Source organism: Castor canadensis, chromosome 5 (assembly GCF_047511655.1).
Source record: "Castor canadensis chromosome 5, mCasCan1.hap1v2, whole genome shotgun sequence".
NCBI classification, from domain to species: Eukaryota; Metazoa; Chordata; class Mammalia; order Rodentia; family Castoridae; genus Castor; species Castor canadensis.
The window spans coordinates 170,889,228-170,997,383 of NC_133390.1; the positions used below are offsets into that span (position 1 = coordinate 170,889,228).

Here is a 108,156-nt window from a genome sequence, read left to right on the forward strand (position 1 = left end):
CCAGGGTGTGCTCAATTGAAAATTAAGCCACTGCGTCTGTCTAAGACTGCTGCCCTAACTCCTGCTCTGTGCTGGACAGAACATAAGCGCTGTCCCCCTCCTCAGAGAAGAAACAGGCACAAAGAGATTCCATTTGCCCAAAGCCACATAGAAAGTGAGAAGAAAAAACGAATAAATTTAAAAAATTAAAATAAGAAACAACACACACAAAAGCTCAAAAGAACACAAAGAATAACAAAAAAAAATTTTAAAGAAAGGAAAAGAAGGAGGAAGAGGTCATCATGTGCCTGAACACATCACTGACAAGTAGCTGTTTTTGTGATGCACTTTGAACAAATGACATGTACACATTTTGCCCATGCGCACAGATACACACGTGGGTACATGCGCTTGGAAACACAGACACTAACACTGCCAGAGGCCCAGCCTTCCCTTACACATATATGGCTGTCCAACTCAGGTTCTGTAGACACAAAGCAGTGATTGCATAGGCAGCCCCCCTTACAGACGAGACTGGATAGGCCCCTCAGCAAGTTCATTGTCAGGACTTGACCCTGAACCTACTCTCCAGGCCATCAGGCTCTCCCTGCCACCTGCTACAATTGGGCATTGGCTATCTGCTACTGGCTGTTTCCTGGGGAGTAGCAGCTAGCCCTGGGCTATGCAGGAGTCCCTATCCCCTGGCAACTCCAAACATACCCACTTGAGTAGCAGGAGGTGACTCTCTGGTCATTAGGGGACTCACTGTCCATGAAAAGCTCTATGAATCACCCTCCAAGGTTCCCAGGGAAAAGGACTTGCAGATTAGGGGCCCATCCCACAAAGAAATAAAACCTTGGCCCAAGGCCCAGACTTTCAGGGAAAGCAGCTGTCCTGCTGGGGGCAGGGTGGGGGTGGGGTCACCTTGAGCTAAGACTCTATACCAAACTGTTTTGTTATTCGTTCGTTCATTCATCAACTATTCATAGCTGTGACATTTACTCATTCGTTCAACAAATATTTATTGGAAGGTACAAGGTAACTTTCACTTTTGACTAAAGTCATCTCCCCTTGTGAGGTTTACTTTCCCTGATTAGGATTACCTGTGGTCAACCATGATTCAAAAATTCTAAATGGAAAATTCCAGAAAAAAGCGACATCTTGAGTTTTAAGTCGCAGTGGAGGCGGGAGGTAAATCACCCTTGTGTGCATCCTGTATCTGCCTGTTCATTACTTAGTGGCAGCAATAGTTTATAGTTTTAATCATTCCTTTTCTTTTTTCTTTCTTTTTTTTTTTTTTTTGGTGGACTGGGGTTTGAACTCAGGGCTTATACACTTTGAGCCATTCCACCAGCCCTATTTTCGTGAAGAGTTTTTTCAAGATAGGGTCTCGCAAATTATTTGCCCAGGCTGACTTCGAACTGTGATCCTCCTGATTCTGCCTCCTGAGTAGCTAGGAGGTGAGCCAGCGGTACCTGGCAGTCATTCACTGTTCTTATTAGTTATTATTAGTTGCTTGCAGTGTTTGTAAACTAAACTTCAGCATATATCTGCACGTATAGGAAAATATATGGCATATACTGAGTTTAATAACTTCTTGTTCAGGCTCCCGTAAGGGTTTTGGAACATGTCGCCACTAGACAGAGGGACCACTGTATACACTTGTGAATTATTGGCATTCATTCTTACAATAAATGTGTGCTGCTTTTGTTTACTTTTATAAACTCTGGTCTTAATTAAATCTACTTTTTAATCTATTTTGTTTTGATTTGTGTTTTTGTGCTGGGGATTGAACCCAGAGCTGTGGTATGCTGAGCGTGTGCTCTACAGCAGAGCTACCCCCCCATCCCTAATTAATTTTTTATACCGAGTGGTAAGTCCCTGCTCCTTGTGACCACCTCCAGGTGAAGTAATTTGCACCAGGATGCAGGTATCTTGCCAGGTATTTTTCCGTCCATTTCCAGAGGGACCCATAGAGAAGTTATGGAATTGGTTTTTGTGTGTTTGCATAGAGGTTATCATAGATTAATTTGTAATTTTAATAGGGAATTAGATTGATTGAGGTGCTCCTGTTGGTCAGGCTAGGGGCTAGAGATACAGCAGAACACTGTACAGCAGTAGGACTGCTTCCTGGGTGTATATCATCCAAACAAAGACGCCATTTATTGCCATGCAATGAAAAGGAAAGACAAGGGCCGCAGGGGAGCCTGGAAGGGGTGCCCACCCCAGTTTAGGGCGTGTGGAGCAGGGGCAGTAGGTTAGGAGTGATCAAAAACCAACCAAACTAGTGAATTGAACAGAAAAGGAGAGGGGAGTTTATTGCTTCATATCAGAAATAGAGAACTGCCTTCAGGCACAGCTGGATTAAGGACCTCAATTCACATCCAAAAAAATTCATCTCGCCCTCTCTTCTCTCTTGTTTTCTCCCTGTCTCTCCCTCCAACTTTCGGCTCCTGCCTTCTTTTCTTCTGGGTTTATTTCAACAGGGTTTCTCCCCATGTTGACAAAGATGGCCAGCAGCCACCTGGCAACCTCAATTGAAAGGTAGCTCTTCACACAAGGGAGAGGTGAGGATAGGTAAGACACCTAAAAAACTAGCTAGCATTTGTTGCCCTTAACGCAGAGAAACTAATGCAGATACTTTAAAGCAACTGAGGCCAATAGGAGAAGGGGACCAGGAACTAGAGAAAAGGTTAGATCAAAAAGAATTAACCTAGAAGGTAACACACATGCACAGGAAATCAATGTGAGTCAATGCCCTGTATAGCTATCCTTATCTCAACTAGCAAAAACCCTTGGTCCTTCCTATTATGGCTTATACTCTCTCTACAACAAAATTAGAGATAAGGGCAAAATAGTTTCTGCTGGGTATTGAGGGGGTGGGGGGGAGAGGGAGGGGGCAGAGTGGGTGGTAAGGGAGGGGGTGGGGGCAGGGGGCAGAAATGACCCAAGCCTTGTATGCACATATGAATAATAAAATAAAATAAAAAATAAACAAACAAAAAAAAAAAGAAAGTGCTTCACAGGGCACTGGTGGCTCACGCCTGTAATCCTAGTTACTCAGGAGACAGATCAGAAGGATCGAAGTTTGAGGCCGGCACAGGCAAATAGTTCTCGAGACCCTATCTTGAAAAACTCCTTCACCAAAAAGGGCTGGTGGAGTGGCTCAACGCATAGGCCCTGAGTTCAACTCCCAGTACCGCAAACAAAGTAGCTCCTCTTCCTCAGCAGCAAAAGTCCCAAGAACAAGACCCAAAGGTCCAGCTGCAGTCATGTACCATCCAGGAATCGCTCATCAGGCCAGGAAGCACACTGCCCTGATTGGCTAGGCTCCAACAGTCAGGGACCCAGGCCTGAACCCCAAGGGAGGTTGAGAGGCTGTTCTCCAGCCTCAATGCAGACATCGGAGGCGGTGACCTTTAAGTTGAAAACTCAAGGGTGAGCTTTACTGTCCAGAATGGTGGGGAGGAAGTGCCCAGAAAGGCTACACAAAGGTGTGGAGAGAGCTGGGGGCTTGGCTCAAGTGGTAGAGCCCCACCTAGCAGGCAGAAGGGCCTAGGTTCAAACCCCACTAATTGGAGAGAGAGAGAGAGAGCTTTGTTGCTTTGTTCTGGAAAGTGCAAGGGATTTGGACTGATGTTGTAGGAGGAGGAAGAGGAAGTGCTGAGATCAGAAAGGCAGACAGCATCCAGCTTCAGGGAGTTGTGACTTTAACCAGCTTCCTCCCTCCTCCCACTTCAACCCACCCACTCAAGGTACCGTGACAGTCACAAGGTCTTCACACTCTCCCACTTCAAGCTTGGCACTGTTTCTGTACCTCATCCAGTGCATCCTTCATTCACCAGCAACTCATGTCACCCACTGACCCATACCATGCTTCTGGAAGATCAGCCGATCCCATAGACTGGCCACAAATCCTCCAGGGCTTCACAGGGTGGAGGAGCTAACTTGAACACCAATCGAGCATCAGTAACGATGATCAGTGGACTGCCACAGGCAGCAGAAAATCATCTCAGAAACAAATCTTCACCCCTGGGGTTGAGACTTGTCTTGTGAAGGAAAAACTTTTGCTACCCCATTTCACAGATGAGAACTGAGGCAATCTCACACATGTGATCTATGTGTGCGTGTGTGTGTGTGATTGAACCAAGGACCTGATGCATGCTGGGCAAGTGCTCTTCCACTCAGCCACCCTTCCAGCCCCATAATCTCTTATTCCTTACAACGATGCATCCCCATGGAAGATACGGGAAACAAAGGGCTGGCAGAGTGGCTCAAGTGGTAGAACACGTATCTGGCAAACATGAGGCCCTGAGTTCAACTCCCACCCCAATACCTCTGGGAAACCAGAGGTAACTTGCCAAGACACAGCAAAAACAAGGGGTGCTCAGACACTACTGGTGGGAAGTAAAGTGGTACCGCCACTTTGGGAAATTGTTTAGCAGCCCCTCCAAAGGCTAAGCATTGGCGTTACCATGTGATCCAGCAACTCCACTGTGTATACCCAAGAATGGAAAACAAGCATCCTCCCAGAGTTCATAGCAGTATTATTGATTACAGCCAAAGTGGAAACAATCCAATGTCCCACAACTGATAAAGAAACAAAGAAAATGCGATCCATCCATACAGTGGAAACTTACTCAACAGGGAAAAATAAAAGGGATGAAGTACTGACCCACACCACAAGGGAGATTAACTTTGAAAACAATTGTGTTAAGAGAAAGAAAGCCGTAAAGGAGCATATATTATGCGATTCTGTTTATATGAAAGGTGCAGAATAGACTGTCCACAGAGACAGACAGAGAGTGGGTTAGTGATGCAGGGGGACGGGGGACGTTTGGACAGAAATGGAAGTGACTGCTAAGGGGCTCGGGATTTCTTTTGGGAATGATGGAAATGTTCTAAGACTGATTGTGGCTATGTTCCCACATCCCTGAATATGTGAAAATCCACTGAATTGTACACTTACTTTTTCCCTAAATGGAATCGCACACTTAAAATAGGTACATTACAGGGTGGGTGAATTATGCCTCAATAAATCTGTTACAGAAAAAAAGTAAAATAGCAATGGTGTAGGCTGGGATGATGACCTAAGCCCCACGTTTGAACATCTGTCTGCTCCTAGGATGTGCTCAACTAGCCTGTGACAAAAAAAAGTGAGGAGGAGAGAAAAATGTGTTCATTCATGTCGCTGAGACATGCAGGTGTATATCAGGCGTGGCTGGATCCAGGAGTTTAAGCAAAGTCAACAGGATCTGTCTTGAACCTAGGCCCTTGCGCCTGCTAGGTGGGGCTCTACCACTTGAGCCAAGCCCCCAACTCTCTCCACACCTTTGTGTAGCCTTTCTGGGCACTTCCTCCCCACCATTCTGGACAGTAAAGCTCACCCTTGAGTTTTCAACTTAAAGGTCACCGCCTCCGATGTCTGCATTGAGGCTGGAGAACAGCCTCTCAACCTCCCTTGGGGTTCAGGCCTGGGTCCCTGACTGTTGGAGCCTAGCCAATCAGGGCAGTGTGCTTCCTGGCCTGATGAGCGATTCCTGGATGGTACATGACTGCAGCTGAACCTTTGGGTCTTGTTCTTGGGACTTTTGCTGCTGAGGAAGAGGAGCTACTTTGTTTGCGGTACTGGGAGTTGAACTCAGGGCCTATGCGTTGAGCCACTCCACCAGCCCTTTTTGGTGAAGGAGTTTTTCAAGATAGGGTCTCGAGAACTATTTGCCTGTGCCGGCCTCAAACTTCAATCCTTCTGATCCCATCTCTCAGCTCAGATGTGCCCTAGCTGCCTTCCTTTTCAAGCAGGTGATGAGTTGACCATGGCAGCTCTAAGCTACTTCAGATCTTAGCGTCCCTGCCACCCTGGGGAGTATCTTTCTCCACGTGGATTTTTTTTTTTTTTTTTGGCAGTACTGGGGTTTTGTAAGAGAGTGAGTATTAAGCTAAACACTAGAGGTAAATGTGCTGTCACTATGTAACCACACAGGACTACTAGTTCTGCAACCGATGGCTGGATTTGCACGTGCAATAGGTGTATTAACTTGGCTGGATGCTAGTTTTGTATACGTTGGTATAACACCCACTGCACTGAGCAGCCTGGGGCTGCGGCTAACCGTGGGGGCTGACTTGACTGGCTGAGGGCTACAATGGCTAACGAAGCGTGTAAACTCCCTCCTCGTTCCTATTTGGACTCTGGTCTGCACAGATCAAAGGACCTACCTCTTGAAGCAGAGTGTTTGACTCACGTGTTGGAACTCAGACCCTCACTCTTACTACACAGGTACTCTACCATTTGAGCCACTCCACCAGGCCTTTTTTTTTTTTTTCCATTGAGTACTTTCGAAACAGAGTCTCACAAACTGTTTGCTGGGGAAGGATTTGAGACCTGATCCTCCTGATCTCTGTTTCCTGAGTAGCTAGGATTACAGGCGTGAGCCACCAGTGCCTGGCTTTTAACAAAAGTCTGGAGGAAGGTTCACAGGGCCTGGCTGCAGTCACAGGCCTGGGTGACACAACCTACCTGGAGCAAGCTAGTATTCAGCCCCACTCAAACTATATGTCTGTCGGGGCAGGTTGTTCCCCAGGGAAACGCGGGATTCTGGGCAGGCTGGAGCCGTAGATGTCCAGAGCATTTGATGCTGGGGACACTACTCGCCAGCCTGATTTCTGCTTCTTCCACATACCAGCCACGCGGCTGTGGGAAGGCATTTGACCTTTCTTGGCTGTGCCTTTATCTGTATCATGGAGATGCTGAGAGTACCTTTTTGTAGGGTTGGTCAAGGTTTACACAAAACGAATCAGAGAAGGCGTTAGAATGGTACCATACTGCAAAGCCAGGGTCAGCTACCCACACTACTTTTGGGACAACAAGGAAACAAGTAATCAAAATATTGATTGGTAGCCAAATAGGAACTTTGAAGGTGAATGTGAAAATGACTCAGGAGAGTGCCAGGTGTGGTGGTATACATCTGTAATCCCAGCACTTGGGAGTCTGACACAGGAGGCTCACAAGTTCCAGGCCAGCTTGCTTGGGGTAGATAACGGGACCCTGTCTCCAAAAAAAAGGGAAAAGGAGAAAGAAAAAAAGGTAAGAAGAGGGGCGGGGGGAGGTGGCCTAAGCAATGTATACACATGTGAGTAAATGTAAAAATGATAAAATAAAAAGTAAAAAAAAGGTAAGAAGGAAAAATCATAATGTCAAGGCACTGATACCTGGAGAGTCAGGACTTTTTCTTCAGAACTCTCTTTAGGCGATTTACCAGAAATGTTCACACAGAAATTGCCCCTCCTGTACCCTAGAACATGCTAGAACTCCCAACACTACCCGGCCCAGGAATCACCTTCAAGTTGCCTTTGGGTTCAGTAAAGATTCTTAGTAAATGGCTGTTGTTTGACTGACTTCAAGATAAGCCCCAGTTTGGCTTCACAGTGATAATCCACACCCACTAAACCAGAAGCCAGATGCTCACTGGCCGTTTTGTTCTGTTTTTTATGGAGAAGATCCTGCCTGGACTGTGTACTGAGGCATCTGAAATGAGGCTGGCCTCTAGATTCTGCCTGGGACAAGTCATTGCTTTCTCTGGGGCTCAGTTTCCTTCACCATGCGATGGGCAGACTGAGAGGAACAAATAAAGCTGGGCGCTGGTGGCTCACGCCTGTAATCCTAGCTACCCAGGAGACAGAGATCAGGAGGATCGTGGTTCAAAGCCAACCCAGGCAAATAGTTCATGAGACCCTATCTCAAAAAAACCTTCACAAAAAAGGGTTGGTGGAGTGGCTCAAGGTGTTAGGCCCTGAGTTCAAAACCCAGTACTGCAAAAAAAAAACAAAAACAAAAAACACAAAAGGATGAAAAATGACACTTCCTCATTCTTTGACCTACCTGTTTCTCTCCCTGGCACAACCATACGTTACGCACAGGTTTCAAAACCATTTCAAACTTGTAGGAATGTTGCAAGAAGGGTTGGCAGAGAGGTTTAAGTGGTGGAGTGCCTGCCTTAGCAAGCGTGAGGCCATGAGTTCAAACCCCAGTACTGAAAAAAAAAAAATGTTGCACAAAGCATTCCAAGAATTTCAGGCGGGGGTGTGGCTCAGCAGTAGAGTGTCTGTCTAGCAAGTATGAAGCCCTGAATTCAAGTCTCATAAACTAAACAAACATAATTCCAGAGCCACCTGTTTTTGGTATTTCATACATTTGTTTTTAATCCTTCCTTGCTTTAGTCATGTGACTCTATAATGAATAACATTTTAGTTTTTGGAACCATTTGAAATCTGTCACCTACACCATGCCTCACTCCACTTCCTCCTTAATTATTTCACCCGGTATTATGTAAGAACAGGGTATTATTCTCTGCAACCAGAGCCCTATTTCCAAATTTGGGACAGTTACTTCCACACAAGACAGTCACAGCTTGCATAAGGACAGAGATACAGTCCGAGAAAAGTGTCAGGAGGTGACTGTGTCATTTTGTGGCTAGAGAATCATATGGGGCTACGTTTTGAGGCTCGTATTATACTTGAATCTACCATCCACACTTAACTTTGTCAACTGTGGCTGTAAACCCCTTGACAGCATTGTCCCCACTCAGGACAGAAGCCAGCTCGCGGTCACATTTTGCGTTTTATTTTTATGTCTCTAATCTTGAATGATTGCTCAGCTTTTTATTTATTTCTTTATTTTTGACAGTCTTACTGTGTAGACCAGGCTGGCCTCAAATTCATGCATGATTCTCCTGCCTCAACCTCCTCAGTGCTGGAATTACAGGGGTGTGCCACCACACCTGGCTACTTTGTCTTTAACGCCATTGGTGTCTTTGAAGATGTTCATACAGAGCTCCTTTTTGGGGGTTGCTATAACAAATCAGCCCAAATTGTATTGGGCAGGGATTCAGAAAGGGCCTGGTGTGGGGGTGCTGGCCAGAGACCTTGAAGGTTGGGGCTGGAGTCATCGAAAGGCTCCTTGGCTCACATGTGTGGAAGTCTCGGCTGGCTGCTTTCTGGGGCTGAGCTGAGGTGTCAGTCAGTCCCCCATCGTGGCCTCCCCAAGTGATATTGCAAGCATCCAAGCTCGCTCAGTCAGAGGAGTGGGCTGCCAAGCAAGAGGGAGAGTGGAGACAGCCATGGTGCCCCCTGGTGACTTCCTGCTCCTGTTAGATCAGCACCCTGTGATGTGTGCCCAAGTTCAAGGGCAGGAATGTGACCCCAGTCCTGTCTCTGCCACATTGTAAAAAGAGCACTGGGAGGGCATGTATACGGTGGGCCATCTGCTCTGCTTGACTTAAGGGTCTGCATTCCTGGCCTAAACATGACTTCAGTGTTGCTGTGTCCTCAGGGTGCTACACTGCAGAAGCGACAGCTCCAGCTGCCCCTGCTGGTGGTGGTGCTGGTTTGATGAACTTGTGAAGGTGCGGTTCTCCCTGGAACTAACAAGCAGTGAGCCTGGAGGGTCTGAGGCCATTTAAGTGTTCAGTCCCTCATCAAATTTCCTCCCTAGATTTAGCATCCATTGGGATTTTTCCTGAAGCTATCTTACAACCTGGTAATGAGGTATTACATATATGTTTATGTGTGTGTGTGTGTGTGTGTATATATATATATTTTTTTTTTTTTTTTTTCTGGAAGTACTGGGGTTTGAACTCAGGGCCTCACACTTGCTGGGCAGGTGCTCTACCACTTTAGCCACTCCACCAGCCCTATTTTGTGTTTCAAGATAGGGTCTTAAAAACTATTTGTTCTGGCTGGCTTCAAAACAAGATTCTCCTGATCTCTGCTTCCTAAGTAGCTGGGATTACAGGTGTGAGTCACCAGCATCCAGCTATAAAATATTATATATTTTAATCTATAGAAATGTAAACATTTATGCAACCTGGACTCATTTGTTGGTATGTTTTGTTTTCATATAAGAAGAGAGCAAGCGAGAGTATTTCACCTTGGCAGGACCTTTTTTTTTTTTTTTTACCCCAGAGCTGGGGATGGAACCCAGCACCTTGGTCGTGCTCAGTGAGCGCTCTGCCACCCAGGCACATGCTGGTCCTGCTACCATCTTTTTTTCAAGAGTAGCTGTTGTTTGTGTGGTGATGGGTCCCTGTTATTTTCATGTCAGCTACTCTTTTTCAGTCCTTAGAGTATTCAAAGGGCCTACTCCTTCATATTCTTCAAGTCTTTGCTTAAACATCACTTTCTCAGGGACATTTTACCCAAACACTGTTAAAAATTACAACTCCTCTAAACATGTCTTGCACTCTGTATCCCTGTCTCTGCTTAAGTACTGGGACCATCTAACACACTTTCTTATTTCTTGTCTCTCTCCCTCCACGATTAAGTCAGCTCCAGAAGAGCCGGGAGCGTTTCCACCTCCCCAACAACTAGCACTATGCGTACGAGGTACTTGGTAAATTGCTACAGAGGCTGGGGTGCAGCTCAGAGGTAGAGCACTTGTCTGCTATGTTTGGAGCCCTGGGTTTGGTCCCCAGTACCATAAACAAACAAACAAATAAATACTTACCGCATACATAAAGGAAAGAATGAGTCAAGTGCCAGTGGCTCATGCCTGTAATCCTAGCTACTCAGGAGGCAGAGATCAGGAAGATTTCGGTTCGAAGCCAGCCTGCACAAATAATTCAAAAGACCCTATCTTGAAAAAAAAAAATCACAAAATAGGGCTGGTGGAGGGGCTCAAGGTGTAGACCCTGTGTTCAAACCACAGTACTGCAAAAAAAAAGAATGAATGAATTGAAGGCTGGAGGGGTAGCTCCAGAGGTAGAATGCTTGCCTAGCATGCACAAGGCACTAGATTCAAGCCCAAGCACCACAAAAAAAGAATGAATTGAAGCATCTTTGTACCAATCAGGAGCCCTGCCTACAGCCATGTGCAAATTAGATACCTAAAAAAGAGCTGCTTGAACTAGCGAGAAAAAGAACGAGTGGATGCAAGCAACTCATGCCTGTAATCCTACCTACTCAGGAGGCAAGAAATCAGGAGGATTGTGATTCGAAGTCAGCCCCAGAAAATAGTTCATGAGACCCTATCTTGAAAAAAAAAAAAAAAACACACAACACAAAATAGGGCTGGTGGAGTGGCTCAAGTGGCACAGCACCTACCTAGCAAGTGTGATGCCCTGAGTTCAAACTCCAGCACTGCCAGAAAGAAGAATGAGCAGCAGCAGCCCACTTGGGCTTTCGATCCAAGGTCGATCCAAGGTTACTGCTCAAGGTTGCTTGCTGCAGTTTCCCTGCCCAAACAAGTCTCTCCCACAGGCCCGAGGCAGATAACGGTGCAGTCAGACCGGGTCACAGGAACTGTGTGGCTACAGCGTGGGTGCAAGGGCAGCATTTGGAGGGAAAGATGGCTCCTGTACCTGCAGTGGAAACGGAAACTGTGGCAGCTGGGAAGGAGGAATGTCCCACCCACGCCCCTCAGCCCTCAGTCCAGGGGCTGACAGACCATAGATACTTTGGGGAGGAAACTTTTCTGTCGAAGTGTAATGTGCTTTCAGAAGCACACACACGAGTGACAGTTCCATGCTTTTTCACAAAGGCAGCCCACAAGGGTAACCAGCCTTCAGATTGAGAAACAGAAACCACCCCGAAAGCTTCCTTCTAGTACTCACCATCCCTGGGTTACCCCCTCTCCTAGTTCCAACCCCAACGGTCACTTTTGCTTGTCTTGGACTTTCTAAATGGAATCTACATTGCATGATTCTTCTGTGTTCAACTTCTTTGCTACAAACTTCATAAGTCCCCCCGTCTCTTCCTTCAGGAGGTCAAAGAGGAAAAGGAACCTAATCATATCTCACACTGTATGGCTGGTTTCAATGCTCCAGCCATTGCTTCCAGCCTCCACCACTCGATGGGCTACAACTGTTCCTGCTTCTGTTTCACAGATGAAGGGATTGAGGCGCAGAGAGGTTCCTGCCCAGCCAGCGGAAGAGCTGTGTTTGAACGCAGGTCTGGCTGACCTCCCAGCTCACATTCTGATCCAAAATACTGGCCTTATCAATAAAATGACCATTGATCGGCCCCCTCTGGCTGGATGTCACTCCAGCATTATGTCCACTGTGTATTTACTTGTATTTTCCCAGCCTCTGCATGAGTAATCTACACTGTCCCTTACTCAACAAGTGATGAAAACAAGATTCAGAGAAGTTAAGTAAATCATCTAAGGTCACAGAGCCCAGGAAGGCACAAAATAGAGATTTAATCAATTCCAAAGGCCAGCACAGGATGGTATTAGCACCAAGAATTTATGTGCAGCTTTCCACAGAACCTACTGAGTTTTTCTTTTCTTTTTTCTTTCTTTCTTTATTTTTCGTAAGGCTAAGGTTTGAACTCAGGGCCTCCACCTTGACTCACTTTTGTGAAGGGTTTTTTTCGAGATAGGGTCTCTTGAACTATTTGCCCAGACTGGCTTTGAACTGCAACCCTCCTGATCTCTGCCTCTTGAATAGCTTGGATTACAGGCATGAGCCACGGGCACCCGGCCCTACTGAGTTTTTCAAAGAAGAGACAACAGCAAGAGGAGTTACCTTCTGTAGAGTTTCTCTGAGTCAGATGTTTTGGAGAAAGAGTGTGTTCTTGTCTTTGCTCTGGTTTTTAGCGTGGCACATGGCTCCCGGGGCTCGTCTACGTATCCCAGCCTTCCTTGCAGCCAGGTGCTGCCATGTGACTGTATGGTCAACAGAAAGCTCTCCCTCCAAGCACGCTGTGGCCTGCTTCTCCGTCCTGACTGCAAAGGAATGAGACTGCTCTTCTGTTCGTGGCTCCCTTCCTGCCGGCTGGAATGGCAGACTTGCAGCAGGGAACCACATGGTCTTGCACCATGTGGACAAGGATGTTCCGCTAAGGAGGCGCAAGTGACAGGCACCCATGCTGTGAAGCCCTGGCATGCTGGCCCCAGAGTACTGACACACACAGAGGCAGGGGCGATTAAAAGAAAAAGTAAAAGTATTTCTCTTTTCACTGACTTGCACATTCTTCAAAGGTGTATGGTGAATTTTACTTTAATTAAAAAAAATCAGAATTAACCTCCTTGCTGAAAAAAGAAAACTCCCCTACTAAGCTATGGTTATTTAGGGTCTCTCTCTTTTGCATTCTTTTATCTTGGTGGTAATGGAGATTAAACTCAGGACCTACAGTTTGCTAGGCAGGTGTGCTACCACTTCAGCCACTCCCCCAGTTCTTTTTGCTTTAGTTTATTTTTCAAATAGAGTCTGGTGCTTTTGCCTGAGGTCAGCCTCAAACCAAGATCCTCCTACCTCGGCCTCCCAAGTAACTGGGATTACAGGCATGAGGCGCCATACCTGACTAGATTTTACTTTAATTATAGTTTAGATAAGTGTTCCCCAAAGGTCCATGTGTTAAAGGCTTGGTCGCTGGGGCGGCACCACTGAGAGGTGGTGGGACCTTGAGGAGGAACTAGTGGGAGGTGCTTAGGTTATTATATCACTGGACTCTGTGAGACTCCAGGGAAAAGGTCTACAAAAGGGAGGAGGCCTCTGCCTGGCCCTTAGGTACTGAGTTATGATGTTTTGCAAAAAAGAGAATTTTAGGACACACTGAGATAGACATCAAGAGAGTTTATAAGTAAAGCAAAGTGAAGGAACGAGAGAAAGGTAGTACGCAGCCCAGACATGCGCGGAGGCACATCTGATAACAAGTGCAAGAGTGCGCTAACATCAGGAGTATTTATGGTGGAAAAGCAGGTTGGTAGCTTGCCTCAAATTCACCTTAGGAAAAAGGTTACCCCTTTGTTCTGACATCTGGTATATTTTATCACTTCGTTGTTTTATCAGTTAGGCCAGAGGTTTTACAGTTGGTCTGCTCAGTGAATTTGAGTCACTGTGACAGAGATGTCTGAGCCTCTCTTTAAAATAAAAGATGGGTCCTTCCAGCTGCTTCTTTCAAGGCAGGGGTCCATTGTTAAGATAAGTACTTTACTTGGCAAGCACTTTTTGTGTCCAGAGGAGTCACTGTCCAAGCGTTTTCCCCAGGATAAGTGTTTTTCTTTAAGATACCCTTGCTCAGTTCCCAGAGCACGCTAATTATTTGGGAGAGTGGACAAGGTCAGAGGGAGAAAACTGTCCCCCCACCTTCCTTTTTTTCCATTGCTAACTACTGCAGCCTGTGAAATTTAAAGCAAAGAAAAGCAGTACCTGTGTGCTTCCAATCAAGCCACTCGTTAGTGTGATGCTTAAGTGTGATTCCTAGATGCTGTTTCCCAGGCCTCAGTTTCCCTGATCTACCCTGCCTAAACTGGGGGCACATCCTGGAGAGGGACTGTAGGACTCTCCCATGTTTGATTCCTGGTTCATAAGGTGAGAACTTCACTCTGCTGTGTGCAGAGCAAACCTACCAAGGCCAGAGCAATGGGTCTGCCCAATCTTGACTGCAACCTCCAAAGCCATGAGCCAAAATGAACCTCTTCTCTGTATAAATTCATTGCCTCAGGAATTACGTTACAGTGACAGAAATCTGACTAATCCTCACTTTATATTTCTCAGATCAGCCTCATGGACTATGGGGATCCCAATTTTTATGCTCTTCCATTACACAAGAGGCTGGAAAACAGGCCTGTTGGCCCTCAAGTTAAGAACGCTTTATACATTTTAAAAGGTTGGAGAAAGAAGAGGACAGGAGAAGAATATGCAACACAGACCATCTGTGGCCCACAGAGCATAAAACGCTGACCATTTGACCTTTTTTTTTAAGTTCACAGTTTCTCTACTTCAGAAACAGGAATTTAAAGATGTATGCAATAAAACCAGGAAGATACATGTGTGTTAGAGCCATGCAGAACTGGGAGAAGGTAGGATGAGGGGGCATGGAGGGGCGGTTGGCTGGACAGACCCCGCCCATCCTGAGATCCTGGGCTGCTGGAGAAAAGACCAGAAGCAGTGCTGCTCCTGACTGAGTGAATGGTCTTGGGCTGGTCCCTTCCCTGTCTTGGGTGCTGGTTTCTCACCTGCTCTTGGGGTTTGGTCTACATCTGTCCTCTTGTCTACTCAGCGTTTCCTCACACAGCACCTCCACTTCCCTGTGAGCCCCTTCTTACTCCCTGCCGGTGTAAGGCTGTTGGGCTAACTCCATCCTTGGCTCCAGACGGGCAAAGCGCCCCAAGCTGGCCAATCACACCCCTCATCCCTCTGCCCACAGGGATTGGTTCAGGGATGGGTGTGTGCCCCAAGTGGGCCCAGTGGTACCATAAGTCAGCCTTTGGGATTTTTGTTTTGTTTTGTTTGTGGGTCTGGGATTTCACACTTGCAAAGCGAGCATTTACTGGTTAAGCCTCAACTCCAGTTCATTTTGCTGTAGTTATTTTGGAGATGGGGTCTCGTGAAATGCCTAGACTGACCTTGATCTGCGATCCTCCCAATCTCAGCCTCTGCATTGCTTGGGCTAATATAGTTGTTACTGCATGCAGCCACTGTAATGATGGCGTTCGCCTCACAGCCTTGCATGGACAGGAAGTGAGAAGGGGCTCCTAAGGAAGTCGAGGTGCTGTTGTGAGGAGGTGGAGGAACTGATACAGAATTTTTTGCCCAGGCTGGCTTTGAACCACAATCCTCCTGATCGTAGCCTCCCAAGTAGCTAGGATTATAGACATGAGCCTCCAGTGCCCGGCTCATTTTGTTTTTGAGACAGGGTCTTACTGTGTAGCCCAGGCTGGATCCTCTTGATTCTGCTTCAGTCTCCCAAGTGCTGGGATTGCAGTCATGGGTCACCATACCCGGTTTAGCCTTGGTGTTTTTGCTGGAATTGTTGGGAAAACATTGTCTTCTTTCTGCGAAGCTAAGCCAGTGTGATGAGGGCCTAAAGCTCAAAAGTGGCCCCTATTGGGAGAGTGGGAGAAAGCCTGAGTCCTGAGAATTTAGGAGCCCCAGAATCTGGCTGCACCTGAAGCCAGACACATACCCCTCGCCACTCTACCCTCCACCAGCCGGTGCCATTCCTTTCCTGGCTTCAGTCAGGACAGTAGCTGTGCATGCCACTCATGGTGACAGACGCTTGACAGCTTCCAACTCCCAGCCCCTGTGCTCTCTACCCAAGGGCTTTGTCCCCATACACATTCAGCACATGCAGCAGGCTAGGCCAAGAATACTGGGGTCCCCTTGGGTCTCCCCTCCTCTGGAAGCAGCCCTTAGTCAGTGATCAACTGGAGGTGGTAGCTAAATACCCTACTCTCTTGCCCTTGAGGGGACAATTCCGAGGTGTGTTCTGCTCCCTGTCCCAGAGACCCAGGTAGGCAAAGCCTAGGAACCCAGAGTAACAGTCGCCCCAGTAGCTCCCCTCACTTGGCTCTTTTCCATGCCTCAGCTACACTTATTGGAACATCTATCTCCCAAATTAACGACCGCACCCAAATCTCTGTTCTGCAGAACTGGTCTAAACATATCTGGACGTCCACTCTGACATGCCCAGCTAAAACTGCTGTGGCTGAAGCACAGTTCAAGCCTTCTTTTAAAATATTTGCCCCAAGACTGGGCATAGTGGTACACACCTGTAATCTCAGCACTTGGGAGGCTGAGGCAAAAGGAACATGAGTTTGAGGCCAGCCTGGGCTACAAAGTGAGACTGTGTCTCAAAAGCAGTTATTTTTCCAACCTGCTTTTCAGCTAAAAAGCAGTGCAAGTGCTATGTAAGGTGTTTGTTGGTGTGCGCAGCAGAAAGGGAGGCCACAGGAAATCCCTGAGGCCTGCTGGCAGTGGGCCCACCCAGCAGCTTCCTCTGTCTCACATGCTGGATTCTTCCTAGCCTGTCCCTTTCCAGCCCACTCCTTGGGAAGCTCAGGTCAATTCCCCCATGGAGCAAGCCCGTGATAGCCCCAGGTCCATGCTCCAAAAATCTGTAAAGCCTCTGTTGGTCCTGTCCTGATAAGAACACTCCGTATCATCTTCCTGTCCCTGACCCTTGAAAGAACCCCAGCTACTCAGGCCTGTGACATAGACTCAGACTGGGACTAAGCTGTTCCTTCTTGAGGACAGACACAGTGGGAATGGAGAGGTTCCTAAAAGGCCACCATCCATCCATCCATCCATCCACCCACCCACCAATCCATCTACTCATCCACTCATCCATCCACCCATCCACATACCCATACATCCATACATCCATACATCCATACATCCATCCATTCATACTTCCATCTACCCATCTGTCCATCCACCCACCCACCAATACATCTGCTCATCCACTCATCCATCCACCCACCCACATATCCATCCATCCAAGCATCTATCCATCCAGCCAGCCAGCCATACTTCCATCTACCCACCAATCCGTCTACTCATCCACTCATCCATCCACCCACCCACCTATCTATCTATCTGTCCATACATCCATCCATTCATACTTCCATCTACCCATCCATCCATCCAAACACCGAGCTATCCATCCACCCATCCAGCCATCTACTCATCCACTCATCCATCCGTCCACTCATTCATTCACTCCTCCCCACACCAGCCAAGCCAGCAGCTCTCTAGCCCCAAACTCCTCTCCCTATGACCTGCCTCTGATCTCCCTCCCTTTTCTCCCCAACGCCCCTTGTTTTTTACAACCCTCCACCTTCCTCCTACCCCGTCAGCCAATCAGGTTCATTCCTACTTCAGGTTTGTGCACCTGCCATTCCTCTGCCTGGAGCATCTGTGTCATCCCTCAGGCCTCAGCTCAAAAGCCACCTCCTCTGAGACACTCCAGACCCCTCATTCAGAAGAACCAGAGGCAGGAAGAGCCCAAGTGTAAGCATCAAAAATTGTACAGCTGGAGTCTTGGCGAGATTTTGAGTTGTGTTATCTTGTGATGTGCTGGTATTTCCAATTTTTCTAAAATGATGAGTATTTCCTTTGTGACTTAAAAAAAACAAACAAACTCAATTTTAAGTTTAATTAAGAGCTGATCAGGGCCAGGCGATGGTGGCTCATGCCTGTAATCCTAGCTACTCAGGAGACAGAGATCAAGAGGATGGTAGTCTGAAGCCAGCCCTGGGCAAATAGTAAGTGAGACCATATCTTAAAAAGAACCCATCACAGAAAAGGGCTGGTGGAGAGGCTCAAGTGGTAGAGTACCTGCCTAGCAAGCTTGAGGCCCTGAGTTTAAAAAAAAGTCAATATGAAGGAGGCCAACTGAGTTGCTGGACTCCATCAGTTTTCCTGGGTTGGAATGAGAGGCCAGCACCTGGTAGCCATTGGGCTTCCTCAGTGCTCACCCACCTCATCCTGTCCAGTCCATCTGGTTCCAAATCAAGCCCAAGAGCAAAACCACAGACTTCAGATTGCTCTGCTGCAGCCTCCCCTCCCCCATGGATGTTTCTCATCTGCAAAATGGGGATAAAAAGACTGACTTCACAGGATTCATCGTCATGGTGCTTAAACAGTGAATAGCAGAAAGAAGCCTATTACTGTGTGGTGAAGCTGGAGCCAGACAAACCCGGGATCAAAGTCTGCCCACTGTGACCTCAGGCAACTCGTTTGATCTCTCTGAGCCTCAGTTCCCCATCTGTGAGAGGAGAATAACAAACATAGATACTGAGTCCACGAGATCAGATGACATGGCTCACTACCTAGATTAACTTATTTTCTCCCTAGTGCATTTTCACATCTATCAGGGCATCAGCTCTGTGAAGTACCAGGATGTTGCTGATTGTCCCTGCTGGGTCCCCACTGCCTTGAACAGACTGGGTTAGTATTCAGTACATGTTTGTTGAGTGAATATTATTCTGTACTCAATTGGTTTGTTTTAATTGAACAGTGTGAATACAGACTTCTTTCGAAGGTCACCGATGTGGATTTTCCCTGATTATTGCAGTGAATACATGGGAATGAACTGATTGAACAGGCCAACTTTGTTCTCCAAACCCCATTGGATGACTGTAGGTGAAATAAACGGTCAAACAACAAAACAGGAGATGGGTGAGTCAGGACCTCTCCCCACTCCCTAGCCCTCAAAACACAGAGAAAGGCAGGGAGGAAGGGCCCACCCAGCCTTTAACAGGTTTGAGTTTCACAGGGAGAGGACTTGAGCAAACAAGGATGACTTCATGTCCAAGCAAGAGTCACCCAGGCAAAACCAATCCTCAAACACAGAGATTCACTGACTTGTTTACTGGGATTGTTTATTCAGCCTGACCCCTAAATGCAGTTAATTTTTCCCTGATTATGAAAGTTTGATTGACTCATTATTATAAAAATATTTTCAGCCAGATGCCAGTGGCTCACGCCTGTAATCCTAGCTACTCAGGAGGCAGAGATCGGGAGGATCATGGTTCCAAGCCAGCCTGGGCAAATTGTTTAAGAGACTCTGTCTCAAAAAAACATCCAACTCATAAAAGTGGCTCAAGCAGTAGAGCGCCTGCCTAGTAGCATGAGGCCCTATATATATATATATATATATATATACATATACACAGTGCAAAAGAGTGAAAAACACAAGTTTAGAGCATTTAGTAAATGATCTCAGATTTCTTCAATGTACATATAAACTCTTAAGTGAATAGGGACTAGGTGCCTTTTTTTTTTTTTTTTTTTGGTAGGACTGAGGTTTGAACTAAGGGTTTTATGCTTGCAAAGCAGTTCTGTCACTGAGCCACACCTCCAGTCTATTTTGCTCAGTTATTTTGGAGATGGATCTTGTGAACTATTTGCCCAGCCTGGCCTCAAACCAAGATCCTCCTGATCTCAGTCTCCCAAGTAGCTAGGATTACATCCATGAGCCACTGGTGCCCACGTGAATATATGCTTTTTATTAAAAAGTAATACCTAAGATTTACTGAGTACTTACAGTGTGTACAGCTGCTCTGTGTTCTAATCCACTTTATAGTCACAATAGTCCTGTGTGAGGAGCACCTATTATTAGCCCATATCTAAAATGGGAACACTGAGGCTGGCTGCCGGCGGCTCCACCTGTCATCCCAGCTACTCTGGAGGCAGAGTTCAGGAAGATCGTGGTTCCAAGCCAGACCAGGCAAGTAGTTCACGAGCGAGCCCTATCTCAAAAAAAAAACCATCACTAAAAATGGCTGGTGTCGGCCTTGAGTTCAAATCCCAGTACCATACACACAAAATATATATATATAATGTAACTAAAATATCATAAAATTATAAAATATAATAAATATAATAAAACTATTAAAAACTTGTACTGGTAAAAAAAGAAAGAAAGAAAACAAGCAGAGAGGTCTTCGTGCACGCTAGGTAAATGCTCTACTACTGAGCTACACCACAGCCTGAACAGATTTTTTTTTTTTTGCAGTATGGGATTTGAACTCAGGGCCTACACCTTGAGCCACTCCACCAGCCCTTTTTTGTGATGGTTTTTCTGAAATTGGGTCTTGCGAACTATTTCCTCCAGGGCTGGCCTCAAATCTCAATCCTCTTGATCTCTGCCTTCTGAGTACCTAGGATTACAGGCGTGAGCCACCGGCACCCAGCTGAACAGATTTTTCTTGTTGGGGTGATGGGAATGTTTGGGAATCAGATTGTGGTGATGGTCACACACATAATAAATGTACTAAAAGCCACTTTAAAATGGTGAGACTTAAGGCTGACAGAGTGACTCAAGTGATAGAATGTCTGCCTAACAAGCTAAAGACCCTGAGTTCAAACCACAGTACCACCAAAACAAACAAAAAATGGTGAGGCTTATGTTATATGAATGTTTCAGCAATAATTCTGTTGTAAAAAGAACAAAACAAGGTAGTTTCACGTGGTGCCAGGCACCATGAGCACAAGAAAGTAAACTGTAGGAGGAGACAGTACCCTGGTTGGGGAAGGTGGAGTGAATACCTTCAGAGCAGGTCTCTCTGAAGAGGAGAGGAGTAAGGATGACGCTGGATGATTGATCCGGAGTCACGTCCTGACAAGGTTGATGATTGAAGATGCTGGACCACAAGTGAAGAGTAAAGTAAGTGCATCGTTTATTGGACAGACAGCAAAGCTCCCACATGGACAGGAGGGGCTTTGGAAAGCTAAAGTCATAGAATAGCTGAAGTCTAGGAATGATATATGGTGCTACCTGGCTTAGGCCCAATTGTCCTACCTTGAAACTACATTTGTGATTGGGCGATGCCAAGTTAGCTTGAAGTCTATCCATCCCTATCCTTATAGAACTGAGCATTGCAAGAAGGTCTGGTCAGCTCGTCCTGGCCTTGGGGTCCCTACCCATGCTGTGCAGCTGCATCCTGCTCCTTTGGTAAGGAGCTTGTCATTTCTCTGAGAACCCTGTTGTTTCCCACGCCCTTTTACATGTCTGCTTCTCAAATGCCTCTCTCATCCAAAATGGAGTCACCTCTGTGATTGCTCATCTTACAAGGAGACCTGGATTAGGACTAAGAGAAGTGAATAGAGAAGATGACAAAGGAACAGGAAGTGCAAAAGTCCTGAGGTAGGGACAAGATCTCATGTTCAAGGAGAAATGAGTAGAGCTTGAGCCCAGTGAGTTGGTGAGCAGGGAAGGCATATAGGGGATGTCAGAGACCCCTAAAGGAGCAGGAAGTAAACCAAACAGGGCCTAGCTGACCACTAAGCAGTGTTTGGGGTTTATTTATGTAAAATAGGGAGCCATAGAATGCCTTATAGCAGGAGTAACACCATCTGACATGACTCAAGAAGTCTGCTGGACTGCCAGGTAACACACTAGGAAGCAGACAGAAAAGGGCACAGGAGATGGAACTCAAAGTCCTTCGACACTGTTGTGCCTGGCAGCACTCAGGAACCACCAGTCACCTTCAGTAAACAAGGAGGGTGCCAGCTGTCATGTTTAGTTAAACTCGGTGGCATGGCTGTGGGCATTTTGATATTTCTGTCCTGACACTGTCACCTCCCTGCTCTGAGTCACCAGGCCCTGTGCATTCTTCCGCCTCCTCCCCAGGATCACTCTGAGTCCTGACATTGCCACACCCTAAGACCAGGTGACAGAAGGAAACCCTGCCTTCCAGGCCGCCCTGGTTAAACTTTTTTTCCTTTCTCCCTCTTTTTTTTTTTTTTCCACCATATTCCTTCTTATATGTATCAAAACTCATACTGCAGGATGAGTTCTGGGTTCCAAAAGAGGATTGATTGTTTGCATCTGTCTTCCTCTCTCCCTCTTAAAAATATAAAATGATTAAAAATACAAATAAGCGAAAGGAAGAAAAAGACACATCATCCACTGTTCAGAGACACCCAGTGTCACAGCATTTTAATGTATGTTTACAGTTTTAAATGCTACCCCCATACTTGTCTTTTTTTTTTTTTGGTGGTGGTGGTATTGAGGTTTGAACTCAGGGTCGCAAGCTTGCTCTACCATTTGAGCCACTCTGTCAGCCCCCAGTTATAGGTTTTATTTGTATTAAAGTCATACACACACATCACTTGAAGACAAAGTTTCTAAAGACAAAAAGAAAAAAAAAATCCAAAGGAGTAATCCGTACTTCATTCCCTCCTCCAATTGTTCACTCCCTAAAACAACCATTTTGAGCTGATTTTGGGGGTATTTAACTTCTTGTCTTGAAGAAAGGGTACTTCTAGGGTTGTTTCTTCCCTCCCCTTCCCTCCCCTAGCGGTGCCGGATGGAGTCTTCCAGAACAGCCCACTACCACTGAGCTGCACACCCTCGAGCTGCTTCTCAGTTGTTCACTTTTTGTGAAAATCCACTTTGCTGCCTGGGTCCTGAGGACTGTGCTGGCTGCCCCTGCCCACCTGTGTTCCAGCATGTACACATCTCCCTTCCCTCTCTCGACACAACCAACTGAGAATTCTGGGGAGACCAATATTTACTGTTCACTAATATTGTGACTGGACAAATGCTATTCACAGCTGAGCTCCATGGTAAAGGATGGTGGCCTTTGCTTTTCTGCAGCTTTTCATTTGTCCTTAGTTAATATTTGTCTGGTTCCTCTCCACCCCACCCTGCTTAATTTTCTCAGAACTTGTTATCAGTTCAACCAGACTCTGCCAGTGGTCCAAAAGCCACTAGCCACTTCCAATGCATCCAAAATTCTCATCGTGTTCTGGAAGAAATTTGCCTGGAGTCTTCAGATCAGACGTGCTCATGTCCAGATGGATCGCCCAAATGGGGCATGATGCCATCTTGGGACCTCCCTCTACCTCCATGGCGGGAGTTGGGGGGGATCCATTTTCTTCCCAGCTATGTTGAGTTGTCAGTTCCTGGGTCATGTATCTTATTCTTTTTGGCTTGGCCCTGTCCTTGTGGTATAGCTCAGCCTCTGGCTGAAAAAAAAAAAGTGTGTGTGTGGGAAGAGGGGGTTAGAAACCTCCACATCCATACTGGGGTTTGAACTCAGGGCCTACTCCTTGAGCCACTCCACCAGCCCTTTCTGTGTTGGGTATGTTTGAGATAGAGTCTCATGAGCTATTTGCCCAGGCTGGCTTTGAAGCACAATTGTCCTGATCTCTGCCTCCTGAGTTGCTAGGATTACAGGCGTGCACCACAGGCACCCATGGAAAGTCTTTATTCTAGTTGTTTCCTTGCCAATGGCTCCGCTGCATATGGAATCCTAGGCTGGAAGTCATTTTCCTTTGGTATTTTGAAGGCACCACCCCATCACCTTCTTGCTTCCAAGTCTGACTGGAAGTCCAAGGTTATTCCGGTGCTTTCAGTGGAACCTATTTTCTCCCTCGTGCCTGTAATTTAAACGGTTTTTAGTCACAGCATTTGACGTTTCACTCTGATGTTCCTGGGCAGGATGTGAAAGTCTGCTTGTCACGTAGACTTCTGGTCAGTTTCCTTATTTTACCTCCTTCTCTCCGCGGTGCCCTTGCATTTGAATTTGGCTTTCAGAAGTACCTCGTGCACGAAATCCTGAGCCTTTTGGAATTTCGGGAGTCAATGATGTCCAGCTTGCCTTTCCCCACTGCTGGGTAGATATTTGATATGCCCAGTTCTGCTGAGTGGTTGACCTAGTCACCTGCCTCCTTTCTGTTCTCCAAAATGTTCAAGTTGTCTCCCCTCCTTGGGGGAGGAGACAGTCCTTGGGGCTTGTGCCTCTAAGAAAAAAATCCCTGTACCATCAGGCTGGTGCTGTTCAGGGCCACAGCAAAAGTAAAAGCACCTGCTACCTTCCTTTCCCCAGAGTCTCCCTGGCTGGCAATCTCCTGCATCTGCTGAAATCCCACGCCTTCCTCAGAAGCCTGACTCACGCTCCATTCCCACGTCATGGGGCCACATGGCAAAAAGCCCAGGGGATATTTATTAACGTGACTGTCCCAGAGGTGCTCCCAAGCAGGAATGCCCTTAAAACTTCTCCAGGGTGTGTCCCAGGCTGCATTGCCTCAATGCGGTAGTGGAGAGTCAAGGGAGCAAGAGAAAAAGTCAGTGGAGGTGACATGTACGAAGCTGGGAGCTCTGGGTAGGAGCTCAGACAGGAGCAGGACTGACTCCCCGTGAAAGGTGAAGGGCGAGGGAGTGAAGTTATTGATCCTCCTGCTCCCGGGTCCAGCTGGCTTGGGCTGTGCCCAGAGGAAGCCCTGTGTAGTCCATTTTTCCTGTTAGAACAGTGCCTGAGGCTGGTTGTTCATAAAGAGAGGAAGTTAACTTCTCACAATTCTGGAGGTGGGAAGTCCAACACTGAGGAGACTGCCCCTGGCAAGGGCCTTTGTGCCATGTCAGCTCATGGTGGAAGGGCAAAGAGTGAGCCAGAAAGAGGCAGAAGGGGACCAAATTCATCTCTGTTCAAGGAACCCACTCTGGCAATAAGGCAATAACAAAGCCACTGCTCAGTAATGTCCTTAGTTCTTTAAAGGTCCCACATCTTAATACTGTTGCAGTAAAGGAGACACACATTGAACCTATAGCAACAGGGCTGTGGGTGTGGCTCAGTGGTAGAGAGCTTGCTAGCATGTGGAAGGTCCTGGGTTTGAGTTCTGGCACAGCAAAGAAACAAAACAAAATTTATATCAATCCTTAGGTAGCATGACAGGTGCTTGCAGAAGGACCCAACAAGAGGCTATGAGGCGGCAGCAACAGAGGGTAGGGACGTGTGGAGGGGCAGGTAGAAATTCAGACTCCCAGGCCTACACATGAGCTGAGGTAAACCTGTGGAGGACTGGAATGTGCTTTTTTTTTTCCCCACAAACTCCCAGATGTCTCTGTTACACTGGCCAAACATGCTAAGGCCCTGGGTTCATCCCAGTACTGCACAAAGAAGGAAAAAAGTCAACTCTCCCCAAAGTCTATGTCAATATGAAATAACACTAAATAATGTAAGTGAATGAAGGGAAGTCCAAAATGCGCTTTGAAAGCAGTTCGGGGCTGGGTGAGATATTACACACCTGTAATCCCAGCTACTCAGGAGCCAGGAGGATTGCCTTCCAAGTCTGGTCCTGGAAAAAATTCAGGAGACTCTATCAGAAAAAAAACTAAAGCAATTTTTGCTGGGAGGCAAGGCTCAAGTAGTAGAGTGCCTGCCTAGCAAGTGTGAGGCCTCTGAGTTCAAACTCCAGTACCGCCAAAGAAGCTTACATGTGACAGAGCAAGAGGTGTGAAAGGTTGCAGAGGAATTAGGGTTACCAATCTGTTCACCTTGGGATGGGGAAGTTGTTCTGATGGTCTGGGAGTCCAGTGCTCCCACAGAGTTGATCTCTGGGACAGAAGATGACAGGAGAGATGAGAAGGAAGCAAAGGGTGGAGTGACACCATCACTGTCATCAAAGAGACACAGTGGGCAGCAAGCTATGGAACCCAGGCAGCCTCCAGAAGCTGGGACAGGAGGAAGATGGATGTCCCCACGTCCTCCAGCAGCCATGGAGCCTGCTGACACCTGGATTTTAGCTCCCTGATGCTTAGAATCAACAAAACTGAGATAATTGACATGTATTGTTTTAAGCCAATTCCTATTAATATATATCCCCTTACTGGTCCCGCTTCTCTGACTGAACCCTGACTGCTATATGTGGTAGCCACTTTGAGTCCCTGTTTTATTTTTAAATTTTTTTTTTGTTCAAACCTCAGGGCCTCACTCTTGCTAGGTGGATGCTGGGAATCAAACCCAGGGCTTTTCGCCTACTCGGCAAGTGCTCTACCACTGAGCTACACCCTAGTACAGCTTCAGCATTTTCTAAATTCTGAGAAGGGTCATAAGCAAGGCATCACATTTCCACATCTATGAAATTAGCTGAGAAGAGTGTTTACCTCATGGGTTATTATCTGGATTAAATGAATGCGCGTGACGGTGTACTTGGAATGATGCCTGGCTCAGATTAAGTGTTCGAGAACCGTTAGAAGAGAAGAAAGTGAAAGAGGAGCAGAAGACAAAGATCCTTGCTTTCAGGAAGCCCGGATCCTAGGGACTCCTCAGGAAGGAAGAAGGAAGGAAAAGAGGGAGAGGGAAAGAAGAAGGAAAATATCCGATGATGCAAAGTGACTCAGAGACACTGGCATTTGTGCCAGGCGTGGTGGTGCACACCCATAATCCCAGCACTCAGGAAGCGGAAGCAGACAGATTGTAAATTTGAGGTCAGCCTGTGTTACATAGCCAGACCCTGTCTCAAAAAAAAAAAAAAAGTCTGCCACCAATTTCCTATGGCCCACCAGCTACAAATGGTTTTACATTTTTAAATGGTTGAAAAAATCCAAAGAATATTACTTCATGACATGTGAAATAATATAGCATTCAAACTTTCAATATCTATAAAGTTTTATTGGAACGCAGTCACACCTATATTTATCTATATATCTATATATATCCCCATGGCTGTTTTCACATCTTGGAATTGTGTTGATCTCATATGTGTCATATGGATGGGAAAGCCCAAAGCATTTACTGTTAGCTCTTCAGAGGAAAAGTCTTGCTGAACTACCCTGCTTCAGTCTGAACCTCAGGGAGCGCCCCTGGGGGCAGTGACATTTACACTGACATTACAGGAAGCTAGATGAGGAGGAGGAGGAGACTGGATCCCAGTGGGCAGAGCAGCCCAGGCAGAGAGGACAAAGGCAGGAGTTTTTCTCTTAATTCCCTAACAGCCTTCTGAAGAGGGGTGCTGTCAAAACATGCCGTGTGGTCCTGGGGCTCTGAGGGCAGCAGTGGCCTCCCAGGCTTGGAAGTGGGGCTGCCTGGCACCTGGCTTGCTACGCCCTGTGCAACAGATCGCCCAGGTGATCTCTCAGCCTGGCACGGCACAGGTGTCCAGGAACTGTGAGTCGAATGTCTTTATTTGACTTCCTGGGGCAATGACCGGAATTTTTGATTCATTCCCAGGCCTAGGTAAGAAAGGCCTGGCAGCTTCCAGAAGCCTAAGAGCAGGTACTCTGCAGCCCAGAAGAGGCCAAGGTCAGGAGCCCCATGACCCTCACAGAAACTGGCCTGTCCCTGATTGCAGGCTGTGGAAGGGCAAAGAGGGCAGCCCTCTGTGAATTCCAGCCTGGTAGGTTTTAGGGGGCAGGGCTAGAAAAAGAGTGATCGCCTCAAGCCCTCAGTTAACAGTGCGGCCAGAGAAAGCTCAACTCTCCACCCTTCCAGCCCAGTTTGTTTCCCACTAAGCACTACGCCAAAGGATGGAAGTGGATCGTCAGCCTCATTTTAGAGCCAGAAGGCAATACTGAGTAATGGGGCTACTGGCTAAAAGCAGACTCTGTGCCTGAAACCCAGCCTCAACATCTGTTAGCTGTGTGATTTCGAGCAAATGGCTTGACTTCTCTGTGCCCCAGTTTGTGGATAATGATAATATCTGCTTCGAAGATATGTAAAGAATTAAGGAAGCAAAGGCCCCAAACCACACCTGCAGGAAGGGCTCAACAAACACTGGCAGATCCTAATCACTTTCTCTGTTAGGTTTTGTCATTGTTGCTCTTTTGTTTTGAGATGGTCTCCTATGTAGCACAGGCTGGCCTTGAACTGGAGATCCTCCTGCTTCAGCCTCCCAAGTGCTGGGATTTACAGGTGTGCACCACCATACCCAGCCCTATCAGTTTTGTTTTGTTTTTCCCCACATAAGCCCAGATCATTAAACAATTGAAACTCCAACAAAGCCTTCTCCAACAGTGAGAAAAACAGTACTCAAAGCTGATTCTGCCAGCAGAGTTGGAGCCTGAAGTTGGTGGGGAGGGTACATCATGGAGGAGGGTCAGGGTTGGCCCATCACCCTGGAGCTGCCTGATGCTGGTGTGCTGCTGTCAGGTGGAAGAACAGCTCTCTGTTAATTCTGACAACAGTCCTAATGTTGACAGCACTGGTTCAGAAGTCTGTGTTCAGAAGACTTCCAAATTCTTGTCCTGAGGGAAGAATCCAAGACAGGACACGTGGGTGTAAGTGGAGTTTATTAAAAGTTAGGGACGGGAAATACAAAGGGAAGCACAGTGAGACCCAGGTGGAAGCCAGAAGAGAGCGTGTTTCTGCTTTTCAGGTGCTTTTAAAACCTAAGTTAACCTATGGGAAGGGGAGAGCAAGGAGATTCCCAGCCATGGGCGGTTCCTAAGCCAAAGCAAAATGTAATGTTTTTCTGAGTCCCTAATTTAGCCTCCCCCACTAAGAGGCCTCAGAAGGTAGAGCATGCAGGGCTTCAGCCAGCTGGAGCTCTTTGAGATCCAGCTTCTCAGCCTCCATTCTTGACTCCTCTTTCTTGTCTGCCACAGTCCATCAACAAACCCTCTCTCCAATCTGCACCTGCATCCAGTCTGCCATCAGCTTTCACCTAGATTGTTGCAAAGGCCTCCTGGGTGGTCTGGGGACTTCCATCCTGGTTCTCCACCCCTAGCCAACTCTCCAGGAGCAGCTAAGGCCGTGTCGTGGCTCTATTCACAGGGAGAAGGCCACAGAGGCGGTTAGCCAAATCCAAAGGCCTTGCAGTAGGGCACTGGCCCTGCTGATGGGGCTCCACTTTCCCCTGCAGCCTCATCTTCCTCTCTCCTATAGCCCCAACCCCTCAAGGCACTGCTAAACACACAGTAGGCCTCTCTTTGAGACTTTTTCGAGGGCTGAGTGCAGCTCAGTGGTAGATCACTTGCCTACCCCATGTGAGGCCCTGAGTTCCACCCCCAGCATTGCAAAATAAAATTAAAATGAGGGATTATGGCTGTTGTTAGGAAAAAAAAAGCACAGATGCCACTCACAAAGGAAGCTCAGGAGAAGAACTCACATCCAAGAGCAGAGTTTAATGGCGCAGGGAAAGAGAGAGAGTTCGGGCCAGCCATGGCCTTTTATAGAAGAGAGAGGGTAAGAGGTTGACACATGCGCAGGGGTCCCTGATGGGGGTGGAGCTTGGGTGGAGCTTGTCTGGGAGCTGGGGAAATTTTGCTAAAGGGCAGGGCTGTTTATTGGGAATGGCTCCATTTTCCAAGAGGGGGACCTGAGGATAAACTGGCCTCTGATTTATAAAATGGCGGTGTTATTGTTCTATCATTCTCCCATTTTTTCTTCAATAATGATATGGGTAGGGGCTGAGGACCGGGAATTGGGGCAAAGCATTGGTCTCTTTATCTGCTTCCTGATGGCAGGGGGCATTGCATGTCCTCAAGTGGGGTCCTCAGAGACTAGTGTCTTGATATGGGCCATTGTGGAGGTCCTCTTTGTGGTCCTGGAGTGGTTGGTATCCTTGGAGAAGGAGCTGACTATATCTTTGGTTAGTGGCAGCAGATAAATGATCTAGTAAGAAGTTTTGTAGGGTCCTTATGATGCAGGGGAGGAAGCCTATGAGGATGAAGATAAGGATAAGAGGTGTAAGGAGCGGTAACAGCCAAGAGAGAAGGGGAGATTGGGTCCAGTTTAGGACGGAAGAGGATTTTGATCTTCGAAGTTGGAGTTCTTCGCTTAGGCGGGATAGGATGTTAATATTTTGTTCTACTAATCCTGATTCATCAATGTAGTAACAACATTCCTCCCGGAGGAAAAATCAGGTGTCTCCCTTTTCAGGGTTAAGAGATCTAGGGCCCTGCGGTTTTGTAAGGTGATCTGAGCCAATGAGGTAAGTTGTCGCTGAAGAGAGGCTAGAGAGACTGAGGTAGATTTGAGAGTGAACTGTAAGTGATTCTCAAAGTCACTGGCTGAGAGGAGGCTGTGGCCCAGAGCTCCTACTTGTAGCCCCAATGCAGCAATAGAGGAGGCCAGGCTAATCCCGACCATGACAGGCAAGAAGGCAGCCCTTCTTGGTCGTGGTGAAAGGAGCCAGGCAAGCTCAGCCTCTCTGTAAAGGGTGAGCTGAAGGACAATTACCACCAGAAGGCAGGGACCCAGGGTGGTGATATTCACACAGGCGTATAAAGTACCATTGCACTAGAAGGACAGTCCAGAGGGAGGGAAAATCTGTGATGTCACAGAGATATTAGAGTGGCAGAGGCCATGTAGTCCCGCCTTGAGGGTGGAATGTTGAGTGAAGTAACAAGTACAAAAGGGAAGTGGGTGTTGGTCTGGCTCAGGTTCCCAGAGAGGTATAGAGGGCAGTGGGGAGTAGTGTGTTGGGGTATCTGGTATAGAGGTGAGAGTAGGTTTGGAGAGGTTGACGGGGACTGCTGCTAGTAGGGAGCGTTGGAGGGAGGCACACAGAAAGCAGTGGGTAACATTCATAGGGCTGGTGGAGTTAAGAACCTGTATGGAGGCTTGTATGATTTGGATCCAGGATGAGAGGGTAGTGGTTGTGGAGCCTTCTGGAAGTTGATTTTGGAGGGTCTTCTCAGCCTCTAAGATGTTTGAAGAAATTTGTACTTGTGAGTGAGGGGCCATGACTAACTCCCTAGATATCCAGATATGTCCAACGGGAGACTTACTGTACACATGGTGGTAGGCTGTTCCCTTTACCGCTGTAACCCATCTCGAGTCCCAAGGGTCGCTTATTTTGATATAGAACTTGTTGTCTTGGACATGAAATGTGCCCCTGCCACTGTGGGCTAAATGAATGTGGCAAGACCAATAGGGACACCCACCATAGAAGGGGTCACCATTTTTACAGTAGTCTCTACTTTGGTCATATTGAAAGCAGACAAAGGGGTTGTAAGTGGGGAATATAGACTGCAGGTCAACAGAAAAAGTGATTGTAGAGGAACATCCCCGTATAGGGCAATCAGTGGTTCCTGCAGCGTGAGAGACTGAGGCCTGGTTGTGTGTGTAGGTTTCTTGGACCTTGAATCTCCAGAGATATAACGGAGATGGGGAACTGACCAGAAGGATAGTAAAGATCCAGGTCATAAGAATCAGGAGAGTATAGGGAATAAGGTGCATAGGGCAAGGTACCTGAGGCAGAGAGCTGTACGATGGGGCCATCTCAACTCAGGGAGAGAAGTTGTCCACAGGCCAACACTCAGGAGAATGGGGATGAGGACAAGAATTACCACAGAAAAGGATGGAGTGAAAGCATAGGTGGAGTGGTTTACAGTAAGGCAAAGAGTATGTTGGAAAATGAGTAGATTTCTTCAGGAGTAAAGTCTGAGAGAGTTCCCTGGAGATGAAGATCAGATATCCAACCTAAAAAGCAAGGGTAAAAGAGGTATGAGAAAGAGGGAGGCTGATCATGTTGGGAGGTGGGAAGTCTAAAACTTCAGAGTAGAGTGTGTATATGAAAGAGTAAAAGTGTGGGCAGGCACTGACAGGAAAGAATGGGAGGGGGGAAGTATAAAGAGTGAGTAGGCGAGATGCCAGGTCCCTAGCCATAGGGCTCCTGCCTATGCCCTGGGAGTTTCCGTCTTCTGGGATCTTGGGGAGGCAGGAGATCTTTATTTTTCTTGGTCCTGTAAGAAGAGATTGGTAGGTCTTTTGTGGGGCTGCCAGTTTTAGATTTTGAACATGCACCCAGGAGGGAAATCCTGCTAGCTTAGCAGCCGTGGGTGTGGTGAGGACAACCTTAAATGGGCCTCTCCACTTTCCTGCAGGTGACCAGGTGTGGTTGTACTTTTCAGGTAAACCAGATCTCCCATTTGGAGGATGGGAGTTATTTTGGTGGTGTCAGAGGCTGTGGCAACTGATCATGGGCACGAGACCAAAGGAGAGAGCGAAGAAAAGTGAGGAGAAGATTGAGGAGAGTGGGGGAAATGTTAGGGAGTTGTGGCTGAACCATGATAAGAAGGAGTGGAGCTCAAAGGGGCTGAGCATGAGCGGTCTTTTGGGAGGGCCCAGAGGCGGAGGACTAGGGGTAGGAGCTTTGTCCAGTCTAGGTGGAGATCGAGGGAGTTTGGTGAAAGTATTTTTTAGTGTGCGATTGGCACGCTCAACTTTACCTGAAGATTGGGGGTGATAGGGATTGTGACATCTCCAATGAATATTTAAGGCTTGTGCCAATTTTTGGGAAATAGAGGAAACAAACTCAGGCCCATTGTCTGACTGGATGGAGGCTGGGAGACCAAACCGTGGGATGATGTCTGTGACCAAAATCGTTGTTACTGTGGGAGGCCTTTGTATCGGTTGTAGGGAAGGCCTCCACCCATCCCGTGAAGGTGTCTACCAATACCAGGAGGTACTTAATCCTCTTTACTGAAGGCATATGTGTGAAGTCCATCTGCCAGTCCATGGCAGGTGACATCCCCTGGCTTGGTGGGTAGGAAAGGGAGGGGGTCTGATATTGGAGCTGGGGTTTGTGCGCTCCTGGCAAATTGAGCAGGATTGGGTAATCTGTTTAAGGTATTGTATGTCTCCTGGAGATAGGGAAAGGGATTGGCAGAGAAAGGTGTAAAGAACATGAAGGTTAGGATGAAAAAGCGTATGTAAACAGGACAGAAGAGTTTTAACTTCAGAAGGGGGGAGGGAGAGCTTAATGGGAGGGAGGAAGTTGGGGTGAGGGGGTACATGGTCAATTGGGGTGCAGTTTGGAGGGCTGCTCGCTTGGCCTCTGTATTAGCTCAGTTGTTTCCTCTGGTAATTATGGAGGAGTCAGTCTGGTGGGCTTTGCAATGAGTAATGCCCACCCGGGAAGGGAGGCGTGAAGCCTCTGGGACCTGGGCTATTAAGGCAGCATTGATAGTTCCTCTTGTAGTTAGGAATCCCCTTTCCTTTCAGATTGCAGAGTGCGACAATAAAGTGTGAAACGCATATTTAGAGTCAGTGTAAATGTTGACAGTTTTGTCTTTTGCCAGGGTTAGAGCTCTGCCAGCACAGTCAATTCTGCCCTTTGGGAAGTAGTACCCAAAGGGAGAGGGCATGCCTCAATGATGGCGGAATCAGACACGATGGCGTATCCAGACATTCGCTGTCCATTGTGAACGAAGGAGCTGCCATCAATGAACCAAGTGTAGTCAGCCTGAGAAAGGGTGCCCTCCTGAATGTGGTCTGGGCAGGGGAGGAGCTTTTCAAGGATCTCGGGGCAGGAGTGAACTAGGGATGTTGAAGAGAGAGGAAGAAGAGTCCTCATTTAACCCCAGCCGGGTTAAATGGGGGACACGAGACGAAAGTTAGAGTGGGATCCTTGACCAAGGCCACCTGGAGGGATAGGATACGGGAGGGGGGCATAGAGTAAAGTCCCTTATATGTGAGGTGTTCTGAGAGGCTATGGGGAGAGTGAACAGTAAGAGGGGACCTAAAGGTAAGCTTTTTGCTTTCCTGGATCAAGAAAGAGGCGGCTGCCAGGGCCCTAAGGCATGGGGCCCATCCCCTGGTTGCGGGGTCTAACTGTCTGGAGAGGAATGCTACTGGAGCGAAGGAGGGCCCTATGTTGTGTCCCAGAACTCCTAGGGCAAACCCTTGCCTCTCAGAAACGTAAAGGAAAAAGGGACAAGTGAGGTCCAGCAGGCAAAGTGCCGGGGCTTGAGGGCTTGTAAGAGGGTTTTAACATGACCTGACACAGGCTGAGAGGGGTCCAGGGGTTCTTGGATGGGACCCCTGGATGCCTCATATAGAGGCTTGGCCATTAGACTGAAGTTGGGCACCCAGGCCCTGAGATAACCAGCCAGGCCAAGGAAGGAGAGAATTTCAGCCTTGGTGGTGGGGGTAGGGAGAGAGGCTAACAAGGCCTTATGATCTAGGATGATGGCCTTATGAGTAGGGGAGATAGATAGGCCCAGGTAAGTCACCTGGGTGAGAGACAGTTGAGCCTGATTAGGGGACACCCGGTATCCCTTTTTTCCTAGAAAATTAAGCAGGAGGGCAGTGTGTTGTTGGCTATCCTCGAGAGAGGGGCTGCAGAGCAGGAGGTCATCTACATGGTGGAGGAGTTTACTCGGGGAGAGATGGAGGGTAAGGAGGTCCCTACCCAGAGCTTGGCCAAAAAGGTGGGGACTGTCCCAGAACCCCTGAGGCAGAACAGTCCAGGTCAATTGTTGGGAAGTATGAGAATCTGGATCAGTCCAGGTGAAGGTAAAGAGGTCTTGGGACCGTGGGTGGACAGGGATAGTGAAGAAAGCGTCTTTTAGGTCCAGGACTGTGAAATGGGTGGTGGTACCAGGGATGAGAGACAGGAGAGCGTAGGGGTTGCGTACCACCGGGTGTATAGAAGTCACTGCCACATTGATTAAGCAGAGGTCCTATACCAGCCGGTAAGACCCATTGGGCTTCTTAACAGGTAGAATAGGAGTGTCATAGGGGGCATGGGTTGGGTGAAGCAGGCCCTTTAGAGAGAAGCTCTGAGATGATAGGCTTTAATCCTTGTAAGTAGATTAGAGAAATGTGATATTGAGGCTGGTTTGGGAAAACAGAGGGGTCCTTGAGAGTAATAACAACTGGCTCATGATGTGTGGTGACTGCAGGGTTCTGGAGGTCCCACACAACGGGGTTCACCAGTGTAACCAGTAAGGGCAAGGGGTCAGGAGGGGCTTGTGGAAGCAGGGAACCCATAATGGCAAGGAGGGGCCGTGAGGATGGAGACAAGGGGCTAGTGGGTTGCGCTTAAGAGGGGGTGGGTGTAAGGTAGAGTGGCCTGGAATTTTGACAAAATGTCCCTTCCCAAGAGTGGGGCAGGGCAATTAGGGAGGACTAGGAAGGAGTGAGTAAAAAGTGTATCTCCCAGTATGCAGGTTAAAGGAAAGGTCATTAAGGGCTGGGTAGGAGTTCCCTCCACCCTGACTATGAAGGTCAAAGAAGGCTTGGTAGGTTCCCAGAACCCTGGCAAGGCAGAAAAAGTGGCACGGGTGTCTATGAGGAGAGAGATAGGCCTACCATCAATGATGGCCATTACCCTGGGCTCCCGTGAAGTTATGGTCATCGGGCCTGGGAGTCCTGGGCTCCATCAGTCATCAACCACAGTCGCCAGTCCTAAAAGATCAGTTAGGGAGGAGGGATGGTCGGGGGGGCTAAGACCCTCTGCCTTGAGTGGTGGAGGGGCAGTCCATCACCCAGTGGCCCTCCTGTTTACATTTATGACATGGCCCCAGTGGGCAGCGTGGTTCAGGACATTCACCGGCCCATTGTCCCTCAAGGCCACACAGAAAACATGGGCTGGGATGTGTTCGGGATTTTTCCTGGCCTCAGGAATTAGAGGTTGGAGGCCTTTGTCAGAGGGCTTGTGCCAACATCTGGAATTTAGCCTTATCTCTCCTCTCCTCATCAGCTCTTTGCTGTTCTTCTTGGTAATTATAGACTTTGAAGGCCACGTTTAAAATTTCAGCCTGTGGAGCCTGAGGGCCATTTTCCAGCCTTTTAAGTTTTCTTCTTATATCTGGGGCTGACTGGGAGATAAAGTGGGTCATAAGAATAATTGTCCCATCCTTAGTTTCAGGGTCAACTTTTGTATGGCATCGTAGCACCTCTGTGAGCCGGGACAAGAAACTAGCTGGATTTTCCTCTTTTTCTTGTTGAATTTCTCTGAGTTTATCAAAATTAACAATCTTTTGGGCCATCTTTTTTAATCCTGCCACTAAACAGGTAACCATCTGATCCCTAAGCATTCTACCGCTGGTTTGGTAATCCCAATTAGGCTCAGCAGTAGGGACCACTGTAGCCCCTACAGGATGGGTGGGGGTGGTTCAATGGACCTCATCTGCATGTGCCCCAGCCGCGTCCCAGACCCTGTGTCTCTCTTCTGGACGGAGGGTGGAGGAAAGAATGAGATAGATGTCACGCCAAGTAAGGTCACAGGATTGAGCCAAGTATTAGAACTCCTTAACATAAGAATCAGGGTTAGTGGTGAAAGAGCCAAGGCACTTTTCTATCTGAGAGAGGTCAGCAAGGGAAAAGGGGACATGGACCCTCACAATGCCTTCCACTCTGGCCACTTCCCAGAGAGGGTAGATGGAAACCAGTTGACTGGGGGGGGGTCCGTGAGAGCGAGTGTGTGGGGGGCTCATGGGATCCTGTGGTTCTGGGTGGGTGGAAGGAGGGGCAGAAGGAGGGGCAGGGGCTGATGGCTGAACAATGGAAGCCCGTCTCCGATAAGGTGGAGGCTCGTTAGCAGGGTCAAAAGAAGGGAAAGCTTCAGAGTCAGGAGGGGGTTCAAAAAAGGATTTGGCTGGTTTTGAAACTGGTTTAGAGGCTACTAGGACCTGTGCATGGGAACAGGAGGTACAGAGGAAGGGTTTGGTATAGAGATAAGAAAAGGATTGGATGTAGCAAAGTTCCTTCCATTTACCAGTACACTCACAGAAATTGTATAAATCTCTTAAAATATTGGGATCAAAAGTGCCATTAAGTGGCCATTTGGAGGCATTGTCCAATGGATATTGGGGCCAGGCCTAATTACAGAGAAGAATGAGCTTTCATGGCTTAAGATCAGGTGTTAGGTGGAGGGGCCCAAGATTGACCAGAAGACATCCCAATGGAGAGTCTGAAGGAGTTTTGGAAGGTCCAACTCCCATGGCAAGGCCTGACCTGAGGAGAGATATGGCAGGCATTCCTGAAATATCAGGTCCTCAGGAGAGAGAGAGAGAGAGAGAGAGAGAGAGAGAGATTGAGAGAGAGAGAGAGAGATGTCAAGCACCCAGAGGGACCATCTTCACCATGGGGGGCCCACAGTCTCTAGTGGGGAACCCAGTTCCCAGGGACAAGAGAGAGCGAGCTGAGAACTAGCACTAGGGTTTTGAGGGAATGAGAGAGAGAGAGCACAGCTCTGCATGTGGGGAGGACTCACTGAAGGAGAGAGGACCTTGAGGGAAGATTGGCCAGTGACAGATGGCAGTTGGAGGCGCGCTGGAGCTGAGGAACTTCCCTGTGAGCTAGTGAGAGAGTGGCGCTTTTTAGGATCAGAGGTCCCAGTAAAGCAGCTCAGATGCTGGAGGAAGGGAATGGGAATTGAGAGAGAGAGAGGGATGGGGTGGGGGAGGCTGGGAGAGCAAGGTCAGTGCTGGGAGCACAACCCAATCCAAGTCATGGCACCAAATGTTAGGAAAAACAAGCACCTACACCGCTCACAAAGGAAGCTCACCAGAAGGACTCACGTCCAACAGCAGGGTTTAATGGCACAGGAAAAGGGAGAGTTCGGGCCAGGCATGGCCTTTTATAGACAAGGGAGGGTAAGAGGTTGGCATATGTGCAGGGGTCCCTGATTTTGGGGTGGGGGAATGTTGTTAAAGGGCAGGGCTGTTTATTGGGAATGGCTCCATTTTCCAAGAGGGGGACCTGAGGATATACTGACTGCTGATTTATAAAATGGCGGCATTATTGTTCTATCAGCTGTAGCTCCTAATGGACTAGGATTACTAGCACTTGACTATTTAGCTTGAGGCCCTGGGTTCAGTCCCCAGTACGTCTCTAATAATTGAGAAAAGAATTCTTAAAAGCCTGGTGTGGTGGTGAATGCCTGAAGCTGAGCAGGAGGGAGAATCACTTAGGCCAGCCTGTGTAATACAGCAAGGCCCCACCTCAGGAAAAAAAAAAAAAGGCTGAAAATATGGTTCAATCAGCAGAGTGCTTGCCCAGCAAGCATAAGACCCTGGGTTCAAATGCAAGTACTGCCAAAAATAATTAATTTGTTGAATGAACAAATGAATTAATGAGTAATGATTCATTCCTTGAGCCTCACTATCTTTTATCTTTTTTGTTTTTTTGAGACAGTATGGCTATGTAGTCTAGGCTGACCTTGAACTCTCAATCTTCCTGTCCTAGATTACAGATGAGCACCATCAATGGGAACTAATAAATGCTTGAAGACGGGAAGCTAAAGCATCCCACAAAGTCCACCTGGTTACTCCTCTCAACAGCTAGGGAAACTGCTGCTAAGATTGGGAACGGCCCCACGGCTAGCGTCCCTCCGCACAGCCCTGCTAGAATTTCTGCTGGGCCCTTTTCTCTTAAATTCTTAATGGCAAGAATTACAGGGCACTAGGCGGAGGGTGCTTGCCCTCAGGGTGAGTCACAGTGACCTCTCAGGAGTTTTCCCCAAATCATCCCCGCCTAGTGACGGGAAAAAGCCTGAACCTCTAGGGGCCGCAGTGTCACGGGGCCGCAGCCCTGCAAGCGCCCTGAAAGTCCGGGGCGGAAGCGGGAGCGGAGTCCTCCCACACGTCTCCTCCAGCCCTCGGGCCACCGAGACGACGGGGCAGAGGGTCTCCTTGAGCCGCCGAGGCCCCGCCCCCTCCTGCGCCTCCAGCGGAAGCCGGAAGCAACAGTGGGCCCTGCTAGCCCCGCGGCTGCGAACTCGGTGGTCTTGGAGGCTCCGCTGGATGGGGGAGAAGATGGCGGAAGAGGAGTGAGTGGGCTTTTCCCGGGCGGCGGAGGCGGCAGGGCGGGGCCCGGCGGGTGACAGCGAGCTTGTGGCCCCGCCAGGCGGAGCTCCTTGTGCACGTTGTCAGGACTGACCTTGCCGGCCCCTGCGAGGAGGGCAGGATGGGTGGGGGGCAGGGCTGAGCAGCCTCTCCGAGACGTCAGACCTCCGGCTGGGGACCGGCTGCCCTGCGCAGGCCGCAGGAGCGGTATTGCACAAGCCGTGACCCACGGTTCACCGGCCCGGTTTCGGATCGCCCCGCCTCCTCCAGGAAGCCTGCCGTTCCTATCCCCCGTCCCACTCGCGCTTCTCTGTAACCTCCGGTTTTCGTGTGTCGCCTTCACTACGTTCCATTCATTCATCACTAGGGGCTGTCAGCTCAGGTGCAGGCCCGAGGCACATGTAGTAAGGGGGCGGCCCGGAGCTGCCCTCGGGGAGCCTGCAGTCCAGTGGAAAAAGAAAGCCACGCAAGTAGACAAGGTTTCCTTCAGACCCTGCTAAGCCTGCGGGTCAGGGCTGGGGAAGGTACTCAGGAAGAAGTGACATTTGAACTGACACTTGGATGAATAGACGGGGTGACATCAAATTCAAAAGCCGATTCAAGAAAAGTTTAGCGCTTTGGAGTGACAGAAAGACAGACAGGTGGTTGGACCACAGAGAGCACCCTGTCCCTGGTGGGGTGGGGAGGGGGCTGTGTCCTCTGCGTCTTCCTGAGCAGAAAACCAGTTAGTCCATCTCCATACTTGCAGGGCTCATCTGTGGCACATTACGGATGCCATGTGTGTGTACTGAGTTTGTGAAGAGTAACAGTGAGCTCCTCACTTGGTGACTTCTTAGGTGTATTTGGCCAAGTGGATGAATGCCTGGTCATTGCTCACCTTATGCGATAAGGGCATCTGCTGTGTCCCAGGCACCGTGCTAGGCCTCCAGCACGGAGCAGAAGAGCTGATGAGTAGCCCAGTGATGCAAGTTAGGGTTTGAAGCTTGGGTCTGCCATTGACAAACTGAGATGTTGGTCACATTATGGAACCTGGAGAGGTGGTGTGTTCCCTACTTCCTGGAATGAAGCCAGCTCAATAAGTACGAAGTATTTAATCACAGTTACAATGTTGTTACATCAATATTGCACTAGTTCATAATCCCAACAGGATGTGAGAAGAAAGTGTAGGTGCACAAGCTGTAGGGTTGGATGAATTGGGATGGGGTGGGAGAGTGTTACAGATATCCTGAGCCTTTGAAAGCTGAGGATTCTGCAAATTATCATAGGGCATTCTGACTAGATTGGGCAAATTCAGGTGGCAGAAATAATCCCAGGAAAAGAAGGATGTGACAAGACTCCAGCTGGCCCCCATCAGGTGTCAAAGGGCAGGCAGCATCTCCTTTCTACACTAGCCCTGCCTCTTCCCTTATTTTTGTCCTCTAGGTAACTATATTCAAAAGCACCTGAGGCCACTGTCCCTGTGCTATGCAGACTGGGGTCTCATCTCTTTGAGGCCTGCCCACTTTTGCCATGTTCTCTTTCTGGTTTAAGGTGTGTGTTGATACTTCAGGGCCCCGTTTCCTGGATCTAATTCTTCTTCTGATGTTGTTCAACAGGTTCTCCAATGCCACTCATGAGGGTTTCAATGTCACCCTCCACACGACCCTGGGTGTCACAACGAAACTGGTGCTGCCCACCCCTGCCAAGCCCATCCTTCCCGTGCAGACCGGGGAGCAGGCACAGCAGGAGGAGCAGTCAAGTGGCATGACCATTTTCTTCAGCCTCCTCGTCCTAGGTGAATGTGGGCTGGGGCTGGGAGTGTCTCTACTTAGGCTTGTCCCACTGTTTACGTGGCCAACTCTTCCTTCCATGGGGTTTTCATTTCAGGCACAGAGGGCAAAGCCTCGGTTCGTAACTTCAGCACAGGGTCCTCCCTTGCCTTTATGAAACTGAAGATTCTAACAGTTCCAAGGTCCCTTACTGCAACACCTTAGCCTTTGCAAGCAAAGTTACAGACCTTTTGCCCTGGAAAGCTCTTGAACATCTAATTTAGTGGATTTTAAATTCTTTTCCTAGGAATGTCTAGGTGTGGGTGTAAGGGTGTGTGAGTGTGTGTGTAGGTGTACGTACGTATGTGGTGGATGTGTGTTTAGGTGTATGTAAGAGTGTGGATGTGTGTGGGTGTACATAGATGGTGTGCAGGTATTTGTAGAGATGCATATAGGTGTGTATAGGTAGGTAGGCATGTATAGGGGTGTGTGTGTGGGGGTAGGTAGATGTGGGTATAGATATTTGAGGGTGTACATAGGTCTGTGTAGAGATGTGTGTATGTAAGTAGGCAGGTGTATATAGGTGTACATAGGTGTATGGGTAAGTAGGTGTATGTGGAGATAGGTGTGTAGGTAGGTCTGCGTATGTAGAGGTAGTTGTGTGTGGAGGTGTACATAAGTGTATGGGGAAGTAGGTAGGTATATAGGCGTATTTGTGTGAGGTGTGTGTGGGGTGGCAGTGACAGGAGATATGGGAGGTCTATGTGGAGGTGTGTGTGTGGAGGTGTGTGTGTGTGGAGGTGTGTGTGTGTGTGGAGGTGTGTGTGTGTGTGGAGGTGTGTGTGTGTGGAGGTGTGTGTGTGAAGGGAGGTGTGTGTGTGGAGGTGTGTGTGTGTGTGGAGGTGTGTGTGTGTGTGGAGGTGTGTGTGTGTGGAGATGTGTGTGTGTGTGGAGGTGTGTGTGTGGAGGTGTGTGTGTGGAGGTGTGTGTGTGTGGAGGTGTGTGTGTGTGTGGAGGTGTGTGTGTGTGTGTGGAGGTGTGTGTGTGTGTGTGGAGGTGTGTGTGTGTGTGGAGGTGTGTGTGTGTGGAGGTGTGTGTGTGTGGAGGTGTGTGTGTGTGTGGAGGTGTGTGTGTGTGTGGAGGTGTGTGTGTGTGGAGGTGTGTGTGTGTGTGGAGGTGTGTGTGTGTGTGGAGGTGTGTGTGTGTGTGGAGGTGTGTGTGTGTGTGTGTGGAGGTGTGTGTGTGTGGAGGTGTGTGTGTGTGTGGAGGTGTGTGTGTGTGTGGACGTGTGTGTGTGTGGAGGTGTGTGTGTGTGTGGAGGTGTGTGTGTGTGTGTGGAGGTGTGTGAGTGTGTGTGTGGAGGTGTGTGTGTGTGTGTGGAGGTGTGTGTGTGTGTGGAGGTGTGTGTGTGTGTGTGGAGGTGTGTGTGTGTGTGGAGGTGTGTGTGTGTGTGGAGGTGTGTGTGTGTGTGTGGAGGTGTGTGTGGGGGGTGGCAGTGGCAGTGACAGGAGGTAGGGTAGGTGTCTACCTCCTGACCTGAGCTTCAATCAGAGCAACATTTTGTTCATTATATTTATTAGGCTTCCATGTAAATATTTCATTTAGTTAAAGGGCGTTTTCTGCTGAATGAAGGATCAGACCGTTGTCCCAGTGTGCCACTGGTCTCTGTCATTCCCATTAACCCTGTCCCTCTGGCACCTGTGCTCTTGTTTTCTTGTGCAGTATTTTTGTTTGAGTGGATTCATTCTCAAACCTGAAGTCTCATTTTGTTCACCCTCCTCCTCTAGTGAGTGAGGAAATTTAGGCCTGGTGAGGTCAAGCTCATGACCCCCCTGGTGGATGGGAGACTAGAGGCTGTTCCCAGGTCACCAGACATTAGGAGGTTAAGATAAGGGACAAAAAAATTGAATGCCTCCATGAGACAGCAGACAATAAACAGCTGTTTGGGACATTAAGAATCCAGTTTTTTTAGCAAGGAAGAAAGGTCTTAGAGCTCAACCCATGTCCAGATGCTTGTTCCAAAGTGAGGTTGCTGCATCCTATTCACTGCTTTCCTTGATGATGCCAAAGTAAACTTTCAAATTAGACTATCTCTTTTGGGGGAATAAAAGGTAGAACTGGATTTTGAATATTTCTATACTGTCTGTCACAACTGGTTTTTGAGAAAAAGTATAACTTCTTTCACATTTGTATTCAGACTGTGGTAAATAGTCAAAGAATTTTAACAATGTTTGAATTTTATTTGAAATCTTTGTCTCGTATTTATTTATTTATTTAGGATTTTTGAGGCAGGGTCTTCCCTAGGCTGTCCTCAAACTCACAACCCTCTTACCTTAGACCTTGGAGTGCTGGGATTATAGGCATGCCTGGCCTGAGTTTTTAAAACTTTTAAGCTAAATACTGAGAAAGGGCACACATCAGAAATGTTCCCTGTCCTGTGTAGATTTAATACAGCCCGGTCATTTTTTCCCTGTACATGAAGTTGAGTTCTGTTTCTAGTGGATTACCTCAGCAATTCAGGCCTTTTTGTTTTGTAGACTACAAAGAGGAAAGCAGTTCTTTCCTTGATTAAGCAATCTCCAGTACCCAGAGTCTTCCTGCAGGGCTGAAGACATTGTTATTAGTTCATTACATTAGAGAATACATTGTTATTAGCTCATTAAATTAGATAATATAAAAGGCAGGCCTGAAAACACTTTTGTAGTCCTTGTTTCTAAGGTTCTGAAAAACATAAACTAGGCGTTCGGAGTAACTTTCAGGGTGTGGTGTGCATTTAAGATAAACTTGTGCTGCAGACCACGAAACAGGCCTCAGTAATGGAAGTCTGCCCAGGGTTGGTTAGTATAAAGTTTTGTTTCTCCGATAGTCTCCTCTTCAGACAGCATGAAGGTAGACTCTAGATTCGCCCTGATGTTGGACGGATTGGGTTTACCTCATGTATCCATTGGCCTGTGCACTTATGTGTACGAGTGAAGTGGAATGTTGATTTTTTTTTTTTTCAGCAGCACTGAGGTTTGAACTCAGGGCCTCATGATTGCTAGGCAGGTGCTCTATCTCTTGAGCCACTCTGCCAGCCTTTTTTTGTGTTAATAGGGTTTTGAGCAAACTATTTGCCCATGCTGGCTTCAAACCTTGACCCTCCTGATCTCAGCTTCCCAAGTAGCTAGAATTACAGGTGTGAGCCACTGGCATCCAGCTGATGCTTTTCTTTTTTTTTTAAATATGGACTGCATCACAAATTTACATGGCATCCTTGCTCAGGGGCCATGCTTATCTTATCTGTATCGTTTCAGTTTTAGTATATGTGCTGCCCAAGTGGGCCCTGATGCTACCTTTTTAAGTAATTTCAAAGGCATTTTTCTCTCTGATTTTGTATATTATGATCATTTGTTTCTGATTAGATGTCCAAACAGTATAAATCTTATATATAAAAAAATACTGTTGAAAGGTAACTTTGTAACTCTTAAATACTGCACGTGGACTGCAGTTAATTGAAAGAAATTAGTCCAGCGTTTATGTTAGACCTCAGGAACTCCTGACCTGGGCTTGTCATCTTCGTTTGCAATTTCAGTAAATGTCCCGTAAGGATGTTATGGTAGTATAGTTTGTCCCCTTGGCTAAGGTTACTTTAGACTTTTAGACGCTTCAAATCAGTGGGCTTGGATTTAACCCTTGCTGATCTTTGACTCCACAAGAAGCAACATTGAGTCATGTTACTGCCTTAGAGTTAACAATTAACATCACCTGGCACACACGTTTTATGAGCCATTAAACTTAATGGACTTATTAAAGTTGGCACGTCTGTGTTTTAATATATTTACCATAATTATCATTTCCAGCATGAAGAATGCTGTATACACCCTCCCTACCACACAGAGGGTTTTAGCTCTTACTCTCTTCCCCCCCAAGAGTACTTGAAAACATGCACTTGTGTGTTTCTGTACATATGTACATTCATAAGCACATAAGTGCCATTACATACCTGGCTTGCAGGGTTGTATATCTGTATATCTTGCTTTTGCATCTCACAGAATGTCTTGGTGATTCTTTGTTTTTTTAGACAGTGTCTCTCTATATATATCCCAAGCTGGCCTCAAACTTGCAGTTCTCCTGCCTTGACCTCTCAAGTGCTGTACCCCCACTCCTAGCTCTACCTCATATTTTTTATTGTAGTAAAACAAAGGTAAAACTTCCTTTTGGTTAGGAAAACGCCACTTGCAAAAGAAAGCTCACGAGAGACTGTCATGTCCAGCAGGCAAAGTTTAATGACAGGCTGCCCGTGAGAATGGCACAGCACCGGACGCAGAGGGGGTGTTGTTTTCATGGCTGCCTTAGGTAAGAGAACGAGGAAGTGGTCACTGTGAAATTATTTTATTTTTTTGCAGTATTGGGGGTTTGAGCTTAGGCCTATACCTTGAGCCACTCCAGGAGCTCTTTTTGGTTATGGGTTTTTTTCGAGATAGGGTCTCGAGAACTGTTTTCCCTGGGCTGGCTTCAAAGTGTGATCTTCCTGATCTCTGCCTCCTGAGTAGCTAGGATTACAGGCGTGAGCCACAAGCACCTGGCTAAAACTTACATTTAAATAATTTTAAAGAATACAATCCAGTGGTGTTAACTGTATTCACAGTGTGGTGTGTGTACCATCACCACTGTCTATTTCCAGAACATTTCCATCACCCCCTCCCTCTAGCAACCACAGTTCTGCTTTCTGTCTCTAGGAATTTGCCTGTGCAGAATATTTCCTATAAATAAAATCATACAGTGTGGCTTTTGTACTTGCTTATTCACTTCGTGTAACGTCTTCAAGGTCCATGCATGTGGTAGCTTGTGTTAGAATTCATCTTATGACCAAGTTCTAGTCCACTGTGTGCATGCCTGCATATGGTCCTTCCTGCATCAGTTGATGGACACTGGCTGTTTCCACCTCTTGGCTGTTGTGACATGCTGCTGTGAAAGTTGGTGTGCAGGTTTTGGTGTAGAAGTGAACTTTGATTTCTCTTGGATATATATTGACCTGGGATTGGATTGTCAGAGGAATGGTTGCTCTGTTTAAGTCTCTCAGGAACTGCCCAACTGGTTTCCACAGAACCTGCACTGTTTTACAAGGGTTTCTATTGTTGCTGTTTTTAATTACAGCCATCCTAGTGAGTGTGAAGTCGCACCTCATTGTGCTCTTGATTTGCACTTCCCTGTCACTACTGATGTTGAGTGGTTTCATGGGTTTATTAGCCATTGTGTTTCTCTTCTGGAGAAATGTCTGTCAGGCCCTTTGCCCGCTTTTAAATTGTGTTGTCTCTTTGTCAGTGAACTGTAAGACTTTATGTATTTAGGTTCTAGACCCTGTCAGACAGGATTCACAAATACTCTCCCCCTTTCTGCAGACTGTGCTTTGGACCTTCCTCTGTTTAGTGGCTGAGAGTCTTTACCAGCATTGATGAGAGCATTGATTTAGTGGCTGAGAGTCTTTACCAGCATTGTCCCTACTGATGGACAGCTTTCCTTTTGCTCTTATACTTGTAAATAGTTGCTTATGTCTGATAATAATTTTTCAAATAAATTTTTTACAATCTAGCTTGATGCAAAGAGCAGAAACGAATTCAGTTTTCTGTCTGCTTATTTGCTCCTCAGGTGTGACTTTTTTTTTTCTTTTTATTTAATTTTTCTAGGCAGTGGGCTCATTAGCCATCCTGTGTATTGGGACTTTTTTCATGGTCTTAGTATTTAATGTAGGATTTTCTAACTGGGTTAAATATTTATATTAAAAGAACATCACAGATTGATAGTTTAAAGCACAGAATGAAAAGAGGACAAGATTTCTTTATTTACAACTGTTCCTTTCTCTGGCCACCTGGTGCTTTTTGGTGGGATTGAAGAGAGAATTTGTGGGGCTCTGAGGGTGGCTGGTTGACAGCTATGCACATTGTTTAAATATTCCCTTAAAAATGAAATTATTTTTAGTACCATTAAGACAATACTGTGCCTAATGAGATGTAATTGATGGCCAGTAGGTAGGTGCCCAATAAAAAGAGACATGCATATTAACATTAGGGCTGTGGGATTTCATTTGCAATTATTTATGTGGAAGTATTTTTTTTTCCCAGAATTACTTCTTTGTGCATCTTCTTTGATGATGGAATCCCTGGGTCCTGTGGGGACAATCAGGCATTATTCCCTTTTGAGGTCGAGGACTGCTGGCAGTAGCCCAAAGGGAGATGGTCCAGTGTACCATGTTTCAGATCACAGGGCTGGGGTCAGATTCAGTGCTCAGCGCTGACAGGTGGTGCAGCATTCTAAGCCTACCTGTTCCCACGTACAAGCAAAGGAGAGAATGGATCTGACAGCCAGTTGAGAGGGCACCAGGGGTGAAAGAAGACAGTGTTTGGGATATGTGCAGCATAGTGCTGGCTTCTGAGGGACTGTTGAAGCCAGCTGGGGGGAAGGAGTGTCACACCTTCAAATCTTTTTTGATTTTCTTGTCACCAAACCAAAGGATTTACTTTTTTCTGTTTGTAAAACACCCTTCCTTCTATGATAAAAGAGAGCTGTCACATGGTAACAAAACACTGTATGTCTGCATAATCTGTTGCAGTCTATTTGTGTAAAAGCGGTTTCGTTGACCTCTTCACTGCTTAGAGTTTTCCAGCTGATAAATGTTTCAAAAGAGTCAGATCATTTCTCATAATCAGCAAAGTTTGAGTATTAAATGTCCGTACAAGGTTTTACAGCTTTTACAGTGGTTAAAAAGTTAACCACTGAAAAACAAAGTAGTCCAGGCATACAAAGACCCAGAGAAAATGTGAGAAACGTGTTACGAAATAAGACAGTGCTGGGCACAGGTGGCTCACGCCTGTAATCCTAGCTACTCAGGAGGCAGAGATCAGGAGGGTCTGGGTTCAAAGCCAGCCTGGGCAAATAGTTCCACGAGACCCTAACTCAAAAAAAACCATCACAAAAAAGGGCTGGTGGAGTGGCTCAAGGAGTAGGCCCTGAGTTCAAGCTCCAGTACCACCAAAAAAAAAGAAAAGAAAAGAAAGACAGCTCTGGGTCATTGACAATTACCTGTTGTTCTGCTCCCTTCCTCCCAGATGACCACTGTCTTGAGCTTGGTTTTTATTATTCAAAACTGGGCTTTGTAAACAGAGTCTTGTGTTTTCCCACAGCCATCTGCATCATATTGGTGCATTTGCTGATCCGGTACAGACTGCACTTCTTGCCTGAGAGTGTTGCCGTTGTTTCTCTAGGTAAGTGCTGTTGGTGGTCCTACATTGACATGTCACAGTGCCCACCATCGCTGCCAGTGCCCCCTTGACACCTGAACTGCAGCACACCACGGGGCATGATTTCACCTCACAGAAGAGGACACTAGGGTGCAGAGAAAGGGGCTGACCTCCTAAAGGTCATGTGCAAGTTCATCTCTGAGGCCTTTGACTTCTCACCACCTTGGGGCACCTTGATCTCTGCTGCTGATATGTAACTCAACCAAGGCAAGTCATTGACTCTTAGCTTATAGAATCAAAAGGGAGTCTGACTTTACAGTTTAGTGGGGAGAAATGGCTCTCTTAGTGTCAGATCTAGATTCCTCAGAGAGCATTCCATTCTACCTCACTTATTTTCTCTTTCATTTCCTGTAAAGTTGTTAGATAATTAACTTCTAGCTACTTGGCATGGATCCAGGTAATAATAGGCATGAACACCTATGTGGGGTTGAAGTGGTCAGTGAAGGAAGAAGCAGGGACTTTTTTCTATTTTCTGATTTGGGTTTGGTTTTTTTTTCTTTTTTCAATAATATTATTATTTTTTTGGTGGTGCTGGAGTTTAAACTCAGGGCTTCATACTTGCTAGGCAGATGCTCAACCACTTGAGCTACTCTGTCAGCCCTGGTTTTGTTTTTTTGAGGCAGGGTCACACTACCTAGCCCATGCCGGCCTCAAACTCAAAATCCTCCTGCCTCAGCCTCCTGGGTGCTGGGATTACAGGTATGTGCCACTATACCATGCTGTAGAAGTCCAGTTATTTTGGTTTGGGTTTTGAGGGTTTTGTTTTGTTTTGTTTGTGATGCTGGGGATGGAACCTAGGCCCTTCCAAATGCTAGGCAAGTACTCTGTCACTGAGCTACATCCCCAGCCTGAAACAGGGACTTTAAGTGGTATTAAATTTTAGGCTAGGGCTCAACCTGAGATCCTTCCTGTAAGGAGACTTTTCTTCTCTGCTTGATAAACTGCTGCTCTTTCACTCAAATAAATAAATTAATTAAAATAAAATAAATTTAAGGCTAAAACATGGTAGGGATGTTTAAGGCACAGTAACCAGTTTTCCTAAGGTCACCCAGGGCTCTCGTGAGTTTATTATGTCATGGTTACTCTTACTAGTTTCCACTTGCCTGCTGGCACTTGGTTTTCCCTATCACCACTGGCGGTTTCTACGGTGATTTGCTCTGTCTTGTTGATCTTGTTTACTGGGTGATAATTCCTTCACAGCACAGCTGTGGTTTAGGTTAGTCTTGGGAGAGAATATTCAGACTGTTCATCGGCCTCTGCTTCCCTCTCACCACCTGCATTCCTGCTGTCCTGCTCCAGAGCCCCTATGTTTTCCCTGCTCCTCCCAGCACTGCTAAGTGCCAGGTTCGGGCCTGTGAGTGGTCATGCTCCCGTCTCTTTTAAGCCCAAAGCCTCCAGGCAACATATATTTTAGGGAACAGGCACTGCTGGCTATATTGATCTTAAGTACAGAGTTGGAAGCCAGTTTTCCTCAGGGTCCTTGTTCTCCATTTCTCGTATTCCTCATCCTCAGCTAACAAGACCCACTCCTGGGGCATTCGGTAAAGGCCTAAAAAACTACTTCATGGAATTTACAGTTTGTGGTCAGTTTCACAGTTTCTTAATTATAAAAATTACAGTTAGTGTTTTTTTAAGTGTGGTGCACATGGAAATTAAAAGGGTAATTCTTTTTTTTTTAATTTTTTATTTGTTTACATCACAGGCACATTGGGGAAAGAGGGAGAGTAACCATTTGAGCCCACCTTTGGGTCACTGACATGAGCTTTACATTTAAATAGAGGAAGAATTGTGGGTAGTCCTAGGCAAAGTGTGGTCTGGTTGATTATCTCAGTTCTGGTTCTGCAGGGATTCTGGAGGTGTTATTGCTCTCGTCACTTGAAAGGAATAACCTGATTCCCATGAGATGTTTTGTTCTGCTTCAGGTGCAGCCTCAACACTGTAGGTAACTGTCCTCATTTGGAGGGTGGTCTGTCCTCTAGGCTCTGCTGATTCATTCTTTGGGGGTAGTTTCAGTCCCTTGTCATAAAGGTGTTATTAATCAGTCTTGTCATTCTGGTATCTAGAGTGACTACAAGGGAGAGAGAAACTCAGAGCAAGAGACAGAGGCAAAATGGAGGCAAGGATGTCAGGTTTCTTTACCCTGCTTTTGGCTAACTTTCGTGCCCAAGAAGGGAGTCAGTGCCATTTAGAAAAAGCAGTTTCTAAGCACCCATTATATCAGTGCTGTTGTATGAGATAATAAACACCTATTGTTTAAGCCCTTTTAATATGTGTTCTTTTACTTATAGCTAAAAGCATCTTAATACAGAACCATACCATTCGAAGGAAAAAAACTCAATTTAAGTGCACTCTAATTGGTGGGGATGGGGCTGTACACATACTAGCTCAGGTAACCAAAAAACCACAGGTAATGCTGGCTTCTGACTGATCAGGGTCAAGGCTTTTGGAATCAGTTCTCCATTTCTCAACTCCATGTTGGGCTTCACTCTCTGGCAGGATCTATGGCTGGTGAGCAAGCTCTTATCTCAGCAGTCATGTGGTGAAGATGGCTGCCTCTTCTCTCTGGCACCAGAATTGGTAGGATGAACTCTAGGTCATCACTTCAGAATTGAGGATGGAGTAGAATGGCTGGGAGTTTGCCAAAGCTCCCCGTCCTCAACATGCATTTCTTCATTGATGTGGCAGATCGTGTGGCTGACATGGGATGGGAGGAAGTCTTGCCCTGGGCTGAGGGCATAGCACAATTGGCAGAGTACTTGCCTAGCACATGGAAGGCCCTGGTTTCAATCCCCAGAACTGTGAACGAACAAAAAAACCTCGCAATGATGCTGTACGTAGGAGGTGAGGGAGAAGTGTTGAAGTTAACAGTGGTAGATGACGCAGGAGTCTGGGCCACCTGTTCACACAGCCTATCTGTGCCTCTAGACCTACACAGGGCTTACCTCTATGCAACACTTAAGTTTTACAGTGGTTTGCTGCTGGACCCACCTGGCCTGAGAACTTGGCAGGTATGACCACTCAGCTTATGAAGAGCATTTCTAGCTGAGTGGTCATTTGATGTCCCCTTTCTTAGTGCTAGAAGCAGAGGTGCTATTTGTTGTCCTTTCCTTAGTGGGGATGTTATGACCTCCCCAGAGCCACTGTGGGGCTCTCTAGGGAAGGAGTGGCCATCATCACTGGTTTACCTGCTCCAGTTTCTCAGCATCCTTCTTTACGGACCTGGCTTTCCTTTTACTCTGTCTTCTGGGTCTAAGAACTGACTGAAGTTGGGAAATAAGGCAAGAGATTGCACTTTCCCCCTGGGATGACTGACCCAACTTTCTTAGCCTCCTTTCTTGATCCTTTGTGATGATAAGCATTGAGCAGGGGACTCCACCTGTTCCTGCAGGTCAAGCCTCACTGGGCGCCTTTCCTTTGCTGGCTAAGTGTTGGCATTTTGTCCTGTAGTTCACGAATTCCATCATCCCCCATTGCTGCAAGAGCACTTGCTGCTGTTAACCAGCCGCAGGCTGCTCAGTGATGCTGAGCTGACCCTTTGCCAGCTCCCTTGTGGTCTTGCCAGTCCCGTGGAATCAGTTCCTGCTCGCCTGCTTCTTCTCCATACTTTCTCATGCCTTCCTGGCAGAGATCTGTTTCATCTCAGAGGACTGCTGCTTTCTGAGCCTTGGGAGCCTTCTCAGCGCTGCATGCAAACCACCTTGCCACAGGGCCACAGAGCAATAGACTCTTACTATTACCCTGCTTTTATCTCTATCTATATCTATATAAATATAGATAAATATATTTTTTCCTTAGTACTGGGGCTTGCTAGGCAGGTACTGCTCTACCATTTGAAGCACTCTGCCAGCCCTGTTTTGTGTTGAGTGTTTTTGAGATAGGGTCTCAAGAACTATTTCCCTGGGGTGGCTGGCTTTGAACTGCAGTCCTCCTGATCTGTGCCTCCTGAGTAGCTAGGATTAGAAGTGTAAGCCACCAGCACCTGACATGATTCTATTTATTTTTAATCTCATTCTTTTGTAATTTTTGAATTTTTGTGTATATTTTAAAATAGGACAGAATTGAGCACAATGTTTCATGCCTATAGTCCCAGTAATGTAGCAAGACCCTATCTCAAAACAGAAACAAAAGCAAAAAATATAGTACAGTAGCATTTTCATAAAATTAATAAAAATTTGAAATGAGGGTGCACTATTCAGTTCTTTTTACTGATAGGAATATACACTAGGGATTATTTCCATCTGGTGGCCAATGGTGTGATAGAAATTAATTTTCCCTGGGGCTGGCAGAGTGGCTTAAATGGTACAGTGCCTGCCTAGCAAGCTTGAGGCCCAGAGTTCAAACTTCAGTACCAAGAAGGAAGGGAAGGAGGAAGGTAGGGAAGGAGGGAGGGAGAGAGAGAAATGAATTTTGATCATTTTAACCTACTTTGTATCTCAGTCTCAAGAAGCAAAGTGCACATTTGCTAACTTAATGCTGCACATAGTTTAGTCCTGGGACAAGTCCCTAATGGATTTCCAGGTGATAATGCTAACAGCACTGTGCCATATTTCACAAAGCTTTTTAGCACCTTACAGATGATAATGTGGCCATAGGCTTGAACAATAGAACAGTCACTGGTTTTCAGATGTAACTGCTTTGCATGTAGTTACGTGTATCTGTGCAGTGTCTGCATCTGCAAAGGGAGAGGAAAGGTAAGGTTTAGCAGAGCAGAAAAAATACCCACTTTAAAAATGAAACCAGTCACCACGGACAGAGGCCCATCTGACTGCAAGCACAAATCGCGACGCTGAGGTCCAGTGTCTTGCCCCTCACACAGGCAGAAATGTTAACAGATGATTGCCCGTGTGCAGCCTTGGCAAAACTGTGGAGGTGTGAAGGGGTGCGGCCACTTTGAGGTAACACTGAAGAGATAAAAATGGCCACCCTTACATTCCAGCCATTCATAGTCTCTGCAGGTGCCCTAGGGACACACTCTTAGATTGGGTGGCACGTGCAGACATCCCCATGAAGTAGGGCTCTTACAGCAGATGGTTGACTGTCGGTGGGGGGATGGTTCAAAAGACTGTGACTTGTTTAAAAACTGGAATATAATTCACAAATCATAAATGTCACCGTTTGAAAGTGTGCAGCTCAGTGACTTTTAGTTAATTCAGGGTTTTGTAGCTTGTCACCTCTAATTACAGTATATTTTCATCATCTGAAAAAGAAACCCTATCCCCATAGGATAGGGTTCCCACATCCCTGGGAACCACAGATCTGCTTTCTGTCCTATAAGGTTGCCTCTTCTGGATGTTTCAGATACATGGAATTAATTTGTGACTTTTTGCAGCATTTTTATTGAGATACATATAACACATGTACAGCGCAGTGGCTTTTAGTATATTCACAGTGGCACAACTGTCTTTGTAATTCATTTGAGAACGTTTTCATCACCTGAGCAGGAGCCCCCCCACTCCCATACTCTTTAGTGACCATCCCCAAACCTCTTCCCTAGACCTGGACAACCATTTCTGTCTTTCTAGATTTGCCTGTTCTGGAAATTTCATACAAATAGAATGGTTAAAAATGTAGTCATTTATTTCTGGCTTCTTTCACTTAGCATATTTCCAAGATGGGCCCATGTTCTGGCATCTGTCAAAACTTCATTTTCATTGCTGAATAATATGCCTTTGTATGGCTATACCACATTTGTTTATCCATTACTGAATAATCGAGATTTCCCCACCTTTTCCTGTTACGAACATTCGTGTGCAAATTTCTGTACGAACCGTTTTCAACTGTCTTGGGAAGAACTGCTGGGTCCTTTGGTAACTTTAACTTTTTTTTTTTTGGCAGTACTGGAATTTGAACTCAGGACTTCACACTTGCTAGGCAGGTGCTCCACCTTTGAGCCACTTTTTTTGTGTTGAATATTTTCAAGATAGGGTCTCTCGAACTGTTTGTTTGGGCTGGCTTCGAACCATGATCCTCCTGATCTCGGCCTCCCAAGTAGCTAGGATTACAGGTGGGAGCCACCTGTAAATTTTATTGGTCCTATATAAGGGTTGCAAGTCCTTGCCAACACTTGTTGTCTTCCTTTTTTTATTACTGTTATTCTAGCCATCCTAGTGGTAGGAAGTATACCTCATTGTGGTTTTGATATGTCCTTCTGTAATGATGTAGGATGCTGGGCATCTGCTCATGGTTTTTGGCCACTTGTGTGTCTTCTTTGGAGACATACCTATTCCACATCGTGTATTGATCTGGTCAAAGGATTTGGGGCAGCTTGTTATGTAACAATCTCTGACTCCATCTCTTAAGACATAACACTGAGCAAAATCCAAGTTGTAAAGTGATACCTTAGGTCATCATAAACTTCATAAACAGGTACCCTCGGGAGCACCATTCATGTGCAGGCACATATCAGGCCAGAACTGTATGGCTGTTTATAAAATTATAAGATGGAGAAGGATGGTACAGTATTTCCCAAACTTACCATGGTGGTTCATTACTGTCAGGGAGAACAGAGAGAACAAAGATGGGAGTGGGATGGGGTACGATCAAAGAGACTTTTTTCTTACTCACAACATTTTGCATAGTATTTGTAAGTTTTTGGCCAATAAAAAGTTTTAAAACTCCTTAAAGCCTTATACCTAGTTTAAAAAAAACGAGAAAACAGGAGGTATGGAGGCACCCGAACAGGAGCCGACTTGATATCAGCATCCCCACTGCCAGGCAGGTGAATGTACCACCGCTGGCCTTGAAAATACACTCATGTCCCCGTTACAGCCTGGCTGCATTTGTCTTGGTCCCTTTCTTTTTGTCAAAATAGTTTTATTGTTGTTTAATGTTTAAATAGTGTTGACTTATATAGTTAAAATTCCCCATTCATTTCAAACTACCCCCAACACACATATAGCAGTTGTGTGTCCTTTTCCTGATAATCTTCTGTGTTTTAGTATTATCTCCCCCACCCAGTAAGATGCACTTCTTGGGCCCCTGTTGGTGCCCAAGATGGCAGATGGCAGCCATCTGCAGCTTGCTTGGTGTCACCCCTCTCTCCAGAGGTTGTGATTTTGTGTGTCCTGCCTGCACGTGTTTACTTTATGCAAAGCTCTTTGGTTCTGATGAACCAGCAGATAAGAGAATCGTTTATCTAGCAAGTGGGCCTGTAGTCATAAATTGTGCCCGCCATGCTGCTTGGGGAATCCTTTTTGGTGGGTGCTTTAGGTGAGAAAGATGAGCCTGTCCACTTCATAGAAACATGCTGAACTCAGATGGTTTATTTTCTTCCAGGAACTTCACACAACTCTTACTTTGGGTTATTTTCAGCCTTTGGGTTTTATTTCTAACTGAATATTCAACTTAGAGCTGCCATCTGAATCCAAGAAAGTGATCTTAGATTTTGTTTTGTTTTTTTGAGACAGGGTTTCACTAAGTAGAGGCTGGCCTTGAACTTGTGATTTTCCAGCTTTAGCCTCCTGAGTGCTGGGATTACAGCTATATACCACCATGCCCAGCTTTTGGGTTCATTCTCCTTTTTAATGGTAGGAATAAACACAGAGCAAGCTTGGCTTATAAGCTTCGTCATTTCACTTTGAAAATGGGTGGACATAGAAAAAGAGGTGTCACATCGTCCATGCCCGGCTAAGTGGCCTTGTAAGGCTCCCCCTACCCCCACTCCCAGATTTCTGTAGACTTCATCATAGTGTTTGTCTGAGATGTAAGAAACTCATGTGAATCTTAACACTTCACACTAATTCCCATTGTGTTTTCAGACATAAAGTTTGCAAACTCCATGAAAACCACTTACAGATCAAATGAGTAATACTTAGTTTCTCTAGAATAATAATCCTGGGTCATTTTTGTCACAGCTTGAATTTATGTTAAGCTTTACGTTTTCTCTTCTAGGTATTCTCATGGGAGCAGTTATAAAAATAATAGAATTTAAAAAACTGGCAAATTGGAAGGTAGGTTTGCCCACCTGTTCATTTTGTAGCATCATCACAATTTTTGGTTGTCATTAATTTTCTTAGCATTAAGCATCCGCTGGCTTTATCATCTCTCGACTGTCAGTGAAGTGGTTTATATTGTCCCATTGGTCACACCCCTCCACCTCCTTGGTATTGGGGATTGAACTCAAGGCCTTGTGCTTGCTAGGCAGGCGTTCTACCACTAAAAGTCATTAAACATTCTGTAGATTCACGGTGAGACCTCTACTTTGAGTTTTTGGAAAAAGCATAAATCTTACACTGTTTCAAGTGGGGGGGACACTGGGATCATGTTACATTGTTTCTTCCATCTTTATAATCCTAGACTGTCCTGCTACTGAAGGAGACCAATTAGCATTGAACATTAAGCAGTGGTCAGTGCTCCAGTCCATCCTGACTGCAGAGGGCGACAGGCCACATCTGCCCAGCACTGTGGAACTCGCTCAGCTTTCTGTGCTTTAGCCCTGCTGGCATCTCGGCAACACTGGAGGTGAATTACCACCTCGTGTACAGATGAGGAAAGTGCACCCAGAGAGGCCAGGAACATCCAGTGTCAGAACTAGAGAGTGGCTGAGTTGGTCTTGCCTTCAGTCCCTCTGCCCCATACCACCACCCAGATTGTACCTACTGTCCACTTCCTGTGTTTACCTGGCGATTGTCAGGATGGGAGCATTATCTTGGGTACAAGGACAAATTTCAGCCTAAACTTGAACATCCATGTTGAGTAGAGAGAGATTAATGGGTATGTTACAAAGTTGATTTTGTGGAGGAAATTAGGTCAATTTTGAGGGAATTGTGTGGTTTCAGCTTACCACATTGGAGCCCTCCTACTGTAACACAGTGCCTAGGTGCTCATATTAACTTCCCTGAGAAACTGTTGACTATAAAATTTGCAAAATGAGCTTTATAGTCTATCCTGAAACACAATTTGAAACTTAAAATAATATTCAAGAAACAAATGACATTATCCAGGAAATATTTTATCTGTGACAAGCATTCTAAGTGTGTATTGAGGCCTGGTATTTATGGACCTCTCCTCATGGGAGAGGGACAGAGGGAAGGGGCGGGAGGAACACACTGTCTCTACCTGGTGCACCTTGGTTAAAGTGAGCCATGACAGGGTCCCTCCTAAGGCCAGGGCCACATGCTGGAAGCCCTCTACCTCTGGACTGATGTGCACACGTCACCCACTGACCCATTTTATTTAAGTTAAAATTAATTGACCAAAATTTGAATTGATATTTATTTATTGGCAGTACTAGGGTTTGAACTTAGGGATTCATGCTTGCTAGGCAGATGCTCTACCACTTGATTTTGCTTTTGGTTTTGTGGAACTGGAGTTTGAACTCAGAAGCTCTACCACTTGAGCCCCTCCACCACTCTCGAGCTGTTTGCTGGGCTGGCCTTGAATCCTAATCCTCCTGATCTCTGCCTCCTGAACAGCTAGGATTACAGGCGTGAGCCACCAGCTTGAATTGATTTTTAAAACAGTTAAATATTGTTAGTTTGATTTTTAAATATTATTAATTTATGTAAAATTCTGGAGATTTCACATAAAATGTGAATTTCTGCCTTCTCTAGAAAAGCAGAAAGTCTTAACACACAGCCAGCAGTCAGGTCAGCTGCCACAGTGACATCTCCTATGTGAAGTTGTGCAGTGCAGCCTTAGGAAACCTTTGTCTTTTCCACCTCTGCTCTAGATAGTAGCGTAGGGGGAGAGGAGGTTGCCTTTAGTTTTTGTTTTATATACTGCAGGATTAGTGAATTTATTTCCCAGGAGGTGTTACTATCCAACATAAAATGATAGTAATGCATTTGGCAGTGTAGACAGCTGAGCTGAGTTGGTGATGGATGGGATTAAATGCTGAAAGAGCCATCCTGGCAGCCAGCGGCTAACCTTAGACAAGGTGAGGTTCCTAGGGTGGATAGCTGGGCAGGTGTCTTGGAGGAGCGGGCACCTGTGGGAAGTCAGAGTGGGAAGTAGGACAGCAGTCGGGAAACCCCAGGCACACAGGGAGCCATGGAGCCTGGTCTTTTCTTCCGTGAAGTTCTGTTCCCAAACTGCCCTGCTGGGTCTGCCTTCTATCTACACTGTCATCAGCTCCCTATTTTTTTTTTTTTTTATGTACTGTGATGGAACCCAGGGTCCTGCGTATGCTAGGTAGGCTCTGTACACTGAGCTCCACCCCAGCCAATATTTTTCTTTATATCAATTTGCTTTCTCATGTGTTTATATGTTCAGAAGTTTTTAAAAATATCTAATAATAAAACATATATAACCAAATTTGTCATTGTGGCCCTTTTCCAGCATACCGTTCTGTGACATTAAATGTATTCAGTGTTATATACCCATCATTACTCTAGTTCCAGAACTTTTCATCATCACAAAAACTGTGTCCCTATTTAAACAGTTCTCTGCTCCCCTCCCCCCAGCCCAGGTAAATTAACTTCTACCTACTTTCTGTCTATGGTTCCCCGCATAAGTACGGTTGTGCCAGTTTGTCCTTCATTGTCTGGCTTATTAATTACCATAATGTTTTCCAGGTTCAGGTTCATTCATGTTGTAACACGTGTCAGAATTTCATTTTTTTGCAGTACTGAGGCTTGAACTCAGGGCCTATACCTTGAGCCTCTCCACTAGCCCTTTTGTTTTTTGATTGGGTTTCATTGTGACATTTCCATGTATATATGTGTTTGGTTGTTTAGCTGGTTTTGTTTGGTGCTGGAGATAAAACTCACCACCCTGAGCATGCTAAGCGTGTGTTCTACACTGAGCTACACCCCATGCTCCCAAATTGTTTTTATACATAAGTGTAATAAAAACAAAGCCTCTGGGATTCAGTTGCTGCCTGTGTCCAAAAGAGCACAGTACAGAGAGGGTCTGGCCATGACAGCTCTAGGCAAGGTGTCCTCCTTGGCTTAGTGGGACTGAAAAGGACAATACGGGGGCTGATCTCAATCTGCTTGGCAGTGGTGTTGGACACACCTAAAATCACCTGAGACACTGCCCAAAGGAGCTGGGACCTTTCTGAGACATCACTTCTCTGTAAGTGGCATATTTGCCACATGACAAACTTCCTGCCGCTCACTGGGTGGCTTAAATCCATGAAGATTTCTTCCCTCACAGTCTAGAGGCCAGAAGCTGAGAAAGTGTCAAAAGGGCTGCTTCCAAATACAGTTGTATGCTTTTTATTCCTTATTAAGGAAATTAATTTTAATATAGTAAATTTCAATTTGGATACAAGAGTTTCAAAAATATATCCACGAATTTGAGCCTTTCAGGAAAATGGCCTTAATGCCAGCACTTGGGAGGCAGTGGCAGGACTGTGATCCCTTTCGGTCTTCTTCACCTTCTGGCTGCTAAAGGGTTCAGGTGGCAGGCATCGCTCCCAGATCTGCCTTTGCCTCCATGCATCTTCCCCATGAATCCCTGTGTCCTTTTCTGACTCTTACAAGTACACTTGCTTTGGGTTTAGGGCCCACCCCAGACCAGTGTCATCTCATGTCCATCCCTACTTTACCACAGTCCTTATTCTACGCCTGCAAAGACTCCATCTCCAAGTTAGGGCACTGAGGTTCCTGGAGGGCGTGAAGGGGAGGGGGTGGCCATGCATCCCTACTACAGGTGGCTTCTCCCTTTTCCCAGAGGGCTTAGTTCGAATCTCTGAAGGAACCTGTACAACCTCCCACGGAGCGGGTCCTGGGAACAGGCTGCCCTCCAGGCATAGTATGCAGCCCATTTCTTTTTCAGTGGCTCAGTCTGAGTCATGAGCTCTGGGTAGTGCTGCTATTTTAAGACTTAATAGGGTATTTTCAGAAGTCATCATTTGCTTCTATTCCGAGCCTATTTAAAATGTTATTTCAGTCCTTATGGAAACAGCTGAACATCTGTAAGAATACATATAGTCAAAAGAACAAAAAAAGAATACTTGTAGTCTTTCTTTTGAATGCAAGTTTTGACCAGAAATCAAATTGTTACAATTGTGACATGGAAATAGTGATAGGAAGAGGGCCTGAGTTTGCAGCATTGAATAGTGTCAGGATTACAGTAGCCATTTTGGACTTGAGGCCCATACATATCTCCCCTAAATCCCACCAACAAGGAAAGAGATATGTTAGTACAGACAATAAGGTTCCACTATTTCTTCCCCCAAAGATAGCTGTTGTCTAGATCACCTTTCATAAAGTCAATTCATATTCTAGTCTGAAAGCCTGGTGAGGGTTCATTGCCACCTCCCAGGTTACAGGGCATCAAGTGGGACTGGCAGAGGAGCATGGCCATGTGTTCCTGCAGAACACAACATGCAGAAAGAGGCAAGGCTCTTTAGAAGGCAGGGCTGTGTTTTGCTTGTTTGCAACCGGCAGGGTCTTGCTATGTATGCCCTCAAACTCACAGTCCTGCCTCTGCCTCCCAAGTGCTGGTATTACAGGCCATTTCCCTGAAAGGCCCCAATTTGTGGATATATTTTTGAAACTCTTGTATCCGAATTGAAATTTACTATATTAAAATTAATTTCCTTAATAAGGAATAAAAAGCATACCACTGTATTTGGAAGTAGTTCATTGTGCTATTTCTTTTGCCAGTCACCCTTTAAAATCGCTTGTTCTGCATTTTACCACTGTAAAGTTTTTGTTTGTTTTTGCACTCTCTCTCCCCTTGGTTTTATTATCATATAGTCATTTAAACATCATGCATTTCTGCTGGGCAAGAAGAAATAAGAGTTATTTCTGCTCTTCATCGATAAGTTGATATCTTAGTTGTATGTTAAATTTGCAGGAGGAAGAGACATTCCGTCCAAATATGTTTTTCCTGCTCTTGCTCCCACCGATCATCTTTGAGTCTGGATATTCACTACACAAGGTGAGACTTGGGCACACATTGGTGCTTTTGGACTGGTGGCTTCTCACATCTGTGGGACACATTCCTTGAGAGCTTGGGTGTTAATTTTGCCCTGGGCTGTGTGCCTTCCTGGGTGCGCAGTGGAGCTGGATCTCAGTGCCCAGCTTCTGGAGAGGTGCAGACATGATCGATTGGCTCCTTGAATGGCTTCAGGCGATTTGGCCTATTATCAGCATTTCTGCAAAAGACTGCTTTGCCTGGGAAGATGGCCAAGGGGATTTTAAATGGCACACAGATGATACAGTGACTCTTGTTGAACACAGACTGACATGTTAAGAGGACAGACTGTTCTGGGTGCCAGTGGCTCACACCTGTAATCTTAGCTACTTAGAAGGAAGAGATCAGGATGATTGAGATTCACAGCCAGCCCAGGCAAATAGTTGCAAGATTATATCTCAAAAATACCCAACATTTAAAAAAAAAAAAAGTGGGACTGGCAGAGTGGCTCAAGTGGTAGAGTGCCTACCTAGCAAGAGTGAGGCTCTGAGTTCAAACCCCAGTACTGCAGGAAAAAAAAAAAAAGAGGACAGACTGTGTCCTGGACAGCAGAGACACATGCTCCGGGCATTTGGTTCTCTCACTCACCCTGTGAGCCTCTCTCTCTCCTTAGCTCCTCTCTGTGCCTTGCCTGGCTTCACCGCTTAGTGGATAGTCCCCACTACATCTCCCAGCTCTCTCTGACCCAGCTTCACCTCACCAGACCAGGATCCCAGCCTCATCTAGCTTGTCTTCTAATTCCTCTGGCCATTCATTCATCCCACAGTTGCTTTTCCCGTTCCTGCCTCCTAGTTGGAGGGTCAGCAGCATCAGAGCCCCATGCAGGCTCTGCTTTTCCCTGGCATTACTGGTCTTTACCACCAGCCCCAGGGGCAAGCTTCCTGCCGAGGCCAGAGCTTCTGCTTTGAAGCCAGCTTGTGTGTGCCTTCAGTTTCCCTCCTATGCATGTGTTCTTTAAATAGAGAGGCATTTCACTTTTGAAATAAATTGATTTAACTTAAAAGTAACAATAGGTCTTGATATTTTGTGAATGTGATTTTTTGAAATCGTGATGCCGAGAGGACTAAGGGTCTGATCATGTGGTGCCCCCTACAGGCTCCTGGGGGTAGATAAAAATTAAAAACAAAACCTCAAAAACTCCAAACCATACTTCCTATGTTGCTTGGAGATTTACCTAGACGAATGAATACTCGCAGCTTGCTGCTGATGACGACCCTGTTGTTTTATCTGGTACTTGTTAATGTTACCATTAGAGCAACGATGATAGCACTAAATAGTTGAAGTCATCCAGACGGCTTCGGTAAAAACATACACATCAAACCTTTTATTTCTACCAAAAATAGCCTAACATGTTCAGTGTAGATTTTTTAAAAAGTTGCGTTCATCCAAGGAAAAAGGAAAAAGCAAGGTTAATGTGGAAAAAAGATCCCAGTCTTCTGACCCATTACCAACATCAGAGAATTACTAAATGCAAGGAAACAAAGAGAACTTGAGGGTCAATGCCTCTGCAAAGAACTGTGAGCAGAGTATGAAAATATTTCAGAACAGTACCGAGGAAACTGGTTTCATTTTGATTTGAGAACATGTCATTTTGAATGTTAGAACTGTAAAGTTTTTACTTCCTAATTTTTTTCTGAAGGTGGGAAGATAAACTTGTTCAAAATTGAGGAAGATTGTAGTTTCTTAGAAAAACACTCCTTTGAGAATGACTTTCCATCAGGAAATGTGAGTTTCATGAAAGGGATTTATGTGTTGGGAATTCCAGTGCAGAAGCTGTTGTCCACTCCCTGCCTCCAAGAAGTCAGGATTGACCTTGAGTGTTTCATTTCAGTATTGCTGTATTTACCAATGTAAGTTTGCACTTGGAACACATAAGATTATCATCAGCTTGGCCAGGTGCCAGTGACTCGTACCTGCAATCCTAGCTACTTAGAGGCTGAGATCGGGAGGATCGAGAGCAGAGGCCAGCCTAACAAATAGTTCTGGAGACCCCATTTCCAAAATAACCAGAGGAAAATGGACTGGAGGAGTGACTCAAGTAGTAGAGCACCTGCTTTGCAAATGCAAAGCCTTGAATTCAAACGCCAGTCCCACAAAAAAACAAAAAAAAATTATCAGTTGACATGAACTACTAGTCCTGTTAATTATGTCAGAGAGAAGCAGATAAATCAACTTTATATAGCAGAGGGATAAGTCTTTTAGCAGGGTGACGTGAATTTGGGTAAATTTTCAGTATCCAGAGTAATATTAGCCAACTATGTAAATCATATCAGAATTTGATCCCTATAAACAGACCAAGAGTGATTAGTCAAGTCTGTTTTTAAAATAAAAAATAAAGCAGTTTTTGCAGAGAAAACTCACTAGATGAAAGTTCTTTGTTTAGAAAAACAAATCACTGTGTTTGCCTCGAGTTATTTTCAACCGCGCACTAGAGATTGATAAACCAAACACAGGATCGAATGAGAGACCACAGGCTGCCAGATAAGTTCTTTCACATGTTGGTGGCCAGCCACTTTGCAGTGCAGCTTCCTGAGGGGACTTGCGACGTGCTCTGTGGGACAGTGTGTGGCACTCAGGACACTCGTTTGAAGTGAGCTTTGACCCAGTGGCTCCTGGTGTCTGTGGCCTGACAATTTCTGAGCAAAACACAGGATTCTCATCCACACCAACAATCCAGGGTTATCTAGGTCCTTTGGTGATGGTTCCTAAGGGGAGTCCACAGGATTCTAACCAGCAGACTATTTCCTTAATACTGTGGAAATTTGGAAGGTGTTTTCATGCCTCTGGGATTCAGATGTTTTCTCTTAAATAGTGTGAAGGATACATGGAAGGAAACATTGTATCTGTCATATTATTTGAGGGTACCCATTGAGTGAGATGTAATCCTTTAAAAGATCTGGACAGCAAAAAGGAGTTTCTGGTAATATGACCTACTATCTTGATTTTTCTTTTTTCTTTCTTTTTTTTTTTGGTGGGACTGAGATTTGAACTCAGGGTTTCATGTTGCAAAGCAGGCACTCAACCACTTGAGTCATACCTGCAGTCCATTTTGCTCTGGTTATTTTGGAGATGGCGTGGAGGGGGGAGCAGTGTCTCATTAACTATTTGCCCAGGCTGACCTCTAACCTGGATCTTTACAATCTCAACCTCCCAAGGATTACAGGCATGAGCCATTGTGCCAGGCTGTCTTGTTATTCTTATAATATGGCACTATTTCTTAATTAAATGAAAAACCATAACTGTGTAGATTTTTGGACCTTGTTTATGAAACACAGGTGATTCCTTCAGTAGCTGGGCATTAGCATCTTCCATCTGACAGGCACTGTGTCAGTGGCTGTTGTGCAGAAACAATGCCATTGTCCCCAGTGAGCCTTTCCCTCATGGGAAAGGCGGGTGTCATTGTCTTCTAATATGTAGAGCTACAGCTGTGGTGTGAGAGCACAGAGTAGAACCCCACCTGGTTGCTGGCTTTGGGACCAGGGAAGAGTGGAAGTGGCTGTAGGTCTTAGGATGATAAAAGTTCTCTGTGCAGAGAGGGACCATGATGTGCCCATGTGACTGGAACTCGAAGAATGAGCAGCATGGTGTCAGATGAGCTGAGACCTTCCCAGGGTCCAGCCAGGGTGGGATGTTACCTGTATTTCCAACATTGGTAGGTTTGTATTTTGCAAAATACATTTTGGGAGCATTAGAGAGAGAAGGGAAAGGGCTGGGACCCTAAGGAGACAGGTGGGAAGCGATTACAGTGGTCTGGGTGAGTAGGTGTGGGGTGGAGGAACACTCAGGCCTCCAGCAAGCCACAGTGCCCTACCCTTTGTGAGGATCAGCTGACGGGCCACTCCTCTCATTGTCTTTGCTATCTGCTCTTTTCTACAGGGTAACTTCTTTCAGAATATCGGGTCCATCACTCTGTTTGCTGTTTTTGGTACAGCCATCTCTGCTTTTGTAGTAGGTGGAGGAATTTATTTCCTGGGTCAGGTAAGGAAAATGTCTTTCAAAGACTGAAGATCTCTTGTGTCCCTGAGGACTTTGGTACCTGGAACTGAGTGAATCTTCTCCCCAATCCCACAAACATTTCATTTTATTTGAAAACCAATCCTGGCTTAAGTGGGAAGACCTAAAAACAACGGAGAGCATACACACCGCAACTTTCAAACCATCGCTGGTCACTTGTGTTGTTGGGCAGACCAAATTGGAGTTAAAGGTTGTTCTTTAATACAAATTTGCATTTTAAATCAAAGGTGTTTTTGAAAGTGTTTGCCCAGTTCCAGGTTGTCCACCTGTAGAATTAGATATTCTGGGTTTTCCACCGTGAGAAAGCACTTTGCAGTGGCACCAGCAGGGTGCTCTGCCTTTGGGCTTTGGTAAATTTGCATTAACTTAGACTAAACCTAGGAAGGTGGAGTCTAGATTTGGATCTTGCATGTCCATGCCTGGCCCACTCTTTTACTGTATTGTCAGTTGCAGAAAGTTCGCCTGCCCTGGTGCTAAAAGCCAGGTTGACATCAGGTATCCAGGTGATGGGCAGATTTTTCTTTGTGTGTTGGCTGCTTTCTTCTCTCAATAGCCGGAGCCCATTCTGCCTGGCTTTAACCCTTAGTGCTGCCTTGACAGCACCAGAACAGATCTCTGTCATGAATGAATCTTTATTCATTGCTTAGCCTCTAGTGTCAAAGGGGAATACACTTTGGAGAAGAGACTGCAGTCACTGGGCTTGAACAATGGAGCATTCTGCTCCTTACCTGACCGGATCATGGCCAAATGCATGCTAACTCGAAAACTCAGGTGTTGCCTTGAGTTTTCCAGTGGTTTGGGAACTGAAGATTACATGTCCTCATTAGTTGGTAGTGAAGGACTAATGGACATTTTAATCTTCGTGGCTGTTCTCCAGGGATTGTTTTTGTGTCTGTGTGTTTGTGTGTTTTATTTTACAGGCTGATGTAATCTCTAAACTCAACATGACAGACAGGTAAATCTTTCACACTGTAATGCCCATGGGACTGCTGTCAGCTGGGGACCTTTTCTCCACATTACTTCCTGGGTGTGGTCCCCCTCCTGTTCCCCGCCCCCCCCCATGCTTGCCCATGTTTCTGCTGTAGAATCTGTTCTAAATTAATTTGTCTCTGAAATGAATCAAAATTATACCAAGGACTTTTGAAGATCCCTAGTCAGAGCATTGCTGATTTGAAAAGGTTAATTCCACTTAAGGTTCGGAGGGAATAACTCCACCCATATACACACCACATACACTGCACCCGGTCCTTTTTATTGAGCATCAGCTTCAACAGATTTCTAAGTCTTCTCTTGACAGATGGGGGCTTGGGGTGGGGAGTGAGGAGAGAAGGTCCCTGGGCCCTGCGGGTGTGGCCTCTAGATCTGAAGCCGCGCAGGTGATCACTGGCCATGTGCTGCTGTCTAGGAGCCAGTCTGGGAACTTTCTGAATGCTCAGTGAGAAGCAGCTTGGGCAGCTGTCTCAGAAAGTACCACGTCTAGGGTTGTAAAGGGCCCAAGCCCAGTGCAGCCTGGTGTTCCCTCTCTGGGAAGTCCAAGAGTGTGCAGCCTTGCTGGTGCTCCTGCGTCCACCTTCAATGCCTGGTGTGGCCTCGTGGCATGGCTGAGGAGCCAAGTGTTAACGTATGTCCCAGGTCCATCCTGCAGGGTAGTTGGGTTTGAACTCAGGGCCTCATGCTTGTTAGACAGGCACTCTACTGCTTGAGCCAGTCCGCCAGCCCTTTTTTGTGTTGGATATTTTTGAGATAGGGTCTCTTGAGCTGTTTGCCTCGGGTTGGCTTTGAAACTTGATCCTCCTGCTCTCTGCCTCCTGAGTAGCTAGGATTATAGGTGTGAGCCACCAGTTCCTGGCTTGTTTGTTGCTTTTGTTTTGCCCTTTTTTTTTTTTTGAGCCAGGGTCTCCTTATGCAGCCTAGGCTGACTTTGATCTCTTTTCTCACGCCTCAGTCTCCAGTGTTCTGTGTAGCAGCCTAGCACTTTGGGACTAGAACCTTAGCCCTTTCCATGGGAAGCAAGCCTGAGCCCATTCCCATCCCAGCCATCCCCCACCCCTGCCTGAGACATGAATTTTGGAAGTCTTGTTGTGAAAAAGCTTTGTTGTATAAATAAGTAGCCAAAGTCACATTTCTAGTCCATGGGAACTAGAGACCAGGCAGAGCTGGTCCTGGTGTTTCCGAGGTGTTCTGTGAGTGAAAAGAAATGCCTGCAACCCCATCGACGTAAAGGAAGGTGTCACAGCTTCCAAACTTCAGCCTGTTTGGGGGGCAACTAAGCTAGAGGTGCAGCTGGTGCTGGGTATGTTTTGTAAAATTGATTGAAGCAGGGCTGGGAAATTCTGGTGGAAGAATTGCCATCAAAGAGTGGGGGAGGTCAGGAGATCAGGGCGGTATTTATCTCACTCTGTGCCGTTGCTTCCTTCCTGTTAGAAAGAGACTGTCCCCTTGGATGGGCCTGCTGTGGCTGCAGACCCTCACAGCAACAGGGCAGCAGAGCCCTGACCAGAAGGAGGTTGCCAGGTGTAGGGCCCTGGTGGAACAGTGGCCACAGGCAAGCGTGCCTGTCTGAAGGGGTCAGTGCTCCTCAGCTGCCCCTCCTAATTGCCATGTGGACATGTGGCCCACCATTGCAAGATACTTGGAATTTTTAAAAATTTTTTAAGAGCCCAGCTTTCTAGATGTTTATAGGAAATTTTCTAGTTTTTAAATGTTGACCACTTACACCATTTTTCAAAAATATTGTGCAGGCCAAATATGAGAACCAGACTACCTTGTATCAGCTGTGCACTGTAGAAAACACAGACACAACCCTGTGGCACAGGCTTTGCTGTAGTGATACTATACTGGAGAGAGGGTACCCTGAATGCCAGCAGGTCATCAATGTGCTGGTGTCACTAGCTTTTGAGGTGATGGAATAAAGCTAGCAGGTTTTCAAGTGGAACCTGTGGCTGCTGGTCTTTTAAGAGACTGCTTCATGAAGATACGAGGTGGAGCCCCTGCTGGCCAGCAAATGACTTGAAACACAGGCTTCTCAAGGACTTGGGACGTTCACACGTCAGGCCTTTCCTGTTCACAGTCAGAAACACTCTGCCCTAGATCCCAGCCAGAGCTAAATGTGTTGTATAATTTACACAAAGCATTCCCTCCCACTCAGTGTTATGAAAAGTTTCAGGCAATAGACAGGGTGAGACGCCACTCAGTGAATGCCCTCTGCTGCCTCCTGGATCACCATTCTGCTGTATGTACTCTAGCATGTGCTTCTCCAGCCAGCCCTCTGTCCAGGCCATCAGTTCCCTTATGGTTCCTGATCTTTGATTTCTGCCCCAGGACGGCACAGCAACTGTGACAAAGTACTTTAGCCAGGCTTCTTTCAGTATAGCTCAAACCAAACACAAACCAGTATAAGCAAAAAAATGACTGAATTGCCCCCAGGGCCGTGGTGTCACCCTGAGAGGCCCATGGTGTTTACTGGGGCTCAGCCCAGCCGTTGCTCCAGGAGGCAGCATTGAAGGCCCCAGCTCACTTCACCTCACCTCAGCCCTCCTTGCCGGGCCAGCCTATTCCCAATGACCTGATACAGCATGGGTGAGGTCCCTTACTGCCCAAGATTGGGCCCTGAGCTCATGAGTAGAGCCCCACGTGAAGACAAGGATGGAGAGTAGGAGGAACTGGCCCCAGAGAAAATTGGGGTGCTGTTCCCAAGAGCAGCGGGGTGTGAGTGCCATGTTGGAAGAACCGTGGCTGTCTGCCCACTGCACTCTGCCTAGGAGTGAAGGAGAGGCCTGCAATCTGCAGTCCACCTGCATCCTCCTGCCCCTTGAGGATGCACTGTTGAGGTGTTGTTCTTCCCTCATGACCCTTTGTGACATTGCTGTGGGTAACGAGGGTGAGAATGAAGGCAAGGCCAGCTCTGGGTCTGGGTTGCAGTGTGGCACCCGAGGACCATGCCAACCAAACAGAGATTCCCACTCCTTACCTCTCTCCCCTTCCCAGCCTGTTCTTCTCTTTCCCTCCTGCAGTGTCTCAGGCTGGGCTCTGCAGAGGTCCTGAGGAGATACCCATGGCAAAAACAGTGTCTACCCCGGAGTTGACATGTGTATAGTTGCGACAAAGGACAGGCAGGGTCTGGGACTGAGGTCTGAAAGGAGGCCATCCAGTGGGACCTTGCTCATGTCCACCACTCACTAGGGAGCTGCCATGGAAACCCAAGGTCGCATTACCAATCTGTGAAGGGAAGTGTGGCTGAGTAGGCAGCAGGCCCTTCCTCTGGCCAGGTCTTCTCTCCCAGTGCTGCTTGGTACAGCTGAGTTGTCGGACCCACTCTCTGCCACAGGCCAGGATATCCTCTGGCTTCTGACTGATGCTGTGTTCTGAAGCTTCATGTTTGCCCATGAGGTGGAAGGGGCCAGGTTTGACCCTTCTGCTGAGGCAGAAAGTAGCTGGCACAGCAGTTGACAGGAGGCCTGCCAAGTCCACTGACTTAGAGAAGGCAACAGGAGCCTGAAATAAATCACTCAGAGCCTTCTTGTGGCCCACAGGCCCACAGGCGATCTGCGTCTGCTTAGCAAATAGGCCTCCAATGTCTCCTAACGTGTGCCCATCCCACCCTGCCCCAAGCACCTTCATTTTGTTTTTCAGGCAGCCAAGCTTGCTCCTACCTCAGGAACACTGGCTGTCACCACTGTTGTATTCCCAGTGCTGCTGCTTGTCATGTAGGCCCTCACTCAAATATGTGTCATCTCTTCAGAGAGATCTTTCCTGACCTCTCAAATGAGCCCACACACATTTCCCTCCACCAGGTTATTCTTTCTCAGGTCACCTCATTGCTTTCACGTGTCGCACTTGCCATTCTCTAAGTTTGGCTTAGTCTCTGGCTGTTACCAGATTCACCCTAGTGGGCAGGAGCACTAGCTCTGAGACAGATAACTGTCTATCTGTCTGCCACCTGTTAGCTGACAGACTGTGAATGAGGGCAGCAGCCGTGCTGTCTCCACAAGCTGCGTGGGTGACTGAGGTACTGTGTAAAGCGTGGGCCAGAGCCTGGCACGTGGAAAGTGCATAGAGATGTCTGCTATTAGGCTTAGCCGCGGGGTGAAGCAGTAGGCAGCCGGCCCGTGCTTGTTGGAGGTGATTGGAGAGGCCCGAGGGCCTGGCTGGGAGCCAGCTGGTGCTAGTGCCTCCTGTCCTTGACACTCATGCCCTGAGACATGCAGGAGATGCTTCTGACTTTTGGCACTTCTTTAGGTGTTGCAAATCTGGGGTTAGTTGCAGGTGGCACTCTGACAGCCTGGTGGCAGAGGGCAGAGCAGAGGTCAGACCCAGCAGTTCAAAGGCTGTTGAACTTCAACTGCTCTAAGAAGGCTGGCAAGTGTGTGGTGTATTGAGGCAAAAGTCTTCCATCCATCATTGGTCAAAGTATTCTTGGTGCTGCCGGTGGGAAATAGATTGTGCATAGCAACTCCTAGAGTAGGCCTTTCCTGTTGGGCAATAGATCCATGGGGAATTGCTTCAGCCGCCAGCCTGTTGGGGAGCACGGTAGTCGACTGGCGTGCTTTACAGCTATGGCAGCGCAAGCTGTACACATCACACATGCTGCCCTGCCTTTCTCTCCTTCCAGTTTTGCATTTGGCTCCCTGATATCTGCCGTGGACCCAGTGGCCACCATTGCAATTTTCAATGCACTGCACGTGGACCCAGTGCTCAACATGCTGGTGTTTGGAGAAAGTATTCTCAATGACGCAGTCTCCATTGTCCTGACCAAGTAAGTGGGGGTGAGAGCCAGAGCTCCAGGAATGCTGCCTGGGCAGTGGCTCATCCTCTGCGCTGGCTCACTGCTGCCTTCCCTGCACTGACAAGCCAGCCCACTGTGCCACCAGACCATGTTGGACAGGGTGAGGAGAGGAAGGCTCGCCTCTCTTGTTATACCTTCTTATAGCTGTGTTTCCCAGTTGTCTTTGCCTCAGCATCCCTCCAGCTGCTTGTCATATGCAATTGGCCTGGGCGAGTTCTGTGTTCTTAATTCTTTCCCCAGTTGATGCTACAGCACCCACCGAGGAGTCCTTGTTGGGGCAGCATTGTTAAAGACAAAAGCAGGAAACACAGTGCAGGGTATAGCTCAGTGGTAGAGCAGTGGTCGAGCATGTGTGAGGCCCTGGGTTCCATCCCTACATGGCAAAAAGAAAGAGCATGGGCAGGCCTTACTCTTCCACTTCCTAGCTGGTGCACAGCTGTAAAATAGTAGAATACTAATCGCCTGAAGATGCTATTTGCAAAAGCCATATTGGAAGCCGCAAATCTTCTTCAAATGCCCTGCTAAGATCTGAGAAATTAAAGATGAATAATAAAAATGCCAGAATTCTTATATTGGAATAAAATAGTGTTCTGCTGTGCCTAGAGCCCAGACTTTGAAGTCAGGCTGAGCTGGGTTCAAGTCCTACTGACGTTCTCAGCTGTATGGCTCCAGGGCAACAGCTGCCTCTCTGAGCTATTGCTCCTCAGCCGTAAAGTGAGGTGGCAGTGCCTCAGCCCAGGCTTGGACTGAGGACTGAATGCTTACATAGGACCCCACTTGAGAGATACCTGACTCCGTAAGTGCCACACCCTTCCTCCCCAGCTCCTCTCACTGGGTCACTCCGCTTTTTCCCTATTTTGGCCATGTCTCTGTAGGCAGAGCTTACCAAGTACTGTTTAATTGCAAGAAGTACTCCCCAGACCTAAAAAAATGAAACCCAGTCAGGCACAGAAGCTGATGTCTGTAATCCCATCTACTCCAGAGGCAAAGCTCAGGATCTTGGTTGGAGCCCAGTCCAGGCAAAAAGTTAGCAAAATTCTTCTCAACAAATAAGCAAGGAGTGGTGGTATAAACCTGTAATCTCAGCAGAAGAGATAGGAGGATTGAGGCTCAAGACCCTATCTGAAAAATAACTAAAACAAAACAGGAGTAGGGGTGTGACTCAAGTAATAAATTGCCTGCCTGGCCAAGTGCAAGGCCCTGAGCTCAGACCACCAAAAAAGAAACCCAAACTTTAGAATATTTCTGTTTTTCTAAAGGTAATACATATACTCCTCATATAAAATTTAGAAAATATTTAAGCAAAAAAGAAAGAAAAGGCTGGGCACAATGGTAGCTCACACATGTAATCCTAGCTACTTGGGAGGCAGAGATAAGGAGGATTGCAAAGCATGGCTGGCCGAGTAGCTCAAGTGGTAGAGCACCTGCCTAGCAAGTGTGAGACCCTGAGTTCAAGCCCCAGTACAGCCCCCCCAAAAAAAAAGAAAAGAAAGAAAAACTGTATATATCTTTACTATCCTAAGATAAGAATTTGGTGCAACTATATATATATATATATATATATATATCTTATTTCAATGGACTTGTACCCCAAATGCTATATTACCACTTTCCCTTTGAACAGAGTTAATAAAATAATCTTCTATAGCGTAATTTTACAGATTGCTGCTTTCTTTGGATTTGCTATGGTATATTTAACCAATTCCCTCTTACTGGCTTTATTTATTTATTTGGTGATGCTGGGGTTTGAACTCAAGGTCTATACTTTGAGTCACTACCAGCCCTTTTTTGTGATGGGTTTTTTTGAGGTAGGGTCTCGGACACTATTTGCCCAGGCTGGCTTTGAACCACGATCCTCTTGATCTCTGCCTCCTGAGTAACTAGGATTACAGGTGTGAGCTACTGGTGCCCACCCTCTTACTGGCTGTAAAGGTTTCTCTTGATAGAAATTTCTTTAGCTTCATTATAAAATTATCATGTATCATACTGCAAGACCTTTAAAAATCGGATGACGTTTTTCTTATCTAAGATATATTCTGAAAGCTGCTTAGCTTTCTGAGTTTTACTTACATCTCATATCCTGGTACATCTATTGAACATTTGTGATAAGAAATTTTGCCCAACATGGAGGCGACATCATGAGTTATTTTTATACATTGGGAGCTAAATTCAATTGCTTTGTGCCTGATTTATTTAAAGAAAAAGAAATTCATCACAGATAGGGCCTTTTCCAGACTTCCCAGGTCTCTTTGCTGCAGAAAGGCCAAAGATTAGGGGACACTTGAAAAATTGAGAGAAGATGCACCACTGTGTGTGGAGAAAGGTTCTCACTGGCAAGTGCCTTCGAAGGCCAAGGTCACCATAATGGCCCTTTCCACAGATGATCTGTGGACTGCGTGCATGTGGAGTTTCCAGCCTCCTCTTCCTCCATCCTCACTACTGTGGAGATACAGGCTGGCTAAGGAGACACAATTTCATGGTCTGCAGAGGTGCTGACAGCCTGTCGTCTGGCCTCTCGCTGCCTTTGGCTGGGGCCTTCTGTGTGCCAGACAATGCTCAGAGACCAGTTGAATGTGATAAACTGTCAGCAAAAACTACTCTTAGACAAGTGAGGGAGACATGGTGGATGGAAAGGATCCCAGGAGGCTTCTCAGTCACAGTGTCTTACGGGCCAGGTCTTGAAGTCTGATGGGAGTGCTGAGACAGAAGCAGGAGGAGGGGGCATGGTAGACCTGTCCCCTTTTCATTGTTGTTTGACTACCAAAACCTCAGCTTCTGGGAGCTGTTGTCACCTTTTCTGGCTTACAAGGTGGAATCGCATCTTGTTGCTAAGAGGGATACTTCATAAACGCTCATTTCCAAAGTGATCTGACACCTTCACCTTGGCAACCAAATGTGTGAATTGATGACCCCTTTTAAAATGTCACCTTCACAAGTGCCAGAAAGCAGGGCATCTTCTGTTTCTTCGATAACTTAAAATTACTTTTAGCTTTAATTCGTTACTATGACAATGTATTATTATACTAATTGCTGTGGAGGAAGCCTTTTGCTTTCTCCAGTTACTGCTTAAGTGCATGAATGGACCCTCAAGTAGCATTGTCCTGTGCCTTGTGTGAGAGGCATGGCCATGAGAGATGACATGCACAAACTGCTAGGCCAGGAGGAGCCTGAAGTCACCTTTCATTTATCTGGAGTTCAGAAACCATTGGCCAGCCCTCAGTCTAGTTATCTTTGACCCTCTGCCTTCTCAGTATAAAAAGAAAGCAGTGGGCTCAGCCTGGCTTGGCCAGGGGCGAAGAGGGTGGGAGCAGCAGTGCGTGTGCACATGGTCTGGGTCCATGTGGAAAACTGGGTGGTCATGGCCTTCAAAAGCACTTCTCCAATGAGAGACCTTGTTGGTGACTTGCATGGACAGAAGGGGTAAGGAGATGGTATGCTCAGGAGAGCCTGAGGGAGGACAAATTTCTTTTTTGCAAGGCCTCTCATTCTGTGCGGTGAGTGTCCAGGGCAGGACTCCTGGATCATGTGACAAGCAGCCCTTTATCAGGGATCACTCTCCTCTCAAGTGAGTGTCAGTAATCATGCTGAACGTTGTAACTGGCCATTCTCAGTTTTACTCACAAGTTCAGCAAAAATGTTTTGTGTGTCTTTTGTGTGCTGAGCTAAGCTGTGCGCCCTTGATCTATGTCAGTGAACAGGTGGACACAGGCTTGGTCCTCATGGAGACTCACTGCAGTTTTCACACACTGTGAAGAAGTCCGACCCATGTGGACCTATAAATGGCCTGGCCTGTATGGAGGGGCAAGGCAGGTGTCCTGTGCCAGTGGCATTGACCTTGGGTCCTGAGGGACAAGTGGGGACCTTAGCTGGGGTTGGGGAAGGGGAGGATGACCTTCCCCAGGGAAGTGCCAGTTACAGGATGGGCCACCATAAATGGAGAGGAGATGTGCTCAGGGAGGTCAGAAAAACCTAGTCATACTGAGAACAATGGGCTTCTAAAAGCATTGTGTAACTGCTGAGGAATGTTAGGCAGGGTGGTAACCCCTCAGCTGTGCCTTTTAAAGGGCTCACCCAGGCTGCTGAGTGCTGGTCTGCAGGAAGATCCTGATGTCCATAGAGAGATCTGGGGGCCTGGCTCTTGGAGGACAAGTGTGTGTTGGGGGTGGTGGGGAGTGAAGGGATTCGAGAGGCTGATATTTAATGAGAACAGCCCCAGTTCATGGCATGGAGCTTTTCCCTTTGGGGAAAAAACCAACAATTGAATTGAAGGCTTCTGACATTTTACTTTGCTATTAGAGTGAAAGTTCTTTCAGTTCCTCCTCCTCACTATCTCCAAGTTCTTCCTCTTATCCTGGAACCTCAGACATTTTGTTTCTGGGCATCTCCATTCCAACCTGATTTCTTGCCAAAGATTTAGTTTCAGGTTTTATGGTGAACACTTCACATTGACAACCCATCCTCAGGGTGAAATACCAACAGGGCCTTTCACCGGCCCTGCCACAACCTGCTGCTCCTACCCATCTCCTGCCACTGTCCTCTCCTCTACCCACCAGATCCCATTGTCATGTTTTTAATGACACTGATCCGTGCCCTTGATCCTTCCTACAGAGTGCTCCATGGGCCTGGGCTCTCTGCCAGCTTGCTTTCCTCTTCACCTGATGACCTCTGCTTTTTTTTTTTTTTTTTTCCTGGTGGTACTGGGATTTGAACTCAGGGACTCTCCTTGCTAGGCAGGTGCTCTACCACTTTAGCCACTCCTTCAGTCCCTTTTCATGTTGGGTATTTTTGAGATTAGGGTCTCAAGAACTGTTTGCTGGGGCTGGTTTAAACACCGATCCTCCTAATTGCTGCCTCCTGAGTAGTTGACATTGTAAGTGTGAGCTACTAATTCCTGGCTGATCTGTTCTTTCTTTTTTTTTTTTAATTATTCATATGTGCATACAAGGCTTGGTTCATTTCTCCCCCCTGCCCCACCCCCTCCCTTACCACCCACTCCGCCCCCTCCCTCTCCCCCCCACCCCCTCAATACCCAGCAGAAACTATTTTGCCCTTATTTCTAATTTTGTTGTAGAGAGAGTATAAGCAATAATAGGAAGGAACAAGGGTTTTTGCTGGTTGAGATAAGGATAGCTATACAGGGCATTGACTCACATTGATTTCCTGTGCATGGGTGTTACCTTCTAGTTTAATTCTTTTTGATCTAACCTTTTCTCTAGTTCCTGTTCCCCTTTTCCTATTGGCCTCAGTTGCTTTTAAGGTATCTGCTTTAGTTTCTCTGCGTTAAGGGCAACAAATGCTAGCTAATTTTTTAGGTGTCTTACCTATCCTCCCTTCCTTGTGTGCTCTCGCTTTTTTCATGTGCTCATAGTCCAGTCCCCTTGTTGTGTTTGCCCTTGATCTAATGTCCACATATGAGGGAGAACATACGATTTTTGGTCTTTTGGGCCAGGCTAACCTCACTCAGAATGATGTTCTCCAATTCCATCCATTTACCAGCGAATGATAACATTTCGTTCTTCTGACCTGTTCTTTATCCTAGGTGGAAACCCAGCTCACATTGCCTCAAGAACCTTCTTTGCTCCCACCAGTCTGAGTTGGATGCCCATTCTTTTAGTACAGCCCTGTACCCTCCCCCCGGGTTGTCCTTCCTTCTCATCTTGTTGGCTCCCTCCTTAGACTGGGGCAAGTCCTTTGCCCTCACCTCTGAGCCCCAAGAACTAATGCAGTTCCTGGGATAAAGCAGGTGAACAAATAAACATTTGACTGACCGACGAATAGAATGAATGAATGAATGAATGAGGGAAGAAGCAAGAAATAAGCTTTTTGTTTGTTTTTGTGGTACTGGGTTTCGAACTCAGGGCCTTCACCTTGAGCCACTCCACCAACCCTGTTTTTGTGAACGGTTTTTCAAAGTAGGGTCTCACGAACTGTTTGCCTGGGGTGGCTTCAAACCACGATCCTCTTGATCTCTGCCTCCTGAGTAGGTAGGATTACAGGCATGAGCCACCAGCACCTGGCAAGAAATAAGTTTTAAGTTCTAAGTTAATTTCTAAGAACTTTGTCTATAACATTTAACTTCTGTTTTCTTTTATTTCCTAGCACAGCTGAAGGTTTAACAAGAAAAAATATGTCAGATGTCAGTGGGTGGCAAACATTTTTACAAGCCCTTGGCTACTTCCTCAAGATGTTCTTTGGCTCCGCAGCGCTCGGCACTCTCACTGGCTTAATTTCTGCGTTAATATCCTTTTAAGACGATGAGCGTGCAGAGCGGGGGAGAGGCTCTTGATTGCACCTCTTGCTCGGTATTTTCTCCCATTCCTTAAGGAGCCAATTTTAATCTAAGGTTTTGTTTAAAAAAAAATTTTATGTTGAGTTCTGGTTTGAGAAACTCTAATTTAAACTCAAGGATTTTTAAATGTAACATATGAAGTGTAGGATGTCATGCACACTGTCGGGTGTCAGTTATGACTTTGGGGGGCTCCTCCATTCCCAGAGGACAATAACCACATCCACTTGGCTTTCCTTTCCCACCGCTTCAGTTGTTACCTTTAGGAAATCAGAAATTAATTTTCTTGGAGAATGGGAAATTAAGAGCGTCTTTCTTTCCCCTTGAAGGTGATCATCTGGAGCGGTTGGAAAAGGGGCGCTCAGAGCTACCACTGTGAAGGTTCTCTGCCCTGATTTTGTTGCTTGACAGCCCAGAAGCTTCTCTAACCAGAGAAGGAGACCTGTTACGCAGTAGTGAAAAACCATCATGCCTAAACTAGGATTGGGCTCTACAGCATTTCTGTAGTACCTAAGCCTATGTCCCCGGCAATGGCCGCCTATCCTTCACAGATGTCTGGGCTCCATGGTGTTTCTCTGCTATTCTGCTGGATTTTCACATGGGCTCCTTGACCACAATCTAAAGGCTTATTGAGTTGGCTGACAGCTTTTCATATGGTACCAGTAAACAGAATGGCAACGAAGAACCTTCTAGTTCAGTATTTGCCCCCGTATTTATCTTTTTCTTTAAGAAAGCACATATTGTAATGCAGCCATGACTGGGGACTCAGAGCTGTGGTCTGGGCCTGGGAAGCGAGCAGTGTCTGAGTGTGTGTAGACTCTCCTCTCACAGGGATTAGAGCTTGGAGGAAAGACAGGCCTTCGCCAGGGCCTTGAGTCCCTGGAGACCAGGCTGGTGGATGCACACGGGTGGAGGGGTAGGGAGCGGCCTGACGATGTGGGCTGTCCTCAGTGTGTCTGCAGCCCAGCCCTCTAAGTCAGCATTTTTATTCATTTATTTTGCAATACTGGGATTTAAACTACACCTTGAGCCACTCCACCAGCCCTTTTTTGTGAAGGTTTTTTTTGTTGTTGTTGTTTTGAGATCGGGTCTTGTGAACCTTATTGAGGCTTCAAACCTTGATCCTCCTGATCTCTGCCCCCTGAGTAGCTAGGAGTACAGGCCCAACTCTAAGCTGGCATTTTTAAAGAAGTTGGCTTGGGCTGATTTTAATTTTCTCTTGACATTTGTCTTAGGAATTTATACTCCTCAATGTTTTGTCAGAGTCCCATTTTATAATAACTGTCTCTCTACAGAGGAAAAAAATCCACACTCACAAGCTTGGGAAGCTACCCATCTCCTCAACTCCTTGCTCACTGTACAGTTAGGAAGGCAGCAGCTTTGTGCTCTGTGTTTCCATCCAGGGCCCTCGTGGCCCCCGGTCCTTTTCCTTAACGGCTGTGTTCACGTACTGAAGCACATCGACCTGAGGAAGACGCCCTCCCTGGAGTTCGGCATGATGATCATTTTTGCCTACCTGCCATACGGCCTCGCAGAAGGGATCTCACTCTCAGGTAGGGGCAGCCAGGACTGCTGCCTGGTGAAAGAGGGTTTGTTACCAGAGACAGCTCCTGCTTCACTGATAAGAAAGCCTGAGGTTCAAAGAGATTACGTACCTTGCCCAGGGTCGCAGCTGAAATTGGCAGAGTAGTGATTTCTAATGTTGTCTTTTTTTGTTTTTTGCAGTACTGGGGCTTGAACTCAGAGCTTACACCTTGAGCCACTCCACCAGCCCTTTTCTGTGATGGGTTTTTTTGAGATAGGGTCTTGCAAACTACTTGCCCAGGCTGGCTTTGAACCTCGATCCTACTGATCTCTGCTTCCTGAGTAGCTAGGATTACAGGCGTAAGCCACTGGCGCCTGGCCCTAGAGTTGTCTTGACCGGAACAGATGCTTATAACCCTCCCCCAACCTGCCTGCAAAACAGTTCATGGTGAGCACACAGACCAAGGCTGCCTTAGAGGGGCAAGCAAGTGCCGCTGTGGCATCACAATAGTGTGGTAGGGTTCACTGGACACAGCAAACCTGAATTCAGTTGTTTGTTTTGTTTTGCTCTGCTTTTTGAGATAGGGTTTTGCTATGTAATGCTGGCTGGCCTCAAATTTATGGTCCACTTGAGTCAGCTTCTGGAGTAGCTGGGATTACAGGTGTCTACCACCATACCTGGCCTGTATTCAGGTGTATTTTAAATGCCCTCACCACCACCCCCATGAAGTAGGCACAAGGAGGTGAAGCCATTAATGCCACGCTGCACAGGTGGTAGGGGAGCCATGACACTGAGACACAGACATCTTGTTTCCATAGACTCTCCCTGCACCCAGGGCAGGAGGTAAGCAGTTCCCAGCTGCAAATGGTTCTAGAATGTGATCCTAGAAGAGGGTTCTTCCACCTGCAGGAGGAGTGACTGCACAAAGAGCAGTGGGTCCTAGAGTCCTCCCTGCCTTGGAATCAGTCAGCAGCCCCTGTCTGCAGGCTTGGTGTAGTCCATCTTCCTGCCCCAAGTGGTGTCCAACCTATGTCTACATTGTCACATTGCAGAAGTGGAGGCTGTGTGCATGTGTGGAGCAGGACTTGCGTCTCCCCTGCACAGGTACTGCTGAGTGGGGAGGGCCCTGCCTTTGACATCCCAGTCCACCCTTTGAGGGAGGGCTCTGCAGAGGCCTTGTTTAGGAAGAGGCACCATTGCAGGGCTAGTTTGATCTCAGTTACAGGAAGGTTTTCCATTTTTTAAGCCCAGTCAGGGTGTGGCACAGCATTGTGAGGCTGACAAATATGTGCAGACATGTGCCCACACAGCTGTGAGACGTCCCCTTGCGCCCTGCACTTGGTCCCTCTGCTTGCTCCTGAGTTCGGCAACCTGACCTGCATCTGTCACTGTTGTCTCACCTCTTCCAGAGTGGCATAGAAATGAAATCACATAGCATGGAGTAAAGTATCTCATTCCTGTCAATGATAATGCTGAGAAGCATCCGAGGCTTTGCACTTGTCAGTGGTTTACGTGTTCCTACTCCTGGCAGTGTGTCTGTCCATTCCCTTATTGAAGGACATTCAGACTTTTCCACCTTTGGGCTGTGAACATACATGCATGTGCTTTCACTTATCTCGGGTAAATAAATACCTAGGGGTGAGGTTGCTGGGTTATATGGTATTTATGTCATATGATATTTTCTTTTTTCTAAGTTACTGCATCGTTTTGCATTCCCATTAGAATGTATGAGAAATCCAGTTGTTCCTCAGCCCTTTCTTTGCTTTTTCAATTCCTCCATCCTGCGGGGTGTGTAGCGATTGGCTTTGGCTGCGCCATGGTGTGGTTCTGATTTGCTTTTTCGCACGTGTCTGTTGTGGCACGTGTAATCGGTAAACTCGTTGGTTAGGCTCTCGTTTTAGGTACAGTTTATCTACAGGAGTCCTTGGAGTCATTTTACACCTCCCCCTCTCGCCTTGCCATGTTTCTGTTTTCCCCTGTGTTCTTGAGCGTATTTATAGGAGCTGTTTTAATGTCCTTGTTGGCAAATTCCTTCATCTCTGTCAATTCCTGGTCTGCCTATCAGTTAATTTATTTTCTGCTCATAGGCCATAGTTTCCTTTTCTTAGTTTTTTATTAAGTTATTTATTTTGCTATTAAGTTTTTTATTTTGTTTTTTTGCGGTACTGGGGTTTAAACTCTGGGCCTCACGCTTGCTAGAGAGGCACTCTACCACTTGAGCCGCTCCAACCAGCCTTTCTTTATGATGGGTTTTGTTTGAGAAAGGGTCTCGCAAACTGTTTGCCCAGGCTGGCTTTGAACCACAATCCTCCTGGTCTCTGCCTCCCAAGTAGCTAGGATGACAGGCATCAGCTCCACTATTAAGTTTTGATTGGAAGCCAGTCACTGAACTCTATGTTGAATACCAGATTTTATTCTTCTTTATGTAGCTCTGGACTTTTCTTGTGGTTCGTACTAAATCTCTTGTAATCTGTTTAATTCTTTTGAGACCGACTTTTAAACTTTGTTAGGGCAGGTCCAGAGGAGCGCCCTTGTGCTGTGACCTCCTTTGTACTGTGAGCTCCCTGCCCTCTGGGCACACAGTTTCTGGAATTTTTGGGCCTCCTTCTAGGGGCTCTTTCTCTTGGAATTTCCTCATACACATGGATGAGTAGCCAGCAGATTCCAGGGACTTTTCAGAGATCTCAGAGCAATCTGTGCGGCTGCTCCAGCTCTGATCTCCATCTCCCTTCAGAGAGGCCAACTGTGGGCTGCTGGGTTTGCACTCCTGTGCCTCTCTCAGCTGGAAGTGACCTCCAGGCAATGAGCATGGCAGGGCCTGGGCAAGGATGGCCACCCTGCTTGTCTCCCTACCTGGCACAGTCCTGCTCTCCTTCTTTCCAATGTCAGAAAATTTATGTTTAACCCAATTTTAGGTTTTCTAGGTGTTTCTGGCAAGACAGCGATTTGAACAGCAATTATTTCTACATGGGCCAAGTGGAGTCCCTTATGGTTTGTAATGACTCAGTGGAGCAGGACTCTCTCTCCCGTGGCCACTAGCAGGAGTCATATGGGGCTGCTCTGTGAGCAGATCCAGCCAGGGAAGAAGCAGAGAGCACTCTGTCTCTCACTGGAGACCTCTGGTAAACCTCATGACTCTGTTTTTAATCCTGGTGTCTGCCACCAGGTTCCTTGCCTTTACTGAATTATGGCACCTCCATGAGGATTACCTGTGAGTCATTTGGTTCTAGCCTAGCTATTTTTACCTCTAAATTTCTAAATTATTCTTCCACCCACTGATGAGTATCATTGAGCACCTGTGGGCAAAGATAGATTCCATGCACCTGCTTGGAATTCATGTCTAAAACAAGGGAGTGATTTTCTTGTCTTTTCTTACAGTGTCGGTGTTTTCTGTTTGTAGGAGTTCGGTTCCATAGAGATCCTGCTTCCCAGGCTGATGGGGCCTTAGAGATCTGCCTGGGCAAAGCACAGTTCTGCCCACACTTTGCCTTCTCTTCGGGTCACTCAGTTTTCAGAGAGGGGTTGGTTGGGTGCCCCTTGTAGAGTATGTGGAGTCCCCAGATTGCTCTGAAGAGCAAAGGGGAAAGAGTGTCAATCTCAGCATCTTCTTCCTTTCTATGCCCTGTTTTCCTGACTGTTGTGAAGGGCAAGCAGTGAGTGGTGAGTGGCTCCCATGACCAGCTAGCAGGGCATTCTCTTCTAGTAATCATGAACCAGTTACCTAAAGCCACATGTTCATAGCACAGTTGGGAAGAACAGGGCTCTGTAGCCAGATCGACAGTCTGCAACCTCAGATCACAGACTGCACACCTGAGCTCCCACTTCCTCTAGCCAAGGCAGTGCTGAGGATGAAAGGGAAGGCAGGAGTTCTCAGGCCTCAGTGGGTGTTATTGTTAACCTTACCTGGCTTGCTTGAGCCCCATCTGTCCCTGTTGTCCAGGATAAATTAATAACACCCTTTTCATTCTAAAAATGTCCCGTTTTCAACAGCAAATTAGACCTCTCCCTATTACTATATAAAGTTACCTAACCTCCGAATCTAGGTTATAATTGTGTCATTGTTAAGCTATTTTTTATTGTTATGTCCAGCCAGTTTTTAGGGCTGCTTTGCCCTCCGGCTGTAAAGATTCAAAGGGAGTAGAGCAGACTCTTGCCCTTAGGCAGACATGAAGAGCAAACGTGGGGGGAGGGGGAAGCAGAGACACTGTCAATCACAGGAGGGGTGGGGTGATGATGGCAAGATTGACCAAGGCCATAAGGCTTTCTGTAGAGCACTGGCATAGTATTGGTCACAGGTGGATTGTATTATAGGGCACTCATGCACAAGTGTGGATCCAAGGAACCCCATTGCAGCACTGTACGTGAGACAAAAATTGGAAGCAACTAACTGTTGTTCGTCAGTAATGGGAAAGGTCAAGTTTGAGTCCATGCAGAATACTACATAGCCATGTCTAAAGGAATTTGACCTATTTGTACTGCCAGGGAAGGAACTCCAAGACATGCTGTTAAAATTTAAGAAAGTAAGTTGAAAAATCATTTGTTCAAATAATAAATATTATTCCTACTGTCTGCTGAGAAAACCTCCTCAACACTCAGTCATAGCCAAGATAAGATCAGGTTCCTGTGTGCAGAAGAAAGGCAGCAAGCACGTGAGCAAGCACATCACTAACAGGAAGAGACCAATCAGAGCATGCAGACAGACCACATGGATAGACCATGTGGTAGGGGCTAGGGTAGTCCTAGGAGGAGGCAGCTCGAGCCTTGTGCAGTGAGAGGTGCCACCCATGGGAGACAATGGGAAGCTGCAGGTGCTAAGGACCCTAAGTAGGCCTATGGAGTTTGGGGCTCCAGGCAGTGAGGGAAGCTGGGAGGCCGACCTTGACCCTGCAGGGTTTTCTGCAGACCTGGAGAGGAATTAGTATTCCATTATACTAGCAAAGGCAAGCGTTAGAGGCCTTTGAAAAGATCACTGTGCTGGTAGCAGGAGCCATATCCTGTAATAGACCGCTTGTTACTTTTTAGAAGACAGATAAACTTTATAATACATACTAAATGGACTGTTGCTTATTAAAGGTGTTACTGTGCCAATGGAGACATCTCTACTCTATACTTTAATGAATCTGAATGTTTTATTGCAAAATATGCTTATTACTGGGTGATTGACAAAGTACACTGAGTACGGTTTGATTCAGTCCTCACAAGTGTCAGATGTACTCATGTGGACATTGTACCATTACGCCTTTCCTGCCTTTTAGAGTTGGGCCCTTATTATATCCCTTTATTACATCTAAGTGATGAAGGTCTTCGCTATGTGGTTATCTTTCTTAAAGGACTTTCCCTTCTTAAGGAAGTAAATATGCTGGGAATTATTCCCCAGTAGTATTTTATAATGAGCCTTGCTTTTTATAACTCTTAGGGAAGTGAGCCTGGGCAGCACCGTTGCCCTCCTTTGTGTTTTCCAGCCTGTGCAGGTGGCAGCTGCAGTGGATGGGGATGGTCTGGATGGATGGTGGGAGGATCCTTGGTGTGCAGAGGCCACATGGGCAGACTCCTGTGCTGTCCCTCAGGTTCTTGTGCCCATTGCCAACCTGGACTGTTTCCTGTAGCCCCAGAACTGGCAGGAAACCCCAACTCAATGCTGGTCCAGCGTAAAGCACCTGGGCTGTCTAGAAAGCCTATTTCCAACATCAGTAGGTCAAGGACACAGGTGGCAACTCAGTGTCCAGATGGGGTTTGTTTATCCATACAGAAAAATTTAAACATTTGAATCAATTGCTGTTATTAGAAGTTTGGAAATTTCCCATAAGAAACAGATTGTTGGCATCTCACAAAACCAGCAGGAAAACGGCCAGCACAGGCTCCGCCCCCCCAGGGCTGCGGCAGCCTCTCAGCCACAGGAGTGTGTTTGCCCCATGGATTCTTATTCTTTGTATTTTTATTGTCTGACCCCTTGATCCAGTGCCAGCCAAGCCTCTTCTTTGCTGAGACTGTTCCCTGCTGAAGAGTGCAGAGACAGGACAGTCCTGAGAAACAGGGCTCTGGCACTGGGCTCTCCTAGTGTTCAGTCCCAAGGGAACTCCACATTGCCTTGTCAGATCCAACTGGCTGGAGTCTTTGCTCTCTGGAGTGGGTATTTAATGTCCCCCTCCTTTGGGCATGGCAGTCTCCCTCTCTGGGTAGAATGAGGGTTGGGGCAGAAGGTAATTCCGGTGATAAGGGCCATCCTGGCCTGCAATCCTGTTTGTGCTTCCCCACTATGATGATAGGTGCCCACCACCACGCCCAGCCATTGGTTGAGATGAAGTCTTTTGAACTTTCTGCCTAGGCTAGCCTAGATCTCCGCCTCCCAAGTTGTAAAGTGGTGTTGCTTTTTGTTGGTGGCAGAGCCTGCATTTTGCATTACGCTCTTGAAGGAGCAGCTCGCTCTTGAAGGAGCAGCTCGCTCTTGAAGGAGCAGCTTGTCTGGAGGTCACATACAGGAGCACACGGAGAGGAGCAGGTGAACCAAGGAGTGCTGGGAGAGGTTTCTGTTGTGTACTTGCTCTTTGTCCAGTAGAGCAGTGGTTCGGAGGACCTGCACCCCAGGAAGCCTGCTTAGCACTCTTGGGGAGCAAGTGAGCTAGTTGCCTGCCTGGTTTCCCATTGCCCATCTGTCAGGTGTGTCTTGCAGAAAGCATTGCTGGAATCTCCCATTTTTTGTAAGGAAAAATGAAAGAATAAAGGCCTATAATCCTACTCGGGAAGCAGAGATCAGGAGGATCACAGTTTGGGCAAACAGTTCATGAGACTGTGTCTTGAAAATACTCATCACAAAAAAGGGCTGGAGGAGCAGTTCAAGTAATAGAACAAAGGAGTTTGCTCTTCCTGAGAGGATGAAGGGCTAAAATGACCCAGCGTGCAGTCCATGTGTGGCATAGGCAGCAGATACCACAGGTAGTAAAAGAGCAGGTGGCTTATGTTGAGTGGGATGTTACATGCACAGGCAACCTTGAAGCTGGATGTCGGCAATCATCACCTTTTATAAATGCAAGTTACACAGTCAAACCCTGTTTCTTCAAAACAGCAGAAATGAAATGAGCTGAAACACGACTCATAAACTTTGACTTGGGATTTGTATATTGATGACTTTTTAAAAAAATCTCAGCTTCCTTACATGAAATAGAGACCTCTTTCCTGCAGCATAGACAGGGACCTACTGAGAAGAGCTCATGCAGAGGGCCTGAGAAGGGTGGATGCTGAGGCCGCCCCCATGCTCAGAAAGCAAAGAAGACTGCAGAGTCCCATAGAGGGCTTTGAAGAAATGAAGCCGGTGGGGGCAGGGATAGTGAGGTGACTCAAGTGGTAGAGCACCCGCCTAGCAAGCATTAGGCCTTAGTTCAAACTCCAGTACTGCCAAAAAATTAAAAGAAAAGAAATAAAATAATAAAATAAAACAAAGAAAAAAATAGAGACGGGCACTTGTGGCTCACACTTGTAATCCTAGTTGATCAGGAGGATCAAGGTTTCGAAGCCAGCCCAGGCAAATAGTTCACAAGACCCTAGCTCAAAAAAAAAAAAAAAATCACAAAAAAGGGCTGGTCGAGGGGCCCAAGTGGTAGGCCCTAACTAAGTTCAAACCCTAGTACCGAAAAGAAAAAAAGGAAGCCAACCGTGGTGGTACATATGTGTAATCCCAGCACTGGGGAAGCTGAGGCAGGGGGATGGCAAGTTTGAGGCCAGCCTGGGCTGCATGGCAAACCCTGTCTGGGGCGGGGTGGGGGCGAGGGGAGAGCTGGGCATTGATGGCTCATACCTATAATTCTAGCTACTTGGGATGTTGAGAATCAGAGCAAAATGCACTGGAGGTGTGGCTCAAGTGGTAGATCACCTGGTTTACAAGCCTGAAGGTCTTGAGTTCAAACCTCAGTCCCACCAAAAAAAGAAAGGAAAAGAACAAAAGAAATGACACATTACCTTCTTTAATAAAGTATCTTGTTTTTTGTCGTTTAACTTTAATACATGATCATTATGGGAAAATTCAAAATGAAGGAAAAAGTATCTTTTAAAAATCCACCCACTCTCCACATCCAGATTCTTCATGTCTCTCTGCTCATGATGACAGTGACAGCTCACACTGTTCAGCCCTGGTATGTGATGGGCACTTATGTGGCTTCACTTACTTCCTAACAGCTCCATGAGTGGGCACTGTTAAGTCCACTATGTGGATGGGAAAACTGAGGCTTAGAAAGAGGAAGTAACTCACCCAAGATCACCCAGCTGTGAGGAGAAAGAAGGGCCCTTGTTATTCCTCTGGGAGCCCTAAGTGTTGTTTTCTTTTTCCTTTTACTTTCTTCTTTACTTTTAAAATATTGATTTATTTTTAATTTTTTGTGGTACTGGGGTTTGAACTCAGGGCTTTGCACTTGGTTCTACCACTTTAACTACCTCCAGCCGTCTTTTACTTTGGGTTGTTTTTCAGCTGGGTGGCCCTGGGACTGTAGTCCTCCCTGTTGCCCCCAGCCCGCACAGGCGGTGCTTCACGTATATACTGCCACGCCCAGTTTGTTTGCTGACTAACTTTTTGCCTGGCTAACCTCACTAACTTTTTGCCTGGCTAACCTCAAACTATGATCCTCCCAGTCTACCCTTTCTGTCTTTTTCTCTTTTATTGTTTCTAACATTTACTCACATGCATATGCATTGTTTGGGCCACCTCCCCTCAACCCTTTCTCTTAAAATCCCTAATACTCCAGGTTCTGGGGTCTTGTAGGAAGTGTGCTATCCGGTTTGGGTGTCATGCAGCAGGTGCCTTCTGCCTGCTCATGTCTGCCCTTGCCTGTTCCCTCTCCAGGCATCATGGCCATCCTGTTCTCAGGCATCGTGATGTCACACTACACACACCATAACCTCTCCCCTGTCACGCAGATCCTCATGCAGCAAACCCTCCGGACTGTGGCCTTCCTGTGCGGTGAGTCCTGCCTCAGTGTGTGCCCACACAGCTAATCAGGTTTCCTGCCCTGTGATGGGCATTGGCTGAGACTTTCCCTGGCTTTAGGACACCAGACTCCCCCAGCCAGATGCCCCACTCCCTTACCTGTGCTTGTTCCTCTGGCTTTGCCATTACATGGGGTAAACCTAGCACCTAACAATAAACCAAACATAGTGAGAAGTACTGATATGAACATTTGAGACATGTGTTTCTAATGTATGACAGTGACATTTCTAAACATAACTTCCTTGGAAATTATACTAATGAGAGCTTGATGAAAAAGGCTCCATAGTGAAAAAGGAATTGGGGATCCTGGGTTAAACTGTAACAGGTTTTCAGTAGTGGGTATTGCGGGTGTCTGCTAGAGGGATGCTATCCCTGCATTTTCCCAGCTGCTCCACAGAGCCCTGTGGATAAAAGCAGACTGAAGGACCAGTATGCATGGGGATCCCACAGGTGGTGTCACCTGCTAGCTAGGATAGATTCTGAGGACTTTTTCTTTCCAGCAGGTTCAGGTTGAGCTCCTGCTCTCCTCCCCCAGGCTGCTCCTGGGTCTCCTCCCCAGTATGTACCTGGAAAGAAGGAGCCACTCACACACCATCCCTGCTCAGCTGGCCCCCAGGGGCTGTGCCTCAGCTGCTGTCAGCAGCATTGCCTGGCACTTCAGGAAACGTGTCTCACTTTGAAGTGCAAGGAGGGCGGGGATGTCTGTGCAGAGACAGGCACTTGGGTGAGGAGGTTCAGGTGACAAGAGGCCAGATGGCTCCTTGCCAAGAAACAGGATCAGAAGCCAGACCTCTTTTTCCTGGGCCCATGGGTATTCCATAGCACCCATCTCAGAAAGCCATGGCAGAAGATTCTGACCTTGACCCTCACCATCAAAGGAACCTAAAGTAAAGCATTCAGTTCTGTTTGATACCCATCAGAGGCAAATTATCTGCTAAATAGTACTCAGTTCTGGAATGGGTGTAGGGCCAGGCCCTGGGACGGCGTGAGCACTGACAGCCATCTCTTTTGGAGTCATTTGCAGTGCTTGTCTGAATGTAAAAGGCCTGGGCCAGCTGCCCCGACAGTCCAACCACGAAGAATTCAGCCTGTGTGCTGTAGCTTGTAGTGTCAGAAATAAGTAATGCAATGGCTGACTGCAGAGGGTGGCCTAGATCAGCCAGGTGTATCCAGGTGTGAGAATCGGTGCTGTCAGGGAAAGACACACAGTACATCCGGGTGTGTTTAAATGTACTGATTTGGAAAGATCACAAAAATATTAAATAAATATGAACAAATATTGCCCGACACTGTTGGGTTATGCCTGTAATCCTAAACCATGTGGGAGGCTGAGATTTGAAGGATCATGGTTCAGTGCCAACCCAGGGAAATAGTTTGAAAGACTCCATTTCTAAAATAACCAGAGAAAAATAGACTGGAGGTATAGCTTAAGCAGTAGAACACCTGCCTTGTAAGCACGAAGCTTTGAGTTCAAAACCCCAGTCCCATCAAAAAAAAAAAAAAGATCAAGGAGGGGAGGGGTCCTGGGCTTGTTTCATAAGGACACGTGACCAAAGAAACACACTGGTGAAGTGTTTAACACAGCCCTGTTTGTTCAGGATGTTCAGCTATTTTAAAATATGGCCCCTGCCTCCCTAGTTATTGGGCTATTCTGAGTAATGTCATAGTTTAAGCAGGGAGCCTGGAAATTTATAAGGTGCATTTTCTTAAAATACACAGTGACTGCTTGTACACTGAGTCTCTGTCGGGCCCTTTTGTACAGAGGGAGTGGAGGGGAGAGGAGCCAGGAGCTAGAAGCGGATCTCTTCCTGCTCATTCTGCTGGGTGTGGTTGCATTCTAACCCTTGGGCAGAGGTAGATAGGTCAAGTCAGTCATTTGGCTTTGTCTAGCCAGGCAGGAAGTTAACAAAAGACCCCTCTCCCTTGTCCCATGGCAACTCTAGTGTTCGCTGTGAATTGTTGCCACTTGGCCACTGTCGAGATCCTTGCTAATCACAGTGTTCAGTAAATGGACAGATTTGTATGTTTATCATCTCCTGGGTGGCAAAGCATTTATTTGTGTAGACATTTGACAGTTGACTCATTACATTGGGAAGCCCTGAGTAGCAAGGACACATGGCTTGTGTAACAGAAAAGAGAGAATCTAAGCACAAAGTAAGGTGTGGCTTAGGTGGTAGGGCACCTGCTTTGCAAGCCTGAAGCCAGTCCCGCAAAAAAAACAAAAAAAAAGGCAGCCATTAACTAGTAAACTGAATACTGGTTGTAGGATTTTCCAGAAAGTAAAGGGAAGTGTAATATTAGATTATGGCTTCCACATGTTGTTTTCTTAACAGTTGAATACTTTGTTGAAGAAAACAGTTGGGGGTGAATAATCCATTCTTTGATTTGTTTCAGAAACATGTGTGTTTGCATTTCTTGGCCTGTCCATTTTTAGTTTCCCTCACAAGTTTGAAATTTCCTTTGTCATCTGGTGCATAGTAAGTATTTTCCTTGCTTTTTATTGTTTATTTTAGATCAATAACCACATGTTCTGAATTCATTTATGTAACTGTTAACAGTTCAGGTCAACAGCTACATAGACACTCTTCTGTTTAAGATTTCTTTTGTTAAAAAATCACAAACATGCAATAAAGGGGCAAGGAATGAAATAAGTGAATGAATATCCCTGGAAGAGGACTTTCAGGTTTTTTTGTTTTGTTTTGTTTTGTTTTGTTTTCTAATGCCCTTGAATATTATGGTTTCCTTTAAAAACTGTAGCTTTAGGAAGCGGATAGGAGGCTCAGAGTTTGTGGCCAGCCTGAGCAAAAAAGTTACCAAGACCCCATTTCAACAAATAAGCTGGATGAAGTGATATAGGTCCCAGCTACTTGGGAGGCCGTAGGTAGGAGGATCACAGTGTGACCAAACTAAGTCTGACCCCAAGTAAAAATTCAAGACCCTATCTGAGAAACAACTAAAGCCAAAAAGAACTGGAGGCATGGCTGAGGTGGTAGAGTGTGTGCCCTGCGAGTCTGAGGCCCTGAGTTCACACCCCAGGGCTACCAAAAATAAAAAATAAAAATATCCAGCCCTCTCAGGCTCTTATCCCTATACGTGAATGGCTTCTCCCACTTGGGCAGTTTGCGTAGTGTGCTCAGGTCCTTGTTCTTGTCTGCCTCATGTCTCTTTTTCTTCAGTGTGAGCCCATCCCGCAGGCCCTACTGCTGGCACATTCTCGAGCCCCTCACTGTGTTAATTTGAGGCACTCCCAAGCATGTTAATATTCAGCCATAGGACCAGACACAGCCAGTGGGAAGCAAACTTTTAAGCACTGTCACTTACCATGGCAAACTGGTAAGGCCTGTCCATTTGGCACATGGGGAAACTGAGATAGAAAAGATAGGGAGCCCTAAGGAAAAAGATGCTCCCTGGCCATTGGGGTTCTCCCACCTCCCTGTTGGTAAGCGCTTGCCTGTTTGTCACAATCATCTGTCCTCTGAACTCAGGTTTCAGGACAAAAGAACCACCGCAAATGCCTTTTACAGAAGATCCAGTGGTTGACAATTTGGTCAACCATTGGTCAGGGGGCTACATTGGTCAGACCTGAAACACAAGTAGAGAATGTAAATGGAACTTCACAGGGTGAAACAGGGAGGCAACTTTCAGCTGTGAATTGGAAGGAAAATGTGAGGGTGCCTTGGGGATAACCCATTTTCCCTTGTCCCCATGCTCAGGCTGGCCCTGTAGCTCTTGGAGACACCTGGGCAGCACAGAGGGTTACAGTTCCACTCTCAGACTCAGCCTGACAGTCTAGAGGGGGGCTTTGGGGCTTCACCCAGGTTTGAGACATGGATCCACCTCTTCCTGCCTGGTCAACTTGGACCTGTTACTTTCCCTCTCTGTGCCTCAGTTTCCTTGTCTATATTATTGTCTAATAATACCTTCACAAGACCGCTGCAAGGAAGTAAATTATCCTGGTGTGATGCATGTAAACTGAAATGCTTAGCACTTTATTTGGCATAGAAATGTTTGCTGATTCAATGTACTTATTGTCAACTTGACCGTCACCCACACACCACACAGCAACCTCTGCTCATGCCTATTGAAGAATAAACTTAAGCCAGGTGTGGTGTTGACACCTGTAATCCCATCCCTCAGGAGACTGAGGCAGGATAAGGAGATCCAGGACAGCCTGGGTTACATAGCAAGATCTTGTCTCTAAAAGCCAAATACAAATAAAATGAAAAAGAATAAACCTAAAGCCTAAGGAATGTGTTATAGCATCCATTTAAAGTTAGTTGTGGGGCGAACCGAGATGAAAATGGAGGAAGTTCATAAATGGTTACGAATCTTCTCGGTAAGATTTGAACTTTACATGGAGCTGTATTTTGCTTTTGTTTTTGTTTTGTGCAGGACCCTGCACGTGCTAGGCAAGGTCCCCGCCCTGGTCCCCGCCCCTGGCCCGTGGTGTCAGGTCCGCATGCTTTGGGGGATGGCAGAGGCTGCCTAGGGCGGGGTTCCTGTGGAGCAGTCCTAGGTGCTCGGCTTCCTTTTGTCCACGGCCCGGTGGGCCTGGGGAATGGGGCCCCACGGGAGGGGCGGACGCCTCATCTGCCCCGTGGTGGTGCCTTCGGGGTCAGGCTGCCTCTGACTCCTCTCTGGACACTTGTGCCTGACCTCTTGGCACTCGGCCTTGCTCTGCCTTCATCACTGCACCCTTGGTGCCGCCCGTCCTCGCTCCCACCGCTAAACATAACCTACAGCGTTTACAGCGTCCCTGCAGACGCAGGCAGCGCACCGCACGGCTCGCGCTCCTCTTCTGTCGCTCGACTTGTGCGGTGGAGAGGGAGCCGGGCGTGTCCATGCGCTTTAGATGTCACAAGCACCCGTGCAGAAGCAGCTGCTCTGTCTAAGACGGCTTCTTGTTGTCAACAGGTGCTCGTGCTGTTCGGCAGAGCGGTCAACATCTTCCCTCTCTCCTACCTGCTGAATTTCTTCCGCGACCACAGGATCACGCCCAAGATGGCGTTCATCATGTGGTTCAGTGGTAAGTGCGGGCGGGGACGCCACGTGGGGACGCCACGCGGTACCACGTGGGCACCACACGGGGAGCCCGAGCCTTTTAAGCCATTTGCCTCATAAACCAGAACAGTAACAGCTCCCACTTACCAGGTGTCTCATGTAAGAGACGCCTTTCCTTCCTGCAGCACTGTGGAGTGGGCATCTCCTCTGCTTTCCAGATGGCAGACCCACTCAGGACCCATGACCACTGCTGGCAGAGTCAGGGGCCGCCCTTCCTCTGCCCACTCCCTTGGAAGGCTAGCAGCCCAAGGCGAAGTGCACTGTGCAGCTCTTACCTGTGTGTTTTCTCCTTTGGTCTTGGTTTGGGGTACCTGTGGCACTGGGGTGTAACCCCCACTTGCACACATGTGCTTGGCAAGTGCTCTACTCGTGGTCCCAACCTCCAACCCCACAGGCTAGTGTCACTTACTTCCCATCAGTCACAGATTCCCAGCGTTTCATTTGAAGGTTTCGGCTGCTATGCAGTTATATCCCCTACTTTTTCAAGGGAGGAAATGAGTTCACAAATCTTTGGCTCCCAAAGAACCAGATCCTTACACATCTTTAAATTTATTTTGGAGCAATACGTAAGTTCTTTATCCTTTCCTGTTTAAATACTGTAACTGGAATACTTTCATATGGGTTTGGAATGTAGCAAGATGATTCAGTGTTCTCTGTCCAGCGCCTATCTGTAAGTTTACCTCACCTCTCTCTTTTTGTTTTTTTGTGGTACTGGGGCTTAAACTCAGGGACGGCACCTTGAGCCACTCCATCAGCCCTTTTCTGTGATGGGTTTTTTCAAGATAGGGTCTCATGAACTATTTGCCTACTCTGACTGATCTCTGCCTCTGGAGTAGCTAGGATTACAGGTGTGAGCCACCAATGCCCAGCTTATCTCAGATTTATTTTCTCTCAAAAGGCATATTTTAAAAATACGTGCGTGCCTGTAATCCTACCTACTCAGGAGGCAGAGATCAGGAGGATCATGGTTGGAAGCCAGCCTGGGCAAATAGTTCATGAGACACTATCTCAAAAAACCCCATCACAAAAAAGGGCTGGTGGAGTGGCTCAAGGTGAAGGCCTTGAGTTCAAACCCCAGTACAGCAAAAAATATGTATATGTGTGTGTGAACTGGGTGTACTGGTGTACAACTGTAATCCTAGCACTTGGGAGCATTCGGATGGCAAATTCAACGCCAGACTCTATCTCGAAAAACAAAGCATATTTGATATGTATGAAGTGTATACATGTATATATTCATTCACAGTAAGAGAGCCTCATTTTTTTTTTCTTACTCATTTTCACCAATGAGGAAAAAAGTAGTTGATCCAAAGTCTTAAAAGTCTCCAAGAGAATCTCAGAGCGCGTCCGATGTTTTACAGTCAGATGAGCTCCTAGGGGACGTGGTGCTGAGAGCCCTCCCCGGGAGGGCTGTTAGTATTGAGGCATGGGCTCCCTGCACTCTCCCCAGGCTGCGCTGGGCCCTCTGTGGTGCATTTCCATCCTCTTTCCTGGGTCCCCAGCTTCTGTCTGCCAGCTCCTCCATAATCATTTAAATGTCAAAAGTTCTCCAACAACTTCAACTACAGGTGCCCCCCCTCCCCCAGCTGCCTTCCAGCTCCTTGTGTGGCGGCCACACCTCCAGGTGGGCCAGGCTCACTTGTTTTCTCTGCTTCACCTTTCATCCTCTGTGCTGGCATTAGCCCTGCCTGGCATACCAGCAGCTCCTGCAGCCAGGCCTACTGAATACGTCCTGGGCTCTGGGCTTCCTCTTCTCGCACACTTGCCTGCACACTGCAGACCCCTCCATCACCTGCCTGCCGTGGAGCCTCCCCGGGCTCCTGCCCAGCTGTCCTGCACTGACTCCCAGAGGGTGGCATCCTTAGGACTCAGCCCCAGCCTACTCTGTGCTTCATTAAGGGACTCGCCTGTCCCCTGGCCTCAGCATCCACCTAGCTCCTCCCTAGGACTTCAGCCCCCTTTCTCACCACCTCCCTGAATACTGTGGGCTATGACAAGCTCCCCATGCTTGAGCCCCGCTCACCTGCCTTGAGGCTTGCCTTCCTTCCCTTCCTCAGGTGCATTGGCCAGGTGTGCTGGGTGCGCATCACACGTACCAGGTCACTTCATCCTCTGGCCCTTGGGACAGATTTGGAGAGGCAGAGCATTTGCTCACCCCTCCTGAGACTCTGAACTCTGCCCCTCTTGGGTCTGGACTGAGTTTAGACTAACTCTCCAGCCCCTGCAAGCCAGGGCTTCCACTTCCCTGTCTGGCCTCTGTGTCCCGTTTCCCCCATGTGCACACTCAGCATCATGCTTGCCGTCTCTTCCCAGCTGCTCTGAGAGCCAGAGGGCAGGCCTTTGGATGCCTGCTTCTGGTTCTACAGAACCAAGCCGTCTCCCAGCTCAGCCCAGGCCTTTGGCCACGTCCCAACAGCCTCGCTAACTCCCATCCCTGGCCAGGCAACCAGAGCCCATCAGTGCTGCCAGGGTCTCTGTAGAAATAGTGCCCTCCAATACACAATGCTGTTGCCTGTGCTGAATGGGGGCCCCTGGGCAGGACACTGTGTGTTCTTGCTTGGTCCTCCCCTATGAGTTGTAGAACAGTGGTACCTGCTACCCAGGGTTTTCTGTGATGGTCTGGGGACACTGGGGGAATGCTTAGAGCAGGGCTCACAGCAGCCGTTATGTCATCACATAGTCTATGGGTCCCCGTTTGAGCCTGACCGGGTCACCTCACCTAATGTCCCAGCTGGCCCAGGCTCCCTCTGCAGCTGCCCTCTTGCACCCGGAGCTGCCACCTCCTCTTCCTTCCTGGCCCACTGACTCACTGCTGTCTCCCAGGCCTGCGGGGTGCTATCCCCTATGCCCTGAGCCTGCACCTGGACCTGGAGCCCGTGGAGAAGCGGCAGCTCATTGGCACCACCACCATTGTCATCGTGCTCTTCACCATCCTGCTGTTGGGCGGCAGCACCATGCCCCTCATCCGCCTCATGGACATCGAGGACGCCCGGGCACGCCGTAGGACCAAGAAGGACGTGAACCTCAGCAAGACGGAGAAGATGGTCTGTGCAGGGGCCTACACGTACCCGCCATGACGCACACACACATCCCCCATGTGTACACATACACCGCACACATATCCACAAGTACACATGCACACTCCAGCCCAGTCACCCAAGCTGAGAAGGAACTTGGGTTCTGAAACATGGCTTTGTTGGGTAGCATGTCTGGCCGGGTAACGGTGGCTGAAGCCACAGAGGCCACAGGCTGGCCCCAACCAAAGCCTGAGGCACTGGAAGCAGAGCTTCCTAACAGGGCTCCACCCTGCCAGTAGCTAAGGCCTTGCTAAGCCCAGGCCTGGAAGATCCCAAAATTTCAATGTTCCTACCACTTACTCAAAACCTCGTTGGGGCCCAAGGAGGAGAGGGCAGTGGCCACGAGGGCCATGAGGGGAGTGGCTTCCCCCGAGGACAGTAATGCATGACTAGGACGGGAGGTGCCCTGGGTCCAGCTGATGTGGAAACTGAGCTCCTCTGCACCAGCCCACCTCTGCTTCCTGCAAGCTGCCCTGCCCACTTTCACCCGCAGGCCGGAGAGCTTAGGCCGGCCATCTGACAGCTCAGCTAGGTTCTCTGGCTCCTTCCTCTCCTCTCCCTGGCCCCGCCCCACATTCCCTCTCTTCCAAATGTCAATAACTTTGGTCAGTCATCAAAGGCACAGGACTCCTCACGTGGCCTGAGAGGAGAGAATAAGGTCTGATGGGCCATGCCATCCTCTCAGCCTGTACCAGCACAGGGCTGATAAACATCAGGGCTGCCTGATGTTTAGGGGTTGCCACGTGGGGGCTCCAGGTGACCACAGAGGCCCTTTCCCCAACCCAGCCACTAGCTTGCTTGTTTTTTAACAAAAGCTTTCACATAGGCTTCTGCTGGATATCAGAATGGGCAATGGGCTTGTCGCAGACTTTTCTCTGGCCTTAACATCAGCATTGTGTTAAGGGTAGGGCCTGAAGAGAACTGACATTTCTCACAACATGCCAGGTGCTGCTTTCACTGCTGAGGTGACAGCCTCTCTTGAAAAAACAGACTGGCCGGGCCACCTTCTGCTGCATGCGTTGTGGTAAAGCACTTGGAGGGTGGAGGGTCTCAGGCCAGCCCAAGACCCTACAGGAGGCTGGTGCTTTCATGGCCCCATCCTACAGATGAGGCTGCCAAGTCTCCTGGAGAATCCAGTCACATTCTGGAGCCTGTGCTCTTGACCACACTTCACACACTGGTCTGGACCAGCAGCAGCTCTGGGAACCTATTAGGGATGCAAATTCTTGGGTCCTATCCTACACTTACTGAGGCAGAAACTGCAGCGGGCAGAGTTGCCCAGTGTTCCAGGTGCTGCTGATGGGGCCTAGAGCTCAAGCAACCTCCAACCTCCAACTTCTCCACTGGCCCAGGCTGGGAGGGTGGTTGATAGTGACCTGCAGCAGAGTGGACTCCTGTGCTCCAATCGTAACCTGCTGGGGTGGGGCTGATCAGGCTTGGGGCAGTGGACCTAAGTCCTTACCTCCAACCTCCCACTCCACTTGGAGCCCTTGTTTTCCTCCCCCTCCCTTCCCTGCCCACCATGGAGCCAGAGCTTCTGACTTAGCTGTACCAGGTGGGCCCAGGTTCCCAGGAGGTTCTTTGTGCCCACAGTCACCCTGCACTTTACAGTTAGGGTTGGGGACACTGGCACCAGGGCTTGGCAGTGTGGGCCCTTGGGGAGATGCCAGCTGATGGTGTCTGGCTCCTTGTCCAGGGCAACACCATTGAGTCGGAGCACTTGTCGGAACTCACTGAGGAGGAATATGAAGCCCACTATATCAGGCGGCAGGACCTCAAGGGCTTCATGTGGCTGGACGCCAAGTACCTGAACCCCTTCTTCACAAGGCGGCTGACCCAAGAGGTAGGATGCACCGGGGTCCATTGCTTCCCCTCAGCAGGACCTGCAGTAGCCATGGATGGGGTGTAGGTGGGGCTGCAGGGCCACTTGGGCCAGCAGTGCATCACTGCCCCTGTGGGCCAGGTGAGCTGTGGGACTTGGTCCTGTGCTGCTTCTCCTCTGTCATGTGTGTGGTGTGTACTGTGTAATACACTCCTTCATAGTTTGGTTTGCCCAGAAAGTCGTCTGGACACATGGATCAGCTCCTGAAGCTGAGCTAAGGGGTTTCAGACATACCGTACCTCAGACAGTGGCCCATAGTGCAAGTGCAGGGCTATTCCTGCATCCCTTAGGGTCCCCCTGCAGCCTGTGTGATACAGGCCTTGGGGTGGAGCTGGGTTCTCCCTGCTGCTGCCCCTTCCAAGACCCGTCTTTGCTGTCTAGCAGCATGACAGCCTCAGAGGATGCATCCTAGGAGCTGGCTGCTGCACCATGCTCTTCTTCTCCAGCAGCCTTGCAGGAGATGCTGGTATCTTACTTGACAGCCAGGGAGACTGAAGCCCAGGGAGGAGAAGCCCCACCCCCCAAGGTCACACAGGCAACACGTGGCACTTCATGCCATCGACCTGCTCCTCCTCTCCAGTGTGCTGAGCACCGCCCCCTCATACCTCCACTCCACCCTGCAGAGAAAAGCCCCAGTTGCCAGGTGGCCAGGTAACAAAACACTTTGACATTGTCTGCAGCAATGTCACACAGGTACAAAGCAGCCTCCCCCTTTTCCTCCACCCTGGTCCTGGCCCACTGACAGGGTCTGCTGCATCTCTTGCCCCAGGACCTCCACCATGGACGTATCCAGATGAAAAGTCTCACCAACAAGTGGTATGAGGAGGTGCGCCAGGGCCCGTCCGGCTCTGAGGATGACGAGCAGGAGCTGTTCTGATGGAGTGGGTGCAGGCCATCTGGACAGCCAGGGCTCTGCTGCCCACAGAAACTCAGCAGGACCCGGAGGTGAATGTGTTCAGCAGCCTGTCAGGAAAAGAGCAGAGTGGAGGGAAGGCTGTGGCCTTGGCGTGGAACTTTGCAGGTCACTGGAGCTAGTGGCTTCAGGATGCAGCTGAGCTCCACAGTCCTCTTCAAGTGGGGCCTCTGCTCTAGCATTGCTTCCCCACCACATGGCTCAACCATCATCCCAAGTAGACGTTCCTTCATTCTGCAGCCTGGCTGAATGGCCATCCTTCCCCAGGAGGAAATGCCAGGAGCCAGTTGTGACAGCTTGCTTGGATCATCTCACTCCCAGACTGTACCTCAGGAGCGATTTGCTGACGTGGGCAACTGTGCCTCTGTGAGGAGCTACTACCATTGGCTGAGTCACTGAAGTGCCTGGATGTCAGCAGCAGCCCTTCTGACCTAGTGGCAGGGCCTAGAGACCTTGGAAACCTCATACACTCCCTGTGGTGTCCTGTACTCCTGGAGAGAAAAACAGGGACCTTTCTCCTACCTCTAGTTGGCGCTTCCCAGCTGGCCTTCTCAGGCAAGGTTCAACTGTTACAGTGGTACCCTCTCCAGGGCCAGCCTTTCCACAGCCCTGGTATGCTGCCAGCCTGGGCCGGCGTGGGAGGGTGTGGAGCCCATCCTGTGGGGTCGGAGCGCTCTCTGGTGACAGGAGTGAAAATACAGGGTTCCTGTGGGCAGCTTCAGGTCATGCACTTTCCCCAAGTGTGAAAGACTGTAGCCCCCTCTCTCATTTGCTCTCCCTCACTGCTGTTCCCCCACCCTGTACTTCTTGTCACTCCAGTCAGAGGTCCGTCTCCCAGTTCCTTGCTGTCTGGGGTCCCATCAGTCCTTGCCAAGGTTCTAGCTGCTCAAAGCACTGGAGCAGGAGAGCCCAGGACTCTCCCACATACCCAGAACACTAGTGCCCTTGAGTCACACCTGCACACACCCCAGCAGGCACCTGCCAGTGGCCCTGGCTTCCTCACTGTATCAGGTGAGGAGCTACCAATCACGTTCACATGAAGTGGAGTTACCCAAGTCTGTGCCTCACTCGCCCTTTTCACAGCTGCTGGGTTTTGCCATCCACAGGCTTTTGATAACTTCCATGTGTGACTCTGGGCAACTGTGTCCTATAGTGGGTTGATTCATCATGTGCTTGGTTCTCAGCGGGGACACAGTGGGTCCAGGTGGGCTGTAGCAGGTATGTTTTCATCTATTCTGCCTCAGGCACTGTGGCACTGGATGTCAGGAAAGACTGACCTTAACCCTTTGGGATTTGCACCAAGCACAGTAGGCCAGGCTCCAGCGCTGACAGCTCACGTTGCCCCAGAAGTGGGCAGAGCAAGACAGTCAGGACAGAAGCATGCATTTGCTTCTATGCATAGAAAGTACATTTGTACTTAGCTGAAGTGTGGTCCTTTCTCTCCGATTTCTCTCCTTAATCCCGTAATCAGAGTCATCTCATTCATGGCCTTTTATAATGTTGAGGGAGGAGGCTTTGCCTGTATCTTGGGTGGGAGCAGGGGTCTGAGCTCAGAACTAATTTTCTTTCTCCCCTGAAATTCTTATCTCAGGGATGTAGGTTGCTTTGCAAGCTCAATATCTTGCCAAGATTTCTTTCATTTTTCTTTTTAAATCTTACATTCCTAGATTAAGCAGTGAAGAGTCAGTGTCTTGTCCAGTGTCCCAGCTGCATCACACCTGGCATCCCACTTGTAACTGAGACCTGAAGTCCACTGTAGCAGAGCACGTGGGGACTTGGTGGAAGGTCCCAAGCTTTGCTGGGGGAAGGGAGTTGGCATTTCCTGGGAGAAACCAGCACCAGCCTGAATCTCCGTGAGCCTCCTCTGCCCCCTGCTGGCTAAGTGGGGGTTTAGCACGCTGGGAGACATCCCCATGGAAGGAGGGCGCACTGTCCCTTGGCCTTGTAGCAAGCAAAGGCACTGAAGGTAAAGCTTTCAGGTGGGTTCTTTCGGATGTCTTTGCCTGAGAATCCAAGAGTTGCTGCTGTTTGCCTTTGGAGTACCTAATAATGCTGCTGTTTGGGGCAGTAAACTTGCAGAAGAAACAGAAGTATCCAGTTTTGCTCTACCTTCCTGTGTATTTCAGGTCTAGGCCAAGGGATAGCAGAACTGGCATGAGGTAGTACTTTAGAGTGAGGTGATGGCTGTGAAGTCAGTGAGTGCCCTTGGGGACACAGGTCCTTTAGCCAGTGAACCAAGATGTGCTGCCACAAGCCCCATACCCAGCAATGCCTGGCAGCCTCTCCACTATAGGCCTCATACCTGAGCCACTTGTAATAAACCACATGCTTGTCTTCTGTGGCCCTGTGACTGTGGCCATGGAACAGTCATGCTGTGCACCTTGTGACATGGCCTCACAAGGAAAGTTGCCGCTTAGTCCCAGGGGAGAGCTGAAGTCCTCACCCCTGCCCCAAGCCAGCCACCCACCACTTTTCACAGGGACAATGCTGACTGGGTCCAGGCTGCTGGGAGGCTGAGGGCAGGGATAGCCCAGAAGTCAGTGACCTGAATGCCCAAGTCAGCCCAGAGGTCTGATTGCCTGCAGATCCCTATGTGTGTGACAGAGGAGTGAGCTGGGAGCCTTCTCCCTAAACCCCACGACAGAGGCCCAGAAGCCATACTGGACCTCACATCTGGGCAAGGTGGCTGCTGCCTGGACCCCACCTGGCTTTGGAGGTGGGCAGGCTGCGGTTCAGCAAGGCCTGGGCTTAGAGCTGCTCCCTGGCTCCTGAGTGAGGGGGAACTCTGCAACAGTTACCTGCCTCTGTTTACCATTGATTGTTAAATGCAAAATTGAGAAAAGGTCTGCATGTTTCCCTAGCTGCTGGGCATGCAGGATACCAAGTGTGAAACATAAGAAGCTGGTGGGCCAGGATCCAGTCAGTCTCCAGAGCCCAGGCAGCATGTTTGAGGGGACTGCTTCATCAAAAGCACAGGCTGTGGGAGAAGAGCCACCCCCATTCTGCCACTTCTCAAACAGTGGCAGGAAGGAGGGCTGTGGTCCCCAGCTGCTCCTGCCGGCCCACAGCCCTAGGGAATGGAAGTGGTTTGGTCCCTTCTTGCTCAAGTGAGTTGCTGCTAGGGAGGGAACCTTGAGCACAGTGGGCCTGGCCTTGGACTGGATGGAAGGAAGACACATGCGCGCGCGCGTGCGCGCGCACACACACACACACACACACACACACACACGTACACATTCTCTTCTTTTTCTCTGTGAAAAGGAAGGGTTTGGAAAGTGCTGGGATTGCTGGGGAGGCTAGGCTTAGGTTTTCCTTTCCCCAGGGACAAGAAGAGGCACATGGGAGGCCCCTGGCTCCTGGGAGACCATTTGCTGCTCTCTTGGAGGAATTTGGGATGGGTTTGGGGAAGCAGGCTACAGAGGGCCTGGGCCGCCCCTCTGGAATCCCTGTTGTCTCATTGGGCTTTAAGCATTTAAAACTGGATGACAGGTCCCATCACTGGATATTTATTTGGAAATAAAGCTGCTGCTGAATCCAGGCCGGTCTCGTGTCAGGTGGTTTTGCGAATGCCTAGGTTGTCTGCTCTTAAGACTCTGCTTGGGTCCCCGTGCCTACCCTGCCTCTCACGTATTCCCAAGAAGAGCAATGCCAGGAGCGGTGCTCTGAGGGAAGCTGGCCTGGGTCTGCACCGACCTCGAGCCCTTAGGAGGAATACATGAGGCCAGTGCATGGGCCCAGCCCAAGCCTGGCTGTGACTTTCCTCTCCAGTGCTGGAAGCCCATTGTCCTGTTCCCATGGGCCACTTGGCAGGCCCACCTGGGTGGCCTCAGTGCTAGTAGACCGCCTGATAGTCAAACAAAGGACTTTACTGAACCCACAGGGTTGCGGGAGATGGGCCATCCACTCCTCAGATAGGAGGGGGCATGTGCAGGGAGGCTGGGCCAGGAGTTTGTTTAACCTCCCGTGCTTCATTGGAGTGCATATAGTACCACACACAAACCAAATGTGCCGGTCATATCAACACAGGACTTTGGTCCTGGCCTGGCTATGTGGCATGAACTGGGTCCCCTGCTTTCTTCTAGCCCTGGAACTCATCCCACTTCACCCCCAGCCAAGCAGGGAAGAAGGAATCACACCTGGAACCTACCTGGACCCAGGCTGTTCCAAGCCAGCTTCAGGGAGCGGGGCTCAGGAGGCTCCCCTCTACCACTTGGGACAGACATCTGGGCTCCGAGGAGTAGTTCTCATCAAATCTACAAGTGTGGTGACACATGGTGACTGACACTTGACCTTGGTGACAGAAAGACTGGACCCTGGCAAATAGAATTCCCAGGCTGGGAAGCACGGCTTCAGCATGAACAGTGGAGTCTGAGGTAAGAGGCAGGGAGGGTCCTGAGCAGGCTCCAGGCACCTGCCACTGGGGATTGTGTGCTTTGCATACACACCTCAACCTTCTCAACCTTCCTGGGACAAGCACTAGGGTGGAGGGAGCAAGGAGAGAAATGATTGCCCTGGAGTTCAGAAAGCTGGGGAGAGGGACAGAGAAGGTAATGCACAAAGTCCAGGCCCCATAAGCCCTCTTTCCACACAGGTGCTCAAGATGCATCTCAGGAGAAAAGTCAGTACGTGCTTTAAAGTGCACATCGCAAGCTTCTCAGTCCCCATGTGACAGACCTGTTGGTGTCACCCATGCCATTTCTCCCTGTGCTCCATCATCTTGGCTAAGGGCCATTTTGTTTGCATAGTGGGTGACCCATGGTTTAAGGGACTCTGGGCATGATCTGGTCAGCTCTTCTACTTGTCTGACATTGAGAAACACGCCTATGACTTAATTTGGCAAAAAAATGAAGCAGTATCTTGAGGAATTTCTAGAACTGTTTGCTCATTCAAGTGCCGAGCAAGCATGAGCCCTGAGTTCAAACCCCAGTACTGCCAAAAAAAAAAAACCCAAAATCTCAGGGACAGGAAGCATCTTCCATTGTCTGGTCTTTGCCTCCAGTTACAAAAGGATATAATGCCTGGATCTGCTGCAGCCAATATGAGACGAGGAGGGAAGACTAGCAAGATGCAGGGCAGAAAGCCAGAAGCCATTCAGTTCTTAGTGACACTATGGCCATCCTAGGACTAGCCTCCTTTGGGTTCAAGTTCTGTGAGACAATCCAAATTCCTGTTTATACCTCTTCTGGCTGGGCTTTAGGTTACAACGGAAATAATCCTGTCACAACTCTAGAAATGACAACAACAGATTCCAGAACAAAATCGACAGCATCAGCTTGGGGAAATGAAAGTAACAGTTTATGTGAATTTAGGAAAAGCCTAAGGGGTGAATGCAAAAGTTCAACTCTGCTGTTTGTGCCAGATGCTGGTGGCTCACGCCTGTAATCCTAGCTACTCAGAGGCAGAGACCAGGAGGATCAAGGGTCAAAGCCAGCCCCAGCAAATAGTTTGTGAGATCCTATCTTGAAAATACCCAACACAAAAAGGGCTGGTGGAGTGGCTGCCTAGCAATCATGAGACCCTGAGTTCAAACTCCAGTACTGCAAGAAAAAAGAAAGATCCCTTTTAGCTGGGTGCTGGTGGCTCATGGCTACAATCCTAGCTACTCAGGAGGCAGAGATTAGTATTGTTGTTTGAAGCCAGCCCCAGAGAATAGTTTATGAGACCCTATCTTGAAAAAACCCTTCACAAAAAAAAGGCTGGTGGAGTGGCTCATGGTGTAGGCCCTGAGCTCAAACCCCAGTACCACACACACACACACACACACACAAATCTTGGTATGGGTTTGAACTCAGGGCCTCACACTCGCTGGGCCAAGTGGGAATGGGCAATACTAGGAAATAGGAGTGTGGGGGCAGTAGAAGTAGGAGGCAGCCTGGGCTGGGGGGAGGGCAGCTCTAGACACTGCTGAGCGCTAGGAGAGTGTGAGTCCACACTGCTGGGCCAGGAGAGAGCATCTGGAAGGGAGAAGAGGGAGGCGTGTGTTTAAACAGTTAAGGGGACCGTTTGTTGCTCATGATAGAGTGCCCTATGCAAAAAGAAAACACGTGATGGTGGCACCTCTGGTCCCAAGTGCCAATGAGACAGGAGGTTCACTTGAGCCCAAGAGTTCAAAGCCAGCCTGGGCAACATAGACCCTGTTCCCAAAAAAAAAGAGCTGGCAGAGTGGCTCAAGTGGTAGAGCACCTGCCTAGCAAGTGTGAAACCCTGAGTTAAAACCCCAGTGCTGGTCCCCAAAAGATAAATAGATGGAAAAAAAAAGAATATTTCATGACATAAAAATCACATGAAATTCAAATTTTAATGTCCATAAAGTTTGTCTTTTTTTTTTTTTGTGGGACTGGGGTTTGAACTCAGGGCCTTGTGCTTAGAAAGCAGGCGCTCTACCGCTTGAGCCACACTTCCAGTCCATATTGCTCTGGTTACTTTGGTGATGGGGTGTTGGGAAGTATTTGCCCGGGCTGGCCTCAAACCACAATCCTCCCCACCTCAGTCTCTCAAGTAGCTAAGAGTACAGGTGTGAGCCTCCCTATTTGATTCTTAAACAGCACAGACAACCAGGAGTTGGTCCTGAGAGTCTGACCCCAGCCCTGCCCTCACTCCATCTGCCTTTGGGTAAACGCAGGGCTCCAGTGCTCTGTGTGAGCAGCTGACACTCTCTGAGGCCACTCCAGGCCTGTCTCTCCAGCAGTCACAACTAGGCTTAGTCATGGTGACAAAATCAAAATTAGCAGTGGCTTCCCTAGTGCCCTTGAGAGCCAGGGTTCTTGGCATAGGAAGAGAGGTAAGTGACATCAACTATAAATTCTGTGGTCCCAAGTTTGAATTTGAATGATAAGTATAAACTTGTGATGCAAATTTGTGAAAATGTAAATATGCCCAGACTCTGCCCACTGGAAAGACCTAGAAATGAAGACCAGTCCAGTACCAGTAAGCACCCCAGCCTTACCTCAGATTGTGGCCTCCAAATGTCATTCTTGCAGCCAAGGTCCCCAGGACCTGTCTGATGCCAGGACTGGGGCCCGAAGTGCACAGATGAGCCTAGGGCACCTGTCCTTCCAGATGGCCAAGGGAGGTTTCTTTTTATAGGCGTATCCACTTGGAAAAAGAACAGAATTGGCATATCTCCATTTTGCCACTTCCAGTGCAGTGATGGAGCTCAGTAGGAAATAGCAGCCTTAGTGACTGTTACTATCCCAGAGGACAGAACGAGACATTGTGTGTCTCCGGTATTCTCACCGAAAGATTCAACCCAGCACAAGCAGACCCGAAGTGGAGCCCACCACCATGTGACACCCTCACCAACAGAAAGAAAGGCATCCCTGGTTGTCTCAGTCCCAACGGAAGAAGCATTGACAAAGGTCCGTGTCCTTTCCTGATAAAAGCTCTCAGGAAACCAGGAATACCAGAACTGCCCCAACACAGGGAGGCCAGAGAGGCGACTCCATGGCTGATCTGCACATGGTGAAAGGTGGAAGCTTTCCCCAGAGACCAGGAAGGAGGAAGGAGCTCACCTTGCTGCCTCGCTCCTGCACAGCCCAGAAGTCCTAGCAGAGCAAGGCAAGAAGACAAGAAACATCCACACTGCTAAGGAAGAAGTAATGTTATCTCTGCAGATGATGCGATGTTACAGGAACCCAACCCTAAAGAGCACACGCACGCACGCACACACACACCTGCTAGAGCTAAGAAATGAACTCCACAAAGTTGCAGGACGTCAGATTGACACACACAGTCTGTAGCATCTCTACCCACCCACGACAGTCTGAAAGAAATGGGGACAGAGAACGATCCTTACCCATGGCTTACCCAAGGGGAGAGACTCACTGAGAGCCTCATCACTGCCCATGGAAGCCAAAGTAGGAGGTGGGGCCTACAGGGTGGTAGCTGAAGGCTGCTGCATGGTGACAGTGTAGGTGAAGCTGGCAAGCCAGGGGTTCTTGGGCAAAATTTGGATCAGCCAAGGGGCTGGCTGATCGAGTCCCTGGTCCTGGCTAGGGTCTGACCCATGGTGCCATATGCCTATCCTGCCCTCAGCATGAGGATGCAACAGTGGCTGGGAAGGTGTCATTCAGTAGCCCACACTGCGAATTCCAGACCAAGCCCGCCGTGGAGCTGGAGAACGGGATTGACAGCAGTGTGAAGAAACCATCGGAGCCCTGAATAACCTCTGCACAAGCAGAGTGGCCTGGAAGCCAGTCACACCTGGAAGGCCCCCAGGGGGCCTTCAGCATATGCCATCTTCTTGTGTCCAAAAACACTGAGACAGTTCTGAAGAAAGTACCAAACATTCAAGGAGAAAATGAGGGCTGGCAAAGTGACTCAAGCAGTAAAGAGGGCCTGCCTAGCAACCATGAGGTCCTGAGTTCAAACCCCAGCGCTACAAAAAAAAAAAAAAAGAAGAAAGAAATTACCATTTCCGAAGACAGAGGCATGAGCAGAATTAAAGATCCCACCTCCAGCTGGGACCCTCAGTACCCTCTGAGGATCACAGTGTCCCCAGCTCCTCGAGAGCATCATTCCTCGTATCTGCTGCCAGAGTCACTATGCTGTTTATTCCCCAGGACCCCTGGAACCACCTCTGCTCCTCAGCACCCACTTTGTGTCTCCAAATGGTGTACGACTCTGGGATCTTTCCATTCGTTTCTGAGAAAATGGAAGGGGAGAGGAGGGCAGAGGGAGGGAGAGAGGGAAGGAGGAAGGAAGGAAGAAGAAAGAGAAAGACAAAAGAAAAACTGAAGAAGACGCAGATCTATGTATAAAAGATGTCCTTTGTTTGGGGCCTGAAAGATTTAATATGGTTAAATCAAACGACTCAAAGCGATCCAGAGCCATGCAATCCCTGTCCAAATCCTAATGCCATGTTTTGCAGAAACAGAGGAAAAAAGTCTTGAAATTCCTATGAGATCTGAAGGGACCCTGAATATCCAAAACAATCTCGAAAAAGTTCCTGATTCCAGAACATATTACTACTTCCTGGTTTCAGTACATATCATAGAGCTACAGTAATCAAAATAGTGCGGTACTGGCATAAAGACAGAGCAGTGGATTAGAACAGGCAGTCCAGAAATAAACCCTCTCGCACATGGTCAAATAATCATCACCGAGGTTGCCAGGACACTCAGAAAAAGGACAGTCTCCAGCAAATGGGGTTGGAGGAACAGGGCGTGTACGTGTGAAAGGTTGACTTAGAGCCTGCCTCATGCCATATGCAAAACTTCAGACCTAAATCTGAGATCTAAAGCTGTAGAACTCCCAGAAGAAAACACAGGGGAAAGCTTCATGACATTGGACTTGACAATGACTAGCTATGAAACTGAAAGCGCAGGCCACAGTGGGACTGCATCAAGCTTAATTAAGGACTTCTGCTTCTCGGAAGAAACAATCACAGCCTACAGAGTGGGAGAAGATATTTGCAAATCACATATCTGACAAGGGATTTAAATCCAAAATATATAAAGAACTCCTACCACTCAAGAAATAAAAAAGAGGCTGGGGGCCATGGCTCAAGCAGTAGAGCACCTGCCTAGAAAACATAGGGCTCTGAGTTCAAACCCGGTACTACATACAAAAAAAAAAAATCTGTTCTACCTTGGTACAACATGTGCAAATAAGTAGGAAAGAATGGTGGTGGGAGGGAAGTAAAAGCAACAACCAGCTAAGGTACAGTGGTACATGCCTGTAATCCCAGCTACTTGGGAGGTGGAGATTGAGAGGATCTTGGTTCAAGGCTGGCCCTGGGCAAAAACTTGAGACCATACCTGGAAAATAAGTAAGGCAAAAACAGCTGCTGGAGGGGCTCAAGTGGTAGAGCACCTGCCTAACAAGTGTGAGGCTCTGAGTTCAAACCCCAGTACCACCACCACCACCCCCCAAAAAAAGGAGAGTTGGAGGCCAGCCTGGGTTAAATAGGGTGAGACCTTGTCTCAAAGACCCACTGTTGGAAAAAAAAAAAAAACCCACAGGAAGAAGGATCAGGGTGGGAAGGGAAACCTCCCCAACATACACCTTTTTATTTTTGAGACAGGATCTGCTCAGGTTGGTCTTGAATTCCTGGGCTCAAGTCCTCTTGCCTCAGCTTTCCAACTAGCTGGGATAAGGTGCATGCCACCATGCCTGGCTCAGCTTTTTGAAAACCACATCCTAGATGCTGCACCAAGCACTTTTCCAAAGCTGGCATTGCCCAGAGCCAGTGGCTCATGCCTATAATCCTAGCTACTCGGGAGGCTAAGATCAGGAGGATCAAGGTTTGAGGCCAGCCCAGGCAAACAGTTCAAGACTCTCTTCAAAATAACCAGA

General features: G+C 47.6%; 1 protein-coding gene and 2 non-coding genes across 8 annotated transcripts; 1 reads left to right on the forward strand and 2 right to left on the reverse strand.

Moving 5' to 3' along the window:
* Positions 1–21,957: 21,957 nt before the first annotated feature.
* Positions 21,958–22,082, reverse strand: LOC141423771 (small nucleolar RNA SNORA40). Its single transcript, XR_012448581.1, has one exon. It is a non-coding gene; the product is annotated as a small nucleolar RNA SNORA40 (small nucleolar RNA).
* Positions 22,083–38,265: 16,183 nt separating this feature from the next.
* On the forward strand, positions 38,266–101,397 carry Slc9a8 (solute carrier family 9 member A8). Of its 6 annotated transcripts, none has more exons than XM_074074964.1 (17): positions 38,269–38,435; positions 40,047–40,225; positions 47,360–47,440; positions 49,322–49,414; positions 55,367–55,425; positions 60,224–60,307; positions 64,220–64,321; positions 65,278–65,312; positions 69,969–70,112; positions 76,242–76,380; positions 77,876–77,981; positions 86,784–86,900; positions 89,322–89,404; positions 91,842–91,953; positions 94,812–95,032; positions 96,762–96,908; positions 97,397–97,501. In XM_074074964.1, exons 1-17 carry the CDS (start codon positions 38,410–38,412, stop codon positions 97,424–97,426), a joined length of 1,758 nt encoding a protein of 585 aa, XP_073931065.1. In that variant the 5' UTR covers positions 38,269–38,409; the 3' UTR covers positions 97,427–97,501. The 6 variants fall into 6 exon arrangements, with proteins under 6 accessions (XP_073931064.1, XP_073931065.1, XP_073931062.1 ...); XM_074074961.1 differs by lacking the exon at positions 49,322–49,414 and adding an exon at positions 97,717–101,397 and having other exon boundaries at positions 38,270–38,435; positions 97,430–97,598; XM_074074962.1 differs by lacking the exon at positions 97,397–97,501 and adding an exon at positions 97,717–101,397 and having other exon boundaries at positions 38,275–38,435.
* On the reverse strand, positions 43,416–43,522 carry LOC141423599 (U6 spliceosomal RNA). Its single transcript, XR_012448444.1, has one exon. It is a non-coding gene; the product is annotated as a U6 spliceosomal RNA (small nuclear RNA).
* Positions 101,398–108,156: the final 6,759 nt, after the last annotated feature.

Bases quoted from the DNA above. Each gene is read 5' to 3' on its own strand.
- Slc9a8 (XM_074074961.1), top strand. From the start codon at position 38,410: ATGGGGGAGAAGATGGCGGAAGAGGA. The intron at 38,436-40,046 runs GTGAGTGGGCTT...GTTGTTCAACAG, and splicing joins GAGAAGATGGCGGAAGAGGA to GTTCTCCAATGCCACTCATG. The intron at 77,982-86,783 runs GTAGGGGCAGCC...TTCCCTCTCCAG, and splicing joins AGAAGGGATCTCACTCTCAG to GCATCATGGCCATCCTGTTC.